General features: G+C 39.6%; 2 protein-coding genes across 11 annotated transcripts; one reads left to right on the top strand and one right to left on the bottom strand.

The window, feature by feature from the left end:
- Window positions 1–33,309: 33,309 nt before the first annotated feature.
- On the top strand, window positions 33,310–48,355 carry RNF32 (ring finger protein 32; the record flags this gene model as incomplete). The annotated part of the gene is made up of 8 exons (XM_082311443.1): window positions 33,310–33,333; window positions 33,856–34,126; window positions 38,793–38,935; window positions 40,636–40,668; window positions 41,119–41,243; window positions 41,457–41,565; window positions 47,592–47,756; window positions 48,116–48,355. 8 exons carry the CDS (start codon window positions 33,310–33,312, stop codon window positions 48,353–48,355), a joined length of 1,110 nt encoding a protein of 369 aa, XP_082167569.1.
- A 3,389-nt stretch (window positions 48,356–51,744) lies between these two features.
- LMBR1 (limb development membrane protein 1) lies at window positions 51,745–133,641 on the bottom strand. Of its 10 annotated transcripts, XR_014228970.1 has the most exons (18): window positions 133,361–133,637; window positions 114,174–114,246; window positions 111,670–111,709; window positions 109,073–109,212; window positions 102,573–102,676; window positions 81,257–81,383; window positions 80,764–80,832; window positions 78,237–78,301; window positions 76,998–77,070; window positions 70,805–70,885; window positions 69,705–69,781; window positions 69,395–69,472; window positions 68,430–68,503; window positions 68,106–68,196; window positions 66,534–66,600; window positions 62,011–62,172; window positions 55,682–59,345; window positions 51,745–55,582 (listed from the first exon to the last, which is right to left on the bottom strand). XR_014228970.1 is itself a non-coding variant. In XM_082319648.1 (17 exons), the coding sequence occupies exons 1-17, from the start codon at window positions 133,421–133,423 to the stop codon at window positions 59,263–59,265; spliced, it is 1,467 nt and encodes a 488-aa protein (XP_082175774.1). In that variant the 5' UTR covers window positions 133,424–133,637; the 3' UTR covers window positions 51,745–59,262. The 10 variants fall into 10 exon arrangements, 9 of the variants coding, with proteins under 9 accessions (XP_082175774.1, XP_082175775.1, XP_082175780.1 ...); XM_082319648.1 differs by having other exon boundaries at window positions 51,745–59,345; XM_082319649.1 differs by lacking the exon at window positions 133,361–133,637 and adding an exon at window positions 115,825–115,908 and having other exon boundaries at window positions 51,745–59,345.
- Between the last annotated feature and the right edge of the window lie 10,538 nt (window positions 133,642–144,179).

Below are 144,179 nucleotides of genomic sequence, written 5' to 3'. Positions count from 1 at the left end.
CACTCTTAATCACTGCAAGTTCTCCATTCTTTGGCATAACTGAGGAGGGTCTTTATTAGTTCAGAATTGACATCCTGGGTCAAGAAGAAAACAAAGTCGCTTCCTGTTGAGAGGATATCAGCAAGAAAGGAACAGGAAAAAGCAGATGAAAACAGCTGATTTTCTGCAGACAGACAGTCTATCTTGTTGTATTTGCGTATTTAAATCTGGTATCTAGAGAAAGGTATAGTGAACAGCATCTAGACTGGGCAGGGAACAATGCTAAAAGCAATGATGAGACTCATAACAATGGCACTACCATGGCCTTGCATGTACTCCAGCATATAAAGATGTACCTACAAGAAATTGACCTTCCATTGTAAGAAACTTCCATTTGTGTTATAGTTTTCCAAGGAGCTCATGCATAATAATGGCTTTTCCCTCAGAATGAGACTATTTCCAAAACAGCCATCTTCATCAAGATTAGTAGATTAAAAACATTGTGGGGAAGCAGACCCAGTATCACAAGTTCCCTTTTCCAGCAGATGGCATTAGTAGTTGCCTGCAGTTTAGTTCCTGGACAACCTCAAGTCCAAGGAAGCCGAAGATCTTTGCAGAAGAATCTCAGAACCTGAGTTCTTGACCTCTCTTACTGACCTCACAGCTTTTATACACCCTCCCTTGCCCTTTAATCTCCCCCCCCACCAATTATTTTATTTCATCTTTTATCTGGATCTAGCAATTTTAAACTGTGGAGGTCAATTTTTAAGTCAAAATCTAATTATTCAAAACAATTATTATTTTATTTTGCATCATTTGAAGCCTCACCTCAATTCCAGGGAATGTGATGGAGCAAATAATCCTGGAAACCATTTCCACCCATCTGAAGGTCAAGAAAGTGATTGGGGTTAGTCAGCATGCATTTATGAAGAAGAAATGCCTGACCAACCTGATAGCCTTCTGCCATAAGATGACTGGCTTGGTGCGCAAAAGGACAGCAGTGGAGAAGAGCAGCAGATGATGTTCATCCTGACTCCAGTATGGCTTTCAGTGGTGTCTCCCACATCCTCAGAGAAACTGATGAAGTACAGGCTAGATAAGTAAACTGTGAGATGAACTAAAAACTTGCTGTACTGCTGGGCTCAAACCGTCGTGATCACTGGCATGAAGTCCAGCTGAAGGCCAATCACCAGTGGTGTACTCCAGGGATGGATGATGGGGCCAATACCGTTTATCATCTTTATTAGTTAACTGGAAGATGGGACACAGTGCACCCTCAGCAAGTTTCCAGATAATACAAAACTGGGAAGAGCGTTTAATACACCAGATGGTTGTGCTATCCTTCAGAGGAACCTTCACATGCTGGAGAAATGGGCAAAGAGGACTTTCATGGAGTTCAACAGAGGGAAACACAATGTCCTGTCCCCTGGGAGGAATACCCTCATTATAACCTCGCTGACCAGCTGGAAAGCAGCAGAAAAGGACCTGGGGGGTCCTGGTGGACACCGAGTTTAACATGATCCAGCAATGCACCCTTGCAGCAACAGCCAACAGCATCCTGAGCTGCACTAGGAAGAGCATTGCTAGAAGGTCAAGGGAGGTGATCCTTCCCCTCTACTCAGCACTGGTGAGAGCAGATCTGGAGTGCTAGCTGTAGTGCTGGGCTCCCCACTATGAGACATGGACACACTGGGGTGAGTCCAGCAAAGGGCCACAAAGATGATTAAGATATTCGACCATCTGTCATACAAAGAGAACTGGGATTGTTCAGCCTGGAGAAGCGAAGGCTCGGGGGTATCTTATCAATGCGTATAAATACGTGATGAGATGGTATGCACAAGACAGAGCCAGACTCTTCTCTGTGGTATCCAGGGAAAGGATAAGAGCACAAATTGAAATACAAGGAATTCCATTTAAATGTAAGAAAAAACTTTTCTACTGTAAAGGTGACTGAACACCAGAACAGGTTGCCCAGAGATGTCGTGGAGTCTCCTTGGATATATTCAGAACCCAACTGGAGACTGCCCTGAGTAACTTGCTCTAGCTGACCCTGCTTGGAGCAGGAGGGGTCGGACTGGACAAACTCCAGAGGTGCCTTCCAACCTCAATCATTCTGTGATTCTGTAACTCCGGAAAGTAAATTGAAAGCTAAACAAAACTCAACTTTTGACCAAGTTTTGCTAAATGATAAAAATCTTATGGCTAGAGCTCCTTGAACTAATCAAATCCCTATTTCTCAAAAGTCTGCATCTTTCACTTCGCCCATACTGACAAGCCCCTCTTTGGAAGGATCAAGCCCCTCTGATTTCTTATGTGCCCTTTTATTCATATCTTACAGACTCTTTTAAATGCAGATCTTCAAGACTATTATGTGTAACTGAGGCATTTGACATACCTCACTGCTGAGCTGTGACTTGCTCTCACTATCAGCTTGGAGGTGACCCATCCTCAGTGAATCCCTGCTGGCTGCCAGAGCTGTTTGCTCCTTCCCTGTATAACCCATCCAGTAGCACCAGTGTACGTAGTGTTTGATCAAGGTCACCCTTCCTTGACAGGAAGCATTTCACTTCCTTCCCTTTCACCAATAAGGCTAGAGCGCCCAGTCCAAAACCCAGTAGAGAAGAGTCCAGATGAATTAAATGGACCCTTAGGTCCCTCACTGGTTGCAATCAAGAAAAGAGACAATTAACACACATAGGAAATAACAAATTTGGGATTCACCTCTTCTAATTTCAGATGAGGCATCTAGTCCAAGCTGTGTCTCTAGGCTCCATCTATAGAAAATGGGGTAGAGCAGCACCTTCACAAGAGGATGCAATCCGTCCCTAAGACAGGAGGCACAAGTTGCTATCTGAAGAAGCCTCCCCTTCCCCCTTCACGCTGTTACTCCTAAACAAGAATTTCAGGCAGCAAGTCAGGTGAGCTGAGCCCCATGCCACCTCCTACACGTTACCTTTGTCCATTTCCGCATTGATATTATTGCTCTTCCCCTTTCCTCAGCCAAATGCAAGTCCATTTGAATTTGCTTCCACTATGTCTCCTGACTTAGTAAATCAAATCCATTGTAAGGCACAAAAGCAAAGGCTTTCTTCAAATCCAAATAAATTATGTTCAATGTCTCAGGATTGCCTCCCAATCTGCTAGTGTATATAATGCATTTAAATGAAACGTATGCATATGAATGGTGATTGCTCCTTATTGAAACGCACATCTCTAAACACCCTGTAATCTTGTTCCTTACCAGTGTCTCCCAGAAATTATTCCAGCATAAAAGGCTTTCTTCTTCACCCTCAAACCAGTTTTAAAGCCATACAACACAAACTGTTACTCAAGCTCTTATATTGTCATTGTATTTATTATTTATTCCCTTCGCTCACACACACAGTTTTAAGTGTCTTCCAAAGGGAAATTCTTGAGACTGGAATTTGGTCACAGATTAGGAGAACAAGTAATATACGAAAGACAGAAAAGAAAGAGTCTCCTAATATTCTTGTCAAAAACGAGCAATTATTTAGAGACCTCATCTGATGCCTATTGCCAAGAGTAGGAGACTTTTTCTTTTTGCAATGATTTTTTTGCAGCCTGAAATCTTTTCCCATCAGGCAGTCCCCCCGAACCATCTGATCTCCTAAATGAGCAAAGTAAATGAGTTGCCCTTTCTCTGCCTATGTCTTATGTGTTCTGATTCTGTATCCACCGATTAAAACCCCGACTGACTCAAGGAGGCATTAAATCAGGACACAGTCTCTGAAAAATATATAAATGCTTTCCTAGAAGATTTCGATCTTACCTAGGGACATATTTTTACTGAGTCTCAAATGCTGTCAAATCGCAGTTCTTCCAATTTGTCTACTAACACTGTGACCAGAAGTAAATTTCACAATCCTATCAAAATGACTTAAAAATCTAAACTTTATTTCCCAGTTGACTTAGGCACTTCAGAGTCAAATCACATTGAAAACCTCCTAGCTGCCTAAATCCCTCTTTAAAATTAACTACTTCATAGCCTTTTCCCAAAGAAACCTACACTCTCACTGTTAAGTTACAGATCTGACTATTTATTTCCTTTCAAGTAACAAGGTGATTTTTTTTCAGAAAACAGAGAATTCATCACCAGAAAAAAAAAATCTTCTAGAATGATGACACTTAAAATATGCTAGTTGCACTATGATTCTTGCATGAACGGGTGATGAAAGAAATGCATTTCTTCCTGCCAAAACTAACAGCTGTATTATTAAAAATATTGTTAAGATTGTGCAAAAATCCAGTCAGATTACTATTGTGAAAAAATACCTCATCTGCTGCTTCTTTTTAATACAGTAGCAAATATACTGCCTGGTTTGGCCTCATGCCAAGATTAATTTTAAATTGGACCTCATGAAATATTTATGAGGTCCAATTTAATGGGATTGCTTTCCCTGGCATCAAGCCTGTGTGGATAGCATCTTAAACACTGATGTTTTTAACAGAACCTCAAGACACACACACAAAAAATCTTTGGGTATTAATAGGCTTATTAATAAATTGTTTAACACTATGACAGTATATTTTAGAAGTATTTTGACAGGCCCTTTGTAGTGAATCTTTACCTGCTTTTCTCTAAGCCTGCACTTTGCACTCTGTCAAACAAATGCCGCTTAGCATTTAGCAAAATGGTAAATCATCATTAGTTAGAAACAAGCTGAAGTAAGCGTGAGTAAAGAGCTAATCACCCTTAGATAGGCTTCGTGGGGAACCGACAGAGCTCAGAAAGCTACAGACACCACTCAGCTCCTCCGTGGCTTTCTTGACTCACTGAGACACCATTTACCTTTGGTTTCTAATTACATTTAATAGTTCAATAAAAATACTATATTGAGACACATATACTTACAAAAAACCTCAGTGTTTTGTACAAAGAAAACATCTTGAATAATTGATAAATTATTTTCCTTCCCTTTATCAATTAAGAGCATGGACCTAATCTCTAGAGCCAATTATTTCAATTGCATTTGAACCCATTTCTAAATAGCTGCTTCACTGCTTCTACTCCATCAGTGTTCACAGTGGACTTTCAGCAACCAAAAATCTCGAGTGGAGTATAAGAGTAAAGGCAGTACAGACCACAGCCAAACTGGATCTCAGGATGTTACTACTAGACAACACCACTGATGTGTGACCCTCCTTAAGTGTGAAAACAATACTGCAGATACCAAACGCCACCTAACTTTATGGCTCAGCTCTGCAAGCTGCAACATGATTGCTTGAGTTCAGAACCAAGTACAGAACCCATCTTTCTCCTACAGAGAGCCTTGGGAGGCCTGACCAGAGGTTTGTCTGGAGTGGAGGGCAATCGTATTCTGCACCGTCAAATAGAAAATATATTCCTATGTGTTTCCCAGCACGATCCCTTTAGAAGGGCCACGGACAGCTCACACGCCTTTGGAAAAAGCAACTCATATGAGACAAGCAGCAAAAAGAGATTGCCCATCTGACCTGCTTGGTTCAACAAACCTTTGAAAAAAAAAAAAACGCTTGCCAGAAGGGTAGAAAGTACCAGGCAAGGAAGAGTAAGTAGCATACAATTCAAAAATGAAAGAGTAGCGGGAAAAAACATGTCCAATGATGTGTTTAGATAACTGGAAGAAAATAGCAAAGATACACCTTTCCATATGTGTGCCATCTGATTCCAGTACAGCAAATGACAGTCACAGAGTGCAACATGACATTGTAAAACACGCCTCAGTTGTTTTTTACTGGAGCTAGATGTATTCCCACTTAAATCCCGTATCTATATCATTGATATTGCATTCAATCAGGCAGAAAGTTGGCTTCACCGTTTGCCTTCTGACGAACCGATGTGCTCAACAGTGAAAGCTCTTTAACGGGAATAAAGCCGTGCTACTAAGAGTTTGGAACAAAATATAAAGAGCTAATGTTCTAAATAATGAAACTACAAGGGAGTTTTAGGAAGGCAGATTGTAATTAGCCAACTGGAATTTAGCCAGGACACTACAGCTAACACCTCTGTGACCTTCAATCAACACGTCTTTAATATGCATGAAGTTGGGTTCCTTTATCATTAATAAACTGAATGAAAATCCAATTGGAGCAAATACTCTGTTGGTTGATTTTCATCATCACAGAGCTGCTGGAATGATGAAATTCATGGGGGAAAAAGTTGTGAATACTGTCTTAAATGCTTAGCTAACAGTCTGTTCCCCTTCTAATACTTCTGATGCTGACAGCCGTTGGATGCACATAGAAAATGTTTTCACACTCATAGCTGGGATGTATAAGCAACGTGTTCACCCCGGATCTCTGCCTGCCAGAAACCAAACCACCCGAATTCCCACTGTAGTCAGTCGGACGGAAGAAGAATCTGCAGAAAGACACCTTGAATTCACTTCCACACTCCTACGAGGCCACTTTAGCTCTTGGTATCTTTTCTTGAATTGCATGTTGCACCCACCCACTTTATTAAGGCATAAAAGCGCCAGGTCAGAACAGCACAAAGCCTGCTCATTTTGTTGTTCCCACACAGATCAACACCCCCCAGCATTAAAGAAAAGCTAATCACAGGAAGGCCGTGATTCACAGGCAGCCATTTCAAATGAAGGAATCCCACCCCACACAAAGCAGCTCTATGGAATAAAACTTTGAACTAGCTACCCCTGTTTAGGAGTGTTGATAGCAAGATTAATTATCCTTCTGTTGAGAGGCAGAAGCTGCCACAATGATGTGTCACCAGCACTTACCGAGCAAGGATGTATTCATCACAAGTGACAAGACTGCAGAGAAGTGAAATTCTTGTTTAATATTTGTCTGTATGCTAATGCAGTTTGAAAAGAAAGTTCTCTAAAGCTGGATGAGAAGAAAAAAGAGAAGAAAAAAGAAAAGGAAGAAGAAAAATGCTTTAGCCAAAGTAAACGACAGGAAGAAGTAAAGCAATTTAATTTTTTTACTCATTTTACAGACCTTTTGAGATTTAATCTGCACAGCCATTAGGGATTTAAAGAGGACTGATGTTTAACTTGTTTGCCCATTTGACTTAAGACAAATCCATCTGACAACAACAAAGCACTTTTTTTGTCTTCGCCACCACTTAATTTAAAGGGGACATGTTTACTAACAGCTTAATCTGTTTAATACAAATAGTCTTTTACATTCTTTAATCCTGTCAAAAAAAAAAAAACAAAACCAAAAAAAACCAAAAAACCACAAGCCTCCAGAAACCATTTGGTCCCTTCCAAAGCCCAAAGCCGGACTTTGGGGCAACCTGATATCAATAAAGTATCTTAGCTCTACAAACACACTGCACTGAACAATTTACATCTTCTTTATAAAAGCAGAAAAAATGTTATTGCTAAAGTGTCTGTTGAACACTGCACACTTTTTTCTTACAAAAGCTGTTGATCTGCAGGAATGCTATGGCAAATGCACATATTTATTTCATATAGCTGCATGCACGAAACTTCAGTTAGCATTAGTGAGGATTAATGTCAAAGAGCATAATAACCACATCATCTCTCAATGTCACTCTATTACTAAAAACTTTACTCTTCTCAGGAGAGTTCAGTGGTCTTTCTTCAACGCACATATAGCCTTGAATTGTGCATGGAATGCCCTTGACTGCGTTTTGTTCTCATAGTATATTCTCATCCATGACCATCAGTGTCTCTTGGTTGTTTAATGCTAGTAAAGATGGAAAATGTCATATTCTGTAAAAGTGTTAACCACCTGATGGTCAGGTTAATTCTTTTCTAATGATTGCTTTTTCCCATCTCTGCTGTTGATGTTATCCACGATCTAGGAAAAGAGCAGAGTAGCAAGAATCAACAGATCCCAATAGTCTTAATGCTGGAACTGTCTGCTATATGACCTTAAACAAGCAATTCAGCCCCAGAGCAGCGTAACATGTGAGCATATGCTTAATTTTAAGTTAAAGAACAACCATGCATAATAAAGATGTGCTTTAGTGTCTCAGTGCATTGGAGCCTTGCCTTTCCTCTGTATTTCAATTTCCCCATCTGCAAAATGCACTACTAAGAGCTATTCCAGTGAAAAGGCATTGTAAGTACAAAGTATTATTTTTGTCATTTTCCCTGAAGATTTTATTCCAAAGTGCCAAACTATCCCGTAGGGTGTCCAAGGTTAAATTTTGTGTTTTGCAGCTTAAAATGAGTAGTCCACAGGCTTCAGAGCCTTGCAGAGCACTGTTTGTAGATGCACCGTGTTACCATCAGCTTTTCTTGTATTTCAAAAATTCTAGTAGCACACATCTTTCCCCTTCTTTAAATAAGAAGGAGAAAATATGTCTGCAAAATACAGTCAGGGCTTAGTAGTTTTAATAGAAGACACTACAAAAATTGTGTACTGTTTCACTTAATATGTCAGTGTTGCTTCAGGAATTAGACAGTTATTAAAATAAAGCCTTTTATCTTCAGATTCAAAAAGAAATGGAACTTAAAGACACCTCTGACAAAATACTCGTAGTGAATACATTCATGAGTAAACTCAGCCATACAAAAGCTAAGTGGTTATTACTCCCTGGTTAAACAAGGAGCTAGTGGAAGAAATGGGAACAAGCCAATACTAAGCATTTACATAGGCCTTTTCACACAAGAATTTAAAACATTTTACAATGAAAACAACAACAAAAAAAGCAGCACTTGATTCCTGAAACTCAGTCTCCTGCCGTATCTACTACACATCAATCTTCCCCAGAAAATGCTGGTTCTAACATTTACTTTGTTACACATATTTTCACCCCACCTCTGTACCAGGTATACTGAGTAAACTACAATCTTATACTGACACACGCGCTTTTGAATTCAGATAAATATTTGAACTTCACTATAGAGGCTTCTACAAAACCCAGTTACACCCAATCCTGTAAAATCAAGCCAATCTTTAATTGTAATAATAAAAATCATACTACAATAACGGTATTTTCAAGTTAATGGCACAATAAAGACCTGCCAAAAGGCAGTCTTTATCAGCCTAGTAACTACACTATTTTTAAAACAGAATAGGTTAGATTTTCAGAGGTTTATCTGAAAATTTGCCCCTTAAGATAATATTTAAGATTTTAAGTTCTTTTGGAGGGAGGCTGTCTATTTATTTGATGTTTGTACAGCTCCTGGAGGAAAGAAGACCTCATCCTTGTGTCAACATCATAGGACTAATAAATAAAACTAGTAATATTTTCATTAGTATTGTGTTAATTGGTTGATGAAAATATCTAGCTTGGTCTCAGAAATCTTGCAGTTTTAATCAGAGATACAACATCTTTCCCCAAAAAAACCCCATGCTGCGGGGACCCGCTTGACTATGTGTAAAAAGTGCACCCCAATTTTACAGACCTCTTTTGAAAGCCTCACTGGGCTATTTTTGAAAGCATGAAGAGAGTAACTGAGAGGCTGTCTTTTCCCTCAGTTGCAAAGGTATACACGGGGGGTAATTAAATTGCAATTAACTTCTAACCACCTTGTCTCTCAACAAAGTGATTCTCTCCTGCGGGAAAGGAGAAAGTAAACGGGATTTGGAGGTGTGGTGTACTTCCCTCCCTGCTTTCCCAGAGCTGAGGAATGCCTGCTCCAGCTGGAAAAATATAAACAGCTTCAATGAATCACAGAAGTTTGGACATCTTGCTTGGTCACTTGATGCCAGATATCTGATAATGCAGGCACTCACTAATCCCCCACGTACCTGATGTTTTTGGAGTAAAACAGGGTATGGATAGTCGGTTAGTGAAGACACGGACTTTAATTAGCTTTACTTTGTAGGGATTTACAACTTTAGACTATGCAAGTGGTGGCATTTAAATTTTCTCCCTGATCTCTCCTCACATTTTCACATACATAAACTGTAAGAAAAGCCTTGGGTGTCCTCCTTTCTCAGAGGAAGGCAAAAAAAATTCCTTGGAGTCAACCTCAGTGAAGGAAAATAGACATGGTGAAATAAAGAAAAATATCAGGTTAAACTTCAAGAATTCTACAGTACATAACCATCCCAAAGGCACGGGAGCAACCGGGCATTTTCTAAACATAACCTCTCCCGGTGGCAGTGAAGTGCTGGATGTCATGCTGAGAAACGGGACAACTTGAAGAGGAGGTATATGTTTTATTATTTCTTAATTAATAATGATCACTTCAGCTATGCAGGCAAAAGGCTATGCCATAGAAGTAAATGTAGGTGAAAGAAAACAGCTTTTTACTACAAATTTCCTAGTGCAAGAATCTTCTGTGTCTACGCTATCACTGTAATGTCTCGTCGTTACTTAAAGACAGTTGTGCACTGCAGGGGATGTCACCGTAAGGAAAACCCCTCTTACAGCCAAGATGCCCCAAATCTGTGATGCATTTTGCTGTGTGCTGCTTCAGTTTCATCTGAAATGGTACACTCGCAAGATGACCAGTACATCTGTTGTGGGAATGAAAAATGCTGCTTCTCTGAAAAGACCTCCACTTCTCCAATTGTTATAGTGCCTGAAAGTCCTACTGATGTATTTTTGGTTGCCTTTGGGCTTTATATTCTTCCTTCATTTAACACTGAGAGTGAATATGGACATTTTATGGATCAAAGACTCTCAGTTGCTCTCTAATGTGCCACTGTGGAAAAAAAAAAAGATGACTCTCAAACCTTGTGACATGTAATAGAGAATTAGGCATTTGGTGGGATAGTATGGGTCGGAATTTCAAAGTTTGCACTTTCAGTGTGCATCTTCTTGTATCAAAATTCATTTCACATTCAAAATATCCTCACAAAATGTGTCTCACAAATTATTCCTATTTTTAAGAAGCTTTCCATTGCTTTCAAGACCATTGCCAGTGCAGTCAGAAACTAGATCAGAATCAAGAGAACACTGATAAGAATTAGGGGAAAGATTATTCATTTATTCATACCCACTGCATCAAGAACCAGGTATCCCCTACAAGGCAAATGCTGTATGTTTAATTTACAACAGCTGACCTGAGCATCACACTACAACCCTGCAATGTAAGAGATATTAGAATAAAGTTTCCTCACCAAAAAACAATGGGAAGTCAACAATGCAGCTCATTATTACAGCACATAAAAACCAAATGACTCGACGCTTTTCCTTGTACACTTCTTTTTGCTAAAGGAGTTTGTCAGGACATAGGAGGGGTATTTGCAAGTGCAGTGAACAAAGACCATAAAAATAGGTGATAGAGATAAAAAACTTTGAAGATATCAGGGCTCTCAATCAGACATTCACTGCGAATCTGAGTGTGCAAGCCCAGAACAGCCGCAGAGGTTCTGAGGCCTTTCAGCTCCTGATGATTTTGTCTCTGAAGGAATACTTTGTTGAAGGTGTTGCCTGTAGGAGCACATTTTAGTTAATTGTGCTCGCTGTATTTACTGATACCAGAAGAGAACTCTACTTTCACATGCTTATTGAAGAATATTATGCCAAGGCATCCAGAATAAGGTATGGAATCCTTTTATAATTCTATAAGTAATTAAACATTGATTCATGGTATGTCTTGTTCAGCTGCAGGAAAAACTGAGAAGGTATTGCAGAAAATGTAAATTATTCGTATGAGTTCCTGGTTTTAATAAAAAAAGCAGAAGAGGTCCTGTAGAATCTAGCTATGCAGAATTTTATTTTAATATCTCATTATCTTTTAGTCAGGTGAGGAGCTAATCCAATTTTGATGCAACTGTGTAAATGTGGCACAGTAAAAAACTCAAATCATGGTTTTGGTTGCTATTTGTACTCTCCCTACTCTATTTCACAGCTCAACTTCTCCAACCAGCCTTCACCTCTTGCGATGCACCAACATGGTTCAATCTCGCCTCACTCTTGAGGATTCATGGTTCAGGGAAGAGAAAGAACAACCGAAGAGTTTGTCTCATTGAGGAAACTGGGAGGATGAAGTGCAAAAGTTACAACCATTAAAGCCTGCATAAGTATCTATTTACTTTTAAAAATCACATTTCCTTGTAGCAGAGGAGAGAATTTTTAATAGGTTATAATAGTGACAAAATATGAATATTTTATAAAATGCAGAAGTAAAATGCAACGTGGTATAATACAAAAGGCATTTCTTTCCCAAACGTGTATAGGATAACACCTGCCAGCAGCTAACATTAGTAGCCAGCTAAACCCAACCATCTGATTATGCTACGTCATGTCACTCAAAGTTTAAGGTCAAATAATACTGTAAAGTATCAGAGGTGATGAAGAGATGGACACAGATTAAAAGACACAAACGTTAGGATATCAGGTACAAGAAATGGAAGGTCATGAAATTATAACATGAGACAGAGATGAGATGAATGTGGAAAAGAGGCACAGATATTAGGGATATGAAAATACACCACTGGCCTGATTCTCATTTGTGTTACGGAGACTTTATTCCTTTCTGTTTGTTTAAAGTGGCTTTGAATTAAAAAAAAAAAAAAAAAAAAAAAGGCACATTCCAAGAGTCTTTAAATGAAACATACAGTGAAACCATAACCCCACCAGAGTTACTGGCATGACCTTATCTGCCTCAGTGCTGACAAGAATTTAAATCTTGTTCTTCAGTAAAATTAAATTATTTAACACTAGAGCTGGTTAAATACAGAAGAAAAAGAAGTATTCATATTCCAAAACCTATTCAGACTAACTAGGTTTCTAATCTCTTTATTCATCATTCATGCATATTCATGCACCTGAACTCACTTTCATTTGCATGAATGGAGAATGTTTCAAAGACTCATACTTGATGTGAACACCTTGGGATGTGCATCAACAGCTCGATATAATCTATTCAGAAAGCAAAACCATTATCATGTGTACTAGACAACCAACCCCAAAGTATACAGTGTAAAACAAAGATACTGCAGGGAAATAGCCCAGAAGGAGCCATAAAATGAAATTAAATTGCCATGAATGATTTGGTGAATACTTACACAAAGGAAATACATTCATAGAAACTGGAATCAATCTGCCAAATTATTTACAAGGGGAAAAAAAGATTGATTTAATGGGATAATGTTATTGCTACCAATACAATCAACTTCTTGTTGGGAAGGTTTAGTTTGGGTTTTAGTTTGAGCTGCTTGAAACTGGAGTGCTCTAAAATTGTACACAGACAATTGCATTGGTTTTGTCACAGGAATATGTGTGTTTCAAAGTTGCTTTTAAAAACTAAACCCAAGTGAAAGAATAACTATGTCACTTAATTGAAAATATTAGATGCAAACAAACAAATGGTACAAAAAGAACAGAAAGCCTCCCTTCTATACTCACATCTTGAAGTGGTAAATCTGAATACCAGATGTGTTAATACACAAGTCAATAAGTAGATGCTTGCTACACTCATAGTATCCTGACCAAACCTCTCTTATAAAGGAGGGAAATGGAAAACTGTTTTCATCCCGACTTCCTCATATGAATCTCATTGTCAACTCAGCATCAACTGCTAATGAAAGGTTCCTTCAGACTGCCTTGTACTTTACTCTGAATCAAAGTATCATGACTGCTTTCACCTGCTCCTGCCAGGATAATCATCTGAAAGTTGATCAAACATATCTGAACCAGTACAAGAGCAATAACTAATGGAGACGGATGCTGTCAGCTAGGAAGACGTCTTCACGCGCTATTTGTTCAGCACTTGTCACCTTTGGATCACAGTACCTCTGTGTGCACCTTCCTTTTTTATTATGACAACACTGCAGTCCAGTAGCTTTCATTCCTGAAAGCTTGATGAAAATACGTGATGATTTTTTGAAATATGAGAAGAAGCTGCTTATCTTTGGAAAGATGTTTTCTTTGATGCTGGTGTAAAAATGCATGGAATGCATCTAAACTCAATTAAGGAATATTTGTAGTATCACTTAACATCTTACAAATGCTTCCTGGCCAATTGTAAAAAGAGCTGACATTTTCTTTGAACAGAAGAAAAAAAGGAGCAGGGAGATCCATATTAAAACATACTTCTTGTGGGAATATAGTCTGGGAAATTTCTTCCCAGAAGAGAAAAGTTTTAGGGCTGCCAACAAAATACAACATTATGTAACATCATGTCATTGCTTAAGGGTTGGATATAGGATACCATTCATTACCCAAGCCAAATCCATCAGAAGGTACTGGACAGATTGCAAAGACATCAAAAAATACTTCTGTATTTTAAGAATGTTACTACCTAGAAACACGGTTCCTTAGTGCACTTGTACTTGAACAAATTTTCCCACTTCCCAATGAAAACATAACACAGTGTTTTCCCACTCTTGGAGTCTTAGAGTTGGATACTCAAGAAAATTAGCTATGTTTTTCAGAGGTGGCTTCCAATGAATTTAATTCTTTAAGAGTTTCATTATGGCAGATAAACAGGAACATAGTGGCAAAGACCTGAGAAAGAACAGACTGTGTTAAAAAACGATATCTCTGAGATCGCCAAGTCTTAAGGAATAGAGACCTTGTAACTTCTAAGCTGGCCATTCCAATCTAAAGGAAGTTTAGACTGTGATCTAAATGGATCAATGATCTAAAAGATGCTGCAAGGCGCTGTTACTATCTTACTGTTCAAGTATTTTACATCTCTAAAGTCATTAACAAAAATCAGTTCCTTTCCCCTCTGATGATTCACATCAACGTCTCTAGGAAACACACTGGTGGTCATACTTCAGCTCCTAATATCTCATGGTCCAGATTCTTACAGCCCAAACTCCATCCGAATCCTAACTCTTGCTGCTTGTTGCCTTTACACTTTCAAGGATTCTCACGCAACAGAAAGCATCAAATAAGTGGATATTTGGCTGTGTGAATCATGGATCTCCATGTCCAGGTCCATACCATGCCTCTCCAGCGTTGCTGGTTTTAACACACAGTCTTCGAGGAAGAGGGAATGGATAGTACAGTGTAGCACAAAGGGTTTGCTTCCCCTACCTGTGCCAGTATTACTCATTCAGCTGAGACTTAACAACAGACATCAATCTCCAGGAAAGTAATTCTCAAGGGTTCTCCAAGCACTAAATAAAAAGGTAACAGAAGCTGAATCGTTTTGCTTTTTTAAATGCAGTAGAACAAGGAAAAGTGAACATTGAAACACTCCATGCTTCTGAACTTCAAATCTCAGCTATGTTCTTTCACTTATGTGGATGATACAAATGTGACATCAACAGGCTCTTTAAAGAATGATAGTGGGTAACTACAGACAGAAAAACTGAAATATAAGAGAATTCTTTGACTGTTCTAAAAATGCTTACAAAGGAAGGGTGTGTATTTATTCAGCCAGCACTAGGATAAGGTCGAAGGTGACAGATGAGGAATTAAGCAACAACCTGATAACATCTGTATTATGAAATATTATTCACCATGACAGTGTCAGCTGTCCTTGATTAACATTCAAGAATAGTAAGGGAATTGCTAATGTACTGTGGACAATTTTCTCCACCACACTTTTCCACATTAGAGCAATGTGGTCAGTAATTAATGAGTGGAGTTTATGCTGGCAAACATCTACTCAAACTTTATGTGCATTGGCCCAGGATCTACACCGCTGTCTGCCACGCACAAAGCCATACATAAGCCACCCGCTCAAATACTCGTGCTAAATACCCAAGTATTTGCCAGACTTCCTGGGAGCGATTTACAACCCATACTCCCAGGACAATATCGTTAGTACTGGCCATTATCTACTTTTCATACAAAGGGTACAAGCTGTTGACCAAAGGCTATTGTATCATGAGATAAATGACTTCCTGGAATTCCCAGGATAAAGACACTGGGAGATAATGCAATAAATAATGACCTCAGGTGGCCCTTAGACTAAGTCTAAGCTTCCATAAGCAGGAGAAACTGGGATTTCCTACACTGTTCATTGACTGGGGGCATATTTTGGTAGTTCCCAATCAGTCTGCCTTTAGCAGCAAGGAAACAGCAGATCGGTGGGATTTGGAATTTTAAGTCCCAGTTCCTTATAAGGCTTTATTGCAAAATAAGGAACAATCACACTAGCATATGTCTAGCGTATATATGCAAGGAGTCCTCTTTTGCCTGACAGAAGCTGGCAAGGTAACTAGTGAACAAACACACTAAACCGTATGACGAAAAACCTTACACATTTTTTTCCAATTTGTTTTTCCAAATTGTTTTACCAATTTGTTTTATTTGCAAATTGTTTATTCATCAAGATTTATCAGAAGGTGAGCACCCACTTTTGTACCCAATTCATGCTGTTAAGTTCTCTGCCCTCTGAACATCCAGGCCTTTTGATTTTGTTATGTTATCTATCTAAGTTACTCAGACAGGGAAAGATCTGCTCCCCCTTCAGGTTTTGGATCATCATGAACAAAATATTCTAGGTCACTTTGGTGTTCAAGCCAATATCCAAATGCATTGATACCTAATAAATACTTTACAAGTGTTCTTTAGATATTGTACACTGCCCTGCCAGTGCATTTATAAAGTAATGAAGGAACAAATAAATTCCTTCTATGTGAAGCTCTGACTTCTAATTATAAACCATATCTGTGTGGGAGATCAATAACTAGACCTATCGGCTTTCTCTTTTCTTGTTTCATTCTTCCAGTTCCTTCATCCATGTAAGTTTTTCCTTTTGTAGTGCCTCCTTTTCCCATCCTTCTTGAAAAGAATGCTCAAATACTTTGAACACAAGAATATACTGTAAAAATAATCAAAATACTTGAAAACAGGGGATCTTATTTACTGGTGGGCTGAAAAAGAAACAGTATCAGTGGGATGCGATCAGAAATAAGTGAGACACAGAATGGGAAAAACAGATTACTATAGCCAGTGTGGATCTGATAAACTTTTATATTAAACAGATTTGGATATGATTTGCCTGAGATTTAAGAAGGCCTTTTGATACCCTAATCTAAAAGTTAAACATCCCCAGCACTGGGAAGGAGCTGTTTATTGGACTGGTAGGATATCAAAAGAAAGAAGGTCCTTGTGAATGGAAAAGTGTAAGGCAAAGGGAAGTGATTAGGTCACCACAAGGATCAACATGAGAACAGTTTCTCCTCACACTGGATATAACATCAAATAAGAACACACAGTGTGGCAGAAGAGCTTAGCAATAATTAAAATAAAGAAAAGGATGGAGCAGTATTAAGTTTGGTGCCAATAATTTTGCAAGTGATCTGAACAAACTAGGAAAGCATATGGGAAAATTGTTGGCTTCCTTATTGCAATCTGCAGAAATGCAGGTTGAAGAGACTTTTACAACAGTAAAAATTAATAAAACAAAAAATTTTCTATGCCACAGAACTTTGCAGGAAAGCTCCTCCTGATGAGCAAGTACAGTTTTATCAGTTTATTCTCTCCTGACTGCTTATGTTTCAGTCCTCAGCAACTCTTAAAGAGAATTAAAGCAGTGGTAAAAACACATACACATCCTAAGATTTACATGCAATGAAAAACCTCTGTGTTCACTTAGCCTTCTCAATGGGTGTAAGAAAAATGGTCTACAAAATGGTCTCAGTATGCAAAAGCAAATTAGAAGATAACATTGCCTTCACTGGTGCAGGGACCAGTCATTTATTTGTAAAAAATTTCATGGGCCTTATCAACAAAAAGTTATCACATATCTGAAAATATATAGCTATAGATAACACTTCCTCTTAGAATTACTAATTAAAAAATGGTTTGAGAAGCTGAGGTTTTGTTCAGAGACTTTGAAAACAGGAAAACATACACAATAATTCAATAATAAAATTATTTGGGATGCCTACAAGCTTCAGCTGGGTCATCTCTAAAGACATAACACTGAATAAACTGTCACAGCCCACCACTGAAAGCTCCTAGCAAAGACTATGCAAGCAATACACCTCAGACACTGACCTCCCTAACTCACGCTCGTTGCGGGTAACCTGTCACGATGCCACAGGCCAAACCTGAAAGCGAATCTTACCGACATTCAGATGTTGAAGTATGCGTTAATTGAACAGGCTGGCTCACAGGTTGGAAGTTAAGCACATGCTCAGGCGTTTTTTTCAGACAAGGTCCTGAGTGACAATGCACTTACTACATAGGAAATGTCAGTTTTAAGCAAACTAAAAGCACGAGTCAGGCCCTAAGAAAAGAAGAGTTTTAGCATAACCAAATCTGACCACTCTCTCTTCTCCACAATTGAAGTATGGATAGAGACATGATTTGAACTGCTTTATTTTCTACTCAAATGATGATGAGCTTGGTCACTGACTGCATTTCACTAGTCCCTTCAGGATGAACAATCTAATGGGGTAAAAGTAAGAGATTTGCTAGGAAATCTTCTAAGGTTCAATTCTTTTACTTACTTTCTCTGCATCTGTTTTGTTCTAGTACATCTCACCACTTAAAATCCTCTTCCAATTCACTGAATATAAGCAAATAAACAACCAGCCAAATCTTTTCCTCTAGCTCTAGGTTTAAGAAGAGTATTATGTCACTTTTCCTAAATACCTACCTAAATACAGAAATTCTTCTTTTCTGTACTTAAAAGCCATGTCACAGTAATAATATCCTTAACAATAACGTCCTTATTCCTTAGTAGCTGGAAAGAAAGACCACCTTCCAGAGACCAGTAAGCAAGAATGGCATTAACTTGACCTCCAAGAAAATTCTATTATTGGAAGCACTAAGAATACAACTGTGAAAATGAACAATAAGCAAAATTTCCAGTTAAATACTTTTAGAAGGGAAGCACACTGATTAGTTACAATGTCAAACAAAAAAGCTGGAGAGTCTTCAATTTAGAAAGCCAACATTCTTTTATATTATTACAAGCATTTTCAGGGAACTCATCATCTTACACCTGTTCTAGCAGTAGCCTCAAACAATACAGAAGTCACCTTTGGATTTCAAAATGCTATTTTAAAAAACCCCAAACATAAAAAGGCTTTTGATGATGCCAAAGGAAACCAAATTTGCATGTGGAGGAGCAGAACTATCAAGGACTGGAGTAAATCAAAATATGTATTTCTAAGGGGGTTAGGAGGCTCTACAAAAGTAATGAATAAAACATTCTCGCTGCCAGATTACAATTTACAGTAGAGAACTCACTGTCTGCAGAGGACAGTGCTCTTAAATACGGCTGTCTCAGACTTCCCATTAAAAGACCATCTTTCCAGGAGTTCACAGCTTCCTCAAACTGTAATGGTTTGGGCTGAAAGTTTTGAAAATAGCTCTGACTAAGGCTGAAGTTTTGAGAAATGTTGACCTAAAACAGTTCTGCTCTTTCTCAGGGTCAAGAGGATGAATACATTGCTTCCCCCATTCTCTCCCCCCCCCCCTTTTTTTTTAAATAAAAAACATGTTTTACAGCTGTTTGGTGGAGATGCTACAGCTCCCTCCATGACTCAGATCAGGATTTGGAAACATGGCACAGCAGTTGCCATCGTGTCAATATTCTGTTGTTCTTGTGAAAATGTCCACAAATTCAGCCAAGTTACGAGCTTCTACAAATCTGCCCACACAGACTGAGTGGAAATTTTGACTGCATAGCAGACAATCAGCAAGCTCCCCCCACTTAAACCTGTCGGGCCAGCTGGAGCGTGCGTGCCACATCCTCCCCGATTGCAGGTCCATGCCCTGGCAGAGCTTTGCAAGCCTTTCTGCCTGGGTGCAGCCACCAGGCCCACTGCCTAGGAACGAAAGCAGTAAATTTTCTCCCTCCTGTGCTTTTTATTGCCTCTGTCTGTTATCCTTCCTCTCCTCGGTCATAGTTAGAAAGAAATATTGCAAATTATCACAGTGGAATGAGGATCAGGCAGAAAAGTTTGGGACTGATTGGATAAAGCAGCTCGACTAAAAAGTGCACAGCAGAAACTGGGCGACATAACAAAGAACAACAAATGGCAACAGACTGTCCAGTGCATCCAAGGATTTTGGCCTTGTCAGTGTCTCAGGCAATCAGTATGTTTCTAGGTGCAGCTTTACAACCACCTTTCCAACAATTTTGAAGTTTTATTTCCCTCCACAGGATGACATTATAATTATTAAGGCTGAAAAAAAAAATAAAACCAACCAAACACCCTGGAATCCCTCCATAACTTTACTTCAGCACCTCAGTAGTTTTTAACTATTAGATGTTCATCCACAGGAAACCATTTCATTCAGTGTACCAAGCGGCCGACAGTCTGGGAACTCATCACAGCTATGCAGGAAACGAGACTGCCATCTTTAAGATCCTCTCTCATTTAGAGCAGGAGTTGAAAGACAGGCAGTGCATGAGGAAGGGAAAAAACATGGTCTTAAGGTTAAAAAATGTCCTCCTCAAGTATTGGTGTCTGCTCAGCTTTGACCACAGCCTATATGATGCTGAAAAGATCACCCTGAACTTTTCACTGCTGAACTCTGACTGTCTGGCCCTTACTTTCTGAAAATCCAGGTTTTCTGAGATCACAGAATCTGATTTATGAAAGAGTTGAGAATTCAGAACTGCAGGAGGAGTCAGCTATGCATCTGCTTTCACTACAAGAAGTGCAAAGTATGCTGAAATGTATCAGGTTTAAGGCATCTCAAATTGGATTGATAAAATTAGTGATCACTTTTACCTTGCATTTCACCATTTTTTCAGTCCCTGTCTGTTAACTAGCAAAAATACATTAAACAGTGATTAATCAAAGAATTAATAAACTACCCTCTTACGGTAGCACTATAGAAAGGTACTTGAGGAAGTCGATAATCATGCATTCAATGCTGGACAGAATGGTGTGCAGCAAATAACTCAGTGGCGTACACTGAGCAATTCAGATAAAAAGAAACATTTCATAAAGCTCCTATTCAGTGGTGTCTATTGTATATGTTAAAGGCACAGACGTCTCATAGAAAAAAGTAGCTATGCAATCATGTAATTTAATATCCCTGTCAGGATGTGGATGAACAATCGGAAAAATTATCAGAATTAAGATTGCTTATGTATTTTCTGTTTTCTCTACACTTGACTTTACAACCTTAACACTCTTGTAACAAAGCATATGATACACTGGCTTACCAAAAACCATTTTTCCACTTTTGAGTATTTCCATGTCAGGGATTTGTAAACACCTTTTTGTATGAAAGTCCTACCAATATTAAAAAAATCAGGAACTTTACAAAGTCACTGAACTTTATATTTGAAAATATTAGTTCATTATACATTCCTAGTAACTTGGAATACCGAACCTGCCTTTCAAAAATACGTGAAAATGCTATCATTTATCACGTAAGGGTATAAGACCACGTTCAGTGACCCATTTAGGAAGGTATGGGGGTAGAGGCCAGGAATCTGAAACTATCCACTTTAAAATGTCTCCCTTCTTTAACTTGAATCAATTAAGGAAATGGTTTGCCATTAAATTATGGCTCTCCCACACACCATTTAAATACACACTTGACTCCCATTGAAATGGTCAGTTCAACTTAAATTAGATTGAACTGTGCATAAACAAAAGGCTACTGGAGAGCACAAAACTCCCATAGCACCCTCTACTGATAAAGAGGGAATGGGATTAACATTCATACAGAGCAATTCCACAGAACAGGCAAAGTAACACAGAAAAGTGAAAATGGGTTTTCATTGCAGTTCAGAATTTAAGCTGCTGCTTTATAAAGGGACCCTTTCAAGACATTTACACTCAAAGGCCCAATCCTGTAGTCCTTACTCTGGCAAAATTCCAGCTGAAGTCAATGGGAATATTGCCTGTGTAAGGACTATTCAAAATTAGTCAAACTGTCTGAATATCATTCAATCAGCTCTAATCACTGCATTGAGAATAAAGGCCGTAATTTTGGCATTTTTTGTCACTTTAAATTCTTCAACAAATACTTGCATTATTCTCTGTAAATCATCTTGCCAAGCAGTATTTGTCAAATAATTGGACAATTTTTTTCCATCAACCATTGAATAAATTATGAATAACAAGCACTGATTTAACCATGTGACTCCCATCAGTCAATTCTTAAGTTTCCTATGAAGGGCTTAACTGGGGGGTTTATTGGTGGCTTAAACATTAGAGAAAATCTCATTCAATAAGAACTACTCAGCTACCTTTCCACCAGTATTGACAGCGTAAAGGCTAAACCTAAATTGCGATTTACTTTTTTAATTGTGTGGACTACCATAAATGTTAGCATATTTTTTTGACAGAATGGCTGATTTTACTCATTGTTCCAAATCCAAAGTATAACCTTCAGGAAAAAAAAAAAAAAAAGCTAAGCTTTATTTAGGAGAGATGGTATATGTAAAGAGATATAATAACGTTTGTTAGATTAACAGATATACTTGGAATAAATATTTCTTTTCTCTCAGGCACATAAGCCTCACACAGGCACAACAGCTACACCACCACCACATTATTAGCAACAGCATTTGTGTCTCCAATCAACAAATCTTTCACTGGTTCTTCCACCTTTGAGATAAACTCTAATTAGAAATATCAGGGTCATTAGGAAATTTTAAAGGGAGGATGAAGATGCAGCTTTACTATCTTTTAACTCTCTTTTAATAAGAAATTAAAATACAAATTATATAGGCATTTAAAATAGAAACTTAAAATTTCTATTAAAAATTAATAGGGAGAAAAATTAATTTAAAATTAGAAATACTAGGGCATCAGAGTACACCAATAGCCCAAGGACCAGTCTCTAAAATATTAAGCGAATTCTGTTTTAGAGAAACAATCCCTTAAAAAGATCTATTATTGCGCAACACAGCGCTAAGAGAAAAATCTTGGTTTTATCTGAACTTGTATAGCAGCCGTAGTTACTATTAGTAGAAACAAATCATTTTGGATACTAATGATCTCATCGGAAATTGTTCTTCAGTAACATCTTTCCCCCCAAAGTGGCTTATACGCTGTCAAGCTGGATACGCACACAAGGCGATGACAGCCATCAACGATGCCAAGCAAAAGCATAGCCAGGGTCTAAGGTATCCCCCTCCTCCTCTCCTCTCTGAGATGAGCACAGCGACTCCTTGAACGACTTTCCACTCAGGCCAAAACAAAAAAAATAATAGTAATGTAGGGAGGCGAGGGCAAATAAGAAGATGAGCAAGAAAGATTGTGATGAGCGTTTATAAAGCAATGGTGACTGGTAAAACAAATTGAAATCTTAGAGGAAAAAAAATGAATTATAGAAGGAATTACTTCTCTGTGCAGTAGCTTGCCCTACAGAAGCAATGTGGATTCCCTCTCTCTCTCCCTCGTGTGGATGTATCTATATGCACGTTTTCTTGTATCTTATTAACTCTCATTAACTTTGTGTTTCCCTCTCATTAATTCACCTTTTATTTCAGGTAGTATCAGGAAGTGCAATTAGCTGCATCAAGCACATCTTCACTATGCAAATTATTTAGCTGGTAACTATGTTTATAATTAAGTGGTTTAACACCACTTTATTACATCTTTTCAGTTGCTTACAACCTTGCCAAACGTCAGTTGTTTTCCATGCCAGGTTTCTGTCTCAGGAAGAAAATTTTCTGGAAAGTTTCTGTAAAAACCACCCTTGTGAGTGGAAAAACTGTTTTGTCTACATTCAAAAACTTGTGACTTTCACCGATATTGTTGGTGTGACGATTGCAGAAAAGAGATAAAATTTGGGCATGTCCTTTACATATGCTTAAGGGAGTCTTGTTAGAGTTGGCAGATTTAAAGCCTCTGTCTACTGCTAACACGTTCCATCCTCCCAGAGCTCTGAAAATAAAACCACATCAACCATATTTCAACTCCAGCAGTTGACTGTTCTCTATCCTTGTCCTAAAAGTCTATGCAGGACTTTTTCTGCAAGCAGGGGATACCAGTGTAAGAAGCACAGGGATCAAGATCAGAAAAGCTATGGCTTTTAGTCTTACGCTGCAGCCCCAGATCTCTGGATACACATCTGGGCAATACAACCCAGGCGGTTTAACACCACAGCCAAGTCTGCCTTAAGCTCAGTGCGGGCCAACCACCTAAGTGTTAACTCGGTTTTCCAGAAAGATTTTGCAGCTCCCACTGAGCTGTATGTTGCAGATACTTAGAGGCAGGAAGCAAGTTCCTCATCTTAAAGCTAATTTGGGCATGACGGCAGAGGAGCAGGCGCGTCTTGACAGCAGTATGGGCATTCGAGCCGACTCCTGTGCTCTCAGCTGCTCCCCTTTTCACTCTGTGGTGCCTAGGCAGAATAGTAAAAAAAAACCTCCCTGATGCCAATGGAGTATAGAAAAGGAACGGGGAAAAGGTAGGAGAATGGGCTAGAGTGGAGCAGACTGGGATAAGACAGGAGAAATCTGCATTCTATAGCAAAAAATAGGAAGCAACTTCGCATTACCTGTAAAAACTGATCCTAACCAACACTCAAAAAAGACCGTGTCTCTAAAGACGCACATAGTGTCAATTCTGACACTTCCTAACCTCCGCAGCCTTGCTTTTATAATTATGTTGGTCTTTTACTGTAGGTCTCTGCTACAATCGCCCTGTTTTTTCATATTAAAAAAGCATTGGGGTAGATTCTCTGCTGGTGTAAATTGGCACAGTGCCATTGATTCTAGTGGAACCGTGCCAATTTTCATCAGCTGCAAATCTGGACCATTCTTGTTAATTTACTTGTAAAGAAGCTCCCCACATGCCTCTAATCATTTCTATTTTCCCCCTTGACCCTTCCTGTGTTTGAGGTTGGGTTTTTATCTTAGAAATGTAGTGATAAAACGCTTTATTTTGTTTCATCAGCAAATTGGGATGTCGTTAGTCACCACTTCTAGCCTCTCCTCCAAGCACAGATTCACAATGGGACGCAGCACAAAAAGCTCTGCAACAGCGCTGTCCCAGGCTGCTCCACCTCCACGGTTCAGCACGGTGCGGGAAGGGAAGCACACAGCGCAGCTTGCACGGCGTCTCAGGTAACGAGACCTGCTTACTGCGCTGCGTCAGGACAAGAGGGGGCACGGGCTTTGTCTCGATGACACTTTAAACGCATCCGCAATGATCCTTGGACATTCCACTGACTGATTTATTTTTCTGATGAAATCTTTTGCTTTCTATCACTGACCTAGTTTTGTCTCACGTTGGCTTTATTTGTGTCACCTTCATTATCAAATTCCTTTTTTTATGATTAGCTGTATTACTGGCTACTGTCTAAAAACCTCGTCTAGTACTTTTTGCGGAACTCACGTCTTTTTGATAGAACTATATATGTACTTGTATTGCCAACCTTCTCCATTAAATTGTTAACCTTTAAAATATACTATAAGGCTGGAGCAGCAAGATATACTGTTGCAACAGTCACAGTTATTTCTCCTTAGAATTATACTCCATCCAGGTTCTTTATAGTTTTTTTTTTATCTTTAATGATTTTATCAATTAAGTTTCCTGACACCAAAGAAAGGTTCACCATTCTAATTCCTGGAATCATTCTCAGAACCATTTCCCCCAAAACAGTTTTGTATGAAGCTGGCTACCTTCAGTTTTCCTCTATTGTACCACATTTTCCTGATTAATTACCTAAGTTTTAAGAGGAATTCAGTTAGCAATTCTTTAGCTCCTTCAGATTCCTTGGATGAATGCCACACGTTCTCACTTTCACTGTCATTTAATTCCATGGGTTGTTGCAAACCCTGTATATACATCACTGCTTTTGGCAACACTTGCTGTTTGTAAATAGCAAACGCTAAGGCAGGTAGTTTCTTATTATCTGCTCTGCTGAAGTTCTAAGCAACTAAAATACTTTGTTTCTGCATAAGCTCTTTGTCTTTTCAGTTCATTCCCGTTGTGCCCTGGTGACTCTTCATGCACTTCCAGAACCTTATCACTATAACTCTAAACATTCTTCAGATTTCCTCTAACTTATTTGAGATTAATTACACTTGTATTACAGGGATGTGGCTTTGAAATAATAATAAAAACCTATTATTTAAAATACACACCAAAAGTCGCAGTCCAATTTTTAGATGTGTTACAAACCTTAGGTTTATAAGGTATTTAGTTTATATTATGCTGTATCTCACCTTTTGACATGACATTGAATGATGTCATCTAGCTCTACTCACACTCTCCCTAAAATCCCATTGGAGAAGAAACCAGTCATTGCTTTGTGCTCCTTACTGTCATACTTAACCTATTCAAGGTAGCATTTGGCCCAGATATTCTCCCATGGTCCCATACACTCTTCACTTTTCCTGCCTGAAAAAAACCTACGGGATTTATAGAACAGCCTCCCATTTCCACATCCCAATCTGTCTTTCCTACGCAGTATACAGAAATGAATTATTGTACCTTATTGATTCTTTTCATGAGCACCGTATTTCACAAGTGATAAATTATACCTATATTATCTCGATGCCGGACACTAAGCCCTACCCAGTTTCCTTTAAGCTCCTTATATCAGTATTTGCAAGTTTTATTATTTTATTGAAATGTTCCTCTTTAGAGGTGTCTTCTCACCTTTGCTGCCCCACAGCTGCAGTTGCTTACCATATCTCCTATTCTTGGCCATATTTTGCAAAGATGAGACGTCTGAACAGCACATAAGAAACAGGACGTCTTCATCTGAAAACACCAAGAGGAGAAAAGCAAAATTATGGAAAAATACTCTTTCTTGTGAAGAATGTTTTTTGCTGCAAACCCTTTTGTTCTGTCAGGAAACATATAGTACTAAGCAAGAATAAGAAGTATTTTTGCTTTGTATAAGTTGTTGATGAAATAAAGAACAGATACTATATTGTTCAGGTATCTTAATTTTTTTAAGTTGAAGATTCGTACAATGCACAGGGTAGAAAAAAGACAGGAAAATATTCTAGGCCTAGGCAAATGTCTCAAGAGTGGTCTGACAAACCCAATCTATTCAGATTAGCAACAAAAATTGAGGGATGACTTGATGACATTGTTAATGTATCTTTTCAAGGAGAAAATACCAGTTAATAAAGAGCTCTTCAGCCTAGCTGAGAAAGGCATAAAAAGAGCAAATGGCTAGAAGCTGATGCCAGACAAATTCAAATGAGATATAATAAAGAGTAACAGTCATGATAATTAACCACTTGAACAAACAACCTCCTCCAAGTTATGAAATTTTTAGATGAAAACTGAATGGCTTTCTGAAAGATAGATAGGATTTGGTTTAAGTTCTAAACTGTCCTAACTGCATAAAATTCCTTGCACAATCTTCGAAGGTCAGACTGGATGATCAGATTGTGCCTCAAACCTGGAAGTTTTAACATGTGGCAAGACGTAACTTTCAGAATCACACAGCCGTTCAGAACAACTGCTTGTTTGTTATAATTGTCTTTTTTGCATTCTCTTGAAACGGTAATTTTGTGAAACAGTTTTCTAACCCTCTGTCTTGTTACACAAAAGGTTAATTTCCCTACAGACAGATCAGGTAAAAAGCAGGTGAAAGTTGCATTTAAAAAACCATCGCTGTTTCAAATAGCATTTAACATAAAGAAAGAGACACACACACACACAAACGCCAGCGCTGGAAGTATTAAAAGCACGCTCTGAAAACCTCTGTGATGACAGTTTGAAGAAAGCAGCTTTTATGTGCTACTGAGCCCACCTCTACAATGTCTTTTAAATGCAACTGTTTACCTAGAAAATATAAGCAAGGGCCAGAATCTGGACTAGAAGAAGCACCTTTTGACTGCAGACACTGAACTGAATCCTTAACTAATACATTGTTCCACACCTTTGTCTGAAAGAAGAAAAGCAAAAAGGTCTGCATTTTCTCACAAGAATGCACAAGCCCCCTCGAAAGCAATATGGTTTTCTACATCTAAGTCTCAGTATTTGTTGACTTAAAGAGTTTGTATGAATGACAATGCACATCACTGGTTTGTTACTTCTGTCATCTGTGCTACTGAGTGTACCTTGACTCAGATCAAAGTTGAAAGCTTCTTAAAAGATACACAAACCACAATGTGACAAATAGCATGCTTTGTTTGACACAGCAAACAAGAAATTACTTTCATCAGCTCAGGAAAAGAATCCTGTGTTTTCAGTGCTAATTCTGAAGACCGCAGTGATGGAACCAAAGCTTTACTTCATCCTCAAGGAATGAGGACCTCTCCAAAGACAAACAGAGAGGAAGAAACAATATCAGTGCATTAAATGCTGACAATGGTATGAATTCAAGGCTTGTACTCTACAGTGCACATTTGTAGAAAATTCTCCCTTTACATAATTAAACGGATTTCCCACAAAGCAGAAAATGTCTCCATTAAGCAAATACTCATCTAACCGGAAATTAGAGATTAGAACATACACGGGACTTCACAGATACATCCAAAACTAAATATTCATACACCTACAGCATTACACAACCTAGTACCATACACAGTTAATACACAGGCATCAGAAATATTGCAAACCAGATGTTTTGGTTTTGTTCTTTTTACAGTAACATTACCTAAGTAACTTCCAATGCATTCTTATAAAATATTTGCAAGTTTTTACAAATATAAAGGACTTCGATCTATAAATCCTTATTAATATGTGTATTATTGGAGTAAAAAAAAATTTCACTGTGACATACGCTCAATAAAGATCAATGGTCATGCATGAAATCACATTTGGCTTGGAATCTAATTTGTCCCAAAAATGTACATATACAAATTTCCCCTTAAATTAAGCTTTTCCTCCCTGACAAGGAAATAATATTTACTTAACAGAACAGATTTTGAATTCAACTATAAACCAGTGACAGCCTTTTCACTGACTTGAAAGGGCTTTAAATGGGACCTAATAACATCTCTACTACCCTTACAAACTAAAACTATGCAGCTTTCCTACTGAGTTGGAAGCACATGCCTGAAAGTTAGCAGAAACCGACAGAAAATGTGAACAGTAAACAAATAGCACAATGAATAATACATAGTATGTGTGTGTACACATATGTATAAACAAATATATGTATTTAATAGATATGTGAACACATAGCAAACGAGGTAAAACATTTTCAGACTTCTGAGAAGAAAGAGCAGACGCTGTATTTTTTATAATTAAGGATGTCTGACTCTGTTCTCTTAAAAAAAACTTTAACTGGGCAACTACAAAGCTCTGCGCCACAGTGTTCCTTGCTGAGTCAAAGGCAAGGCTCACATGTGCAGATTTGCCAAAACCTGCCTTCCTCGGCCAGCAGAAGTATTTCAAGCTGGAATTCCTCGTTAACGCATTCAGACTCAGCTCTCATCATTTATGACAGCAGTGCACTTGGTTCTTAGAAGAATTATTGGCTTGTACACTTTCAGCAGCATAAACATCTTTATTTCCAGTGAAAAAAAATCTCTATCTTTACACATGCAAAGGTCATTCCCCATCCTATTCGCTGTCCACACCCTGGAGCTTGGTTTGGAGACAATAACACAGTCCAACATCTCTGTAACAATACTACAGAACAACCCTTCCAGGAACAAGCTTATAAAAGGTATAGCGCTCTCCATTCTTGCCGTTTACAACACAGGCTTTATTTGTCATGTCAATAGACATTCATATAACACGTTCTTTTAAAAATACCATTCAAATGTTGATCAATATGAAGTAACCTCCACAAAAGTACTATATTCCTTTCAAATGTATTACTACTTTTATTACACTCCTTAACGTGGCAAAGTGTCAAAACATATTAGAGACAATATCATGGTATGACGAGCCACTTTCAGTGAAGCTCATTACAGTCGCTATACTGGAAAGTTTACTTCAAACCTTTGCCCTAGCATTGCTGTTTCTGTATCAAATTTATTCAACCCACACAATTTATCAGCTCGTCCTGAAAAGTTACTCTCATCCCATTGATGGCAGCAGGCCACCTGCCTCTGCTAATTAGCAGTACCATGCTTGGTTGCAGCTCTACAAGAAAATGGATTGGCTCTTCGGCTAGTGCATTTTGCTCTAGAAGAACAGAAGCTGTTGAATCTGTGTCTTACTTCTTCAAAAAGGCTTTAAAACTTACTACACCGTATGGTATCTCAGATGAGCACTGCTAACTTGTGGCTAAGATTCTCATTTTTCCTAAATCTTCTTAAAAAGAATTCTGAAAAACTCAACCGTTCTAGACAGATCCATGATTTCAGCACTATTTAAACACACAATTAACATTTTAAAATTATACACACGGATAAAAACAGGTATCATTAGTCACTTATTAGTCACCTTCAAAACAGGCAGTATGTTCATTATGTTAATGTTCTTGGAAGTGTTTAAAGCAACCTTTTGCATTTGAAGTGGAGGCTCTTGGTAAAAGGTGGCACTTAAGAAATGGCAATTACTGAGGCATGTTACTCTCCAGAAGACTGCACTATGAATTTTAATTTCTTCCTGACCATGTATCAGCTAAGGCTAATACAGACGTTTTAGCTTAGAAGCAGTAGGAAGTACAGTAAAAGTGAAAACCAAAATAAGAGACAACACTAATCTTCTCTGAGTTTCAATTAAGGCCCAGCACCTCTGGATTAAAGGCTTATTTTAATGAAAAGCCTTAATTAAGCATACATGTGTATAGGATCACCTTAATGAGGTATGACAGAAATAGAAGAGGAGGCAAACATTATTTTAAAAGAAGCTTATTAGCAACTTTAAGAAACTCAGTCAAGGATTCCTTAAAGAAAAAAGTAATGCAATATTGAAAAGACACAACAATGCTGGACCAAGTCCAGGCATAAAATAGTGAAAGCAAAATAGGTAAGAGAGTGGTATTCTTCAGTATCTTTGTATACAAATTGATACATATTAATGATTTTTCTATACATCCATGGGTTTATTTTTGCAAATATTGCAGCATTTACACTTTCATTTAAATTTTAGACAGCAGAAAATCAAGTTTTCTAATTTATTTCCTAATTAAAATTTATTACTAAAAATCTTTAAAAGTTTATATTGTAAAATATCCTTTTATGGTATTACTGAGTCAGGTTTGGTGTCAAGCTAACTTGCAAGTTCACATTAAAAACCATTATTTCATCTTTTCTTTCCCGTCTTTAGAAACAATCAGCGATTTAATGTCATTTTAAAGATAGCCACTTCAGTTGCTTTTTACATCTTCCTCTACAGTACGCAGAGGTATTCTCATTTGCAGATTTGACTTTAAAGTAATTACTTATAATTACAGAGAAGAAGTGCATCCAGTGGATTAATCACTCCATTTATATGCTGCTCGAAGGATTACTCTCAGGACAGCCTCACTGCTTTTGCTCGGAAAATATCAGTTTCACAAGAAAACAAATCTCTCAAGTCAGTAGCAGCTAAGAAGGACTCTGACAGCTATATAAACCAAAAGATTAAAGAAATGGCACACCTGGACTTGAGGCAGCATCTGTACCTGTCCTCCTTTTGGGAAACAAAGGGCCACCAAGTGAGAATAACCAGGAAAATGGCCAGAGGAAGCCTACACTCTACTAGGAGCTAAAAGTACCTTTGCACAGTTCTGGATCTGAAAGAAACACATCAGTAGTTATTAAAAACAAGGGCAGCGCTTTTTGGCTCAGGAAGCCACACTCTGAAGCCTGGGAAGTCCCTTTGGAGCTGCCACTGTACACTAACCCCAGTCTTAAAGTTTCCCCAACTCATCCGCTTTTTGTAATGGACAAAGATGGGACATTAGGTGACAAAGATCTTTGGTTTGATCCATATGGATACTGCTTATCTGTTCTCTTGGTATAGAATTAGGTTTTTTTAAATAGTGACTCTACAGAGTTGCCAAAAACACAGGTCACCCAGAATGGCAGTGATGTAGCTTCCCATAAAATTTAAAGCCACCAGTGCGTAACTTCAAGTGGGCCACCCTGACTTTGCTAAATGGAGGGGAAAATGTAAACCCCCGCCCCACCCAGCCGTGCTTAGGAAGCGGTGCAGTCACGACTACTGAAATAATCACCATAAAGGTGTTTTTCACACCAGAGCCACCCATGACTGAACTGATCCCCAGTGGATCATAGATCAACAGCCACCTGGCACTAATGCAGCCCAAATGGTGACTCTGTTCATCACTAACCAGGGAGGCTACTGGAGCAGACGGCCAAAGACTCCGCATCCCTGCCACCATCGCTGGGGAGTTTTGAGGAGCTGGAGAGCTCTGCTAAAAGGCCACTGCTGAAGGAGGTCCTTCCATGTACGACAATCGCAGGGCCTCCCTCTCACCTTATCACCTGTCAGGTTAAAAACAGCACTGAAGTTAAAAACACACATTAAAAATTGAAAAATGTTAAGTGAAAAACGTTAAGTGAAAAACAGCCTTCAGGTCAAAATGTACAAGGAGGGCTTCCGCTAATGCGCACTACCAACCCCCACGTTACAACACAGACACAAGATCTAAAGGGGAAAACGCTAACCAGCGAGGACGAGATACAGAGAAGCATGTAGCTTCGGTGTTGGGGGAAAATCAGCAAGGAGCCCTTCGCCGGGGCGGCCCTACCAGCAGCCGTTGAGGCCGGGCCCGGAGAGGCGACAGCCGGCAGCGCCCTGAGGCGAGGCGAGGGCCGCCGCCCTTCCCCACGGCGCCTTCCCGCCCGCCCGCCGTCGCCACGCCGGGGAGCAGCGTTGCCCGGCAACGCGGGCCCTGCCGCCAGAGGGGCGGCTCTCGGGGCGGCGGGGCTGCGCTCAGGCCCGGGGGTGAGGTCTGTGGGCTAAAACAGGTACGAGAGGTAAAAGTGAGCAACGAGGGCAGGGGCAGGGTCGGCAGTGCCGTGAGGTGGCCCGGCTGGCAGGGCGCGACGCCCTCATCCCGCCCGGGGACGGGGCTGTGGCGGGGGCAGCGCTGCCACTCTGCTCCCCCAGAGGTGGAAGGCGGTCCCAGGCCATAACTCGGGGAGCGGGGGGGTTGGCTGTGGTGGCAGGGGGAACAAGGACACACTGGAAGAGAACGGTGTTGCCAGCAGTGGCTCCTGTTTGCCCCAGGCAGCTTTAAAGGGTGTCACCTCACCCTCTGCCAGCCGCCCCTCCGCGACCGGGCCGCGCCGCGGGCCTTTCTGCTGCACCGATGAGGGTGTTGAGGTCGCAGCAGAGCAGCTTCAGCCCCAAAGGGGTGGCTGGCATCGTCCGCGCTCTGCGTATCGCAGGCTTCCTTGTCTACAATAAACTAATCTGGCAGAACAGTTCGGTGGGGTTTATTGCTACGGCCATATTTTTTCCTCGGTTCAGCTTGAAATTTGTGATTACGGCCATTCGTTTTGAAGCTGTTCTGTGTACATTATGGGCAGTGCACTGAGGGTGAGGTGAGGCTGACGGGAGAGGGGCACAGCTGGTGGTTTATGGATCCAGAGTTAGCTTCCCTGCCGGGAATACAGGTTAAGCTGCCTCCCATGGCAGGCCTAGGAGAAAACGAGTGAAACTGTAGGTTTCTCTTCTGCTATTGATGAGGCTGTTTCTGCTGAGAAATATTAATCAAGTTCTTGTAAATGTCTGTTTATAGAGTCACAGGACTTTTGTAAAATCAGCTAAAGATTATCTATGGAGCATCATGATTTTTACAAGGTACGATTTCACATCTTTTAAAATAAGGCAGAAGGGTGGGGAGAAACGGAGGAATAGATAGATAAGCCCGTTCCCTGTATAAAAATAATATATTCTTGTTTATATTCAGTGTTCTGGAAGGCAAGGTTAGCCTTTGGGATTGTTTTTAATTATATTGAAGTAAAAATGTGTTTGGGCATGCCAAACTTTTATAGTCCATAATGAGTTTATTGCGTATAATAATTATGGGCTCAGTAATTAAAACTTTAAAATTACTGCTATTTTATTTAATATAAATGATAAATCAAAGATTTCATTTGACTTTTTATAAGTTAAAACTAGGATGTGTCAGAAACATCAATCTTAAATTTCATATTATGGTAATTGTATGTTAGGCTTCAAGTATGGGAGTTGCATGTGTCTAAAAGCCTTTGACAAGTCACAAATATTGGCTAAGAGCAGAATTTCTTTTAATTTAGTATAATACAGATGTTTTAAAATCATTTATAACAATAATTATTCAAGGTTTCTTTTTCTTTTTAGGGCCGCTCCTCCAAACGAGAGACGATAGCAGTTTCTGCAGTTGCTTTACAGGACCATATAATACACAGTCATCAGCTCCAGGATCTTTCATTAGCAGATCCTTTTAAGTCAAGGACAAGGCATATCAAGAACATTTACAAACCCATGAACAAAGAAATGGTCAGAGCAGTAGTAGATACTGGACTACGAAAAAAGAGCACTCACCACAAAAACAAGGAAGATGCAGAAAAGGAGTATGTTCTCAATCCCAGTCCTCCACAGCTAACATTAGGTAAACCATTGTATTCTGATTTGTGAATTTTTGTTTTTATTTAAAATAAACTAAAATGAGGAAGCTAAGCTTTCTGTTCAATAAGATAATTTAATACTAAACGGCATAAAATCTTGTTTTAAAATTTGTCAAAATTCAGCAGTTTAGGCTATCAGGTGAACAATGGAATTGCTATCGGCAGCTTGAATGTGTCTTTTCATATCTGAAATGTATTAAAAAATATTATTCTTGTGACAAAAAAGGTAAAAATGAAGAAGCTAGTGCATCTCGATGAAGAAGGAGTCTTCATTAAGAAGCGGGAAGTCTTTTACACTTTTTTTAATATGTTTTGTATATTGGCTGTCACAACTTTCTTTACCTTATATTCTCAAGCAAACATCAGTGATTTTGATATTGCATTTATTTGGGGGAATGTATTAAGGTTTTCTTCAGTCTATTTGAAATTGTTTGTTTTATTCCTTATTCAGTAAAAAGACATATACTAGTTCTACATTAAATGTATTCTTTGTTAATATATACCCACCTTTACTCAAAGTTAAAAAGGGTTGTTTTTACAATGGTCCTGGGGCTAAACCCGGAAAGAATTAACACCTGTAGTTAAATACCTTTTTCAAATTTAGAAGCAAACATGCAACGAGATAAAAGTCACAGATGTGAGGGCTTGGAATGATGCCTGGTGAGAAAACTCGCTTTTAAATAGTATGATAATAATACAGTTGTACAGCAGCGACAGACAACATTGCTTAAAAAAACAAAGCCAGGGAGCATCTTAACAGACCAGGAGTCCAAATGGGCTTCCCGCCTACCAGTTTCAGTCTTGTATTTCCCTTATCGGAAGATTTCTACAGTATTCTTGCCATGAACATCTTCTCTCCATCCTTTTGGTTGCCTTGATTAGGCATTTCTTAAAGGACCTTCCGGCTCCACAGTTTGCAATTTTAAGGATAATAAACTTTCATCGTCATTAATAATTGGTTTATTTATTCTTTTTCATAAAAATGCCCTTAGGCCTCTCTGAAGATCATGTTGCCTTTGCTACAGTAACTGTCACAGTAGTCCCAGCTCTAAAGAGAACCATGTAAATCAATGAGGCTCCATACAAGCACAGGCATCTGCCTTTTGGAATCAGCTGAAGGTTAGGAGGGTAACTTAAGATAATACACAAGCAGTGAGTGTAACAAGTGTAGGACAAAGGTAGTAAGACAAGGTGGTTATTACTATGTTTACATGGTTATAGTTCTAAAGATGGGAGGGTTTTTTCTTTGGTTCGTTTTGTAAGAGGAATTTGAAAGAAGAGAGGATAGTGGGGGGAAAAACAGCAGACAGGTACTGGGGTTAACACAAATATAAATAATGAGTGACTATGGAAGCTAAAGGTTGTGGTGAAAAAATGCAGCCCAAGTGTGAGCATGTTCTCTGCAATTATAAGAAAGACGAAGTATTTTCTCTTTAAATCACAGCATTGACTGAAACGTCCCATATGAATGCTTGTGCAAGTGATTCGAAAGAATGTGCTGAAAGATTTTAAAAATTGCAGTTGTTTCTGGGTTTTGCTTACTAGTATTTTCACCCATAGTCTCTCATTATTTTAAAATGCTTGTCAAGCTCTCTCCTCTTAATAAGAATTGTGTGGTTTAAACCTTACAGCTGTGAAACAACTTTGAAAACATAATTTAATGCCCCTTTTTCTTCTTGAGTTTGTGGGTGATCAAACAAAATCTCACAGGCCTCTATCATTAATTTTTTCTCAATAGGGACTTGAGTCCAAAATTTAAATAATAAGAGTTTAAGGGTTAATGTATGTAATCACTTTGCTAACGTTCATTTTAGGATAAATAACTCACTTGGTTGTAAATGGGTGTGTCAGTAAATGGGTTGGGCCTGTAAACTTGATGCATAAGGATGAAAACTCTTGGACATCTTGAGCTGTGATAAATATAGGCTTTCATTGCTTGTATTTATTCAAAGTGTTGCTTTGAGAATATCTTCATAGAGCCTTTTGCTTCAACCACATATCCCTTCTTGTGTGTCCTGCTGCCAGTTTTCCTTCATCAACTGTGTTGTATAAAAGCTTTCCTTCTAAACACCTGTATAACCTGTCCCTCACAAATATCCCATCTGGTTTATATTATTTAGAAGTTAGGTTTTGCTGCCAATCTCTTCCTATTTGGCAGCTTTAATCATCCATTTGTGAAAGTTTTAAATAAGCATTTTTTCTTACCCCGGGGGTATACAAAAGGCTTTCCACAAAGCCATCTCATTGTCTTCCTTAAAACAGTCTCTGACCACAGTGCTTGAAGAAAATCAAGGGTAGGCATTTTTTATGTTGTGATACTGTCTTTCATGCTGTGACTGGCTTGCTATCTCGTTTGCTCCCTGTGTATACAGATTTTCTCATCATAAAGACCATCGTATGTGTATATTGGACTATCAAAACGGGATCTTGTTTCTTTACTCATTCACTGATACTTAGGTATTACTGTCAGATGAAACTTGATATATGTTTTTACTGAAACTTTTATCATGTATTTTATAATTTGATTCTTTTGTAGCAGAAACACTGTTCTGTGCAATATATGCTCTTCAAGGGTTGAACAGGCAAGAGGGAAAGCACTTGCGATTAGGAAAACTTCCTTGCCACTCAGCTACCAATTTCAGCAAATCATGTGTAAGCTTTAAGCAAACTACATGTTCTGAACTAGTTTTTAGACTTTAGAAATTTTGCAGGATCCTTCATGTTTCTCTTAAAGCTCATATTATTTTTCACCATCAAGAGCACCAGATAAAAGCATTTTACTGCACCAAAAATTGATAGACAATGCTAGTTTATGTTAATACAGTGTATATTTTACAATCTGAGGTTACGATGCCGTAAATACAGATGTGTGTGTTTTGCTGCTTGAGACGGTGTGGTTTAAATTCAAGCCCAGAGCCTACGGGCAGAGCTGTGAGCTCCTGCACGTGTGGAGGTGCTGTGTTTGTGTCCGGGTATTGAGTTGTCCAGGAACTGAAGCAGTGTGCCTCTGAGACAATTCATATATGACCACCGATGTCATCCACGGCATTCATTGATTCAGATTTTCCTTTGACTTGATACCTTTACAAGGGTAATGAAAGTAACAAGGTGGGATATATGTGAACCAAACCATATGTAGAGAAAGCACTTTCCGTGTAGTTCCATGTAGTTCATAAGCTGACCAGCTTGAAATCTCAAAGCCATCCTGTTTTTCTACGATATGGAATCAAAATGATTTACGTTGGAAGGATGTCATGAGCTCACAAGGAAGTAGGTTAGGCAGGTAGTTCAACTAGAGGGAAGAACGTACACCTTATAATTCCTTTAGTACCTCGCAAAAGTTCTTTTAAAAGATCAAAGACAGTTTTGTGCAACTTTTGAATGATTAACGATATGCATCTGTAGGCGGATGAGCTCAGGAGCAGAAATTTTGTCTCAAAAATTAACAAATCCTATCCTAGAATAATCAGATAACTGGAGCAAGTGGATCACCAAAACCCTGTTCTTTGGTTTGTTAGGATTCCTTTTCTTTTCATGACTAACTAGTATAATGGGTTTGGAAACACAGGCTGTCTGATGGGGTTTTGAAAGCTTATACAGAACAAATAAGTGCTGCTTATTAATGTCTGGTTTATGCAAAGATTTTGGTAGGAATGAAAGAGTTGACCCTTTCCTTCCCACTTAGAACTAAAATTCTCATCTGGGTGTCATCAGCTTGCATTCTAGCTATTGCACGTCCCTCTTTCTTTCTGGTTTTAGCAAATACCATGGAGGCCTCATGGACTCATGTTACTGGCTTATTACACATACCTTGGACTTGACTCCAGTGACTGTGGTCAGTCCACACAAACTGCTTCCTCTGGTCTTCGCAGATGACAAAGATCTATTCTTTGCTGTAGCTACTAGCGTCTCTTTTACTATGGAGATACTGACACTGGACTTTATCTGCCATTTGTGGGGCCGGGGGGGAATATTGTAAGTACCTTCACTGATTCCTTCTTTGAGAAGGCAGAGATTTCATCTGGACATGCAGCAAGGCACCTCACAGTTGTCACTTGAGATTGACAAGCTCAGCTATCACAGTGACGCTATCACTGGTGTCTTGTAACCATCTCTTTGTTTCTTTATGCTCTTTATTTCTCTTGCATCCATCACAGTCTCATTACACTTCAGTGTTTTGCACGAGCAACAGTTTTTTATTATACCACTTTGTTCATTTTTATTTTTGAGAATAGAAAAAACGTAATGCTGAAAAAACCTTCACAAATGAATTCTAACAGAGATTTTGTTTGTACAAACGAAATTACATTGTTGTGCATTGCTACATTGTCTAGTTAATATTCCCCATCGTAATGGCTGTGGAAGGGTATCAAAATAAATTCAAATTACTTGGCAAATAAAAGTTTACATTTAAAAACTTCCTGTATAAATCCTGTATGTAAAAGAGGTTCTGACAATTACTGAATAGCTAGCTAATAGTAAGAAGTGTATTGCCTGCCAGTGGTTTGTCTGATGATAGATTTATATGAAGTATCTGTATAAACTATTTTTAAATACGTGCATCATCGATGAATTTCACATGAATAAAATCGATTGTCTGCATCTGCCAATGGGTTTTATTCAGTGATTTGTTGTTGCTATTGTCTACAGCTCAGAAATTAGGCCTAGTTGAGCCTCCTTCCTTGCCACTAACTGCTGAAGAATGGGTAAAAATAAAGCAGAGGTCCGTACAGCATGGAGACTCCATACAGCCGTGTGCAATATGCAGGGAAGAATTTGCACTTCAGCCTCAGGTACATGTATAATTGTGTGGACTACACAGCTGTATTTAAAAATTTTTTTCCCGAGTTACTGGAAAATCATTAGCTGGAGGAAGAAAGGAAAGAAATGAAAGAAATGAAAGATTCTACATTTAGCATTTAATAGCTGGACCCAGCTATCAGTGGCCAACTCTGAAAGTATTTTGGACATGACGTGGTAGAGAAAGGTTGGTAGTGTTTGTTCACTTCTGAAGTTATGACAGTAGAGGAGAAGGTAATCAGCCTTTGTATCTGTTCTTGCAAAGCAGGTATAGGCTATTTTTTTGCTTCATTTAAACTCCTGTTAGATATGATCCTAGCCTTCATTCATCAGAATGGTTAATATTCACTGATTATACAACTGAAGATATATTTTGTTTTCTTAGAAGTTTTGCTAATTGCAGTTTAGTTCAATAGTTACTTCTATTTGGAAGATGGAGGTAGGTGTACTCTTAATACCAGTCAGTCACTTCCTTAGGTTATCTGAAGAAATGCTTGCATTTTACCTTTATGGCTTTATTCAAGGCATGTGTGTAGCATAAGCATAAATACATCATGCTTTATTAGATTCTCTCATCTATCATCTTGAAAATATTAAGCAAAAGAGACAAGTGACTGATTGAAGAGGAGTGCTGCTTCAGAGGGGTGATGATGGTAATTAGAAGAATTATCCCAACTGCTTGCAAGTTTCCTTCCACAGTGCATTTTGGGGTGGTTTTTTTCTGCCTGTTCCCCCTTTTAATTTTTCTTGAAGACTTTTTATAGCCAAGTCTGTGATGCGAATCGAGGTCTTTTAATAACCTTATATACAGGGCTTTTGCTTCCTTTTGCAGCAACATTAACTGAAGGTGTACAATTGTCCACAGACAGATGGGATGGATCTGGCAAAAGACCATTCTGCCAGTTTCTGGGTACCCTGAAAGTCTAAAGCTTGACAAGAGAGAGCAAAAGACAGCGCTCATTAAAAAGGTTACTTTAGATTTGGCACAAAAAGGGAAATGCCTCTGGAATTCTTTTTGTCCTCAGTGTTTCGTTAGCTTTCCTCCCTCAAGGGAAAAAAGCCACTGTATCTGAAAGCTTTCCCTTGAGCTGGCTGCTAGCCATTAATCCTTTTGTGTTTGCCAGCTCAATAGTGCACACTACTTGTTCTGGTTTTCACTCCTTTCCCAGTTTTTCCTTCCTCTAAGAGCCAACTGCCTTTTTTGTCCAACTCTGTATCTTTTGTCAGGATGGAGATCATCAGCATTTGGTGGGAATTTAGGTCAGATAAAGGTGAAGTTTTCTTGTAGCCTGTGAACATGCTTTCTCTTTTGTTTTTTTGTATGTGTGAAATGCTGCATTTGATGTATATCACTTCTTGAAATTTAACGTCTCTGTGGGGAAAAGGGAAAAAAATTAATCAGCTTTCATTTTAAGTACTTGTTTTATAATCTTTTCCTCCAGTCAGCAGCAGTGGGCATTTCTTGCTTTCTGCCACTCCATGTGTTGTTAACACAAAATTCACATATTGGTTTCAGATGTAATATATTAAGTAATTTCTAGAGAATTTTATTTTCACCAGAAAGACTGCAGTAGTATCAGAAAGAAACTGATGACCTTTCAGGCACTCAGAATTTTTCTTGTCAGCATTTTTTACTTTTCAGCTTTTAGAATGGTTTAAAGTCAGGTTATTTTTTTTTTCCTTTGAAAAACAGGTGCTGCTTTCATGTTCCCATGTATTCCATAAAGTGAGTACATTTTTATATAACTATTCAAGCACATAACACATGAGTATTTTAATTAAACTACTTAAGTGAATATCTTAATGAATTAAATGTAATCATCTTGAAAAGTAATTTTGATTCCAGATTTTTATGGTAAGAAATATAATTTAAGGCTATTTTATGATGAGGCACTTTATTCCGTTTTACTATCTTTTTTTAAAACCATATGGGAAAACATAGTTTGTAACTGAGTTATACATTTTTATACTAAGCGGGAATAGTCTAATTCATGAGATTTCATGAGAATATATGGAGATTTACAAAATTCTCTTAACATTTTAATTATAAAAATATGCATCTTGTAGAGTGTTTATGGATTGATGAATAAACTGTTTTTACATTCTGTAATCTATCCTGTTTCATCTGTTCCAATGGTGCGAAATATATTGTAAGTAATTGCAATTATTTTTTCAGGCATGCCTGAAAGCCTTTGAAAAATTTACAGGTAAAAAGTCTTGTCCTATGTGTAGAAAAGAGCAGTATCAGACCAGAGTAATACACGATGGGGCACGCTTGTTTAAAATAAAGTGCGCTATTAGGTAAGCCTTGCTTCTGCTACAGGTGTTGTCACTGGACAATATTTATTTCTAAGTAATGTTCCAAATGTGTTAAAACTTTAATAAGAAACTAGACAGAATGAATGCGCTACAGAAGTAAAAGTTTAAAAAAATGTATAAAATGATTGTTTCATATAAATACTAAAATTATATGAATTTGAGTTTTCTCTTCTTGAGCAAAATTGTGTCTTACAGAATTCAAGCTTCCTGGAGAGGATATGTTGTTAGAAAATGGTATAAAAACTTGAGAAAAACAGTGCCTCCTAAAGATAGCAAATTAAGAAAGCAATTCTTTGAGAAAAAGGTATGTTGCATTTGCGTCTTTGGTCTGTTTGGGTCTGATTCAGCTCCCTTAAATCAAAACTCCTGAATATCAGCTCTCTACCCCTTCATTTATTCCTTCTTATTCATATCAAACAGGCAGCCCTGGAGGCACTCGGTTGTTTTGTTAGTCCATTCGTTCCATCCTCTTTACAATGTAGAAGTAAGGAAAATAATTTAAATATTGAATTTTAAGGGCTGCCTTTTGCTTAGGCCGAGAATAGTGGGCTTTTTGTGAGGCTCTGTATTTCCCTTGTCTTTTTAATAAATCACAGTAATCTGTTTTCCTGTAGAATTGTATGAAGTGGGTATAGCAAGGGGAGAGAAAAATAAATCCATAAACAATCATAACTTCTTTTCACTGTCATTGTTCCCTCTCTGGACAGAGAACTGGATAGTTCCATTCCAAAGCTTTGCCCTTCTCTAACTTCTGCTCAGATGCAAGTCAGACTGTAACAAATGAGGGTCCTGGCCCATGCAAATGAGGCCAAATCAGGTGCAAGCATTTTGCAATGACCCTGCTTGCCCTTAAGCACACAGCTGCTGCAGAGTCCCTGTGCAAGCCTCAAGTCCTCCTTTGCCAACTTCCAGTCTTCCCCCAGTTTAGTAACGGCCAGCCCAGCTCAGCTTTTCAGCAACAAAAACTGCTCTGACACATCCTCAGCAATTACCAAACCGCCCCTCAAGGAGCGAGAGAAGCCATCTTCCAGTCCGGATTACCACGCAGCCTGGTTAACGGGGATTAACAAAGCCACACAAGGCAGCCATTTAAATGTAGCTAGTGCGTGCAACTAGGAAATTACTCTTACCCAAGTCACAAGCTAAATCAGTGGTAGGTTTAAACCAATACTTAAGTCAGTTGATTGGTTTTTGTGGTGTTTTTTTGTTTGGTTTTTTTTTTTTTTTTTAAGTCACTGCTTTAGTTAAACATAAGAGTGCTTGCAGAAAAAGGCTTGTTACTGTCTGTCATTATTTCTCACACTTACCCGGTTGTATCCTGTTGGAGGAGAGCTTTGGAGGCAAAGAGCCTCTTTTGCCATATTATGCATTTATGTATGATAGCGAGATTGGTACCGTGGAGGTGATCTTGCAGGCGGTTGCAGTGAAGCTGGTACCACTGTTCTGCTGGTGTGGTAACAGTGGCGGGGGAGAGAGAGGAAACACTGCGCTCAGCCTTCAGACAGAGACAGCTTGCTGGCTGCTGTGCTGCCTTTGTAATCAATGCGAAGAGAAAATGAATATGGAGGTAACTGAAGAAAGCTGGTGTTACACTTGAAAGTGCTCAAACACTTAAGTTTGGAAGAAGCGAATCCTTCGGTGGATTGTGACTGTCCTCAAGTAGCACGATGAGAACAGACGACAGGAACACTTAGATTTTTCTGCGTGGAAGAGTGGGGAAGCAGTCGTGTGCTTCTTTCCCAACGAGGCTGTCAATTTTCTGTGGGTTCAAGGTACCATGCTTAGCTATAAATAGGGTCTCAGGAAAGGGAAGTTGAAGAAGGCTTCTAAATACCCTGAAAGTTACAGCCGAGTGTCATTCGTTAAAACTTCTGCAGACGGCTGCAGTAGCAGTCCACCAAGCCGCCTACAAAGGGCTAGCTTTCAGGGCCCCCCTCTTAGATACCTGCTTGAGGGACAAACAGCCTGATGACTGCCCCCATTTCATCACATGATGATAAGCCATGGGAAGGTCTTCATGTAACATGGTTTCCATATATAGTCCACCGCATTAGGAAGTCATTCTCCCATGTAACGCTCCAGGATTTTGCAGGGAACAAAATGGGCACTACATTTTCACCTTCTATTAAGGATAAATTTATAAAGTCCTCTCATACAGATTAGCCAGGTTTAAATGAATTCAGTACCAACTGTGATTAAAGGATATATACTTGTTTTTCTTAGTGGCCTTCAAGTGGGAATTGTAGATGAGTTTTCCTGGTGTTCGCTCTTATACTTTTAAGTGTTGGTTAATGAAAACACTAAAGAAATTTTTCACAAGGAGCTATCCATTTCCAGATGCTAAAAAGCTTTTCTAAAATAGATTTTGCCTCTCAAACTTGTTCTGTGCTTTTAAAATGTCACCCCCTCAACATTACCATAATCAAATGGCATCACAATTGGAAAAAAAAAAATATACATCTAATTTTTAATAATCCTACCAACTCTGGAAGGATCACAGAGGTTAGACATCGTTTCATATGCTTAAATAAATATCACAAAATCAAGAACAAGGTCTGAAATATTGGTACTAGGAAGGACACATATTACTTTTCAGGGTGCTACAGTAGCCCTTATTACACCTATCATTAAAATTTTTAATAATCTAGATCAAAGGAGATAAGAAAGGTCACTGAAACCAAAGTAGGCTACTTTTTAGCACTACTATACCCAGAAAGCAGGGTGTTGCTTCAGCATGTTAGGTAGTGAATTTCTTTGATCCTACCTATAAATGTCACTTCTGTATGTCATTTAATTGTGGTATAGTCTTTTATTGGTGCAATTAAATCTTTTCAAATGCATTACATTATCTCCAGCTTTGCTAAAAATCTTGCCATTGTTTAGGAAGCGAGGTAAGTCATTGTGAAATGATGTAGTTGACTTTAGTTTCTTCCTCCCCCCTCCACATGATTTCTCCCAACGATTTTAATTTAAATCTCACCAAACAGTATAATGGTCCTGGAATTTGTTTAGTCGTTTGACTTCCTTTATCACATGGAGATGGTAAACATTCTGTTGCTAACTTGAAGTGGCTCCAAGCAGCAAAACTAGGAGGATATTAAACCAGTAAAAGCTTATCAACTGATTCATTGATATGCTGTAAATTCCAGCCTTTTCATTTTACTTTTGAGGGTTGCCATAAGTCAACACATTAGTAAGCAATTTGCTGACATTGGATCACTTAAAAAGGCTTCCCTGTGGACAAAGTTCACCTCGGTGCTTTGTTTCATCGTTTTATTTTATCATAGTCTTGTGCTGCTGTGCAGATGACTGATGTAGTTTTGCATACTGATAAGAGTATTTCAAATATTCGGTTTATGCCATTCTATTCAAGTTTTAAGAAGTCACAGACATAAAATAAAGGTATGGTGTTTTCAGAAATAAATTCAATTAACCAGTTCCAGTTCTAGGAAAAAAAATGTTATTCAGTATTATGCATTAAAACACAGCAGGATTTAATATTTAAATCCTGTAACATGTTAACACTAACAGATTATACAAAATGCTTATTTCCTTTCTGTTCACATTGCTAGTTCGCACTGGTTTGCCAGTTCGCAAAAATTTTGGGTTAAATTTCAGTTACACTTTTTTTTTTCTTCCCAGCCTTAGACTATTTGCTGATTGATGGATATGGGTTGGGTCAGGTCATACTGCAGAAAATACAGGAGTAGCTCAAAGCAGATGATAGTATCTCAGCAGCAGGGGAACTCAATAGATCACTGTCTCAGGCAGGAGAAGAGTTTTCCTCTCTGTATTTTTACAGTTTCTGCTCAAGGAGGCTCATCCTTTCAGGATCACTTAGTGCAACGGGGAAGAGAAACACAAGTGCAAGCTCGGGGACGAAATGGAGGGCTTCTCCCTGCTGAGGGAAGAAGGAACAAGCAGCACAGGCACAGACAAAAAGGGGACGCTGCAACCCCAGCCCCTCTCTGCCCCCTGCTTTCAGCTCTCCTTGGGGGTTAGTTTTCCTCCGCAGCCTGTCTGGTCATGGCGTGGTTCACAGAGACAGGCCAAGTCCTGGAACTGACCACATACCGTCTGTGTTGCTCTCACGTTCGCAGAAATGGACACTGGATAGGGGCAGAGTTAAAACGCTGTTGCTTTTCTTCAAATTTGGGGTCCCAAGAGGCTATTGGAAAGCATTGTCATGGCTGCCCTCGCTTTCTCTTACATCCCCCGAGCCTTCTTAGGAAAACAGTTCAGGTCTGTTCAAATTTGATACCACTATAAATGAAGACCAAGCATAAATCAGGACCAAAAGTGTTTTCAAATGGATCAGCCTTTACCTGATGTTGAACAGAAGCCATGAATTTTATAAGGTTTAGGCGTAATCTTACCCTCTTTGTCCTGAAGTCAGGTTCTAAAATGAAATCAGTAAGAGCAGGTAAAATTGCAGCGTGGAGTAGATTCAGTTCTAGAACCTAGGTAACAACAGTTCAGATAAAACTTACTAGGACTGTTATTGCCTAAGTAACTACATAATCACATTAAAATATTACAGACATAACCTGGAGGGCATTAGTAGTTCATGGCTCAGTCAGGAAGCCCCCAGTGTCATCATTTGGGATTGTTTGGAGACCACAAAGTGTAAATATTGAAGGAGGCCTGTGGCGGGCTTCTTGTTTGTTTGTTTGTTGGTTTACACATACCCCTGAAGGGCAGCGTGTATGTTCGCATGGGACAGAAGCAGGTTTTTTTCCTCTGTCAGTGAGCAGTCATGAGGGGCGCAGAAGATCACCCATCGCCTCTTGCTAGACATAGAATTCTCTCTCGGAGTGCCGAAGAGAGAGAAAGCTGCTGCTTTTCCTATCGCGCCGTGATTTTTTTTTAAAGTTATGTTAGTTAATGCTGATGTGTCAACTTAACAAGGTAACTAAATCTGGTTTGTACTGACAAATGGATACATCCTTCCGATATCCGCTTGTGTTGGGGATCATTTGGAAATACAGTAAGTCATAATAGGTCTCAGCAGTGAATCAAACCGTAAAATAAAAAGAATACACAGGATCAAATCTAACATCAGGAAGCAAACAACTTGCCTTACATGGTGTTTTTCACCATTTCCCGTACCTGAATGCTGCTAATGTTTGTCTCTAAAGTCTTTATTAAGAAATATTATGGGTTTCACTGGAAGACACTATGGTTGTAATTTTAAAAAAAAAAAAAAAAACAAACACAAAACCAACAAACCATTAACTGATTATTTTTTTCATCATTTTAGAAGGAAACCTAGGAAATTCAAAGTTTAAATGAAATCTTAGAATGTTAAGTGAGCTTTTCAGATAGTTTTTGTGGGTTTTTTATGGGATTTGGGCTCTTGATTCCTTTGGGTCTAGAAAAGTTCACTTTGAATATTCTGACATATGCTGTGAAGGGTCACTTTAGCAGTTGTAAGGGAGCACACGTCCTGGCAGAGAAAAGCTACCCCCAAAAAAGTGAAATGAAACAACAGGGAAGCGTTGAGGTGCCCTCAGGCTGTCTGACCCTGACAACAACCCTTCTGCCACCTCGCCACCCCTTCCCACCCGCAGGAAAGGCAGGGAGAGAAGGGCTCGCGTTGCGGGGTCATGGTACAGGTGTCAAAATGTTCCTTAAAACTGCTGAAGGCATTTACGAGCAGAGTCACAGAAGACAAGCTGAAGACTTGCGTGATCCCTACAGAACTTTCAGATATTGGAGCAATGAGAGGAAGTGGCCACGGTGAGCTGGGATTGCACTCAAGGAGAGGATTAAGAAAAGCATTCATTGCTCTTAGGTATTTATTGTGCTGAGCACTGCTGGGAGCATCTTCAGCTACAACGACCAGACTGCTTAGGCCTATGTGCAGTACGCAGGAACATATTTAAGGCAGTAGGCGGTAACAGCCTATGCCAAGGACACCACCGAAGATGCCTCTTCTCTCAGTGGCTATCGTGCCTTTGGCTGAGCCCACAGCGGGTGCGCTGGTTTCCCATCAGATAACCAATGCTCAGCTAATCCTACAGGGCCTTTCTCTACCACAGCTCTGCCCTCTGTGCTGCACCCGCGCGGGTTAAGAACAGTACACCCATCTTGGGAAAGTTCAGTGATGAAAATCCTGTGTTTTCTCTGAAGGATAATGGCCATCAGTGGCGTCTGGGGACCGGATGGTTTTAACCTCTCAGCCAGCACTGGACACCAGCTGCAAATTGGAACAAGGTCCCATAGATCATGCAACTCATCGGGCCCTCTTGTCCAGTCACTCACAATTCATCCACGTGTGAACCACCTAGAAGTAACTCCAAATCTAACAGCAGTCCGTTTTCTTTTCAGGTTCAACAGATCAGCAATCGACTGTTGAGTTCTTACGACATCAACCTCGATGAATTTTTTTCTGAGATGGATTCCTCTATAGCTGCAAGTCGAGATGTGTTTCAGCAGTTGGAAGGAAAAGAAATACTAATAAGTGAATCTGACTGGGAGAAGATCCAGATGCAGGTTGGTTGACTTTTTTTTTTTTAAAGTAGTTTTGCATTTATAAGCTCTTTTATGCTCTTTTGAGGCATGGCAGTCTTTTCAGCACAACTGAGTGTTTTCTGTTTTCTTAAATTTTGGTCCATCTGTTCCAGATCAGAAACATTGAAAAGTTTTTACAGTTCAGAGGTTTACCCTAGCAGCATCTCTCTCCTACTCAGTTAAAGAGCCCAAAGAGGCTGTAGACAAAATTGAGAATCAGAATGTTAATAGTGTCTCAAAATACATTACAATCAGAAAATCTGAGCATTTGAGTGAGCATATTGCTGCTGTATTTACCTTCCACTGTTTCACTACAGCTTGGTTTGTTTGTTTTTACTCAGGCATTTCGGCAAGAGATATTCGACTGTCCCATCTGTATCACGCCACTCGGTCCTACAGTTCATCCTGCCCGTCTCTTCTCTGGTAACGGCAATCAGGCTTCACGACAGACTGTTCTGCTTTCTTGTTCCCATTTGTTTCATCATACCTGTCTTCAAGCATTTGAAGAGTTTTCCTTGGGAGAGCGACACATTTGTCCTTTGTGTCGCTCATGTTATCAAAAGAAAATCCTCAAATGTTGATACATAATGAACTACCTCGTAGATCGTAGCTGACAGCACGCGTACTTCTAACCTTGGAGCCTTTTCAGAGCCAGCTCTTCCAACAACAAATGATTTTGGATGGACAACGGTACTCACTTTGTATTTAGAGAAATAAAAGCTGGGAGGGTGCCGGTTGCTTCCCTTTGACACTCGGCTTCACCTTTGGTCTTCCAGCATTTTTATTCTTCCTCCCTGTCCCTCCCACCTTCCTCCCTTTTCATTTCCCTTTCCCAAGGACGAGCGATAGGACGAGAGGAAACGGCCTCAAGCTGCGCCAGGGCAAGTTTAGGTTGGATATTAGGAAAAATTTCTTCACCGAAAGGGCAGTCAGGCACTGGCCCAGGCTGCCCAGGGCAGTGGTTGAGTCTCCATCCCTGGAGGTATTGAAAAGCCGGGTGGATGTGGTGCTTGAGGACATGGTTTAGTGGTGGACTTGGCAGTGAAAGGTTAACGGTTGGACTCGAGGATCTTAAGGGTCTTTTCCAGCCTTAACGATTCTGTGATTCTGTGATTCTGCTTGAACGACTCTGACCAGCTCCTGAGTGCTGGAGGTAGATAAAAGTGGCCCTCGGAGATGCAGGATCATTTCAGAACTTCAGAGAGCCGGGAAGCACAGTAAGTACTGACCGCTTTCAAGAGAACTAAAACCACGATTATGACTTTTCAGCCATGCATTGCTGAAACTAAGTCAGGTCACCACAGGTAATTTATAAGTAAAGTAGGAGCCCATAAAGACAAAAGTCAGAAGCTAAACCAAAGTGGAGTAGCAACATGTCAAGGTAAGAAGAAAATGCATTTTGCATAAAAAGGCGATAACTGATCAACCACACAAACGACAGAGAGCTTCTAAATAATGCCGGCAAGATCAAATTGTGTCATGCGTCAAGCGGGGTGGTCACCGCACCAGCAGGTGCACGGGTTGACGGTCTTAAGCTGGAAGCGGGAAAGGCTGCGTTGGAGAATCCTTCAGTAAAAAGCGTTTCCCAGATGGGCTGCTGGTCGACTCTGCTGTCGGGCGGCCAGAAGGCTGTCTGCAGGGCCGTCCGCGCTGGGCGTCTCCAAGAACTTGCGGAGGATGTGTGACACTCCAAAGGCCTAGGAACGGATAAACCTAGCCTGAAAGCAGGGAGGAGGGAAGAAATCCTGGGGAAATGCAGACATTAGTTTCACTTCATTTCCCAGAAAAAACACTGGTACAAGCTACTTAAAAAGAACTAGGATTTGACGCAGGATTTACCAAGACGACGATCCTATCAAGCCAGTTCAGCTCATTTCTGTAACAGGATACAGTCCTGCAGATGGAGCAGAAAATGTAGTGTCACAAAAAATTAAAGTGCAAAATACACACTTCTGTAGGAATATCCCCATGTATGGGCTGGCTCACATCTTACGTATGTAGCAATATAGAGACTTTCTGTAGAAAGACATCCAGAAATATCATAGAAATCGTTTAGGTTGGAAAAGACCCCTAAGATCATCAAGTCCAACCGTTAACCCAGCACTGCCAAGTCCACCACTAAACCATGTCCCTAAGCACCACGTCTGCCCGTCTTTTAAATACCTCCAGGGATGGGGACTCAACCACTTCCCTGGGCAGCCTGTTCCAGTGCCTGACTACCCTTTCGGTGAAGAAGTTTTTCTAATATCCAACCTAAACCTCCCCTGGCGCAGCTTGAGGCCGTTTCCTCTTGTCCTATTGCTTGTTACTAGGGAGAAGAGACCAACCCCCACCTCGCTACAGCCTCCTTTCAGGCAGTTGTAGAGAGCAATAAGGTCTCCCCTCAGCCTCCTCTTCTCCAGACTAAACAACCCCAGCTCCCTCAGCCGCTCCCCATCAGACTTGTGCTCCAGACCCTTCCCCAGCTTCGTTGCCCTTCTCTGGCCACGCTCCAGCACCTCGATGTCCTTCTTGTAGTGAGGGGCCCAACACTGAACACAGCACTCGAGGGGCGGCCTCACCAGTGCCCAGTACAGGGGCACCATCACCTCCCTGGTCCTGCTGGCCACACTATTCTTGATACAAGCCAGGATGCCATTGGCCCTCTTGGCCACCTGGGCACACTGCTGGCTCATGGTCAGGCGGCTGTCGACCAACACCCCCAGGTCCTTTTCAGCCAGGCAGCTCTGCAGCCACTCCTCCCCCAGCCTGCAGCGTTGCATGGGGTTGTTGTGACCCAAGTGCAGGACCCGGCACTGAGCCTGGTTGAACCTCACGCAGTTGGCCCCGGCCCAACGATCCGGCCTGTCCAAATGTATTGGAGAACAGAAGTTTGGTATGAATGAATGGCATCGCCAAAAGAGACCACCTAAAGAAAAACCCAAGCTAAGAGGTACTGAAGACACGGTGTAGTGTAAGGGCTCCAGCTTGGAGGTTTGTGCCCAGTTCCGAGCTCTGCATTTCTAGAAACAGACGGGGTCCCCAGGGGCAGCAGAAAGGGGGATGAGAGGCCTACACGAAACGGGTGAGGGAACTGGGGATCGCTTCTTATACAGAAGGTAAAGGGAAACGTCCCCCTTCGGGCGTGGGAAAAGCTGCTGCATGCAGAAATATTTCTCTTACTACTGACGTTTGAGAACCAAAAGTAAAGCTTAAAGCGTGGCAAGGGCTGTTCACATTCGACATTGAGGGAGCCTGGGACAATGACGCACCGGAACTCCTGGAGCCAGGGCAGGCACCGCGCGGCCGGCAGGCCCGGCCAGGCTGCTTCCGCGCCAGGAACAACCTCGTACCTTTGGTCCGGTGCAGCTGAACGGCTCAGGCGGCTGCAGGTCCCTTCCAGCCACCTCATTCTTGAACTTTAAAAACGGCCTAAAATCTCCCGTGAAATGGAAAGGGAAGTCTGAAGCTGTTTAAATTTCAAATAGTTTAGGAAACGTGATGGTCAGGTTTTTAATATATAAAAATTGCCCTTCAGTCCGACTATTAAGCTATTGAAAACGACTCCTACACGACGCAATCAGCGCACCCCTCTCTGAGCAAACCCCACCTGCCCCCAGTAGAGGGTTCAAATTAATTGCGCGCCCATCTTCAGCGCAGGGCTGAAGCGCCTCTGAACGCGCAGGCAGCTCCGCCACACGCCACGCATCGCCTATTTTAAAAACCCGACCATCTGAGAATCTCAAAAGCGTGTTAAAGCGGGGGGAGGAAGGAAGAAGAGAGGGGAAGGCAGCTATGCACACCAGCCACTGGCAGGATAATTCAGAATGCCACAGAGGGGTGGTTTTTTTTTTCATTGCTTAAAAACAAAGCAGAACTCCACTATGAATCACACTTCAACTTTATTGAAAACACAGTAAAAAAAAAAAATCGTCCTACAAAACATTCAGTGTAACATTTCAAACAAAGGAAAAAACACATTACCACTGCTTTTCACAAAAAATCCCACCTGGCGAAGGCGGCAAGTATTTTCATTTAGTTTTGTAGCACAGCAAAGCATCCACAACTGAGAACATCATAAAAGGTATTTCTGGATGACCTCGAATAAACCAGGAAGGGTTCGGAGGGGAGAAGCTACGCTCACAGAAAACGGTTCTGACTGAAGTAACAGTCAAGGCATCATTTTTCGGCTGTATTTTACCTTGGCCCAAGATACATCCACGTGAAAGAAACACCAGCTGCTCAAGCCTGCCGAGGTTACCAGCCTTCAGCACAAATGGGAGCGAGAGGGGGCCGCTGGTTCCATTCAGCATCTCGCAGCCTCACGCACAGTTAAGATTGTGCATAATTTATTTTTATTTTGCAAACTGAAATGTTACCCAGTGACACTGCCGTGAAAAACCTGAAAGCGCACGACAGAAGACACCCGCTGCCGTTGCGACAGCGCCAGCAGAGGCAACACCCGTAGAAACGCGAGCTCACGACTGGATTTTTACGGTGGCGTCGCCCGAGCCCCCACGAAGCTGATCCCGCGCGACGAGAAGGCCAGCAGCACCAAGAACGTCCTCCGGCTCCTCAGCGGGGGTTTTGGAGAGAGCTTCATGGAGCCAAGAGCAACGGCCGCTTTCTGTTTAGGTAGCGCGGGGCTGGGCTCCTCACCCCGCAAGGAAGTGAAGGAAATCCAGCCATGGGTTTTTTGTATACAGGTATGCGTTTCATACACTTCAAGATTTCAAATCCATGACCCAAATGTATCTTCATTTTCTACCCATTTGTTTTTAAAGCAATAGAAGTCAGGCCAAATAAGACAAAAATGCTTTGAAACCTACCTTTAAAAAAATGAAAAGTGGCTCAACTTTGTTCTGTTACATAAAGCCAGGGAGAAGAACGTTACTCGCACAGATTTTGTGAATCCAAGTATTTCGGCACAGACTGGGAAAACTTATGGTTGGGGGGAAAGAGAAGTCACGCACCAGTTAATTTTCTCCTTAGGCACGTAAACACATCCATCGCGTTCACAACCCACGTACCGCCACGGTGCCACTTTTCTGAATGGTCGCTTTACACGGAGAGAGAAGGGCCGAAACGTGCTCAAACGCACGGAATACGAGAGGCACAGAAAACGCGCACCGGGGCTTCCCTCGGCACCAGGCAAGGTTTGACTCGGCTCAAACCACGAGCGAGTTGGGCGCTGCCGACCCACCGGACCCCCGCGGCGCGCGCTCCCATCGCGCGAGGCAGCCGGGCACGCCGAGAGCCGCGGCCTCGCTCCACAAACGCCGGGGAAGAGAAGCGAGGAGCGGCTCCGCAGCGCGTCAGCCCCTTCGGAGGAGCCGCCAGCGGCGCGGCCTCAAGCCGGCGGCCCCAGCGCGTTACTCCCTCACCGAGAAGCGGGCCGGTTGCCTCACGCTCCTGAGAGTCAAAAGCAGATACATACGCAACGGCTACGCCGTTTCCATCTCACGCCCAGTTCAAACTTACAGAAGCTCTTGGTAACTTGTTAGAGGACCCGCTCTAATGACAGGATTGTTGTAATGGAATCTAGTGATAAAAACCAGATCAAGCACAAATGAATGAATAACCACTAACATTTTTGTAATGGGAGAACATTTCTAACTAGGGAATGTCTCTGTATAGACTATGTGTGAAAAGAAATACAGTGAAATCAAAGCAAGAGCCCCGATACTTCAACAGCCGGTATCTGTGGGGGCACTGAAGACGGGAGGAAGGCAAAATAAAGCGCTCTTCATGACGGAGCTTCATCCAGTGATGCCGACTATAAAACTTAGTGTAAGGGGGGGCAGGGAGAAGCAACAGCAACGCTTGAGGTTAATATACAACAATCGCCTAGAAGCAGCGTCCCAAAGCGCTCGTGTAGGTACAAATGAAGGCCGATACCTAAAGCCTTTCAGAACTGGGAATTCCTAATTGCTACGTTTATGGGAGGCCTTCATACAGGTACGGCTTTTAAATAGCTTGGAATTAGATATGTCAGGATTATCAATGTTTACAGGATATTTCTGACACCTCCCCTTTGACTCTTTGGAGTCACCTTCTATATTTGTTAAAACACTGAATGCTATGTATATTTAAAAAAAAAAAATCTTATGAGCAATAAAACTGAAGAAGTTACTTTAAAACAATGGTAATTAATACAGAACTAGTAAGCAGCCTCAGGTTTTCTATCGCCAAGACAGAGCTATCTTCAAAAGCTCACAGGCTTCTATAAACCTAAAGCCGAGGATACCGTTGCACTGTGAACCACCAAACGGAGTTTAAGAATTTATGAAGTTCTCTTCAGTGCTAGTGGGGTACTGGCGCATTTAGAGAATGTACAATTAACTTCCACATACCAACGATACACGTGTTTCTTCCTTCTCTTTGAAAGCAGAGTTTGAGGTGCTTCAACTGTGAAACATCTCACAAAAACCTTCCCATTGAAGTTCCCTGCTGGTATATATTCTTACAGACCATACATCAGATCTATGTAGCTGCTTCTTGTTCTGTTCTTTCACGCTTTGGCTCCATCAAGCAGAGGAGCTGCTATTAACATCAACGCCACCGAATAAGATAGCGAATGACTTGAGAACATGAAAAAGGAAAGCAAGACGTTAGGTGTCTTCAAGAATTAAAGCCAGATGTAGAAAAAAGTTTCATCAGCCCCTGAGTTTCATGAATTTAAGGGTTTTAAGTATATTTTTAGTAATACGAATTTTAAAGATCAACTAGAAAAAGAATGGAGAACAGACTGTCTGCACCCGTGAGCTCCATCTCATTTCCCACCGTCCCAGTTACTGGGCAGAGCGGGGATCTGGAAGTCACGCTCAGCGTTAATCCCCCCGAGATGTGTTCTCCTGCCCAAGACGCTGACCGGCATCCTCAGGCGTTAATTGTTAAAATGAGATTTGTAGGAGCCCCTCTCTGGGCGTGGTCCGGGGGGACACGGCTCTATTCGGAACCACTTCCCGTTCAAACGCCGAACGGCCCGCACAGAAACGAGCAGCCAGGAAATCCGGAGTGACTTCTTGGTCCCAGCAACACAGAGCCGAGAGGGAAAAGCCGCAGCACAGGGACATGCACGGCCACCACCTGGAACGCCGAGAGTCCGCAGTCCCAATCCCAAGTAAGCCAATTCAGCAACGAGAACTGCGTGGGGCAGACGGACAAACCACGGGCTGACCTCGCGCCTGGCGCAGAAAGGGAGCATCGCGACTCCCCCCGACAGTGCCAGAGGCTGCCTGCCTGAGGAACGGGCACCGGGCAAGGCAGAGCACGGCGGCAGAGGGTGTCACCACCTGGGTGACGGCTGTCGGCTTAGATTGCTCTCCCTCAAGGGGATGAATTCAAAAGCAGCATTTTTGTAAAGTTCAAATGCTCTTAATGCGACTGAAATAACTTGCCAGTTTACCAGTAGTAAACTCAATATTCAGGAGCTCAAGATTTCAGCTCCTGAGATACAGGGGGTGGGGAGGGGAGTTAGCGTATGCAACATTCTCTCCAGTCAGCACTAAAATAACAACAAAATACTAACCCTAGGGGGTAGGGGACCGTGTTTCCTTAAAGCATTTAAAGGTTCACGGCTTGCATCAACACTTTTTTAAATGAAGTACAATTCTTTTTAAAGAGGTTATTAACGTGGCCTTAGCATACTGTCTGTGCTTAAATGACTTCACCTAGATTAAAAAAATTGCTATTTTAAAAATCAGAGTAGATGCAAGACGCCAGGATCTAGCTGTCTTCCTGGATTTGGTATTTCAAAACTGTAGCTGCTGGTCCGCTAAGCGTAAGGCTCAGCTGCTGTACGTACACCACCGGAGCCCGTCCCGCTTCTGGAAGAGGAGGAAAAGAAAGGAAAACAACCTAGAACATTCTTACAAAATTCAAAGAAAGTCACATGCACGAAGCAGCCAATTGCTCTTGGTTTCTACCTTATTCCTGCCTAACTTAGACTGTAAACGCGTTAGGAGAAGGGCCATCTTGTCTTTACTGCGCGGCAGTGGGCACAGGCGAGCACCTGAGCAGCATCACCGCTGCAGAGAGCTGTGGGCAAGCAGGAGAGACCCGGCGGGACGCGGGCGGCCGCAGCCCCCTCCGTGCCCCTCGCCCCGCCGCCGTCCCGGAGGAAGCACGCGGCCGCTCACGGGCCCGTCCCCGTAGGCCCACGGCCGCGCTCCCAGTGGCACTCTGGAACCAGACAAGGAAAACAACTTGTCAAATCCTTTAATTTCTATGACACTGAAACAGTCAACAGGGTCAAAGGCATGGGAGGCACAGGGCCAAAGATAAACACCACGTTACAGACAGTAAACAAAGCTTCCTATGAATGCAAAAAACTGTTACTTGTACAGTAACCACGACTATTATTTTTTAGCTTAAAGTGATACGTATGTGTGCTTTACGCTTAGAAGTTCTGCCACTGCATTTAATATTGTGCTACCAACACAGGAAAAAGCCAAGAAACAGCTAACTTAAACACTTAGTTTACATCTATTTTTTGGTCTTGTGTGGTATCTCGTTGAAGATGGAAGCATTTATGTGCTTTTTGCCTCGTAAGAAGTGAGGCAGATGTTAATGTTACTAAGATCAGCTGTATATACCTTGAAGGTATAGACCACCTGACTCTACATGAGTCAAAATACTAGGAATGTATCGTCAATATCCATTAATGAATTACCAGTTGCTTGTATTTGAGTGACCATATGCTTCTGTGAAAAGTATCTAGCGACCTGTATCTCACACGTAGTATATTTGTAGCATTGTATCCGTAAAGAAGTTTTGCATAAGCGTGTCATTTGCAAGGCCAAAGGCATATTTTGATGTGGACAGTGTCACAATACAAACAGCTGATTTTAAAACAAAACACTGTCAGTAGTTGCACAGGGTAGTTCTGAATTTCTCAGCCACCTTGGAAAGCACACAGCACCTTAACCATCCTCCGTATTTCAGTGTAAAATCCTCACTAACGTAGCCCTAAGCCACACATCTCTGACTGCAGGGTCCAGCAGAAGCGGGGGGAACAGGCAAGGCCAAAACATTTGTTTTGAAAGGGAGTTTTCAAGTCGTGCCTGAAACTCGTGTGCTTATCAGCAGGAACGGCCTCTGCTCGACTTAAGCCATTGCCCAGCTCACTTTCAGAAACGAGAGACACAGCAGAGTCCCATCTTCTTCTGTGTTCTTGGGTCACCGATGCCAGGACAAACCTCTCTCCAAAAGCATGAAGAGCAAGACCTACGCTGGTTCGCGCTCCCTAGATTTATTCCTTAAATTCATCTCTTCAGTGTCACGGAGTGTGTTTAAATAACTGTCTTAAAGTTGTAACAGAAATATTTTAATAAAGCTAACCAGCCTCACACACCATACTTCACCAGCCCCAGTAAGACATGAGGACAATTTTGGTCACACAATCACTTGCGTGGACAAGTGGATACATTTCAGTTATTTTTAACTATAATGCTAATACATAAGGGTACAAGCTCTGAGAATACCTGAATGACACCCCTAATAATAACTCTCCCAATACTTTAAATGTAAACACGTTTTAAAACAACTTCTAATTATAGCTCCCTGTTCTTCATTGCAGAACTTTGACTCAGACAAAAACTCCTCACTAAAATGTCAGCATAGAACTCAAACAACAGAAGAGATGCTTGTAAATCGTAGTGAAATCAAGCAATTTTACTTTTTCTTCCAAGACTCAGTACAACACATCAATAGTCAGTTTAATAAGCCTTGAATTTATACTAATCACACACACAAAAAAAAGTAACTCTCTAGCATCATATTTACTACAGCAATATTTACATTATGCCCCTGTTCAAGCCAGAAAAGGCAGCTGCAAAAAAAACTGAGAAATCCTCATGTATCCTGGAGCTCGATTTTTCAAGCACTCTAGGGGGGTAAAAAACCCCAAAAGCGCCCATTCACACACCCAGCAGTCGGGCCTACAGCCCAGAGCAGCCACCTCAGGAGAGCAGCCAAGGCGTTTCTGACACAAGGTTTATCTCAGTTCGGAACCACGCTGGAGAGCCAGTTGTCACCGCTTGAGCACGCAGAAGACCTCAAACCACAGACAGACAGACTTGTTGGACAGAAATGGGACACAAACAGGAACGATACCTGACTCGCACTGAAGGCGTCCCCGTTCCAATCTGTTTGGAGATGACTTGTGGCAGAGCAGGACAAAAGTGCAACCAGATTTTGAATGCTTACTTGGGTTTTGGTTGGTGGGTTTTTTTCTTTACTATAAACTGCTTAAAGGATTCCTAAGGCTGCAGTAATGCTAAGAAAAAAGGACGTTACCACCCACCGATGCCATCCTGAATCTAAGGCCTCTGAGCAGTTAAACTGTAACACCGCAGAAATTCATACTACCAAGACTGAACACACAAAAGTTTTACTTACCACGCCACCTATGTCATCTCTATAAGCTTAGAATTTGATTTACGATATCTACACATATAGGCCTATATACATGTCCATGTGTACATTAAAAAACAGGCTAGTGAAAGATACTGGATTATGCCATGGAACAGAAATCCTGGTAACTATAGTATAAATTCAGAGAAATAATTTACTTCAAATTAAAGAAGATTGTAAAAAACTGCAATTGCAGCCTCCTAGGCCTGTGCTACTTGCATTGATTACAAGTACTGCTTACACACAGTAGTACGTAAAGAATTTGACAGGGATGTAGTAGGTAGGGTAAGCGACCTCCCTGGCACAATAGCTTACAGAACTGTAAGAGCTGTGACAGGGGGTCTACACAGCTTTTTACAAAGCATACGAGGCTCAGATTTAACACTGGAGTTAATCTTCATCTTGTACTTCACTCTATTCGGTAAGACATTGCCTGACTACCCGTAAAGCAACCTGGCACTTCTAGCTAAGAACAGAAAGCTGAAAACGCTGGCCTTCCAAGAAAGCTTCTTGACATTAGACTACGAACAGCCTACTGCACCCAGCACGAAAGGAACTGGGATCTCTACCCGTTACTTTCATTTTTAACATGTTCTTAGTGGAACTGTTTATCTACTGTCAAGGATACCTACTCCAGGTAGTTTACATTTCCAGTAAGGGTCATTTAGGGCTTCAAGTGTGTCTTTTTTTCTTCTTTTTTTTTTTTTTTTTTTTTAAACCAAGTCCCAAAGTTATTCTTTATAGCTGTGTCTATATAACACAGGAGGTACTGTGCATTCAAATGGTAGCAAGTTTGTATCTAAAGATATGAGACTGTCAACAAATAAAAAGGAATGCATTATTCTCTTCAGCTTCCAGTCTTCAAGGCACCTCCTGCATGAACTCACTGGGAAATAAACAAGCAGAGCAAAAGTTCACTGGAAAGAGAAGAATCTGATACACCTAACTTCCGCAGAAGCACACAGCATCAAAAAATGAGACAAGGTTGGACCCAAATTATCAACAAATAAAATCAATATAAAAATGCTGATGAGATGACAGGAATGCCATGAGGTTGATGTTTTCAGCTCTGTTGATTGCAGGTGATTGTTAGTCACAGTGTTTTCTGATGCCCATTTGCAGACGGCTTTGTCTCCGAGTCTCTTGGATTGTTTGACAGATGAAGTTTATCTAATCCTGCAAAACATTACACAGTAAGGAAAAACTGAGATTCGCCCATGTTTCATGCATTCAGCTATTCAAAAGAATACATACAAACCAAATTCTACTTTGTGATTAAGGACTTTGCATTTGCTGAAGACCAGAATTGACATTCTAGCTCGGGCAAGAATTACTTCTGGGGAATTCCCTCAGCCGTGTTTTAAGTGAGAAAAGTCCACTACAATGGACAAGCATGGAAGCAAGAAAAGCCTAACTTCACATTGCTTAAATCCCAGACTTCCATGTTAAGAACAGAGAAAGACTTGCAATCCTTCACTCTGTCAACCTACAAAGACCAAGATAATTACCTAAAATATTTCCTTTAAACTATAGCATCTTTCTGAAAAGCATCCACTGCTGATCTCAAGATCATTGGTGATGACCACATCACCTCTCTAAACTGTTTATATGTCTTATAGTATTTTTAGGCCTGTGTTATTACTAATTTATCTCCATTTCCAGCTATTTGTTCTTATTCCATAGGTCTCTGCTGTGAGTGCTAATTCAAGTCTCCCATCCCGTCCCAGGCAAGTAGTTAAACCACTCTTTTTTGGGGAGAGGTGGGGAAGGACGGAAAAATTTAACTGTATTTTATTCACAAGAGGCATGATGTCAGTCCTTCCTTTCTTGCTACAGTTTCTCTCTGAAGTCTCCTATCAAGTCTCTAAAATTAAGGATCAAAACCAGAAAGAGCTTCTTATTCATTTAGTGTAGACTATATTGAATGTTTTACTGAAGTGCCATGATGTACCAAGGTAAATTTCTTGCATCACTGGAACTCCAAAATTGACTGCGCTACTAAAAAAAAAACAACATCTACTCAACATTATATTATTTTTAAGTCCCAAAATGACATGAATTGGTTTTGTCACAGGCCTGCAGCAGGAATTTACCTTCCACTAATTAGCTATGATGCTCCACCTGCCTCTAGTCCTCGGTGTCACAGTTTTCAGCACAAGGGAGAAATGAGCACACAAATTTTGGTTCTCATTTTTGAATTCCACGTGACAGTTTTTAACAGACACTGTTTGTTATGCATAGCCTTGAAAGCAAACCCAGTTTGTGTCAGGAACCTGTGCTCTTCAGGATTTACAACTCCCTGCTTGTGTCAAATGCAAATTTTACGAATTACTTTCCCCTCTCCATTTTGATCACAATATTTACACAAAATTGCACAATATGTGATAGCAAGAGGCCAAAAAAATCCCTAAAAAATCCTCTAGAATGATGCCATCCAATGACCATTATCCTACTACGCCTGCATTTTGAAGTTTGTTAATCTGCTTTCAACACAATTTTTTATTAAACACTGTATGTTTAATACAGTAAAGTGCCAAGATAAATCTTTTACATCATTTGCTTTAAGACAGAAACTTTAAAGTTTTACCAGACCTGTTGCTATAAGCCCATGCTGACTGATGTTAATTTATTTCCTTCAGAGCTCTGCAACAGCCATTACAATATACAAAGTAATCCCTTTACAGTCAAAACAGTTGCACAAAAAAAAAAATAGGATTATGCAAGTCAACTGAAAGAGGTGAATCAAGGTCTTCTCATAAAATGACCTTAACTAAAAGCTGGGGGTAATATCAAATACATCATACTCGCATCATGTATCTGTCCCAATCAACAATGGAACTGCTCTGAAAATATTTTCAGCATAAAAATCAATGGACAGATTTGCACACCCCTGGCCCACTAATCTGTCCCCCTGCAGCTTCAAAACTCAACATCAAAAAAATCACAGAAGGGCTTGTTTTAATCCTACAGTATCAGGCATTTTGTATTTCCCTGTTTAGTAGCTCTGATTTGAACTTAATTGCCGTGCTTTGATTTTGTTTACTGGGGTCACAGCTCTGGAAAGTAGTAATCAGTGAAAACTAACCTAAGTACCTTTTAGTACACTACAAACTGAAACTGCAGTTATAAATAAACACTGAAGTTTCACCATTAATCCTCTCAATTTAAGCAAATACTACGCTAGGGTTCTAAAGAGGTAGGAGCTTCATTAATTAATAAAGATAAGACGTAGTAACAACACAATTACTAAATATGTACATTTTACCCTCTTAGTGTCAAATATGTTTCAAGCCTTTCTTCTATGGCCAAGAAACATGAATGCACAATTTGATCAGAATTTTTATTATATCAAGTACAGGTTTTACTCAGCCAGTTACCAAGATTCTGTATATTCTCTGCAACGATTTTTCTGAACAGGTAGTGCTCAAAAAAAAAAAAAAAAAAAAGCATCACAGCAAAGCAGCTAAGACTTCCACTAACCTATTTTTAGGGAATTAATAAGTTGCTTTAAACAAAAAAGAAAAAAAACAACCCACACACAAGTTGAAGTTTTATTTTGGAATAATTGCTCAGTAGCAATGAGAATGTTTGTGCTCTAAAGGCTGAAAATCTACCTGCAGATCATAGGTACACGGACGTATCATCAAGATCAACATTGTACCTTAGCTCTTGACTCTTCAAAAAATAACAAAGCTATGTGTTCTCACCTTAACTTATAGAAACTTCCACGAAAAAAAGTTTTCTGAGAGTTGCAACAGAGCTTTAACAGTGGCACATCAAGGTATCAAGGCTGGAGAAAGGAAACGTTCAAGTACAAACTGAATTTTCAGTGCTATATTACCTAATGCCTTCAGGAGCTCTTCTCGCACAGCGGAAGTGAACTTTCTGACCAGACATAATGTTGTCATAATAGCAAAGAGCAAGTTGTAAGATAACACAATATAGAAGTTTCCCAGCCAGTTAAACCTTCCGAAGTCTCCAAGCAGATCAAATCTGGTGATTCCTGTTAAAATTGCATTTAAGATTTACATCAAAATCTTGATTACATTTTTTAAGAAACACAAAAAAGTCATTCTATTACTTTTTACATATGGAAGCAAAATTGTTTCAGACAACACACTATAAGACACACGGTTAAACACAAAAGACAATGTTCTCAAGGTCATTTTCCCCTTCATTGACCACTACAGAACTGTAAGACACATTTATCAATCAAAATGTTTCTTAAGTTTCCTAGTAAAATACTTGAATAATGTGAGCTAAAGTAAATTGTCTATTTTAGATAAGAATCCTGCTTTTATAATACCAATAAATATAACTAGGAAAAAAACAGTATTACTATGAAAACTGCTTGAAATCTCAGCTTCTGTGAAATCCTTATCTATTCCAGAAGAGGATGAAATGCACCATGAGCTTTCTTATTAAAAAATACAGGTAGCAAAAAGCCTTTCCACAAGAGCCACAACATCTTACAGCAAGCACTAAGCCTTTGTGAGTGTTTTTTTTTCAGAGCCGCTGCTTTTGAAACCGAAGTTTAAAGACATCTTTCCAGCTGCAGTTTTTCTCCTAGATCTACCCACTGCTACAGCCACAGAGCATTTGCACAGGAGGAAGAGTTTGGCTGAAAGGTAGTGCTGACAGGTCGTCTTCACGGTGGACCTCACAACACAGACACTTGGCCTTCCTGCTGTCAGGAAGGCTAGTCAATCACTAAAGCTAAGTCAGCAAAATTTTTCCAAAACGTGGAAGTGCCTACAAGCTATGGGGCCATCCCAGAAGGCAGAAGAAGAACCATAGGTTGTTCCTTTGCTAGGTCTACATAAAGGACTGCAGTGAATGAAGGGCAGAATATTGGGATGATACCCAAATAACAGTTGTCTAGGATTGATGAGCCATTATATTCCCAAAAACCTTCTGGCACAGACGACGTCACAGCAATGTGCGCTCTCACAGTTGAGACCAAGAGTGCGAAGGAAGGACGCTTACCTCGCCCCAGAACTAAAATTGCAGCAGAAAACCCTGAAGTTCCTGGAAGCGAGTTTTCTATCATCACATTTTGAAAGGGTTTGGAGGCTTTTAAGAACTGTGACTTCAACAGTGATAATAAATGAAGAGAGACAGAATTAAGGGTCAGTTACCTTCCTTTCAAGGGTAAAGCTGGCACTTACGAATCTCATTGTACCTTCATACCCACGAGCTACAGCCAGCTATCACAATGCTAAAAGATATGCATGCTTCTTGTACTCAGCATCAGTCAATTAAATAAAAAAAAAAAAAGGGGGGGGGGGGATCAAATTTAGTATCCAAGAAAAACATGCCAAAATGAAGAAAATTTAAAGGAGGAGAATTTTCAAAGGATAAAGGCAAAAATAAAAAAAAAGATTGAAGCTGATCAAAATAGCAAGAGAGGCAGGGAGAAGTATCAAAAAAGCACAGAAGGTCTTAGCAGAAGAAGAAAACTGGCTGACTGCATCAACCGGTAAACAGATGAAGGACAATAAACACAGAGTTGCTTTCACACTTGAAGCCAAACAGACAGTGTCCTTCAGAATACTTTCAAAGAAGCAGAGAGTGTTTTTAGTCAGACTGCAGAGCTACAAGAAAATTGAGAAAGTCGAGTTTGAATGTATAGGCTTCCAGACCACTAAAGGAAAAGAAACAAAACAGGTAGAGCACTGAGTAAAGAGTTCCTTGGAAAAGCAAAAATATTCCTTGACACAAAGGGGTTCAGAATAGCTAGCGATGGAGTAGGTGTTATGAGGAGAAACAAAAATGAAGCCTGACACTTCTGTTAGAGCAGGTGGGAAAAAACAGTGTCCACAAGTTACATTTATTTTCCTCGTATGAATAAAAAAAAGTCACTGCTCATCAGGAAAAAAAAGATCTCACACAGCATCATTTTGTAAGTTTGTGGGAGAAAAGGATTAAAGAGCTTTTGCCGACTTTCTTACAGAAATATCTGCTCAGCCCACAGAAAAAAAATCCCCAAGACTGCAATTTCAAAGACTACTCAGTAACTGAACAGAAAGCTACATCTCTAGTGGACACAAATATATATATACAATAAAGTTGGTGACAATTTACCACATACAATATTAAAGAATTGTTCAGGTTAAAAAAAAAAAAAAAAAGAAATACTATGTTTTTAGACTACATACAAATAAGTTTTAAATCACTATTAACTTAACCATAATAATCACGAGAAGAATTCTAGGAAAATACAATTTTGTTTGCAATTCCTTCTTTCTATATTCCTGGCTATTAAGTGGTCTGTTCCCAATTTGTTTGACCATGGTTAGCAGTATGGTGCTGGTGGGAAACTTTTTCAAGAAGGACTACTGAAAGGCTGAAAAGTTCTGGAAAAGATGAGTTAACTTATTTTAGTAAAATAACTTATTGTAGTAAAAACTTTCCTGGAGTTCTAAAAGAATGACACATAGAGACATCCACCACCTACATATTTAATGAGAATGCTATGAAACATATTAAAAATTTCTCATTTTTCCACATTTAAAACTTGAAAAAGGTCAGTATGTGCATTAGATAACTCTTGCTTTTTTACCTTTCCCATCATGATGAAGTCTAGTCTCTTCTGTATAGTCTAGAAACTCGCTTTTTTAATAAAGTGAAAAGACTATGAATCTGCTTAACATATTTATTTCTTTTCATCTATTCAGTGCCACAGGGCGGTAGCATGTAGTGCAGCACATGTTGATATTTTTGCAAAGCACCACATGACTCACTGTACTCTAATACACTCTATTAATCCTGTTTGGACAGCTGTGACTGTGCATTTGTTAGCTGTGTGTTAATTGTGCCATCTTTTTTCTTCTTTTATTTATCTCTATGGCAAACTATTCAGGAATTTCATTTGTTAGTCTTTTTTTTTTTTTTAAGTGAGTTTTACCATTAATCTGTTTCCTATGAGACAACAATGCACCCAGCATGTATACTTACTTCCACAGAATCCGTTTATTATCAACTGTTAATCTCATAGATCATTAACAATGATTTGGTTTTTTTTTTAACAAATGATGAATGCAGTAACTTAGTGGACACAATACTCATGTTAAAATTCTATTCTAAAATATTAATTTTTCAACCTAACATCTTGCTCTAAGTGCTAGAACTGTTTTACTTCTTAGATCTTTATTGTACTGGCTATAATTTTAAAACTGCACTACTTTGAATACTTGAGTTATTCTTTTGCATTTTTGTGAAGTTTTCCTACAGATTTTTAAAACGCGAGCTCTAGAATATGTATTTTAAGATTCAATCCTCCAAAATCCATTATGGGAGGTTTTTTGTTTGTTTGTTATAGAAATGACCTAGTAAATCTAACAGAACTCATAATCTGTAGATATACATAGCATGAAGACATACAGTGTAGTTTACCGGAAAATATTAACTACTCTTGATTTGACAGTGTTCTGGTTGAAAAGAAAACCAGCTACAGCAGTACTGGGTACACATTACTGGTCTGCGGGCCTGAGCTTGAACTCCTAAACTTGTACTTAAGACTCGTACAGCCCGAGGTGAGCATTTTTGTTTTGTTCTGTTTAATGTTCCCAATGAAATTCACATTAGCTGCAAGTATTCTGCACTACTTAAACATGTAATAGCCTTGCAATCCAAGGTAATACTTCAAGAATTCAAGTTGAAGATTACCTAATTAAACAAAGTGAAGATACAAAACACCTTGTCTTTCCAACTGGTTAAAACAGTTTTTCCACTTCAAATGCTACTGCCAGTTCTTACCAATAAAATCAGAACTTTTTCAGTTCTACTATGCTGGATTCCAAACTTTTATATTTGAAAACTGAAGTAACAAAGAATGCAGCAGATTATTTTAGGGAAAATGAAAGTAGCCTGGTATCATTGCTGATCAAAAACTTAATGAAGAGTCAGTAACTGTTTTTAAAAAGACATTTGCACTCAACGTTATCTCAAATTTTATACCCAAAATCGCCAATGTATTTTTTCACAAAAACTGAGCACTGTAATTTCACAATGAACATGAAACTATTTTATACTGCCCTGAACAAGCAGGGTCCATATCTATTCTTCTCACCATCTCCTGTTTTAAGTTTAAAACCTGACCTGCCTTTTTAAAAGAATATATTCTCTAGAAAATGCTTAACATCTTTTTTTTAGAATGTTTGGTCTGCAGTTCCTGTATGTACAATGTATGTTCAACAGCTCATGTTGGTGTAGAAAAGAAGGCCACACATACATGCTCTTTCTATTGAAAGTGATGGCAAATTAAATACATAGTATGAAAGGTACAGCTACAGGCTGTTCTTTTTTGCTTTTGATTTTTTTAAACTCAATTAAACATATTACGATGTTTTCCATTTCACTTACCCAGTGTCCTTGACATCACTGGCAAAGCAGAGCTCAGCACCAAGATTGAGACACAGTTTCCAATGATCTGTTTGAAAATGACAAAGAGCATTTAAATCATAAATGGGATTTCGGGGGCGGAGGGGGGGGAGAAATGCAGTGGTCAAGATGAAAAAGAAGAATTCTTAAAAGCTACATTCTTCAAACTGAACCTAAAGCAGTTTAACAATATGTTATTGTAGTCTTGCCTACTTCTGTCACACTTCATATGGTGTTACACAAGATGAAGATGACTCAAGAGACTAGTTAAAAAAAATCAAATATGTAATCATTTGCTTTTAATCAAAGTGTTAGGTATGCTTAGATTCAAAATAATTCAAAACTAGCATGTTGCAAAGCATCAACTGTTTACTTAATTCCTGCAAACTTTTTATAAAAGAACCATTCCATGGGCTTACAATAGATGACTGATACATCAGCTTAAGCTTTGTATGTAACTGCTTGCAGGATTAGCATTATTTAAAAAATTACAACAAAGAGCTTCCTTTCAATTGAATGCCTGTTGACTACTTTAAATAGTACAAAAAAATTCACAGCTGTTAGATTTTACTCTAGTTTTTGTGAAGCCTTTATAAAGAGTAATTGAAACTTTCTCTCACAAGGGATCACTTTCTTCAGCTCTAATTCTATCAGAATCCAAAAGGAAAAAAACCAGAAAACTTCTTGAAAGTAGGTAGACATTTGTGCGTTCACTATTTATTTCTACACTATTCCTGGTGTACTGTAAACAATCAATAGAAAACATTAAAAACATTCCAACTCCCTACTACCCATCTACTATAACCATTCTGTGTGTTTACCTACTTTCTCACTTCCAACAATTTATGGTAAAAATGTCTTTATCCATTATTTAAAAAAAAAAAACAAAAAACAAAAAACAAAAAAAAACACAAAAAAACCCACAACCAATGAAACACATTGAAAAAATAATTAAATTCAACATCTGTTCCTTGGTTACTGATCACCTCCCCTTGTCAGCTATGGGAATATTTTGCAATAAACGTAAGCATGTTCCTCTGCATTAGGTAACAGCATTTGTTATTCTGAAGGCAGCGCTAAATTGTAGAAAGTCAAATTAGCCTCAGACTGCAAAATGTTGCTGAATAGACCTCCTCAGTCTTAGTTTAATTATTCAAATTTGAATTACTTTGTCTGTATTACTTCTAGCAACCAAGTTCTTCAGATTTCAAACAAGCTCCCTGAAGTACAGTTAGCACAATCAAAGTTACTCATTAGCAATACGTTTCCTTTGAAAAAAGTTCTTTCACTAGCTTTTCTATAGCTAGTTAACAAGCTCTGCTATTCCCGGCTTTTTACAAGTGAATGGATGCCATCCAAACTAAACAGAGCACATCCTTTTTCCCACTCATTCAGCATTTTGAAAATCTTCCAGTTTGTGTTTACGCAGCTTACAAACAAATACTGATCACTGCAAATGAGCCATTCAGGGCAATTACTAACTAAAAGAGTCAGTTTGCCTTGGGTGGCAAGAAAGAGAGGAGGGGGCCATCCCCATCACAGACTTTACCTTACCTTTGTCATAGTTGTGTCATCCTTCCTGGGAGTGAAATTTTCAAAAAAACGAAGACTGTAGAAGCCGACGACAGAGGATACCATGAGATAGCTGTGAGAATCAAGGAAAAAGGAACCTCCAAGGAATGCAAGTTTCACTCAAGTTCTCAGCAGCCTCCTAAAAGTCTTAAGAACCAAAGAAAAAAAAACAAAAACACTTCGAGTGCTTGAGAATAGTGACCTATCTCCTCCTTCTTTCCAGGCAAGTGTCTTAGTAAATTACCAGTGTCCCAGAAAACTAGACAGAATGCTTGTTAACAGACAGAATTCTTAAAGAAAGGATACAAAATCAAAATGATTTCAAGTGCTGCTCCCACAAAACCAAAGGTGGATAGGGAGGCATTTCCTATTCCAGGCCCCTACAAGGAGAAAAATACTTTGCATAATTTAATGAGATACATGCAACTGTTCATGAAGTTAGCTTCTACCAGAACCAAAAAACCTAACATCTTACAGCCTTTTCTCAATTCAGCATTTAAGGGGCATTCTGATGTTCTAACCTGCAAGTCTCCCACCCTATGCAATTGCATCAGCTAGCTTTCAAACTTGAGTGAAATGTTACTTCGACATAAGGTATAATGATCCACATTTTATGCACACTGCATCTACCCACCATGCTGCATTTTATACGTACTCCATTACTTTGGAAACTAAAATAAGAGGTCTCAGAAGAAGACACTTCTAGTTGTTCGCAATACCACAGGCAGAGCGGCCATCACCACTAAACACCTTTTGTAGCTCTGCAAGCTCATATACAGCTATACGCAGGGGAAAACATTACCAAGTTAATAAAAAACCCTCATGATTAAAGACACTACTACTCAATGTGCTGTTCTTTACTTTCCTGAAGTATTTTTATAATGAAGGAGGGAAAAATGTCTTGTTTTTGAAGTGGAACACAAACGAAGACAGACTTTGCATATTAATTTTTAACATAGTTTCTTAAATTGAACATTTCTAGTCCGTATAAAAGTAGGAGACAGGAGTAAAAATGCAAACTCCAGATTACAGATTTACTTTACTGAATCAACGTATCTTCATAAAGATTCTGGACTAGTTTTATTAAGAACTCACTATAACATGACATGTAATAAATGTTTATGTGTGCACAGGACCAAAACCTGGAAGCAAAGTCAAGGCTGAGGCTCATTAGTTTTAATGTTATTAAAGCAGCAGTTCTCATTTGCACTTTTGTAAGGGCTCCAAAGCTTTACTAAAGTTATAAAAATCGTAAGAGAAGTTTACTTTACCCCTGATCCCTTTGGCATTGCAGTCTCATCAACCAACAGGTAAAGAATGTTGAAAGCAACTAAGAGGACTGAGATGGACTATAAAGAAGTAGAAACAGTCTTGTTATTTAAAAGTATTCCATGCTTTTAAAATGTATATGTTTAGCCTCACTAGATTTCATAATGTTCTTTTAAAATGGTCAAGAAAAGAATATCAAGATTGTTGCTTAAACACACATCACTCAAATTTTAAAAGTATTCCCCCCAAATGACTGAAGAATTCTTCATACATTTTGGTGGTGAAAAGGGGGGGGGGACCAAAAATTCTTACCGTCTCAATCAGTAGCAATATCATAACAGCTGGATAGACTAAGTTCCTTTCCCAAGCAGAAGCTTTTTTCCGCCGTTCTGTTCAGGAGAGAAAAATAGAAGCCTAATACTGTAGATCACCTTAGAATAAAACAAGTAAAAATCATTCAGCTATCTATAAGCTCTTGTTATAAGTAACAAAAGTAATCTTATCTTGAACCGACACCAACCAGTTCATAAAATATCCACCCTGAAGAGCTGTACAAAGCAATGCCAAAAATATGAAGCCTCTTTAGAGAAAGGCTGGGGAGACAGAGAGAAATAGGGTTTTCCTTCTTGTTTACAGGCATGTTTCACCATAACATTTTTTTTCCCTGGCATACAGAAGTTCTGCAAAGTTTAAAATATACTGAGTTTAAAAATACGCTGTTTACATGTACTTTTTAGTACGACCTAAAGGGACAGAAGGAACTTCCAATATTTAAACAGTATTTTCCTCTTGTAACATAAGGCAAGACTAACTCACTGGACATCACTAGTACGTCTAAAAAGAAAACCCAACAACTTTTTCTTACCGCAGTCTTAGTTTTGCACATAACACTGACATGCAAAATCCTGCAAGCCTTTGACTAAGTAAGGAGATTCCTGTTGAGTGGCTGCCATTACCAGAAGTATCACTTTTCAGTTTTAAAAGACACAAATCTGCTAAGAATTATTTCACTGTTCTTAAACACAATTTGACTTTTATAGAAATAATTAAAAAACAGAGAGGAAAGTAATGTCTTAGATTACCCCAAATAATCAAAAGCATATCATTATATATGAAAAGACCATGCTACTGAGCTCCATGCAAGGAAGGCAAGAGTGTTACAATTTCTCTAAATTATGTTAAAAATAAGATCCAAATCAGACTCCCTACTTAAATTTGTTTGTTAGAGGGGCATAATGATTCCATGTAATGTATCTGTAGAAACTATGACAATTTGAAAGGACTGCAAATGCACAAATTCAGTTAAGAACAAACAGGAATCGATCAAGTGACTGCTACAAGCTAAACACAGCATCTTAAGGTCATTTACTGAACTGCAATCCACATGAAACAGTAGAAAAAAATTTTATTACCTAGATTCGTTTTCTTGCTTTTCACTTTTTCAAGCTCCCGTTCCAACTCTACTGTCTGGTATTCCACCGTGGAAGATATACCTTTTAAAACAGAAGACGGTATTTTCTTTTGGATGAGACTGACTATAGTACTGTAAGACACACTGTGACAATTCGGATTTAACAGTCAGACTTGATGATCTTAAAGCTCTTTTCCAACCTAAACGATTCTATGATTTAGGAAGCACCACATTAACGCTTGTGGCTTTAAACTGCAGGTGTTTCTTTGAGACTCCTCAACTACTTTTCAAAAAACAGAGGCTTAGTCAAGAACCCTCCAATTCTGTCTAACCAGAAGAGTTCGACGCATCAGAGGTTTCGCAGCGTGACCTTCTGTGATCCCTGCCTATTCTGCCGACCAGCTGCTGCAAGAGCGAAGAGGGCAGCTACTGCTGAACTGGCGCACAGGTCCAAAAACCAGTTACGGTGTGGCAGCCTGACACAGGGTGTCTCAAACGCCTCATTCTGTATCTCTGTACAATTCATATATCAAGACGCAAAGAATCTCTGGATGCCCTTCAAGGGCATTATTATTTAGCAACTTAAAGGCAAAGTGGACCTTTGCCTCCAAACTAAGTAAGCTGGTGGCTGGACCTCCACGTTCAGCTTCTGCCCCTCCCTCCCTTCCCCCAGTCCTTTTCACTCAGCAAACTCAGTTTCCATACTGCTGCCCTGCTTGTTGACATATCTTCTGCTCAGATCAGTTTGTCTGATTTGGCCAGTCTCTCTGTGCCGCAGAGCTCCCTCCGACAACCACGATCAGATCTTCCTGACAACCACCCGTGAGACCATATTCTTTCACTTTCCTTTTCGCAGTTTACAGCATAGGCATGTCACTGTTGTGCAACTCCTCAAACCCTCTCCTCTACATCAGCTGAAAACTGACAACTGCAATATTAATTCCTCTCTCCCTTGCTAATTTTCTGCCTAGAAGTTGTTCAGCAACTCTTCCCCCTATCCCTACACAGGCTCTAAGAAACCCAGCCCATTTTCCCTCTCCATCCTTTTTCTCTTCAACCTCCCATTCTCTTCCAACCACCCATCTTTCCCAGTGCAAGCACACTGTGGTTTCTCTCCTTGATTCCAGTTCCTCTACAAACACTGCACAGTGTTCAGGCAATGATACAGCTCTGAAATGCTGACTAGAGATCTGCTATTTCAGTTCTGATCTCATCATTTCTACTTTAGCTTTTACTCTTTGCAATCGCAAACTGGAAATACTCTTCCTGGCGTAAGTTAGAAACACTCTCCACTCATCTTTGCCCCACTTTCATCCCTTTTATTTCTGAATAATCTCACCTGAAAATAACAGGGCTCGTATTTTCCCTGTCTGTTTCAGGCCAATCGCACTCTGCAAAAACACTCTGTGGCAGTGACAGTTCAAGGTCTTAATAAACCCCAAGTCCTCTCTGTTACCTTCTTTCTCAATTTACATTGACACCCTTCACCTGTTGGCCATTCCCTACTCTCAGCCTCACCTTTCATTGTGGGCCAACCTGCGAATAGCACCACACTCCAGATACTCTTTTTTTAAACACTCTCTAATAAATTTCTATGAAATTAATAGTCTTGTCCAGGCTTTTATCTCATATCTTGATCATTTGCCTACAAAAACTAAACAGCACTTAGGTTGCTGGCACAGTAACACTACTTTATAGTCCAGGCTCATTATTTCCTTCTTTTCTGTTGTCTGCTCATCCAGCCAGCAATCTCAGTACAAGAGAAGTAAATTTCTCATCCCATCCAGCCCCCACACTCTCCATATTCCAGCACAGTGAGGTCCTACCTGAAAACCAAGATATACAAGAGTATTTCCGAACTTTTTTTTTTTTTTTGAACTTTTTTTATTTCAGAGTATTCATCCTGATTTGTTCAATGCAGTCAGATTTTCAATGAGGCATCCAACTGTTTCAAAAATTAATTTTTAAATGTTTAATTACCTGCTTCTTTCACACACATTTTTGCATATAACCTCTGTGCTGCGCCTAAACATTTATCTTTGATATCAGTGATATAACGTGTATATGGTAATATTTACAGTGGCTTCAAATATGTAAGTATCTCAAATCACAGGACTAACCAGTAAGACCTACAAATGCTGTTTTGTAACTACTTCTATTTACTTGAAGTACCTGCAATATAAATGTCAGTTTAATTTGTCAGTGTTTTTTAAGTAAGTAATCATATTATGAGGGTTTGTAGAAAAAGGGTTTTTTGTTAAAAAAAAAAAACAAATCTCATTATCATTATAAAAAATAAGCTTTTGTGCTGATGCATCCCCCCTGAAAAAGAAAGAGCCTAAAACATCTGTTTTATGGAATGACTAATTACTATGAGTTGAGAAAAAGGATAGCTATAGAGCTCAGTGGAAAAAGTCTCAAGAACTTTAATGGAAGGAGTTGAAAAAGCAAGAAAACTCAAGCTAGCATCTGACCATTTTCTTCTTCTCCCTAATTGATTGAGGGGTCTCTGAGGAAAAGCTTAATTCAAGATATATGTTGTTTCCTCCCTTCAATATAAAAATCCAGAGCTCAAAACACTGATATTCATGGGATTCTTTCCAACAAAGTCAGCGTGATCACATTAGGTCCCTAAGAGACACTTCAGTAGAAATTCTGAATCACATTTAAGTGCTGTTGTAGTTCCTCCTTAAAAATAGTAGCAAACAACAGGTTGCTATACAAAAGGATATTTTACGAGAGGGAAAGGCAAAGTTTCAGATCAGTCAAAAGAGTATTTGAAAAGGATGCAGCTAAATTCTTAAAAGCTCTATAACATTAGCTTTATTTCAAACACGCACAAAGTTCAATGTCAGCGCTGTCTAGCCAATAAATCAAATTGGTAGACGAGGCTTGTTTGGACTAGCAATGAAAAGTTAGAAGGGATTCTCCAAGAAAGCCACAAAGCAGCTCATTTAAGGTCAATTTAACGGTATTATTCTGTTTTTCTTCCAGCCCCGACATAAGATTTCAGTACCTCAAAGGAAATTGTAAGAGTATCTATTTGCATTCCCCCTAGGTGATTGGCAGTTCAACACCAATTAGTTCAAAATTACACTGTTACTAGCGTGCAATAAAAACAACACCTTTCATCTTTCTTACCTATGTAAGGATACCTTCAGAGCCAATAACTTTGATCAAGTAAGTATTTTTGATCCTACCCCACCCGTCTCTTTGGATTCAGGAAAACTAATAGCTGAAGGCAACTTTTTTCTTTTAATATAAAAAAGTCCCAGCTTTATTCTTCGACTGTAGGAGTGATGTGGGTACTGAAATATAATACACTGGAAACAAACATTTTCCCAAAGCCCAGTATCTCTTCAATAGATAAAAATACTGGGGTAGATAACACGATCAAACTTTCCCCTCCCTCCTCCTCCGATTTTCAGTTATACACTGTAGACATCTGAGAAGGAAGAAAATTAGTTTCCGCAAAGAAGATATGCAGTTTCACAGTTAGATTTATTTCCAAATATGATAGAGTATTCTGTAAAGCTCTTCAATTGCATCACCGCCACAATACTCACATCTATATGAATCAAGAAGGGCACCAGCTCACACAGCTAAACTTTTTTCCTCCTCTGAAAACAGAGGCTTTACCCAGCCCATTCAGTGGGAACAGCGATTCATGCTACACCCTTCCTCTGCCCAGGCATTGTCTGAGGAAACATTAATTAGGACAGGGCAAAGCAGTGCTAGGAGTGCGACAGCCATTATGCCACCAAGAAAAAAGAAAAATCGGCATCGGCAATCACCAAGTATTGCTTAAGCCTGTGCTCTAGTCCTCTTCAGTTTTAATAAAAATTCAACTCTTCGGTTATAAATACAAATGGAGTACATATTTCAGAACACTTTACTGCAAAACTGTCCAGCAGGGTTACTTAAGCACATATATTTCCACTACTGCAACTGTGGAAGAGCTGCCATAGCCATGGCACGGGAAGTGTGTAGCCTAATATATCTACTCCGATCCAGCAACAAAAATACAATCTGTGCGTTAAGTCACAGATTATGACCTCTAACATCACAGCACTACATTTACTGATGTAATTAGCACCACACCTCCATTTGTACACATTTTTTAAAAATGCAATAAACATGATATGCATGAGTCTTTATAGCTCTGGCAAAAATGGTATCTATTTTCCTGGCATAATTTGTATGTATTAGAAAGATTTCTGGCAGAGAAGATTAAGCTTTCCATGCTTGCCACATAAATGAGAACCATACTTAAAATTACTTAAATAATTACTCACAGAAATCTTGCAGAATATCTTCTTGTGCATATAACATATTGCCCTCCACCTACATGCTCTATTCAAGCTTAGATTTTTATTTACTTTTCAGGTTAAGTCCATTGATTTTCCCTGTACACCAAACTATGAGTTTTCAAGCATTCCTTCAGATGGTGGTGTCAATACCATTCCCTCAGCATGTGAAGCAGAAGAATTCAGTTCCCTCTCCTGTCAAAGGACATTTAAGCCCCACATCTTTCACCTCTCAAGAGTAGGCTGGTGAGAGCTCTGTGGAACATTGCGGGGGTTGCAGTTCCACTTCAAGTTGAATACTAACTGATTTGCTGAAACAGAATCCAGTCTTCCAGCTAGCGGTTAGGGGAGCGACCTGCACACCAGATCCAGTTAATAGATGCCTACAAACAGGCTAGGTCCACCTCAAAAGCGATATTACTAAATTGCAATATAAACAACTGTTGCATAGACTTCTACACAGAAAAACAGCAGACAGTCATCACCTAAATAATCACATTCTCCACCTGCATAGTGGAAACCACTCTGCACTACTTCTAATAGATACTTGAATAACTATTGTGTCATTTTTCTGTATTGCTTTTCTGGTACACAAGCACAATCACTATGACAACATAAAATATTCAGTAACAAATATTTTACAGTTGCTAGCTAACATCACACAGAACAATTCTAATTACCCCATCACAGCTTCAAAGACGTTCACTGCATGCACTTTTTTGTGTGCCTGTACATATATGTATACGTGTGTCACTGTAAAAACCTAAGCTTCTGAAACAAAGGTGAACATTACTTTTAAACTGAAACCATGGCTGATTTCAGCACAAAGAAGTCACTACTCCTCCACAAATTTTAAAAGCTGGAATAAAAGACGACCACCGTGATCTACCGTTATCAAAGGTACTCCCTGACCACGCAACTTCGAAAGGAGACTTACTGAGACTTGAAAGAAGAAAAGATTGAGATACATGACAGAAGGCTGAAGAGTAAGAGAAAAAGGCAGGAAATGAAGAAAATTAAGGCTAAAATAAGTCATAAGACAACAGAAGAATGGATGTGTCATGACATGAATATTCTTTGGTTTTCCAACCTGAAGTAATTGTATAAATTGTGGATGGATGGCTTATCCATGCAGTTAAAAGCAATTCAGAAGAGAATTTGTACAACATGATTTCCAGGTTTATGGAATTGATACATTTTCCATAATTGGTGCCCGCCATGCTGCAATACTCTTAGAAGCCAAAGCTCCATACTGCTTTTGAAATACTTCAAAACAGAAACACCTTATCAAGAAGTGCAAAATTGTAATACTAAATACAAGAAGTCTAAAACATTTGTATAACTATTCATTGTAATTATTCATTAACAGAATTATTAAAATTATTAAATTCACCAAATAGCTCCTAGAATATAAAGGACTGCCCTGATGTTTAATGAATTATTTACCTAAGAGTCTAAATAACAATGAACTGAAACAGAAAAAATAAAAAACAAAACTCATAATGGAGGAAGTTGAGCCTCTTGCTAATACAAGTTCATTGTTCTTCAGACAAGGCTAAAATACAGTCACTTACCAATCCAAACTGTTTTGCAGTAAGGGTGGTGGGTCTGGTCAACTACTCAATTTGCCTTCTCAGTCTCAGATTATTCACATCTTAGAGCTGATGAACACGTCAAAAACCAAACCAAAGCAAACCACATGCACACAAGCCAATCTTGAACAACACAGTGAGCAATGAAATGTAAGCCTATAATGCTTGTTTCATACGAAGATGTTAAAATTTTCTATTTTGAGAGAAGAGGCTATGTAACAGGGAGATCAATACTCGTGACCAGAGGCACTCTACTCTAAATACTGTATTTGAAGCAGTACCAGAACAAGCATACCATTCAGCCTCCTCTGAATTGCTTCTTCCTCTAAAGTGATGATATACATCTGCTCATCTAGGTCTTCAAGGATCTGTATTTGGAAACAGAAACAGGAACTGACTGAGTATCAGAGTCACTTGGTTTTCTGACTGCACTGATCTAGTCAAGTTTGTTTTGTTCTAGTAACCTGTATTTTAAATATATAGTCTACAACTTTACAATACTGATACAAATAAGAACTCCACAGAAGATTATTCCATTCTCTTACAGATCTATTTCTTTACTGTAAGCAAACTTTCTGTTAAGTTTTCATTTCAGGTTGAAGCTCTTATGTTCAGTTTCAATCTAAAGAGACTTAGGGAACAGGGGAAGGGACAGTACATCTGACCTATATTCAAATCATTCAAATCATCAGGGAAAAAATTAACAACCTCTCAACCTTCACACTCAACTTGATTTAAACAAAAATAACTGCAGATTTTGAAAAAGTATATTAAAAGGTGAGTTTTCACATAAACCAATATTTCAAGCAAATATAAATTGCTATTGGAAGCTGAAAACAAGTAAGTTAAGTCCGTCTACCTTACTATCAGCTGCTTTGAGTTTAAAGCTTACAGTTAGCAAAACACTATATATTTTGGGGGGATTTTCAGGACTGAACTGATTAATGAAAAGGAATGCAAGACCTAAGAGCACCCAAATTTTAGTAAATACAAACTAGGAAACTTGACAGCAAAGTCACTAGAGCACTTGCACACGGTACAAACTTCTGCCTTCCCTCACAGCATTCAGTACAAGCACAGCAGAGTATCTGTGTATAACAAGTTCTTAGAGATGCCAACTACCTCCATTTCACCCATCTAAGTGTACCCCCAGGTACCCTTCTCATCATCCAGCCTTAGTTCGGTCTTGTATCCTTTGCTCCTGAACTCAGAACAAGCCCCCACGTTTCAGGCATTAGCAAAACAGACATAGTAGGCAATTCTGGCAGTAAATATTAATACTAGTAGCAGTTATATAAATTGGAAAATCGGAGAAAGCCTATACTATTAAAAAAACTTCTTCTGTGGGGAAAACAAAACCAGGCTTTTGTGCTATACAAAAAATTTTAAACAAGTACATAACTATTGACTATAGAAACTCTGATGAACTGGAGAAAGAATTATGTGGAAGTGCAACCACTCTAAAAGGAAGTACCCTCATGCCATTCTGCCTTCTAACAGATAGCACGCGAGGACAGATTTGTGTAACACTTACTGTTGGCTTCACCAGCAACTGACCCATTACTGTAAACATCCGTGAAAGTCCCACTGGTGTGCATACTGCAGAGGAAGAAAGATTATGCAAAACAGGGATTTGGAAGTCAAAGATCAATTTTTATTTGGATGTTCAATGTGCTGTTCCACATATAACCAAGTATGGTTTTGAAGAGAACTGCGAGAGCTTCAAACTCCAATATGAAATTTAAATCACATTGCTATGATATGAATTCTGAACGAGACAAGCATCTCTCCCCTCCAAGAGCATAACTGATTTTTTGTCAACAAGGAACACCATATCATCAGATATCTTAAACCTGAGCAAGTAATTATTTATTCAAAGCATGTGGCACCAGAGGCTATGTCTACACTGGTAAATTCAGCAGTGCCAGGATGCATTCCTGGGCATTAAGACTTGATTGCCTACACCAGTAAACTGCTAGAACCATCCCTGGCATGACTTGCCCTGGGCCAGTTAGCACTTTCCCAAACAATTCCCAGGTGCAGTTCTGGAGTTCATACAGTCCAGGAACCATTGTCATGAGGCAATACCTACACAGCCACCTTCTGCAAACTGCAGATCACGGGTGGAACGACACTGGTTGGCCACAGCACTGGAGAACATCTGAAGCACATTTAATCTATTAGCACAGGCGTAGCTGTAAGGTCAAGAGAATCATGAAGCTGCTTTGCTCTGAAAGTTATACTGCAACTTCAGTTGATAGTAGGCTCTGCTACCAGATTTTAATCTACTTTTCTATGGAATAACAATTGGCCCTTTTTGATCGTAGCCTGTGATGGTTTCCAGGTATGGTGCATATGTTTGTTGGGAAAAAGGCTCAAACCATGACAATAGAAAATTATTAGTAGAAATCAACGGTTTAGGGAGAACAGCCTTCAAATACCGAAGTGTGCAGGAGATGGAAGGAGACAGAGGGAATTTGTAACAGCATGGATGAGGATATACATTTATAGTTTCCATTACAATAAAACAGTGCTGTCAAAAAAAGGAGAAGCACACGAGATTTTATAGTGAGGATTAAATTCATTTTTATTAACTAGTGTTTCACTATCACTACCACATATTACAGGAAAAATACAAGACTATTCAAAAAGGCTAACTTAAGCTAGTCTTCCTTTACTACAGAGGAAGCCTGCAGAAAAAGGAGAAAAGAGAAAGGAAGCGATACTCCAAATCACCACTGCAATAAGCCTTACTCATAGACTGCTTCAGCAATTAAGCCAGCTGAAGATCTAATGAAGCTCTTCCACTTTCCCACTGCTGTATGCTACCCTTTCAGCTACACAGACAGAACAGCTTGGAGGGCCTTAAGTAACATCAGTGATTTGCTTGTATAAATTACAAATAACTCTTCCAAAAATTGGCATTTAAACCCAATTATTTGGGTGAGCTGGTTCACAATAGCCCCAGAACACACTCGTGTGTCTTCATCTGTGCTGAAACAAACTGCAAGACAGATGTAGGAAGTTTGTAAGCCAACTTCCCAATTAAAACATGCAGCAACTGTTGTGAATGACACTCTTGAACAGCCTACATGAGACATGCAGAACCACTTTTGTTTTTTTTTTTTAACACGACCTGCCCGTTAAAGTGGATTTAAGAATTTCCACATACAGAGAACCTCAGGAGACTCACCCAGGTCTCTGTGAGCAACACCTTTCAGAGACAGATCTGCTGAATTTTAAGGAAGCTTCAAACTATCACTCCCCACCCTCCCTCCACAGTGACAGCCCTGCAGTGTTAGCTGTAAACCTGTAACGCCTGGAGAACAAGGGAAACCACGATAATCTAGAAAGGGAGCTGTTCTGTCCCCCTCTCAGCAATTTTCTAGAAATTATTGGGCGGGGGGGGGACAAGGGCTGAAATTGTAAGTGGGATTTAGAGCCTTCCATCATCTTTCTTATTCCCCTAAACATGGATGACTGAACTCTGGCTAGGACTAGTCAGTATAAGGTTGGGGGTTTTTACTGCATTTGTTTTATAGGCAACCGTGTAACTGACCTCCAGACTGACCAGCTACCAGTTTTGTCATTACTAAAGCGAATTGCACTGTGTTCCAACTTCTGTCTATACAGGAAGACTTTCAATTAAAAAAGGAAGCAGGATCATTTACTGAATATAGGGCAAACTAAGTGTTCCAAAATAACTTTCTCTCCATACTACTGACCTCCTGCAGGTATTTCATTTAAAAATTGTGCTTTTCTTTGCAGAATGGAGCCTATTTTTCAAATACCTGCTTTAAAAAGTTAAAAACTGAGATTATTTAGGGTGAGAAGTTCCTCAAAACCTGGAAGTGTAAGGTAGCATTTGTTTACAAACTTCAGAACCCAAACCTAACAAATTTACATCTAAATTTAAACGTAAGAGGGGGGGGGGGGGGGGAAGGCCATTTTTCACACTCAACTTTCACAATCTTAATTTTCACAATGAAAAACAGTTTTCTTTAATCTTTAAAAAAAAATTAAAATCATTCATCTTTTGGAATAATCAGGAAAATACTTACACAGAAGTAACAAGCATCCCATCAGTGATATGCAGGAATATAAATACGGGAGGTAGAATTCCCAGAGGTCTATAAAGAAAATATTGAGCACAGCCTTAGCTTATGACAAATAGGCTACTTACAGCAGAAACACAACTGAATTAACCTCTTTTCTTAAGCGTTCTAGATTGAAAAATTGTATTTTCAAGTATAAACCAAGAATTATTTAATAATCCTGCAGGCAACTAAATCCCCAAGTACTTTAGCTTGGAAAATATCTTTAGCTTTTATCAGTTAAGTCACTTGTTTTTAACACACCTCGTGTCCACATGAGCATGGAACTTCTCAGCATGCTAAAAACAGATTTAATAGAAAAAAATGGCATTGACTAAACTAATACAACTTCACAACCTGTGCAATACTCACATAGCATTTACTAGAAATACATTTAGTTGAAAACATCCATTTCCATAATTAAAATGAAACTAGTGCGGTGTTTTTTTAAATTCCATACCATACAAAGACTCCATACTGGCAGCATCATTGTCTATGAGTGCTGAAGCCACCCATACGATTCCAAGGATCAGCAGTGCAAGAAGAATAAGCATTACAAGGGTTTCCAAAATGCGTGCTCTGATGCCCTGTGGGCAGAAGAGGGGAGAGGGAGGAAAAAACACAGCCAAGAACTTTGAATCAGATATTTTCAAACATAAGAAAAATACAAATAAATAGCAGTTCCTTCTTCCTAAATATATAATCACATTTAATCATGTAGACAAAAGCTTAACATGTAATGCACATTTAAAAGGCAGTGCATAAAAAAAGGAAGTACTTACGGCTTTACAGTGCCCAGATTGCATTTTTCCCCTTAAAACCATAGAAAAACGTTTTAAATTGTGTATGCCTTACAGTTCTCATTAATCTCATTATTCCATAAAGTATTCTTTATACCGTATGATTTTGTTCGAGCATTTTTAAAAGATGGATTACTTTCCTAATACTTTCAGCAAAGAAAGTGGATTAGCAAATTTTTATCTATGATTCCAATCAAGGGAATGGAAAGCCAATTATGGCAAATAGCCAAATGGTCCAGCAAGCATTAAACCCTGCGCAGGTACAATGCACCAATTTAGTTAAAATACATTCTTCAACTGCGATTGCTTCTGCACCGTTCCTCACAGTCTTCAGAGCCCTCAAGCGTACGCTGGCAGTACTGCTCACACACTGCTGCTGCTGCAGCCGCATCCATCACCTCCCACCTCTGCACGCTCTGCGCTGAATGAAACGCGTACGTCTCGCTTACAACACCCACAAATCACAGGGCTACAAGGTTCTATCACAGCATTTGCTCTTGAATCTAAAAACGTAACAACGCTCTAGTAGTTGAGCGTTAGATTTGCAAATGTAAATATACCAAATAATACAGAAAACCATATTTAGGGGTTTTTAACTGGTGTTTTTAAACACTAATTTTACTAATTTCAAGCAATAGAGCTATTGGGATGCATTCTTCAGACATCCTTGCCATTAAGGGACCATCAGATTGCTGTTCACATAACAATTTTACTTTTATTTTTCTTCATTTGCCAGTATACATCTCCACAAGCAAACCCAATCTTGATTCTCACACTGGTTCTCCCCAACTTGGGCACATTCCACTGAAAAGTCTACTTTATAGTTAAAAGCAGAAAGTTTGTTTTACTTTACTGTTTGTCTACTTTTATCACCTCCTCCCTCACTGCTTAACACAAGAGGGTAACCTTTACATGACATTTACCCTGAAAATTATGCTCCCTACATCACCACTGCACCCAACCATGAATGAGGACCTCAGGCATCCTAACCGTGATCTCTTCTAGCACACCAATTCCTCTCCGCATCAGTCCCCTGCGGAACAGCTAAGGTAGCACAAAGGAAAAACAGACCTTCAGACAATTCCACGTAAGGCCTAAGTGGGCAGATTAAGTCCAACTCCAAAAAGGATCTCAAACACCAAATTTCAAATTAAAGGCAGTATGGATGGGATATGGATTTACTCCTAGAATTTATTTTGTGTATAATAAAAGTGGCTTTGAGGTTGTTAAAAGTTATTAAAATGTTATTTTTGTAGTGCTCAGAAGCTAGCTTTCAGTCTTCCATGAGTTATTTTAAAGGTGAGCATCTAAGCCAAATATATCTATTTGAAGATTAAATAGCCACATGTTTAATATTAAAGTTTTGAACCCTAGCAGTAAGTTACCAGGAAACAGATTACAGTCTAAGTACTGAGCACTGATATAGAGCTTTCACTTTACAACAGAAGAAAGTCACAGGCTTAAAAGAAAAAACTCAAAACATTCAAGGATGCATGCACAAAGATCTTCTAGCTTTCCAAAAACCTTGAAGACTCCTTTCCTCTCCTAGGCAGAGGAAAATATAAAGCTACCTCCTGGGTTTCTGAAAGCCTTAGCCACAGAAAGTGGATTCCTTACTTGAAAAAAGAAAGTGGATTCCTACTACGAGACACATGCACACATCTCAGCCTCTCTGACTTCAAGTTTCACAGCAACAGATTCTTCTGGACAAACCTAGAAAATATTTCATTTTACATGGTGACCCGAACACCAAGTCTTCCTGCCTTGGATGGAGTAGCACAATTGTCAAAACAAATAAACAAGAAATACACTGTGATGGAGACAGTCAACTGTAAATAACATTTTTTCATATTTACTGCAAGTGTTCTCTGAAGACAGGTAAGATTAAGAATACAAATAACATTCTCTCAAAAAAAAAAAAAAAAAAAAGAGTACTACAGCAAGTACTTGGAGGTAACCGTTGCTTTTGGCCGAAAGTACCATTGGCACAAACTCCAGAAAAAGCCAGTTAGCTGCCTAATGAGCCTCCTCCATTTTATGGTTTCCATGCTAATTTGAGTAATCTTTGATTCCCAGAAAATTGGATCAATCTCCTCCTGTTCTCACTAGCTACACCTATCTCCACACCCATGTCATACACCAGCAATACTGCAGTCTCATGTATGTATTGAAAAGCAGGACTGACAGTTCACTCCAACGGCAGAACAAGTTTTATATTACACAGCACGCACACAACAGGATTCACACACTGATGATCACTTAAAAATAGTAAAATAGTAATATTTTTTAAGAACTTCAGTGAAGTGACTTAGATAGAAACATTCTGCCATAGGCACTAATGAATACCTGGTAACAGTCCAGAACGAAAAAAAAAAAAAATATCAAGGTGCTTAAAGCATATAGGTAAATACTTAATCTCAATTAGGCACCTATAAGACTGTGCCCTATTAAAACATTAATGTTCCAGGCACATTAGCTCATAGTTACGTACATGAGTGTACCTGTCAAACAGCTGCCATTTGCAAGGAACAAAAGGTACAGAATTACCCCCACGCACACACACCCAGAGCAAACTGCTGGAGAACCACAGCACGGCTGAGGGTGGCAGGGACCTCTGGAGGTCACCTGGTCCAGCCCCCCTGCTGAAGCTGGGCCACCTAGAGCCGGTTGCCCAGGATGGTGTCCAGGCAGCTTTTTGAGTACCTCCAAGGATGGAGACTCCACAACCTGCATGGGCAACCTCTGCCAGTGCTCAGTCACCCTCACAGTAAAAAAAAGTAGTGAGAAGTGAGCCTTAGACACCCATAATACTTCTTATTTTTGATGAAGGTAGTTTTGTTTCTAAAAAAAAATTGTAACATCACTAATTTAAGAGCTGGGCAAAAATCTATACTCCTGATTTTGAGAGCAGAGAGAAAAAACAGGTAAATACAAGTAACATTTCATTTTGTTTCAGTGAAAGCAAAACTATGCAAATAAACCTTGAAATTCAACGCTGAACATTTTTTTTTCCGAGCAAAAAACTCTTCACTGACATTTTGGTTTCAGCTTAACATTTCTTCTTTGAGTCATTTCACTTCTCTCCCACAGCCCCATTAGATTACTCAGATTTCTTAGACAAACCAAATGTCACGGCATATCTTCATGGCACAGAAGATATTGCCACTTCTACTTCACATAATACTTGTTGCACTTTTTGAATCCATTTACTCCTCACATTTTTTCGTGTGAAAAGGAGCATTAGAGTCTGCCATCTTCAAACCCAGCAACAATCCCATCTAAAACTGGAGATTTCAAATCAGCTTGTAAGAGTACATTTATTGTTCATGTTCGGTCTACACCATCCTATCTGTCTCGAGTACAGAATTAACAAATGAGTGCAATATGAAAAAACATGTATTGTAGGTACGTAGGACTACTTCAAATTAGCATTCTAACTAAGCAAGGAAAAACAGTCATACAGCACTAAATCTTAGTGTCAAAAAAGCGACTGCATTTGAAGCAATTGGAAGCATTCTTTGATTCCTCATCGTCAGCGTGCAATGGGAAACGACGGAAACCTCTACCACACCAGCGAAGGAGGCAGCCTACCCAGCAAGTTAAGCGTGTGTGCACGTGCACATATATGTACACATACCGGGGCAGGTAAGGGAAGAAGGGGGGAATAGTCACCTTTTACATCAGAGTTTTCCAGTTCGACTGTTTAATCAGGAGAAATTGCCTCATGAGCTCCTATGATCACTGCTTAACATTACTATGGAAACTAAACTGACTATAAGAAAGAGGAGTGGGAAAATACTTTGTATATTTAGCTTTCCATATTGTATTCGAGAAGGAAAATGAAGTTGTCCAAGTCTTCATCTAGTCTTCTTTTCCTAATGGATCTGACAGGTAAGAACAAGGAAAGCAAGCACTATACAACCAGCTTGCATCAGGTTTTTCAGAAAGTTGTTCCAGATCTCAGCTTTCAAACCTGCATTTGATAACTCAAATACTACTTCATTCTTAAGGTGTTCTGCGTTATGAACAGAATGCATACACCACAATTAATTCACTGTCTTATGAATTATTTTAATGTAATTCCACTTGCAGTTTAACCTGTTTTGAAGAAGGGATTTACTTATCTCCAAACCAAGCATGGGTTGCACAGTAAAGCACCAGAAGGATACCTCCAGGATACTGACACAGGGAGGAAAAAAGACTGGGCTGCATCTATCCTATGTTCTAGTATTTAAAGAAGAATTCAAACCTAAGATGCAGACTGAAACAAATGATAAATGTCTATGCAGCTTATTAAGGGGGGCGTAAGGAGAATAACCTTGATACCACTATCAATTAAAATATCAAACGCAGATTTCAGTACAACATTAACTATACAGCCTTAAATAACACTCCCATGCTGTAGACTTATGAGATGAACACAACCATAGCTTTTAGTAATAATTAAAAATAAAAATTAAAAATTTCCCCTCCACCTCAAGCTAAATTGTGTTGTTTTTAAATATGGTGACAAGACAATTCCAAACAAGAAGAGTGAGCTCAGGCAACACACTTGATTTCTTTTCAGTAAGACAAGCTGACCCCTGCAGTACTTCTATTAGCAATGTCAATTTTAAGGAGGTTAAATCCCGTGCTTTCTCTTGGCCAGTTACTGCTGGGATGCTGGTTAAATTGGAGAGGTAACCAAAAAAAAAAAAAAAAACCAAACCAAAACCAAACCAAACACACCCACAGACCAAGACTTTAAAATCTTTTCTACAGTGCTACAAATACCAGATATCAAAAAGAAAATCACAAGCTACACAAAACGTAATTGAGTTTTAAGTTATAAAATTAAATGCTGAATGGAAATACACGTTAAGGTGGTGGTTTTTCATACTTTCACTGCTAGACACTAAGAATATTGCTGTGACTTCAGCTTACATTTGTGTGCACAAGGAGAGAGGAGTGGGAAAGAAATAAGGGAAGTAGGAGGACCTTGAAAAATACATGCCTTTTAAAAAAGCTTGTCTAGAATAAAACCTGGGATTAGAAATATTATTTGCCAGTCAGGAAGATTAGAAAATCTGAATCTGTAATCAGGACACATAGTCCTCAAAGGAAAGGGATGAAGCAATGCAGACTAGAGTTACTTCTTCAGACACTCCCTGAAGATCTCAGAAAACAAGCATGACATGAACAGATGTTTTTATTATAGAGAAGGGGCTCAGAAAGCACCCTCACTTTTATAGGTGTTGGTGTTGCTCCTGCTCCCCGGGGATATGCAGAGGAGAGGGAAGGCTATAAAACACTAAGAAGGTGAAAGAGAGAAACTGGAAGTGAAACAGAAAGAGGAAAAGGGAAAGGGGCAGCAGTAACGCAAGCTAAAAGAAAGGTAGAAGTGTTGAGAAGAAGAACCTGATCTTTAGTCTTCAATTTGTACCCAAGTTTCTCTGTAGGTCTGAAAATGAGAGGAATGTTGTTCCCAGGATGGACTCAGTTAGGGCCATCCTTTGGGAAGCATGAGCCACAATTTGAAGGAAGGTGGCACTTCTCTTGCTGGACAGTGATTTTAGTTTTAGCAGCCCAATTTTAAAGTCTCTTTCCATGAAGGTATCTAGAGCAAAACATCAACTGTTATTGCTTCCAGCACTACAAGCACGTAAGATGATCTTTGGTAACTGCTAAACAGGAAAACAAACCCCACATCCAACAGCTTGCAATTTCCTCAAGTGATTATCCATAAAGCAAAACGGACTTCTGAAAGTGAATTACCTGCATGGTTCCCTGTTGTCAGGGAAGCAGAAGCTTGGCATCACACAGGCCAACTCGACACATAAAAGGAGTCTCTTGTGGAGGATGAGAAAAAAATACGGTCAACAAAAACTTTTGGAAGCTAATTACTATAATCTGATAGAAATTACAATTAAACTGTTTGTTAAGAAAATTGGGGGAAAAAAGACTGGTAGATTATACCCTCTAACCACCTCCCCCTTTTTTTAAACTTCAAAGTTTCACAGTTTAGACTCAACAGCTCACCTACATTTTTTACTCACAACACATTTTCAAAATCCACCTAGTTCTTTAACGTGAGCACTTAACCAACTGATTTTTTTTTTTTTTTTTTTTTTTTAAAAAGGAAAGCTGTTTAACACATCAATCCCAGCAGCCTGGAACTTGCCAGAAGCCTAGTAATATCTGTCATCTTCTCTGTACACTAATGAGGAGGAAAAAAAAAAAACAAAAAAACAAAAAAAAACAAAAAGAGCATTTGAAGCTCTCAAGGCATACCTACAAATAAAAGCTGTCCCACAAACACATTCTAAGAATCTTGTGGTTTGTATAGCCTTAGAGATATCTGACTCTCAGACTTCTAATTCTTTAAAATTCCATTGCCGAGACATTCAGAAGTTTTTATATTGTTTAATCCTGAGCTACTTACGCTACCTGAAGCAGTGGGCCTAAGCACCCACATTTCCAGAAAAGCCTAATTTTAGCAAGAAAGGTTTTAATTATTCTAGAAGTGTTCTGACAAATTTTTAGTTGCTACTCTGGAAGGCATCAAAGTCTCACCATGTTTCTTTCCTATTATGATTAGCACAGATAAGTCATACTGGATGATAAATATCCAAAATATATTAAAAGTCAGCACACGGCCAAAAAAAAAGGTAATTCTTCAGCTGCAAAGCCCAATGAAGTACAAATGGCAACAACAGTCCTGAAGGGATGACGGATGTCATATAAAAAAGTAAAAAAATAATTACTACGGAAACCATTTCTCCTCCCCAGTACATTTGTGTTAAGCAGGATGAGTATTATGCCAGTTGCAACACATTAAGACTTTTCCCACTATGTGTTGGGAAACGTAACACCTAGAAGCTGGTTTTTACTTTATAAGAGAACATATGTTTGGTGACAGTTTTTTACAGCTTTTCAATAAGGAAAAGTGAGATTTCTTGATAATGGAGACAGTAAGAAGTGTTGGGTTTTCTTCCCCATTTGAAATTCTATAACTATTTTGAATGATATAAATGTAACCATACAAAATGCTTTGCCACTAAGCTAGCGCAGGTAACAAGTGAAGACCTTGCTCTGCACACTGCTTGCCCGTGAGGTTTCGTGTGCCTCGTGTAACCAGCAGTTAGCACAGGGAACCTTCCTGACTACAGTGACTCGCAAGGACAGCGCGTAGGCAAGAAACCTGCTGACTGCTCCTCTCTCCCCTAAGAGTCACGTGCAAAATCTGGAAAGGCTTAAAAGGAAATCTCTGACGACTGCCGTTCTTGCAAAGCTAAGGTAAAACATGCACCATATATCCAGGAAACACACTGGGAAGATACGGTTATCTTCCAAGCAGTGACACAACGCTACGCCAGAAACTCACAGGCTGTTACCTTTTGGGGAAAGAATGGTTACATAAATGAAAGCAATCAAGCCATTTTTTGCCAATTTTTGCTCTTCCAGCTGTGATTAGGAACACATATTATTTTCCAGCAATTCAGGCATAATTTTTAATGCTTTCTAATGCTATTAGGATTTCAACGTGTATGTACAAGGTAACATTTACCAAGAGTTCTTGTGTTTTAACACTGATGAAGGAGTAGAAAAACTTGCAACATGTTATTTTCTTCTTTCCATAAAAAGCAAAACTCCTGGTAAAACCAAAGAACTACAGCCCCACCCCTACCTCAAGAAACAGCATTTCTTTGCTGGAACATTACCTGGTTATAGTGATTTTGATGAACGCATTATTAGCTCCTATAAGATGGACATTTTTGGAACTACATCACCAATGTACAACATGGTATGGCTTTTGTTAATTCTCTTAATTCTACATTTTAATTTGGTTGCAAATTGTGCAGGGAAAAAAAATTATCAATGAAGTAAAAATTACAACGTTACACACAAAACCAGAGAGTCCTAACAAAGTTTCTATGGTGCTGAATGTTTGAACACAGTTCTGCTTGGACATCTTGACCTCTTGCAAGGTAGGTAAACATCACTTTTTCCACCGTGCCCTGACCCATGGGGAAAGCCTGGGAAACATTTCTGCAATCATGGCACATTTAAAGTACACACGAAGCCCATTGTTTTCACGCGACAAAAAGGAGTCTTAGTAACCTTAAGATTTGTTCAGTGAGAGGCTGACTGCAACAAACATGCAAGCTAACGTCCGCAGAAAATAAATGGAGGCACTAAAAAAGAACGAGAATTACAGCAGGTATGAGGTTGGCGATGTTACATATTAACATCAGCTACATTTTTAGCACACGATACCCCCTCTTTCTCAATTTGTGAGCATTAGAAAAGAGATCAGCTTCAGGCACTCTAACCATTTCTATGGTTAGAAACCATACTTTGAGCAATCTTTGTTCTGCTCTATTCAAGGCAGTGCAGAAACAATTTTTTTAATAAGTAAAGGAGACCCACTTTCCATCAGGTAACATGGAAACACATACTACATTTAGCACACTGATGTTTAGTCAAGGGGTCATTACCTTAGGAGACTACCACAAATTGCTGAGTCAAAAACAGGTAGTTTTAGGAAAACTCTGTTCATTTTAAAAATGCAGAAGCCAATGACTCAGAACCCTCAGAGTGAGCTAAAAAATTTTAGTCAAGAAATAATATATTCAAGCATCAGATTCAAGAAATCAGAAAAGTTTCTTTGCCCATGCAAGAACCAAAGACTTCAGACTGTAACCAGAGCTGACTGTCTTCTCCCACAGCACCTCTTCCCTCACAGAATCTTCCCAGCCTGTGAGGATTTTACGATTAAAATGAACACTTTTTATCACAACACGACGAGTGTATTTTAAAGTTTGTTTATTTTCCACACAATACAAATCTTAAAAATTCATAGACACGAAGCATTCCCAGCAACTTTCAGCTGATTTTTGTGTTAGTGTCTTTTCCCAAATGGTTTCACAGTGGTTACCATTCTGTCAATGGAGCAAGAGGAGGCAGCTGAAATCATTTAAATGTATAGAAGTCAATAGTTACACAGTATAAGTAAGAAAATTCAGAAATTTCAAAGAGAAACTAAGAACTGGAGAGAGAAAAATGAGATTAAAGGAACTTGATAAAAAAAACCATGATGAGTTATTTGGGTATTGGCTAAAGACATGTACCAATAAGCATTAGAGCTATGCCTGCCAAGTTGGAAATGAAGGACCAAAAATCACTCAACGTCAAAAAAAACCAAGATGTCTTTATTTAATAGATTGGTGAAGAGGACATCTATCCAGGATGCAGTACACCCACTGAAGTAACTCCTCTGCCAAAGAAAACTTAGGCCCTCTTCTCTGGTGTCCCAGAAGAGTATCCAAACCACAGTGTTACAGTATATTTTGGGGTCCATACCCATCAAACTTTCCTGTTGACATCACTGCATGCAAATAACTCACTGAAATAACCTAACAACCAAGATGGACTCCTTCCAGACTTGCATCCTCGCGACTGGGATAAAAAAACAGTTCTTTCTCACTTTTTTTCCCTAGGATCTATTTAATTATCCAATACAAGATGGACTCCAGTGAGAATAATATGAGATTCATTTATTGCCTAGCAGTTACAGATTGTTTCAAACACATGGATTCAAATTACTTAAGGAAAGACCATACACCTGGCTCTTCCACATCTAGGTATCATTCTTGTGTATTTAACATGGAAATAGTATCTTAGGAAAAACATTCCCTCCAAATTTTGCAACAGAAGGCATACCAATTTCTTAAAATGAGGAAAAGCTAGACAGAATATCAGAGAAAATGCAAACACCTACTAGCTGGAATAAAATAATTACAGCCTACAGCTGTCAGATGTATGCTACTACCCTGCTGCAGCCTGCCCTTCCCTCCTTTGCAGAAAAACTATTAAAAAAACCCAAACAAACAAACAAAAACCAAACAGGATTATGTCTAAGCTCTTATTAAAAAGGACAGATGCAGATCTATTGACGCTGTGGTCAAAGCATACAACCCAAACCTTTTGGGGAGAAGGGAAGTAAGAAATTAGAGGATACACACAGCAAAATGATGACTGTCCCAGTGCTACCCCTTTCCCCCCCACGTTTCCTCTGCTGTTCCATTCGCCAGCCCAGCCCTCACTAATTAGCTCTTAGATGCTCCACTCCCTCCACCTACCAAGTTTCCCAGACTTTCCAAAGCCACCTGCAACAACAACATGGGAGCTGTGGGATTTCTGACACTATGAGTCTCCCTCTAATCATTTACTTTTGGATCAGAAAGAATCTTTCCTGCTAGACTGGAGTGATAGGAAGATAAATAGATATTTTCCATCTTCTTTGTAGCTTGGCAGAGGATTAAGATAAGTAACGCAAAAGTATAAAGAAAGACTTGGAATTTGTGATTGCGTTTCTGGCAGAAAGAAACCACAAAGGCAGTTCCCAAAAGCAAATGACACGTAGAAGTACACAGGTCACCATTAAAGTTTTAAAATAAAGAGAAGCTTGAAGTTTTTTTTGGTGTCAATGTCTATTACTAACCCTCTGCAAGGGTGAATAAGATCAAGAAGAAAACACACTTCTAGGAATTGGTCAAAGCACCAGACTGCTGGAAGTTCTTTTAATAAGCTAGGAAATCCTTCAAAAAGCTACACCAAAAAAAAATTTAAAAAAAAAAAAAAAAAAAGGGCCAGGGATGGGAGACAAACTCATTGGTCCTCCTTCTTCCCCTCCTCTGTAAATAAAGTTGTTGGCTGCCTTACAAATCTTCACTACAGATGCATTAGCTCCTTCCTTGTGTTGTTAATTCAAAGTAATTCATTTTTAATATAGAGCAATCCTTAATGTGGAGTATTTCTAGTAATACTAAATAAGTAACATAGACTAAAGGTCTAAATATCACATTGCTGGTTATCAACACTAATGAAAAAAACATTGTTTTTAGAGAGGGAATCAGAAGTGGTGTTTACTTAGTAAAGCCTCATTTAACAAAAGGAAGCCCAGAAAATTGTTTCATGCCTTTCTATGATTTCAAAATTTTTATTAAAACTTGCCACTATCAATATAAGATTATATGGCAATTTTCCTCTCTGTGAATTAAAATGACATTTCTATTAAATCTGTAAGGTTTTTTTTATATATAAAGTAACAAAAGTGCATGAAGAGACATAAAATAGATGTAATGTTTTTGCTTCCTCTGAGAAGTCACTATTTGATGTCAATGAAGACTCAAATGAAAACACAGACTAATGTGAAAATATTCAAATATTCAAATCTTAATAAAATATTCCTTATGCATAAAACAGCCATTTTTATAAAACAAATCACCATGCTCAAATAGAAACAGCAGCAGATCAACTTCATGTTTCTTACCACGTAATAAAAGAAACCCAGATACTGAGATGGAAAGGTGTTCACATTGCTTTCTTGAAGCCTCTAACTCAAACACGCCAAATTCTTAGAGGCATCTGCGTTTTTCCATTGACTGAAAGAGGGGGCTTCTAGATCCCCTGAATCACAGCCATTTCAGGGACCCTGCATGTGTGGATACTTCCTTCCTTCCCAATGGATGGCAAAATTTTCTAATTTATATGAAATAGTTATATGAATTTTATTATAAATGGATAATAATAATAAAAAAAGATTAAATACATCTCAGGGGTTTTAGATATACAGCTATCACCTACCACAAACAGAAGGGTGTATAGAGGGCATTAAGAAGGCTCCATCCAAACAAAATCTGAAAACTACTCATTTCTCCCTTTAAAAAAAACAGGTATCTTAGGGAAGAAAAAAAGCATTTTAGAAACAGTGCTCCAGTTTACATCAATGATAAACGAAGAGATTCAAGCTTTGTATTGGTAGCTGTACCATCTGTACACTTTACAAGTAGTAGAAGTATTTAGCGTGTCTATTTTTACTCATGCAGAACTCCATAAGTTATCCTAAAAACCAATAAAAACTGTAACATAAAAAAACCACTCAGTTTATTCACTAAGAGAGCAACAGAGAAAAATATTCACATCTTATTCCATTTTCAGGCTTCTGGTTACACGTTAAAGCTTTTAGCAAAGAACTATGGAAATTCCACAAAACATAAGCAGAAATGTACGAGTGCAGAACGACGTAGGAGTGGGGAAGGCACAAAAGTTCAGCAATGCATTTCGTTCCTGGCTCAGATGAGGTGGAATAACTAATGCTCCAGTGCTAGCTTCTAAAACTAATTGGTTTTACAGATGACTCTACCTACTCATAATGCATCAGTCATCTAATACAGTTTCTCACAGCATGCTAGAGAAGTAACTGTCAGAAAACAACATTTTGAAATAACACTAAGCGTGCTTGGGATTTTCTTTGCACGGTATTTTTACTCCAGTGTTTCTAACAATCCTTGTTTCATCTTGTTACTCTACTAATTTCCATAGCTCAAATACATGAACATGTTGCAAGAACACAGACTAACCTGACACATTTTGCCTTTTTACCTACATTAAAGAGTTGGTCAAAAAAAGTAATTATAACCTCAACCCCACGAACTACCGCAGAAAGGCTGAATCGTTGCTCAGCTAATGAAGTGGCAGTGAGGCAGGTAGAGCAGAAAAGCTATGCCGAATAAACTGTACCGTTAACTTATCTCCTGTTAGCCTATTTTTTTGTAACTTACACTGAGGCCTCTTTAAAAGAAGTACATTCTAATTTATGGGTACAACCAACTGACATTTAACTACTTCAATGAAACGGAGCACAGATCACATCTCGTCGCATCTTGATCCAATGTGTGCAACAACCAACATCCCCTTATTTCCCCTTCAGCTCTCCCCAGATACAGAACTGTTACAGATATCCAACAAACCATAGATCTCTTTACGGCAAAATAAAAAGGACAGATTTTGCATATAATGTCCCCCAACTGACTTAAGCAAGATGTCTTATAAAACCTTATAAAGTGTTTTAGACATCTACACAAATTCACATTAAGCCATTATTCCTCAGTCACAAGTTTCTCTCTCCTAGCCACTGATTCTTGAATTCCTTTTTATCTTGTTCTCCTCGAAACGTGATATGGCCCTAAGCCGAAGAATACATGTGCGTTATTTATCTGTCCTGCACAGCATTTGTTCCTAAACATCTAATAGACACCAAGGAAAAAGGGTTGTGCATGCTGAATTCTAGTCTTTGTAATGCAAAAATTAATACAACCAACATTCCCAAACTCTTCTTGGCCTACCTGTAGTAATTTTGATGTTCTTACTGTCCTTAACTTAACTTTGTCTTACAGTCATTGTGAAAGAACAGAAAAACAGACATCCCCGCAATACTTCTACAAAGGTATTTTCATCTCATACTAATCTACAGTACATATTCCAATCACAGGTCCTCAAAAGCAGGCCATACACTCACATAATAACTCTTTTCAGACTAATTTGCTGAAATATACCCGTAAGGTAAGCATTTCTTTTTCCTCTGCAGAACTGCAAATAAAGGACCTGGTAGTGTAAAACTATAATTTTAACATGTTTTCAGAGTTTACTGTAGACACTTGTCAACATGACGTGCTAACAAGCATGCTAAACCTTCTCATCTTCCATTTCCTGCCATTTTATAAGCTCTTCTCAAATTTAATTATTAGATGTGCCTGTCCTCTACATTACAAATTATAAACACACTCTATGTTTAGCTGTGTACACACCATTTCTGAGACTTGAGCGGAAGCATATGAAGAGTCAAGATGCGCACCATTCTTAATGCAAGATTTACCATTAAATATGGTCCTTAACCATCCACATTACATCTTACAGATTACGTTATGGGTTTGTATAACTGTCAGTTAAGTATGCTTTTATTTTAATAGGGAGGAGGAAAAACTCTGATCAAGCTAGTTGCCAAATGAGAATCCCAGAATAATCACGCTCTGCTTCTAAACAACAACAAAAGTCTAATAAATTTTAAGTAGTGTCATTTTAAATGACTCCAGTTTAAAGAACTGGACTTCATATCTGAACTTAAGATGTTAGCTTATGTCAAAAATACAAAACCAAACAGCTGCCTTTGATGTGACTGATTAAACAACTTTTGTCTCTGGTATTACTAATGGAATGAGTAAATGGGTTGTAATATAATGTACAATAATTCAGTTACATGCTAGTAAACATTTCATGGAGATCAGAGCACTAAAGTCTCAGTTCATGCTGAATGATTTTATAGACAAATAAATATGAGCTTAAATGCCAAATAAACATACGCTGTTAACAGGGTACCTCAAGACTATTTGGTGAGCCATTACACACAGTGGCCCGTGGGTATTGCAGCTGGAGGTACGTGCAAGCATAAAACAAAGTCAAATGGTGTTTCCAAACAAGGTTCAAGACTCCTGTGCTCTCCAAATCACTTTTCCAGAAAAATCAAGACAAATATAGAAAACTGACTGGTTTTAATTAGAGATAATCTCATATTGGAAAGGATTTCCAAACCACTTTCCCCAGTATTTTGTATCATAGGAACAATTGTTTTACATGGAATACTGCTTGAGATTAGCAAAAATTTTCTAAAAGTAAATACTTTAAAACTAACTTTGAACATACTTCCTACATTGGCTTCATCGCATACTGAAAGTGTATTTTACAGTGCTCTACACCTATAGCTGTACCAGAGTTCTACTGGTACACACAGCAAAACTGGGGAGTACAGCTTTTCTATGTGGAAAAACATAGGAATGAGAATTTCCATACCCACCAAGAAAGGAAAAAGCAGCAGGTTTATTTTTCACTTATGTTTATTACTATGTTTAGTTACCTAGAGTGTGCAAATACAATGCACTGCAACACAACACATTAGAAACTTAAGCTTAGTTCAGTATTATTACATAGTAACACGACTAGGAAAAGTCATTGCCATCGATAAATACAGAGTTTATCAAATCAACTCAAATATTGAGGAGATGCAAGACATACACACTGTGGCTGCTCAGCAAGTTTACAATAGCTAACTATCTGCAGCAAAAAAGGCAGTTTCAAAAAAATGCTAGTAACTGTCTTTTTGCAAAGCTTCAGTGTTTCAACTCCCTCCCCAAATAAGTAGTTTTATTTACGAAACACATTTTTAAAAGCCATGCTCCAATGAAAGACGGGAAGGGAAGAAATCTGCCTCAAACAGCAGAAACCGCTGTGTTTCACTATTTGGAAGGGAAGCCGCACACCACGTTTTACTTGCACGGGCTAAGCTGCAGCTGCTAACGCAGGCAGGACTTTGCAGTCGTGACAGCCAAATCTTTATACAGTAGCAAGCACTACGCAATAAACTGTTCTGAACACTGGCCCATCTCACCTGCCTTAAGTGTATGAATAAACCGCTACATTTTTAAGTGGTGTTTTTATTAAAATAAACCCAATGAGGATTTGGGAAGAGATATCAAGGAAAGGCAAGCAGATGGAGAGACTAGCTGACACATAACAATAGCTGGTGAAATATTACTTTTATTTTCTGTAATAAACACCAAGATCAAAACATTATGCAAGTTAAATTTCCTTGAAAGGTTCCCAGCAGGAGTTTTCCTTTTTGTTTGTGCAGTACGCGATTTCCTCTCACCCACAAAAAACATACCAAGAATGTGCATGTGCCACTAACACTAAGCAGCACTTCCTTAATCACTCATTTCCAACAATTTATGGATGATCAGTGGCAAAAACGAGCAAAAATAATGAAAGCATGCAATGAAAGCTCATTGAGACAAACCGGCTTGGACTTCCTACTCATTTCTGTGTCTCTTTAAGATGGGGGTCTGATACAAATTAGCCATGGGGAAAAAAGTCATCTGGTCATAAAATACAGTACAGGGTCACTTTTATGTAAGTTTGCCAAAAGGGACATAAACCAGGACAATTTCAAACTGTGACACAGGATAGAAGTATATTAAAAAAATCTTTGTTCCTCCTCCATTGTGCTGTCATGTTGCTCAGCTTTATAGACATTCTGAGCACCAGCTCTGGCCTCTTCGCTTCCACCTGGTCTACCTAATTAATTAAGCAAGGAAGTTACCTCAAATTTTTGTACTATTTGTTTTTATTATCATGCACTTCTTTTGATGTTCCAGGAGTTAACCTCTTAATCCACAGACTCTGTGTGTTGTGTTCTGAACATTTTGGGATGTCTGGATAATTTGGATAATTGGTCAGGATGTTGCTGTCGCTCATGTTAAACTTTATGCCATGACTTCAAGTTCAAAGATCAGTATTAAGGTAAAATACTTCATAAAGCCTTCTTAAAACTCTACACTCGTGATTATGCAATACCTAGTTATTCCAGTTTCTCACGGCGGTAAATTGCACTATTTGTATTTTCTTACAAGGAAATTACTCCTAAACATCTTTATCTTTGTCAACTTCAAACAAATACAAATTTCAGTTGAAGTTACATCAAGAGAAAGCATATTTTAAAGGTCAAGTAAAGGTATAGCAATTATCTCCTCAAAAACGCTTGCCTCCTCCACACAGCAGCACACATGTAATTTTCTGTGCAGTCTGTTATCGCACATGGACACATCAGCACTGTGAACTACAGATACTCAACTGCAAATACCACAATTTTCTTCTTTCGGAGAGAATGATAAAAAATGAGGTTAATTCTGACATTAAGAAGCATGGTTGACACCTTTGTTTCATAACTGTACTACAGAATTTGAGAAGGTCAGTGACAAACTGAAAGAGTATCTAAACAAGAAATATAACTTTATGCACAGGCTCTACAAAGGAAGACAAGAACATAGAAAGATATGAAAAAGTTTTTAATACCAATGCAGGAGATGAAAGTTACTTCAGGTACTCCAATAGCTCAGTTAATAGCACCAGCTGAGGTGAAATATATCACAATGACCTCCAATTACTTCAATAGTCTTGAAAAACCTAATTCATACGTGTGCATGAAAATACACGCATACGCATAAATACACACGTGGCATGTACACGTATATACAGAAAGACATACATATATACATACATAAATTATACACCTCCAATATTGCTTTTATAATTATTTTCCTGATAACAGAAGTCTGCAACTGCCATTAAATAGAAATAAACTATAGCAAGGAAGAGCACTTAAGCTCTTTAAAAGGGCATGGTCAACCCCCTTAGGCCCAAAATGCCCTTTTTGAATTAACATAGTGGTTTTAATTAAAAACTAGGCAGAGAATCAGTTTGATTTTCAGTACAACACTGCATCCGTCCATGGTGAGTGCCTAATTTCCGTATTTCTCTCCTCTGCACAATATGCAAGTCCTTGGTTGTTTTAAACTGTTGCCCTGGGGAATCGAAAAGAGTCTATAAGAGGGGCCATGTGCCCTTTAGAAAGTATACTAGCAACCAAGAAAAAAAGCCATAGTAAATTGGAAGATGGTTAATCAAACCCATTCTGATTCATGAAACTTAACCAGTTAAGGGGGCAACACTACCTTACAAGAACATGGAAAGAAAAGCTCTACAAAGCTCATTAACAGTAACCTATGAGCTATCTGAAATATCATAGCTTACAAAAAGTTCACATTACAGTGAACAGACAAAATGAACTTTTATAGCATAATCTATAATAAACACTCAAATAGATGGCTAAAAACTTTGGGGGTTAGACCCATATGCGATAATGACTAACATTACTGTCGCAATTTAAGCTGAACAAAGAAATCCATTAAAAAATGAAAAAATCCGTTCAATTTCAGAACTGAATGTCTTTTAATAATTCATTTCAGAACTTCTATTAAAACCCAACAAGTAATTCTTACATGAACACCTTCAAATAGATATCTTGACTGTACACACCTAAATCTTAAGTGACCTTTCTATTCATTAGAAAGAAGATAATTCTATGATAAATTCAAGACAACCTGCATAAAAGCTTCCACTGGAACGGAGTTTTTTATCCAAGTTTTGAACTGAGCTGGATATCTAGAATCAACTGCTTTCCCTACTCCTTGTATCCAACTCCCAGCTGAAAGATTAAAGATTACATATCCTGTGCCAAACCTCCTTATTGAATGCCTTTACATTTACAGTAGATCGCTCTTCTCTTAAATGCTGCAAGTTTTGCCAAATGTATGAAATGTTCTTTTAAATTGAGATCACTAAAATCTGATTTTGCCCATTAACAGTAACAGCATTTGAATGATGTTTTATCTCTCTGGTCCATTAATCTGATGTGATGAATGATAAAATATGACTTTTTTTTTTTTTAAACTTGCACAAGTATAATCAAAACCAAAATAATTTGTTAAAGTACCAGAATTCTACAAGGTGATCATGGTCTCAAAATCTGATCTGAAAGAGAGAAGCAACGTGCCAAAATCTAAGGAAAGTAAAAAAAGACGGGAAGTACCCTTCACAGATTCTAGAACTGAAAAGCTTATGTGTAATTCTGAGTTCAATTAAGCATAAAATTTCCCAGATTCCAATCACCCTATTGTGTGATGTAATTCTTTTACATATATATACACACACACACACATATAAAATATATATATATATATATAGTACATTTTGCAAGCAGAATCATTTATCTGCATCGGAATTTGAACAGAACAGCACACTCAATTTTAACTATCAACTTAGTCCAAAATTGACATTTCCCACTTACTTTCTAAGAAAAGCAACCAAAGACAAGGTATGTTCATATAAAAATGGACTACAGTTCCTACATCTTCACCAATAGTTTTAGGGCTCACTCAAAGCTGGTAAAACAATTCAGTATATGTCTGCATCTATTTTGGATACGTTTAAATAGAGCAGCCAGGTAGAACAGACGTTGGACAAAGGCCTCAAGTACCTGCACTAGGAATCATACTTTCCTTCTGGGATGCATCAAAAACATTCAGGGGAAGTCAAAGTAACAAAACATCTCAAAAATTGGGTTCACACACACACACGATAGGTGGGTTTTGATACTAAAATCTGATCTCATCTATGCCCATGAAGAAGCAAAACTACTCTAAAGCACGAACAATCATCATCTTCCTGACATCTGCAGACAGATTATGGTTCTAACTCATCTGGAGTTACAAATGCTTTCAAGTGTAAACATGCACTGGCAATTCTATTTATCTTGAATGGGACTTCCTGATAGCCAGTATCCTAAGTTTAAAAGTTACACTGTAACTATTAAATTTTTATGTAAAGTGCAAGTTCAATGCAGCTGAGATACATAATGCATCTGTTGGAGCCAACAGAAATCTACAAGTCAAGGGGCCACACCAGCAGTACCGTAGATGGTATGCTAATGGAGAGAATCCTTGGTTTTGCTTGGACTGTAGGAGACAAACCCCACTAAAATCAGGTAATATTTCTTTTTTAGAAGAAAACATATACATTAGCTGTGGCTAGATACTTAGAGTCAAAAGGAAAATGGAGTGGCCTCCACCTGAAAACCAAAAGGACAAACCGAGTTGCTAAAAGTTTTCTTAGCCCTACAGGTACCCGAAGTGGAGGAAGAAGAGGGAAGTGTTTTCCAGCCAAGTTGGATAAGTAGAGTTAGACATAGTAGTATGGACAATACTTAGCCCATCACCAAACTCCTTTGAAGTTGAACTCATTGGCTTGGTCATCCAAACTTGTAACTGAAGTAACTTGGATACATCTACAGTTCGGTCAATACAAAGTAAGACTGCAGTAGCATCAACAAGCTCACAACAGGCTACACCAAACAAGCATTTACACACCATCTTGGTTGGGTCCCGCAGGTCCTTTCTGACACAGATATAATGCTCGGTCTATGTAACCTCCCGATCAGCTTCTATAGCTTCAGCTATAGAAAAAAAATCTGTTTCTTCACATTATTCTCTCTGAATTACAGTTTTCCTTCATGCTGTACCTTCTAAGTATCTTATTTTCTTTGCTGTCCTGTGTTTTCTCTCTTAAGTGTTTACATGAACCATAAAATCCCAAAATGGATGCAGTACTTCAGTTGAGTTTTCCCCAATTCCACCAAGAACAAAAATGGCAACTTCGTTGCCTCCACGCCACATTCCTGTCAATGCAACCAGGAATTACGTTGTCCTTCCCACCACAATCATCCCCTTTGTTGATTTATGTTACATGTGATCCACCAATGACTCAGTCTTTTGCATCCATCTTTAATGCATTTCATTTTCCTGATTTCAGACCACTTTTCAAGATCCTTTGCTTTCTAATAACTGTCATCCAAAGGGCACAGAATTCCCTCAAGTGTAGTATCATTAAAAACAAAAGCGTAATCATTTGGATGATAAAGATTAATGAAAACGTGCTACAATTGGTCCCCAGACACTCATTCCAGTTTAATTTATTTGATATTTATGATTTGAAATTCCTTTTGCTGTGCCTCCCATTATAGTAATTTTTCATTTTATTTCTTTAGTTCACATATTAATATAATTGTTATCATCTTATCGTTCAGAAATTGCTTTGCCAAATTCTATGCTTCGCTGAAATATTCAGCCCCCTCAACTTGAATATATTCAACTAAGTTGAATATTTTTAGTTATTCTCTACCCATTTAAGACAGTTTTCTTAACATATTATTAATACTGACCACACTTGAACCTTTTTTTGAATGCTTGTAATCTTTAAAATTCACAAATCAAGCTTGTTTTCTGAGTCATCTATTATTTAATCACCCTTCCCATTAGTAAGAAACCTGTACTTTCCCTTGTTACTTTATTTCTAGTGTATTTATTGAACCTTCTTTTCTTTTAACATCCCAACAAAATCATTTTCCAAAAAATAAAATCTCTATTAAAACATTTCGTTATAAAAAAAATGACAAGTAATTTTCTTGATCTCAGCACACATGGCTTTTCAAGAACTTTTTTTCCCCTTAAGCTTACTCACCGCCACACACCATGTACTCACTTCACCTGCTTGTGCAAGAGCGCACATCTGTACATAAACATTCACATAAGAATACACATCCCAGCACCAAATGCTCCCAAATTTGTAATTTCAGATTCATCAGAAACAAGGGCTGAAAATGGAATACATACTGTAATTACTCTGTATTTAACAGCATTTTCCTACCTTTTTTAAGCCAGCAAATCCTTCCGATTCCAGGAAGAAAAAGGCAAAGGGCATCAACACAAACAAACATAAATTTGAAAAAAGAGAAGCAAGATTCCATAAACCTGCAACAAACAAGAAAAAGTTTACGTTCTAAGTTTCTCAGCTTTAAAAGTTATAGACATCACACTTTCCTCCCTTACATATAACAATGTAGTATACATGCAAGTGCTAACAGAAGCCAGGTTTTTACAGATACATAGTTAATTACAGGTCATTGCTGAAAAATACTCATTTCGCTGCATAAAATAAAAATAAAATTCAAATAAAAATTGGATACCAACTTAAACAGCAGCAACTGTCTGAAATCTTGGAAGACAGACTCCAAACTCAGGTGGACTACTTCTACAATATCCCACTCAAGGCTCTTTAGATAACTGTTTAAAAAATTTTCAGGATAAAGTATTTTACTACCATCAGTGAATCTCACAAAATTCAGTTCTGTGTACTCACTTCCTCCCATATTTTTTTTCCTCATGACAAACTTAGACAAATCATGGATTTTAACATCAGCAATACACAAATACCATCATCACCTCCAAATTAAAAGGAGATATCATGGTAACAGCAACAGCAGCCTTCCACAATGAAATGACAGGATCAGTGGGCAAGAGGAGAGCAGTGGATGTTGTTTATTTCAACTTTAGTAAGGCTTTCAGCATCATCTCCCGTAACCTCCTCAGACAAATTAATGAAGTATGGGCTAGGTAAGCGGACTCTGAGTCCTGAAACTCACTCTGAGACTGAAAATCGGCTGAGCTTCCAGGCTCAAAGGGTTGTGACCAGCAGTACAAAGCCAGGCTGGAAGCCAGTCACCAGGAGAGTACCCCAGGGGGTCGATATTGGGTTTTACATGTTCATTAGTGACCTGGACCATGGGAGAGAGTACATCCTCAGCAAGCTTGCTTATGATACAAAATGGGGAGGAGCAGTGGCCTGTCATTCAGATGCACCTCAACAGGCCGGACAAATGGGCAGAGCGGACACTGGGGACCAACTGTCCCAAAAGCAGCTTTATAGAAAAGGCCTCAGAGGTTCTGTCAGACACCAAGCTGAACACAAGCCAGCAATATGCCCCTGCAACAAAGAAGGCCAACAGCATCCTGGGCTGCATTAGGAGAAGTGTTGCCAGCAGGTCGAGGGAGATGATCCTTCCTCTCTGCTCAGCACCGGTGGCACACCACTGCAGCACTGCATCCAGTTGTGGGCTCCTCCATACAAGATGGACATGCACATACTGGCGCAAGTCCAGCAAAGGACCACAAAGATGATTAATGGACTGGAGCATCTGTCACACAAGCAGAGGCTATGAAAGCTGGAATTGTTTGGCCTTGAGAAGAGAGGACTTTGTCAATATCTGACGAGGGAGAGGGAAACGGAAACAAAGTCAGACTCTTCACAGTAGTATCCAGTGAAGAGAGAAGAGGCAACAAGCACAAACTGAAAACAAAGAAAATCAGCTTAAACATAAGAAAAAAAAATTCCCGCGTTGTGAGTGCAGTCAAACACTGCAACAGGCTGTGCAGAGAGGCTTTGTAATCTTCATCCTTCAACATATTCAAAACCCAACTGGGCACTGCCTTGAGCAGCCTCCTCTAACTGACCCTGCTTTGAGCAGGGGCATCAGACGAGACGATTTCCAGAGGTCCCTTCCAACCTCAACCATTCTGTGATCTAGGTGAAAAATCAACAACTGACTAAAACTAGGACATCTGTAAGACACATGTGACATCTGCAGGAAGGGAAAAGGTTTAGAAAACAACCTGAAGTGATAACTGGTCTGCATTAAGGGTATCTGCTCTATTAAGATTTTCTAAGCCGAAAACTTTCCGAACAGCCAATTTCTGGTGCATAAAAATGAACCCACCATCATCTTATCAGAAGTTGTGCAGGATGCAGTGTTTCTGCTTTTAAAAGCAGAAACTTACCTGCAATTTAGTGTTAGTGTAGCTAACAGGTTTAACTAATGTCACATGTTCTGCATCCTGAAAACACAGCTTTTATTTTGTAGTTGAGAAAAAAAGGCTTAGTCCTCCACCTTCCCCAATTTCCACAATTCTGCAGGACTATATTATATCACCTGAAATCCAACAAATAACATCCCCCACAGTAAGAAGATTTGAACTAACAGCTTTGTTTATTTCCTTCTTCTCATGTACAGGCTTGTTCGTTTTCTTCTTCGAAATTTCCATTTTGGAAAGAATAGGGAAGGAAAGAGACATTTACTGCATGTCTGGGGAATTCATTATTGAGAGAAATTCCTGTATTTAGTTCCAAATGTAAAATAACTAGCAGTTATCTTCACGTACACCCCCTTAAAAAATGCTTTCACCATATATACTTCTTCTTTAAATGAAACTAAATGTCAAAGAGAAATAAAAACAGGGTGGGAAGAGGGAGGCCGGGGCCGAGAAATCTACTTCTTCAGCAATTGATAGCATCAGGACACCAAGAACCAAACTTAGCCAAATAAGCTACAGAAAACAAAACAAAAAAATTCCAAAAGATGCGTGAAATATAATACTCAATTGCTAAAGAAAACAGACTGCCTAAAGGTGGCTAAACTCCAGTTAACAAAGAGGGGGATTTTTCCTTTTGAATTTGCTTAGCCAGGAAGCTCCTGTTACCATTCAAGGAACATTCACACATAGCAACATCAGCAAGAATGTCATTAACAGCCCTTACCAGAGGTACATTAACTCAAGCAGTCTGTGTACTTTTTTCCTCTTTTTTTTCAGAAAATGAAGACACCAACGTTAGAGTAGAAATACTACTACATCGGGGTGGGGGTCTTATTTCAGTGTTTTTTTCTCACTGAAGACAGACAGTGCATTCAGTTATCTGATGTAAAGCTGAATACCTGGTTGTCCTCATTTCAGCAGCTCTATTGCATCTATACTTACAATACAAAACAGTGCTTAGGAGCTGCATAGTATGTACAGAGCATTTTAAGGCAGGGGAGAGTGGTGCACATCTGGGGTGATTTTTAAGAAGTTAAAATCCAAAAACGTACACATTAGCAGCTGCTAGGAAGCACATTTACAGAATATTAAACTACAGAGCTACAACATGCCTGTAAAGTTATGAGAGGTAAGGGCAGCGCTGTACTGCTGCTGACATACGTATACACTTTCCGCAAAGTAAGGAACATACAGGGCCCTCTTCTTCCCCTACCATATTTCTTACCCTAATTTGATAGTTCAGAAATCAAATTAAAATAGACTCAGAAAAATAATTATTTCCTACTACATTGACTAGATCACAAAACTGCATTAGAGAGACTTGTAGATATCAACATATATAAAAGCTCTAAGCAGTCTATCAGAATATTTTAATTTTTTTTGCATTTGTAGCGACCTAAGAATATCCCCCATAAAACAAGTTAATAAAACATAAAAATTAAAAACCTCTCAGTCTTTGGCAAACAGATTAGACCCTGAACAATTTTTCGTCTTTTCAGTTTCATTACGTTTTACCCCCACCTGGCGGTTGTATCCAACAACAGCACAAGTGAACACCCAGCTTCCAGAAGTATTTCTGGGTTTAGTGCAACATGCTTTAGGCAAGAGTGTTTATACTGGATCCAGGTATGGGCTTTCTGCCTAGTTTCAAAAATTAGAAGCATATATTTTCTATTTTTCTATACGCCACAACTAACGCAACAGTCTACAGTATAAAGCCCCTTAATGTTACATTCAGGTACCTCAAACTACATCTGTAATTGATAAATGTAGCAAAACCAAAGTGTTTTAAAGCAATACAAATGTTGCCATCTGACAACATTTGCAAAGCAGTAAGCAAGCCACACACGAAGGCTATGCTAGACAGAATGTTATGGAGATATGAACATTTTCTGAACTTCAGTGCTTGTGATAGCACTATCAGCTCGCAAAACTTGCACAGGTATTTCATAACTAACTTCAGAAGGGTATTGCCACCACATGGAATATGTTTTAGAGAGCAGTGCAACGCTCTTGTGCAAACCCAGTGAATAACACAAGAGGGAGCCCTTCCCCAAGGTAACGTTTGGAAACAAAGCACACTGAGTTTTGTCAAGTTGCAGTAACAGAAGCCCGTGGTCAGATCCAAAATCTACTGATGTTTCCGAAGTCTTCAGACCAGCTGTGGTAAATCGTGGTTTAGTTCAGTCCTGTCTACCCCTAGCGTAAGCTTTGCAATACACAGTCAAACCTGGAAACACCAAGCTGCTGAATTTACTTCCTTGCTAGCCATCACTATTGGACTTATGAAATAAATTATACTATGCATGCATAAAGTGGTACTTTCAAAAGATTATCACATTAAAATCAAAAGACGACGGTCACTGGAAAATTCAAAGGCCTTCCTATGTGACAGCTGCTTTTTGCAGCAGATTTCTAATTAACCCAATTTTTCTCAAGTACTGTAGCAACTCTGAGTGAAAATTCCTGAATTGGTTATTATATAATTTTTTACTCTCTGAAATATTTTATTGCAGTTTTCCCAAAGTCAATTCAGACACATAAGGAAGGATTACTTGCCATTAAATATTTTTTTTTCCATGTTTGGGAGTACAGAATATAAATCTGTCTGAGCAGCTAAATCCGTGTGCAAAATGACAATTAGCTGGGGTTTTTTCTTCCGAGTAGGAGACACCAAATTAGGAATCCCCCATGATGTGTGACAAAACAGATCACAGAATAACTCAACTAGAAAGAATCTCTAAAGTCATGTAGTCTGATCTGCTGCTTAAAACAGCTAAACTGCAGGTGCAACCAGGTTGCTCAGGGCTTTAGCCAGCTGAGTTTTGGAAAACTTCCGAGGATTTAGATCTCCCAGTCTCTCTGGACAACATTTTCCAGTGTTCAACCACCCCCAATGTGAAGAATTGTTGCTTTATGTCCTGCAAGCATTGCTTGTTGCCTCTCATTGCATGCCCCAGAGAAGAAGCTGGCTCTATACAAACCCCTCACCAGCTGCAAATCCAGCTGTGCCCTGGCTTTCCTAATTTCACACCAAGATACTAATCCAGGTGATATTTCTACACCCCTCCTGGGCAGTTCATCCCTCCTCCTACTTTCTATACAATTCCATTTTGGTTTTGAGCTCAGGAGTTCCCCATTAAGCCAAGTCCACCTCCTATTACACCTGCTCATTCTCTTGTATGCTGAGGTGTTTGAAGGTTATCCTCCAAAGTAAGCATCTCTCCTGGCTTCCTTTGCCTTCAGGGCATTCTCCGGTAAGGTCCCACATACACATTTCTTGAAGAAGACAAAGTCTACTCTCATAAAATCTAATGTCTTTATTCTACTATCTCCCGTCCTCACTTTTGTCAGGTCTTAAAACTACGCTGTCACCACAGTCAGGGTCATCACTGACCACCACACCTACAGTCAGCTCCTTTTTATTCAATGGTTAAAAAAAATCCTTTTACTGTCCAGATAACACAAGAAATACTCAACTAGCTTCAGAAAGATGACCAACAATATAAGTTATTTCCTGTCTTCACCTATTCACATTTAATTTGTTGTAAAAAAAATTGGATCTGGAATTCATGTATTTGCTATCTGTATTATTAGACATTCAGCAAAACAAACACATTTTTCAGAGAAAAATCCTCCAAAGCCCCATTACTATCTCTTCATAAGAACAGAAAAAGGACAGCACAGTTAACTTGTAAATTATTTGTTCCAGATTAAATAAATTATTTCACACAGCAAAGGTACTATCTTCTTTCTCCAGCCAAACCTACTAAAGAATGTCCTGTTTCCACCAGTTATTTCCCTTAGATACATAGAAATGTCCAAGCTATTTTCAAATATTAGTATCCATTACACACATCACAGTCGTAAGCATGTTAACAAATACTGGAAAGCATGCAAAACTCACTCTGCCAGACATCAAGGCATCATTGCTGCAAGTACAAGTAATATTCATCCCTTGTATCTTGTTTTTCTTGAAATAGTTCATTTTTATTGTGCCTCTTTACCACACTCGATGCACTTATATTCTATAATTTTCCTTATTTACAAATAAATCACTAACAGTTGAATTTAACTATCTAATCCCAGCTGCTCATAGCTAGCAAGTTTCTTAAAACAGATTTTTTATTTTGAGAATAAATTTATGTGTATCATCATAAACAGACAGGCTTATGAATCTTGCATTAACACATGAAGAAGATGTTAGAACAGTATGTTTTCAAGTTAGCGTCTAGTAGTTCTTATTCTACATTAATATTCAAAGCAGTGAATTTGGTTTAATTCCATCAAGTCTGCATAATTCTTTAAAGAAACCCAACAGAACAGTTAAGACAGACTTTTGCGATATATCACACAGCAGCAAAAATAACTAGCCAATAACATATTAACAATTCAATTAGCATCTTAAATGAAAATGGAGTTATTAGTTTGAAAATAAGAACATATCTGTGCATGTTTAATGAAGACATCCATTTTAATTACATTATGCTGAGTACTAACCATGAATTAGTGAGCCATTTAACCACTGAATATAGTAGTTTTGTGGAAAAGAAAGCAGGATCTCATTGCTGATTATTGAGAAAGGTAGAAGCAGGACTGCACCAGCTGAAACTGCTAGAGTGAAGGTGCTCAAGAACAGCCTGAAATTTAAAGAAATGTACCACTGTTACCACCAACATGCTCCGAACAGGGGGGAACAAAAAAAGTAGTTAGCCTACCTATTAATCAGTGTCTGAAGGCAACCCATTCTTACATTCTAAAGGGGCAGGGGAAACTGCGATTTCCACAGTATTTCACTTCAAAAAAGCAAATTTCAAACACCAAGTTTACAGAATCCAGTAAAGATAACTAGTTTTCACCAACTACCACAACTATTCTCTTGGGACTTGCATGCATTCAATTCCGATGTCATACACAGCATAGATTATTGGAGTTCAAGGAATATCTTTTCACAAGTCTCCTATTTTAGTTTTTATTTCCCACATACACACTCAGAATGAAAAAAATTTCCATTTCTACACAATTTCTAAAAGCAGAGCAGCTTTTTAGTGTCTAAAAAGTGAGTATCATTATACATAAACAAATATTTTAACACCAAGCTGAAAAAAAAAATTCTTTTCTTTAACAAAGTAGTTATTTGAGTATCATCTCATAGCTTGGGATTTTCTGAGAGCTGTAATGTCAATACAGAAAAATTCTCAGAATTATTTAAAATGTTTAAGCTTATTCTTTTGAGATCCCAAAGACAACTTACATCAAATGCCATCTTGTGGCATTAAGAAGAACTGTGTTCTTGAAAAAAAAAAATAAGACCAACAAAAACATTCTTACAGAACTAATCCAATGCTAAAATAAAATTAGAAATAATTCTCAAAATTGCATGACAGAAAAGATAAACTTAAATAGATCATTCCTACAACAGGAATATCAGTAAGTTGCTTACGGAGATCTTACTTTTCCGTAACAGTCTACAAATCTATTCGTTATTCATACAAAACTTACAGGAGAAAGTCTGGGTGACTAATTTTATTTTAAAATAAGATATTCTTACATAGTTTTTTTGTTGGTTTCCGAGGTTTGTTTGTTTTTTTTTCTTTTATTTAAGGATGTTTAAGTGTTCTAAGCCAGAATTGTGAAACCTAACATGCTACAGCCTTTCAACGTGCTACAGCAGTTTGGCTTTGTTTTCTCCCCCCACCCACCTCTTAAGTACTGACAATTACGCTATGCAAAGAAATATCAATCTGTGTATGTCTGACAGTTATTGCTTTTTGGAAAATAACATGCACACTTAAGGAACAAGAAAGCTTAGGCTGAAAGAACAAGAAGCATTTTATATTTATAACAACACTTTTAACGAAAGGCTATTACTCCAATGGAAGTGCTAATCTTGTCCTACACTTTTCGCATGAAGAACACAGTATTTACAATTTATGTTCATTGTATTTTAGAGCTAAACTAGAAAATAGATGAAGGGGGGATAACAAGACAAATTTTACTCTTTGAATGCTGAAAAATACAGAACCAGGCTAAGACCAAGCTGATATGAAAATCACTGAATCTAGAAGAGCCTTCATTGTTAGAAAAGCCTTTGCTGTACTCTTAAGCACAGGAGAGATGCTCCTCTACTTGAGAGGGAAGAGCTTCACAGCATTTAAAAGTATTTTTCTCTCTCTAGATCTGAAGTAGACCTTGCGGCAAATAAGCATTTCAAATTCATTAAAAATATTGGTATCAGACACCACTGGGAGAAGCGCGCCTAAGATTTACATCATCTTTGTACATCTTTCAAGCTTGCCACAAATGCACAACTAAAAGTGAACAGCTTGCAATGTACTCAGCACTTTCCCAGGGTACAAGACAAATCAATAAAACACTCAATGAGCTCTCCTTCCAAGACGATGACAGTACCGCCACGGAAGAGCTAAGGACATTGTAATAAGCAAGTAGCAAGTCCACATAGTTTAGCAAATCGTGTAACTGAGAGGGCAGCAACCGCTCACAGATGTTCTCTAAATCTTCAGGCATATTTAAACAGGGGAGATTAAAATCTAGCTTTACAAAGGAAAAGGAAGAGGAAAGAGAGTTCCTGGCAGACCAGCAGGTCCAGCAAGTGTTTGGTTTTCATTTTTTATTCTTTAAGGTTTTTTGAGATGATCAAATACACATGTCTACTTCAGGGTGATCTAACTTACTTCCCAGGATCCATTGCCTCCCTTGACAGGGCTTCCACTGACTGCAGTGGGAACTTAACCACCTACCCCCGTATAAACACCTACATTTTAGAGCACTAAACTTCGGTGCAAGTCTTGCACTGAATTCCACCTCTTTCATCAGATCCTCGTGCAATATCCTGGCCAACTTCATGCCTACCAGGAAAATCACAGGTGAAAAAAGCCCCAGACCAAACTGCCTTGTCTCATGTCATACCTTTCATAATACAGGGTGCCACTTGATCAAATCTTTTTCCTCTGCCCTCTAGCAATCTATTTGCTGTCACATTTAAAATGGACTGTTATTTATTTGGAAGCACACAAGATTCCTATCATAACAATATATTCAGGAAAAAAAGTTCTGCAAAAAAGAGCTATACATACGATATTCTATTAACGATGGCATCTTCATCCTCTTGCTCATCTGAAAATTAAATTACAGCAGGTTATATTCAACACTTAGTCATCTTTCCTCAGGCTAAAATGTATATACATAGAAATAATTTTAATTTACAATTAAAATTTAGAATTACCAAAACAATTTATTAGCATCAATATTTTAAGAACATTCCCATCAAAAATGAATACTCTCTTCTTCTCTTTTTTTCTTACCAATCTTACACTCTTTTCAATCAACGTAACTACAAAGTTATTTGACTTGATTTAAATATACAGATCAAAACTTCATGGAAACATCTTCCAGAGGGCTCTACCGCAAACAAGCTTTCAGACTACTCCTACTATGGCTCCTGCTAGGAACTGTCCCTTTGGGCATCTCAAACTACAGAAAGCAGGCAAGCTACAGGAAAGTCTTAGGGTCCATACTAACTACTACGATAACTCCCTAACTAGATGTTTCAGTTTCAGTATCGATGTATTTTTAAAACACAAAAGCATACGCAGTTGCTTCCCCTTACTCATCCCACACACACACACTCCTGGGGATTTGGGCGAGCGGGGTGAGTTGCTGTTCTTGTTCTTTGTTTTGGATTTAAGATACCATGGCTTCCCTTCTGGTATTTCACATTTTAGACAATTTCTGTTCAATTATTCCTCAATTAATATTCCAACTTTTAGAAATATTATCAACATTTAACTCAGAAGTCTATCACTAATATATCCTTCATTTATTCTTTATATCCTTCTCTACACGCATCTGTACACAAATGTATGCATTTCTACATTTGAAATAACTTCAGAGTCAGCTTTCTTCTTTTAAGTCTCCCAGGTTTTCCATGAGAGGTAACTCAAATTTAATTTAAAATCTAGGAATAAATAAAGCCAGGTGTTTCAAGTTCTTAAGAGTCATGCGCACACTTGAAATAAACATGTAGCCACTAATATCACGCTATTTTGAAATTCCTCTGTGAAAGCACATTGGGTTATTGTTTATGGTTTTTTGATGGGAATCTCATGGTGTTTTCAGGGCTAAGTCAAGGTCTCTTATGAATCATTTTGGCTAAAGAGCTTGTTGTAGAAAAAGCAAACAATTTGTCCTGAAAGAATTCCAACAGCGATAACTCTTCCAATGTGTCTCATCAGGAAGATCCTAGCAGGCTACAAAGTTTGCCTAACTACATGCTCACAAAGCTTTCATAGTCAGGACACCTGCAGAGCAGCTCCTCTCACTAGCTGATGAGACTGACTGCCAAAAAGGTAATAAAAGCATCTTTACATTCAATAGTATTGCCAAACCAGTTCCCCCTCCCTGTTCTTCTGTATCTCCAAACGGTAGCAGCTTTGTAGTCTCCAAAATACATACCAGGATCAGAAGATAGTATCCATCTTACTCATTTATTTAACTATTCTCTATGTTTAAAGAGGTGTACTTTTTTTAAAAAGGTATTAAATTTCTTGAAGAGTTTAAATTTTAAACATGAACCCATCTATGAAAGCAGTTCTATCATAACACAGGTCAGTGTAGCTCAATAAACAGTTTCCGTCAAAGTTCAAAGTGCCAAGATGATGATGATGCATATTCTCCAGCATGACTGACTGAGTACTACGGAGCACCAAGGTCCCAGATAAGCTTCCAAGAGTCAGATTTTGCCATTTTATACAGATTCTTATGCTATTTGTCTTTAGAAGAAATACAGAAGAAAATGACAGGGGTCCCTACAGACTAGTTTCAGACAATGTTTCTAAAGGAAAAAAATACAGGATTATCTCAAGGAATAAGACTTCAGTGGTGAGGTCATAAGGAACAGGTTAAGAACACTAAAATAACCATACCTGAGCAAAGCAGGATTTTTAGGAGAAATCTGCTACTTCTATATTACTGGCAACCTTTTCACTTTACCAGCTAAAGCTTTGAACTTGATTTTGGTGCTAGAACACAGCCTGAAGATACTTATTCTGGAAAAGCTGACATGAAAGGAGAACAACAGGATCTAAAGGCCAGGAAGGCAGAAGCGACTACTTGAAATTCTCCCCTTTCTTCCCTCTCAGAACAGTTAACATTTAGGCTGCCACGGAGCCACAACAGAGCAACTGACTGTGGCCATCCACACCACCTCCATAATGGCCACCCATTCTCACTCAGAGTGCCAGCTAAAGCACTCACTGATCCTTTTCCGAGATGCTTCAGTGCACTCCCTCCCTTGGTTAGTGATATTAGAAGGCTCACTGAAGGGTCTGAGAAGTGCCGGAGTGGGCACAAGGGAGGGGATGGAAACTTGTGGCTCAGGGACAAAGGGAGCAGATGGAGAGCAAGACAGCAGCACATGCAATCAGAGCAGTCCAGGCTGCCAGTAGCCAGCAGCATGAGAAATACTTTTGGTCAGAGATTTAGTTCTTCCGCTTTCCTTGTGGAGGCAGAAAGAAAAAGAATCACCTATTCACTTGAAAAACAAAATTATTTTTTAATATATTAAAAAGTCTAGGCTTACCTGCTTTCCTTTTGTATCTTGTGATTATAAAGTAGGAAACTATGTAGAGAACAGCAAACAGGAGAAAACAGATCTGGAAAAAAACACATTGCCTTTATTAGGTTGTGAAGAAATGCCTGGATTAATATAAGAATAAACAGGAAATCCAGTATCAACAATTTAAAATCAAATTCAGATCAACAAAATTGTATTCTGTTTAAATGTCAACACTGTTATGTTTTATATCTTATTAATAGAAAGTTAAACCAATAAGAACAGTTTAATTAGAGTAACAGGCATTGGATCAATTCCATGGCCAGCAAGTTTTACTCTAAGAAAAAAGCCTTATTTATACCGCGATTTTTTTGTTTGGGGGAGGGGTGGGTTGGGTTGTTTTTTAAAGTTTGAATCCACTTGAGTTGTAAAAGTTATCACACTTTGTATCCCCTTCACAAGTAACCTAAGGGTAATCATGTTTTATACGATGGGCTCTTGAAGGTCTGTTTCGGAGTAAGCTATCAACATATGTGGAAAGAAGAAAGTAGTTATGTTTATATTTCCATCATGTCTTGAATCAAACAGATTCCAGGTGACAATACCCACACACGAGACTCATCTGCCTACAGTGGATATCCAAGCACAAGCTAATCAAACACAACGTGTCCTTTACAGTCAGAAGCTAAGGGCAGAATTTCCCTCCTCATAAGGTAGATAGCATGACCGGACCCATCCCATAGGGAAGTCTGCTGCCTCCTTGGGGCAAGGATAAGAGACATTACCAGGAAGCCCCCCAGGCTGGTAAAATCATCCAATTATTATGCACTAATGGTTGTTCAGGTTGGCAGTGATGAGGTAGCTGATAGAGGCACAAAGACGATCAAAAGGGACTTTAGAGAACTGGGGCAATTACTTGAAGGGTCAGGAGCTCAGGTAGTGTTTTCCCCCATCCCGTCAGTAGCCGGGAGGCATATGGAACAGGAAGACCCAGCTCATTAACGCGTGGCTCAGAGGCTGGTGCCAGAGGTGGAATTTTGGGGTTTTCAGTCATGAGGCAGTTTACATGGCACCAGGCCTGCTGGAAACAGATGGGGTTTACCTGTCACAAAGGGGTAAAAGGATTCTGGCTCAGAAGCTAGCAGGCCTCATTGAGAGAACTTTAAACCAGATTCAAAGGGGGAAGGGGATAAAACCAGGCTTGCTAGGGATGAGCCTAGGAGTGGCATGCCTGTGTTGGAGACAAGATCAATAGCCCAGCTGAAGTGCATTTACACCAATGCACGCAGCACGGGCAATAAGCAGGAGGAGCTGGAAGCCATTGCGCGGCAGGAAAACTATGATGTGGTCGCCATCAAGGAAACATGGTGGGATGACTCACACAACTGGAATGCTGCAATGGACGGCTACAAGCTCTTTAGAAGGGACAGGCAAGGAAGGAGAGGCGGTGGGGTAGCCTTGTACGTCAGAGAGTGTTTTGATTGTCTAGAGCTTGATAGATGATAAGCTTGAGTGCTTATGGGTAAAGATTGGGGGAAGGCTAATAAGGCAGATAACAGACTGCCACCAGGTTATAGACCACCCAACCAGGATGAGGAAAAAGACGAAGTATTCTACAAGCGGTTGACTGAAGTCTCACAATCTCTAGCCCTTGTTCTCATGGGAGCCTTCAACTTACCAGATATCTGCTAGAAATACAACACAGCAGAGAGGAAGCAGTCTCGGAGGTTCCTGGAGTGTGTGGGAGATAACTGCCTGACGCAGCTGGTAAGCGAGCCGACCAGGGGAGGTGCCCCGCTGGACCTGCTGTTTACAAACAGAGAGGGCCTGGTGGGTGATGTGGTGGTCAGAGGCTGTCTTGGGCTCAGCGACCATGACATGATAGAGTTTTCAATTCTTGGGGAAGCAAGGAAGGGGGGTCAGCAAAACCGCTACCCTGAACTTTAGAAGGGCAGACTTTGGGTTGTTTAGGAGTCTGGTTAGCAGAGTCCCTTGGGAGGCAGTCCTGCAGGGCAAAGGAGTCCAGGAAGGCTGGATGTTATTCAAGAAGAAAATCTCAAAGGCGCAGGAGCAGGCCGTCCCCATGTGCCGTAAGTCGAGCAGGCGGGGGAGAAGACCGGCCTGGCTGAACAGAGAGCTTTGGCTGGAACTTAGGAAAAAAAGGAGAGCCTACCACCTTTGGAAGAAGGGGCAGGTGACTCAGGAGGACTACAAGGATGCTGTGATGTTATGCAGGGAGAAGATTAGAAAGGCGAAGGCCCAGCTAGAACTTAAACTGGCCACCGCCGTTAAAGATAAAAAATGTTTTTACAAATATATCAGCGACAAAAGGAGGGAAACATTGCCATGAAGGATGAGGAGAAGGCTGAGGTACTTAATGCCTTCTTTGCCTCAGTCTTTAATAGTCAGAGTGGTCATCCTCGGGGTTTTCAGGCCCCTGAGCTGCGAGATGGAGACAGGAAGCAGAATGAAGCCCCAGTTGTCGAAGAGGTGGCAGTCACCGACCCACTCCTCCACCTGGATGCCCACAAGTCCATGGGGCCAGATGGGATCCACCCAAGGATACTGAGGGAGCTGGCAGAGGAGCTGGCCAAGCCACTCTCCATCATTTATCAGCAGTCCTGGTCAACCGGGGAGGTCCCAGATGACTGGAAGTTAGCAAATGTGACGCCCCTCTACAAGAAGGGTTGGAAGGAGGATCCGGGGAACTACAGGCCTGTCAGCCTGACCTCGGTGCCAGGGAAGGTCATGGAGCAGATCATCTTGAGTGCCATTACGCGGCACATGTGGGACAACCAGGTGATCAGGCTCAGCCAGCATGAGTTTATGAAAGGGAGGTCCTGCTTCACTAACCTGGTCTCCTTCTATGACAAGGTGACCTGCTTAGTGGATGAGGGGAAGGCTGTGGATGTTGTCTACTTGGACTTTAGCAAGGCCTTTGACACTGTCTCCCACAGCATTCTCCTGGAGAAAGTGACTGCTCATGGCTTGGATAAGTGCACTCTGCGCTGGGTTAAAAACTGGCTGGACGGCCGAGCCCAGAGAGTGGTGGTGAATGGAGTCAAATCCAGTTGGCAGCCGGTCACGAGTGGTGTTCCCCAGGGCTCAGTACTGGGGCCGGTCCTGTTCAGTATCTTCATTGATGATCTGGAGGAGGGGATTGAGTGCACCCTCAGTAAGTTTGCAGATGACACCAAGTTGGGTGGAAGTGTCGATCTGCTGGAGGGTAGGAAGGCCCTGCAGAGGGACCTGGACAGGCTGGATCGTTGGGCCGGGGCCAACTGTGAGAGGTTCAACAAGGCTCAGTGCCGGGTCCTGCACTTCGGTCACAACAACCCCATGCAACGCTACAGGCTTGGGGAGGAGTGGCTGGAGAGCTGCCTGGCTGAAAAGGACCTGGGGGTGTTGGTTGACAGCCACCTGACCATGAGCCAGCAGTATGCCCAGGTGGCCAAGAGGGCCAATGGCATCCTGGCTTGTATCAGGAACAGCGTGGCCAGCAGGACCAGGGAGGTGATGGTGCCCCTGTACTCGGCACTGGGGAGGCCGCAACTCGAGTGCTGTGTTCAGTTTTGGGCCCCTCACTACAAGAAGGACATCAAGGTGCTGGAGCGTGGCCAGAGAAGGGCAACGAAGCTGGTGAAGGGTCTGGAGCACAAGGCTGATGGGGAGCGGCTGAGAGAGCTGGGGTTGTTTAGCCTGGAGAAGAGGAGGCTGAGGGGAGACCTTATTGCTATGTACAACTACCTGAAAGGAGGCTGTAGCGAGGTAGGGGTTGGTCTTTTCCCCCTAGTAACAAGCGATAGGACGAGAGGAAACGGTGTCAAGCTGCGCCAGGGGAAGTTTACATTGGATATTAGTAAAAACTTCACTGAAAGGGCAGTCAGGCACTGGAACAGGCTGCTCAGGGAAGTGGTTGAGTCTCCATCCCTGGAGGTATTTAAAAGGCGGGCAGACGTGGTGCTCGAGGACACGGTTTAGTGGGGGATTTGGCAGTGTTAGGTTAACAGTTGGACTCGATCTTAAGGGTCTTTTCCAACCTTAATGATTCTATGATAGCTTATTTAGGTCAGATGTACCTTGATCCCAGCATGACTTGCATCAAGTTGTTTCTAAGATTTAGCACTAGAATTTCAATACAATAAGATGAGACCAAAACACCTACAAATATGTTGGAAACCTTGGAGGAAAGGAATCGAACAGCAAGACAGTTTTAACGCTCCAAGCCTTTGTGGGAAACAAAAAATCAAACACACCCAACATTTTATTTACTCCTGAATGATGCATCAGTGGCTCAACACTGCTTCCTTAATCTTGTTCGTTGATACCTATTAAAAACATGAGTCAGTCAGAAACGAAACAAGAACAAAGCATGCCATTCCGTGATGCTGTGGCCCTTAGCCTTCACTAGTACCTGAGCGGTCATAGTGAACAGTGCTGTACACCAACACAGTGTATTTTGCTTTTTATTAGCTTGCAGGAAATAGATTACCTACACACCCCAGGCTGAGAAGCTACCTGAAGTAGTCCAAACTGTTAAGATTCTCTTGCTTGTGTACAACACTAGTAACCACCAAATAAGTCTTAGCACACAGCAGTTAACCAACTGAATCAGGCAAAACAGTTTGAGCAGTTTTTACTATTGAGTTTGCCCTATTACTTGTACAAGGTGTTTTGTTTAATTGGCCCTGCCTGGATCTGCAGTTCATAATATTGGCACCCTAAACGTGTTCTACTTCAATCTGAGCTTTAATCTCCTTTGTGATCTGAAATTGCAAAATTACTTCATTGGTCAACAGCTGAACTATTTCTTTAATCAGTCATTTAAAGATTCATTGCCTTTAAGAACTTACTGTCTCAAAAAACATCAAGAGTAGAAAAGCTACCCTAAGTGAAAGGAAGAAGTGAAAGCGAGAGTAGTGATGACATCCCTTAAAAATGTACATGTAAATAAGCGTATTACATCCAAATCAGCAGAAGGGGGGGGGGGGGGGGGGGGGGAGGATTGCCCAATCATGAATGACAGACTTTTTAAAAAATACTAGTAAAAATAAACGGGGAAGAGTTGTTTCTTTCGTGTAGTCAGACATTTTAATTAAAAAAAAAAAAGCATAGCCAAGTGTCTGAGCATGACATGTGGGTGCCTGCAACTGCCCTACGGATGGTCCCCAGAAGTATTACGGTGCCATAGGTCTGAAAGTGGCAACTGAGCTCATTTTCTGCGCAGGCAACGCACTACGGTGATAGCTGAAATACAGATGCTGAAAATTAGATTTCATAACTAGATCTCTGAATTCAGATATTTAATCTGAACAGAGTTCACTATTCCAACTTTCCAGAGGATGCTTCAAAAGGAAAGGTTTTTAATAAAGAATTTAATTCTTTTTATTTAAAGAATTCCATTAATAAAGAATTTTGTTAAGATGTAATAAAAAAATATGCTGGTATCAGGAAGAACAAAAGAAACTGAGAACAGCTTTGGGTTTTCAGAGTACTCTGACACAGGTTGTCCTGTCACTACGGGAAAATGCAATGCCGGTGCTGAAAGAAGAGTCCTTCTCTAGGTTTCCAGTTCCTCTGAAAACTAGACCAAGGCTACAGATAGAGACATCTAATTTTAGGCATCCACTTTTGAAAATTAGGTATCACATATACAGGGTCAGTAAAACTCCTTAAAAATCTATCAGACCCAAATAACACTACTCCTGTGTAAAATAAACTTAAGAATATACTTAAGCTCATTTTTTTGTTTAATTGTATTTAAAACAAGAATAAAAATGACAGCAATCTTGTTTGTATCTTCAAATAAAATAGATGACCTTTATTCTATCTGTGATAGCAAGGTTACAATGAAAATGTGGGTCTGTACTTATAAGGTACCACTGAGATAACTGAGGTATTTTGAGGGCACAGCAGGAGAAAGCTGTCCAGTAACATGAACTGTCGAAGGCTGTATTTCCCAGTTTTAGATGACAGCTACTTTGCAACTCAGCAATAAGGTGTAACTATGTATCTTACTAGAATTATCACTCTATTTCTGTCAGAATTGAGAACAAGTTTGTAAATATTTGATAAAGTTATTATTGATAATACACATATTTTTAAAATGATTGACAAGTAAAGAATTGAGTAAATTATAACCAATGAAAGCTTTAGTATCTTAACAAAAGACTATTTATAAGTGAAAAGTTCTTCATACTGACCAAAACAAGTCAACAAGCAAACTCAGAAACATTGCTTCAGTCTCAATTTATACTTAGTGAAACCCTATGATCCTGAAGTGTTTCTAACCATGCATTCTGAACAGCTCTCTAAAGGGAGCAGCAAAAGCCAGCATCCTAACTATTTTTAGAGTGGAACTCAGTTAAGTTGGGGAAAAGGAATGTGTTGCCCATGATAGCCAAAGAATAGACAGCACTGTCCTGTCACACTGCAATCCTGTGTTCATACTCCTCATACCGCTCTTTGTTTCAGGATATTTTTGTACTAAAAAAAAAAATACAGCCCTCGTTTATACTTGTTCTAGCTTCAGTTCATGTTTCTCAATTATGAATGACTAGGCTTGTATGCAGTACTCCAGGTAAGGTCTTATGGCTGTATATAACAGCACTAAGCCTTCTTTTCTGCACTGGAGATACTTCAACACATTCACCTGAGAATCACAGCAGTAACTTAGCATTATCCTCTGATCACTGCATCCATCCATGCTGTCCTCCCCAATTGCTTCCAGCAGAGCAGCTCTCAAGTTACAGTAGAAACTTGTTTTTAGGGTTCAAGTTCATCACCATGTCTTTTTTTTTCCCCCCTCCTTTAAAAAAACCACACCTTAATTTCATACTACATCTATTATTTTGGGGTAATCAAGTCCTTTCTGTACCATGCTCTAACCCTCCTTTGTATTGACTACATCTCCTAAAGAATTGGTTTTGTGCTAACAGAATGTTTTACTTCACTTTCATCTAAGTTGAACAAGATTGCTCTTAATACTGATACATAAGGAAACTGAATAGTAGCTTTTTTCCCCCCCCAAACACAACACCTATTGTCATGTACACTACAGCTAGTTTCTTATTCACTCTACAGCTCTTCTACTAAGGCGCACTGACCTTAGTTTAAGAAATACCTTTCAAGGCATTTCCTGGATATAGCCCTTGGCATATGCAAAAGAAACACTCCACCAATAGTCATGTAGCTTCAGAAAATACAGTTCTTAACAACTCTAAATTTGACTTTCTTAAAAAAACTTAGAAGAGGGTAAATCCACATATACCCTAAATCATCTGTCAACTTTTATTTCTAATCACTTATTAAAAGCATAGTCATACTGAAATAGGGCACTAATCAAAAAAGAATACCATACATAAATCTACACTGATATCTTCAGTGAAAGAAAAGCCTGTATTGGTTAAATTCCATCTTTTCTTCAGAATACTATTATATGTGACAGTATTGGAGCCAATATTGGAATACAATGTTAAATCCAAATCGTACTGCAAGCCATGTTTTCAATCAAAAAGCAGTGTTTTATGCCATAACCTACCTCTACAATAACAGCTGACAAAAGTTAAGGATGCTGCAAATGCAGCAAATCTAGGACAAGCTGCATTCCTCATAACCCCTAGTTCTCTGCAAGGAGTTTTTCACTGAGGCTCAAATGAAGCTCTTCCAGGTGTGACTTGAGGAGACAGTGAAGACACTGTGCAGAGAATGTACACAACTGTGATGAATAAGGATTTCTGACATTCCCTGATAGTGTCAACTTAAAAAAAAAAAAAACCAACATAACTTCCAATCTTATAACTTTTTTCCTTAAATTCATTTCAACTTTACGGAGGGGCAAAGTAGTTGTGGATCTGTTGCCATAGTTAGACTGCTCCTGGGAAGCTACTTCAAACCCAGCTATGGTACATTCTCACGTTAGAGGGGAAATACACTCGGTCCTTGTTTGACCAGCTGTATCAAAATATAAAGGAAATTAAGAGGAGTGAAAATTTTATATGGTTATAGTCAAACAGTCAATCAAAGCAATTCTTAATCATTTTTAATGTCTTTTTTTGTGTTCCCCCCTCCACACCACTCAGTAAATGAAAACAAAACACACGGATTCTATGCTACATCCAGGGGCTCCCTTTTAACAGGTGGCACATTAAGAAGTCTTCAAACCTCAAGCATATAATTCATTCACATCTCTTTGCGTGGACTAAATACAACCTCCGGTAAGACAAGCAAAAGAAGCCTGTCTTCCCCTGGAGTTCTTAATCTTCATTTGGGAAAGGAAGTGCTTTATGCTCCTGCTTAGATTACACACTAGACAGGCCAAGAGAGGGTACTTCTGGAGATGCAGCGCACTACATTCTTAGGTATCTTGTATCCAGCTCTTCCACAGAGTCATACTTTTGGATCTGTCACCCTAAGTCATCCAAGTATGATCCAAGTCATACTTTTGGATCTGTACCAGACAGCTCTCAGCTCCTATGAGACTGGAGCTGGAGATAAACTGCATGCATTTCAGTTCATAACTATGTGTGTCTAAGGGGCTGGCACTGAAGAGTCTAGCATTAAACACAAGCAATAAAGGTCTGAACTAACTCAAATTACATTGTACTTAGCCCACTGACAGTTACTAAAGATCAGCTGACATTAATTTGTCCATGTGGATGATCTTTAAAACTTTGGCACTGAAATTCATGCCTTGAATTGGTAAAACATCATCTTCTGTTGCAAGTGCTAGAGCTATACTTTCATGCCAAGAAAAAATATGCTCAAAATGCACAAGATACTCTTTTTTTCCCTGATGCACAAGATAAAACCATCATTCACAATTGTAATTCGTGTGTGTGCGCACGCATTAAAACCTGCATTTTTGTGTACAGAAAGATCAACAGCTTCTATTTTTCTAGCACAATATTCTTCCCAACTTCGTGCAGGAAAGGTAGCTGTAAGTTTATACTAGGAAAAAAGCATACAGCTGCATTGTCCAATAATTGTTCAATACCTGTCAATCAGTGTGCCCTGGCAGTGAACACTCCCAAGAGCATCCTGAGCTATATCACCAGAAGCAAAGCCAATAATCATGGGAAGCAAATCTCTCTCTCCAGTCAGCATTCATCAGGTCACATGTAATTGCTGTGTCCAATTTTGAGCCTCCAATATAGGGAAGACATTGGTTATTGCAGCAAGGAAGATGACCAAGGTGGTCAGGAGGCTGGAACATTTGCCTGGTGCAGACAGGCTGAAGGACCTCAGCTTGTTCAGCATGAGGACAGCAAGGCTTCAGGAGGACCTGATAGCAGCTTGCCAGTACCTATGAGGAGGTCATTAAGAAGGCAGAGTTGGGCTCTTGACAGTGGTGCACGGTGGGAGGATGAGACTGGAGTTAAGGAGAAATCCCCTCCATGAGGAGAGCGCAGCAGTGGAACCAGTTGCCCAGCAAGGGTGTACAATCTCCATCCCCGGAGGTTTTCAAGCCCTAAGTAACCTAGTCTGATCTCACAGCTGACCCTCCTCTGAGCAGGGGGCTGGGGTCCAAGCAGCCTTTGTTTCTACTGTCCTGAATAAATCAGCACCATTAGAAACTTTGTCACCTCATAATCCATACCCTTCTCCAGGTCATTTATGAATGTGTTTGAAAGTACTAGTGTAAGCACAGCCCCTGTAGGACTGTGTCAGGGATGTCCTCCCAGTATGAAAAAGCTGGACATCTTGCAGAATAACAACTTTTAGCAATAAGGAACCACCACAGAACTCCTTTGCAGAAAGAAGTCAGAGACCCTAGTAACGTTCTTTGATTTAACACGCTTCCAAGCACAAAACACAGGTTCAAGATTTCCACTTGAAAAGTTTCAAAGCAGACAAGCGATCATTTCCTCTCACTTGACTGCACACCGGCATTTAGAACGGGGACAGCAAATCTGGAGGAGCAACACAGACAAGTAAACAGCATTTTAACATGCTATGTATGAAACTAAAAGATCAAGAAGTTCCAAAACACTAAGGAATAGGAGAAGGAAGGAAATAACTTTAAAATAAAGTGACTGTATCAGTATTAAAGCAAGTTACTGCTATTACATCCACCAGCATTTCTATGCAAAGGATATACCAAAAAAAAAAAAGCTACAGATGTGATGAAGCATATAATGAAGAACATCTCCACTTCTTGCTGTTACTTTACAGAACGTGTCCTTTTCCCTAAATAGAAAAAACAGCACAGAGAAAAGAGAAGGCAGAAGTCACCCTGGGTAACACCACCTTGCATAATACATCTAAGAACATGTTTAAGAGTTGAAAACGGAACTGTCAGTGTTTTGCTTGACTGTGATTACTACCTACAGAAAAGTAGTAGTGTTGTAGTTCTGAGTTTTAATTTCTATAATAGAAACCAACTAAACATAGCATTGTACACCCATCTCTTACTGCTCTCATGTTCTTAAAGTATTTTAATGTGCATTAAAATGCCACACAGCAACTAAAAAGCTTCCTCCTACCATCCCACTTGGCAACTACTTTTGTTGACTCGTGGAAAGGATGGCAGGAATAAACAGCAGGAAAATACAGGTGGAGACAAGCAGTTCTCCTCGCTCTGTTTCTAATAACTCCATTATCCCACTGACATCTAAAAATCATACAAGGCGTTCCACCTGTTTTGGATGTGTCAACAGTAAGTTGCCTATAACAAACTATGTACACTGAAGAAAACTAAAATTTTTATCTCTGCTCTGAGTTTGACCTTGGCATTCATAATATCATCTGCTTTATTAACTATTTATTCTTAAAAACCTCTGCGCTCTGTGGTTAGATTAAATTCACTCTAACCCAGCCAGCCTTATACACTTAGCATGACACACTAAATTCAAGCTTATGAGAAAACATCAGCTACATCTTATGACTACAGATTAATTTTACTCATTAACACAGCCCTCCACACCTATGATTTCCCCCACATGTATGGTCTCCTCTCAAGACTCCTCCCTGGCTTAAGACATTTGCAAGAGGTTGACCCACTTTTTTTGTTGGTTCCTAAGTCATGAAGAAATCATCAGTGTTTCAGAGGCTGGGTGTCTAGACTTGCTCATCTAGGAAAAAATTCCACGATCTAACAGAAAGTACAAAAAAATCCAAAAAATATATTCCGTGTGCTAGAAATACAGCTCAGCTGAAGATAAAAAAGCCAGCCTCTACAGCCCTTCAGAAGGCAGCTTCCATATGTCATTTACTTATAACTATCTTCATGTTAACTTCACCAGCAGCAGAGCCCCACTTAAAACTAATGAAGGAATTCAAATCAATGTACTAATTTGTTAGCTTTTACATTCCCTTTTATATACTTAATGGGAATGTATTTATGTTGCTGGGTAAAGGGAAAAAAAAAAAAATGTTTTGACACCTCCACGACCCTTAGTAACAGGCCCAAGACACCTCTGTTCAGGGTACTGTATTCTATATCCAGTAATACACTCAAAACCCCTAAAAGAATGACTGCAAGTCATTTTTCTTTGACCTCTATGGGCTACAGCAATGCCATTAAAATCAGATTCAAGAATATTTTTCAGAATTAGTGCAAGATTTAAAAAGACCCTCTAGAATTAACACCAATAGCACCAACCTAGATCACGCTAACGTTCTGCCACTGAATGAGGGTATTATTCAACATTTTACAGCCAGGCTATAATAATCAGTTCTATTAAAACTTCACAGAGTCATTCCATTAAAAATTTCTTTTGGAAAAAATAAACTCAAAAGTCTCATTAATACAAAATTGTTTAACAATTTTTTTGTGTTGAGAGAGCTTCTTTGGCTAATATTAATTTCCAGGGCAAGATGCATAACTATCTTAGAAGACAGAGCTAATTAATTTTCTCCTCCTAACTCATAAAAATCCTCTTCCTTGTCTTCTCACACATACATACTGTAGAATTTTTAAGTAGCACATCTTTTTTTTCACCCCCACTCCCAAAACAAAAACATATATAACTGCAATACTTGTATGTTTTCATAATTCTCACCAATTATGCAGAGTCTCTACTAGACATAAGTTACCACAGCCTTAAACTCAGCAAATATTTCAGACATGTTGCTATTGTCAAATTCAACACAAACTCATCAGCACCACTTCTTCCCAGCAGCTAAATACATTAAAAATAGAAAGTACAACCGCGTAATGGAAAAATGAGATACTCAAGACATAAACAGGCACTTAAAATCAACAGTAAAACTGTGAAGCACCACATTTCAATGACAATCGTGGAGCCTAACACTGGAAACCACACCACTGTAAGCCAAGAAGCTAGAAGGCGGGGGGGAAAACTATGCATATATACTGCTTCTATCCTCTGTATATTAAACTCCACCATACACAGACTTCAGTGCAATCTATACACATACTGCTTGCTGTGGAGAGGACATGGGATATGGAAACAGAGGAACCTAAACAAAGTTCTATGGAGTAGTATTTTCCAGTTAATCAAAATTTTCAAAGCCAAATTATTATCAACGTGCTCAAATATTAAAACACTACAAAGCACTGGGGGCTTTCTTGGAACCATGTTGATGGACATTAGAAATAACTTTTAATATATTCAGTTAATCAAGAAACTTCTGTGTGGGAAGCAGCTCAGCAACACTGTGCACCACTATTCAACACCAAGCTGATGAAACATCAACATGAGCTTTGTCATCATCTTCATGAGAGTAAATTGGGCCCCAAAGAGCAACAGATCAAAGCTGCTTAAAGTATAAAGCGATTTCACCTGTCATGTGAATGACTAATAAGGGGGTTACAGCAGTAACTTATTCCAGGTCACCTCTACCTAGCTGTATGCTTACCTTTTATAGCGATGCAATAACCAAGGCTGTTAATTATTATATGCATAAAAACATAAGCTACAATCATGACTTTCAAAGTCTCTCCTGTTCCTGTGTTATAAATTACGTAAATTCTTGTACATTAATATTACCAAGAAGTCAGTGTCCCTAGTCATTTGACAGAAGTACATGTTTACAGGAAAGCTTCAGCGGTTTTCAAGGTAAGGGGGAGGACATGGAGAGAGTAGAGAGTATCGCAGAAGTTAAGACTTTCTCAAAAAGAGTTATCACTGGCCTCCTAAATGAGGATAAAAAACAAATGAAATAGGGGAGTGTGAAAGACAGGAAAGGAGAAAGCACTGCAGTTTAAAAAAAAAAATATATATACATATATATATATCACTTACACAACCTTCAAATAAAAGCAGTAAGCTTATATTGAATGAAGTGTTTTCTTCAGATAGTTTTCCTCAACTCAAATTCCCATCTCTGTCACAACTGAACTCTCACTTTCTTATCATAACTTCACTGGCAACATGCTTCAGATTCTCTCTCCGCTCTGACATTACCACCATCTCCTCTGCTGCTCTGCTCTCCTCTTCACTCAACCCTCCTCAACGTCTCTGAAAACACTTCTTTCCAGTGGGTCTGTGGCTTATAAACGCAATCATACACAGCATCCCTACATGACAGCGAAGACTGAGACGTTCATTACAACCCTGCGATCTCCCCGTTACATCCTGCCACCTTATCCAGTCCCTCTACTACATGGCCAGCTATCCAAACAAAACCCAAGATGGATATGCTTTTCTGTGATTTGTAATCAATAGCTGCTTTTGTTTGCTGTCAGTTCTTTCACTTTTCATTACATTTTCTCAAATCTAATTTACACCTTAATCTAAATTTTCTTAAGCAGATGTCTGTACCTTCCATGAAGTGTGTCGCCCTTTTGGTCAACTGCTAGCACAAAGAAACACACCAGTATTCAAAGGAAATTATTTTGAACCATAACTAACAGCAACTTTCTACCCTTTAACCTTTCATGCTTATTTTATGTAAACAGAAAAAGTGGAACTCTCCAAAAGTTGTTCCTGTTTTGGGAATAAGCATCTCTAGCCATTTGTCTACGCCAAGTATTTGGAGATGCCTATTGATTCCAGATGGATCCACCAGTGCTGATCCTCAGGACCAGAAGCCAGAGGATGACTCATCACTTCTTAAAGTTCAGTACAGCACCCATGTTTACAAGCAAAGCCATATTTTTAAGACAACAGAATGATGCCTACGTTTTATATATGTAATTATGTTAAATGTGAACCAATCTTTCAGCCTTGTATCTCATGCCACTACCATAAATACTCCTTTATTCCATTACAATTCTTTTCCAAAGCATTAAAAAAAAAATTAAGCAATACTGAGAAACCTAGGCAAAGTTATTTGAGACATAAGAAGCCATTTAAGATATAAATTACCTAAGTTTTCAGCATATGGATAAAAAAACTGAAAGGCATCAATTTTATTGAATAAAAGAGAAACTTGCATAAACAAACAAACACATTTCAGTATTTGTAATAAGTTTGTTCTTAAAAATCACTTATGCTTCTAATCAGCATTTTCTTCCTGGCCCACTATCAGAATATCATCACTTCTGGCATTAAAAAAAGGGTCTGTGAAGATTACAGTTTTTGTCTGGGGCATAAATTTAAGGAAGCAGAACTGGTCAGGAACAAGAGCACACTACCAACAGGAGTACAGTGCTCAAATCAGCTTTCTCATTTTACAGCTATATAGGGCACAAACGCCAGCAGTAACCAAACTGCACTAGTTCATGTAGAAGAATCCTGAACACCTCTCTACCCCAAAACAGGACGAGAGGACAAAAGGTACAAAAAGAAACCAGAGAAGAAAACAAAGCCAGTGGTATTAGTGTGAAGCTGCAAACAAAAATCAAAGACATGACAGTTGCAACTACCTAAAAAGGCCTTTCTAAACTGCTGGAAATTATTTTTAGATTCAGATTTACACACACACAAAACAACCATCGTATTACCTGTAACAAAAAAAAAAAAAAATCACCTTAATGTAGCTGAAGCAAAAAAAAAATTAACAGTGGTATGGTTTACAAAAAAAAAAGCACCTTCTGGTAGTGGGAATTGCATTAAGAAGTAGAGAAACTAAGTTTCTCCGAATACATAGCATCTTAAGCCTACACCCCTGAAAACATCTAGTCCTTCAAATGGAAGCATCTGACATTAATCATAAAACTACATATTACACCAGTTTCAACTTCTGTCTGGACTTGCACAAAGCGATTAGAGTTACAAGAGCACTTCTGTATTTGAACTTATTCTGCCAGGACTGATTTTTTTTCATGCTATATTTAATATAATTAAGTCATTTACAAATATATTATGTTTGATCTTAAGCTTTCTAACTAATAATTCTGTGGCCACCAAATTGTTTTCTTCCACAGTTTTCCCCACACTACAAATGCAAGCACAGTGTATTTATTTTGCCAAGGAAACCTCATAACCAAGTGTATGTGTCTATTTTTACAAGCTCAAAATCCTACATTTTGTAAATGGAAAAATAACATCAAAAAGTAGATCTAAATTTTAAAAATATAAACTAATGTTTATAGAACAGAAGACTCAAACTGGAAAAAAGGAGTGCAAGAATATTCTAAAAAGTAAACCCAGGGGACCACAAAGAGATTGAACCATGGCACTGACTTGATTCATGTTTGAAATAAACACTTCACAACAATACTAGCGGAAAACGGAACACTTTATGTTGTATAAACAGACATAATAACAGGACCCAGGGGAAAAGCAGTTCCCTGAAAGTTTAAATACCTTCCACGGACATGTAAGATCTCAGCAAACTATAAATGAATCTAAAGGATCAAGAAAGGCAAACTAACGAAGTGTACAAAAACTAACAGGTAGCATCAGACCAGCACAGAACATTGTCTGGCCTTTACAACTCTTTCACATGAATGCTGATCAAGTACAGAACACAGACGCTCTTCTGTACCTTGTAACCAACTAAAGCTGTTTTTCAGAAAGATGCCCTTTTTAGTTACAACTGAGTATGACTCTGGCTTTATTGAAGCCAAGGCTCTCACTGACTTAGAGCAAACTCATGGCTGTGGCATGTCTCCTATACTGGGTCATCAGTTCTCAAACTCCGTGTTTACTGTACTGAAGCTGACTTTTAAAGTTTGTACAAGTCTGAAAGAGTCTGGGTGTTTTCAATAACTATTCCAAACAACAGATCCTCAACACAGCAGATTCACATTTGAAGTGCCATGCCGAAACAACACTAGTGAGCTAACCTCCTATTAGTAAAAGATCATCCTCATGAAGCAACAAAATACAAGGCAGATTATTTTCTTGGAAAGAGGCACCCTCTTGAAAAAAAACAAGTACCGTACAGACACTCCAAACGAGGTCAAGAGCGAATGGGCCCGAGTTAAAGTAAGCATGAAATCACAGAGACAGTCACTTCAAAAGCAGATGAAGGATTTATTTAAAAAAAAAAAAAAAAAAAAAAAATCTTTTACTACCCTTGCTCAATCTATAAACATGTGTCAGAAACATTTCTCTTTTCGAGGTGGAACTAGCATAAGCTGGCACCTACAGAAAGAGACAGGCACCACCAGTAGAAGGATAACAAGCCTTTGATTTTTGTTATGTAACACAACTTTATGGAAAACTTTATAGCTTGCCAGTTCAGAGAACAGATGAAACAGAAATGAAGCATTCCACTGAAGTTAAGCTTAGTGTGCCCTTAGGACTCCATCAGAAAGCACTATCTAGAAATTCTGTATCTATTCAAAGAAAATGAAGAAAATTTGTAAAAGAAAAGTGAAGAGGGTTTTCTTTTCATCTGCATCAACTTACTTTGATTTCTCTTCTCTCATGAATCTATCGTTTTAGCTTCCAGTAAAGATTGGGCCATGCAACTAGGTCTCCAAAGACAATACTACCAGATTCCATAAATTTGACTTACTTCTTACAGGCATATAGATGTTTCCTCCATCGTCATATTACACAAGAAACATCAAATCCTTCTATTAACTGCTCCACTGCCCCCAGCCCACCTGCAGCTGGAATGAAAGTCTTGTGCATGTGTCAGAAAGTGGAATATGTTCCCTCCTCCAGCTGAGGGGCTGATGATTATACCCACTACCCACACAACAACTGTCTATTTGCAAATTGTATTCACCATGTAACTTCATAACCAGCAAGGGCAGGAATGATTAGGAGGGGGTGTTAACATAATGGTACATGTAAGCAACATACTCTGTTTACTTTATTATACTTAAGCTAACCACAAGTGTAATCATACTTGCAATATGCTTCTGTAGCTATGCAAGAGCCACAAGAAGGTTGTATTCTCAGCTGTGGATGGCAGCAGTTTATGCATTCATAAAACCCTGTGGTCTTCCAACATAAATTAAAGACAAGATCACAACTGTACCAATGCATGATTTAAAAGGCAAAATTGTTATTATTATCCCCAATAATTATAAATTATAATAACAAAATATAATAACAAAATTGTCATTATCCCCACTGATGGCTTGTCATCAATATTAAAGATCAAAGTACAGTTTCAAGAGCAAGAAGTCATTCACTGAATATTCTGCCTCTACTGTCCAAATAAAGCAAAACTGCACTTCTAAAATACGAGTTCTTGATGTCTTATGCGATTGCTTACATGATTACACCAATAGGAAGAGTTACCTATTACTCTAGAGGGGCTGAAAAAGCTTTAGAGAAGTAGCTACAGTATAGATGTGCTAGTTCTTTACGAATTTAATAGGCCTTCACTATCCGTAACAGCACCTGGAGAGGCTGCACACAGCCATTCCTTCAGACTAAAGATTCGTGCATCCTACTAGGTACAAAAGCACAATAAGTAGCATACAATGTATCAGCACAAGACTCTGGCGGATGTAAGTAGGAGGTAATTAGCACACACAGGAATACAAATGGAAAAATGGACACCAGGGAAAAGATGGATGCTAGCATCCAGAAGAGGTACATGATTTGTTTATACACCCGTGTCTTTGTAGCTCAAAGGAGATTAAGATAATGCTTAAAGACTTCTTTACAAAAGAGTATTTTTCTTTTTAAGCCCCTCCACTAGTCACACCTTACATGACGTATGCTACATCCACTCACAGAAAAGCAAAGGTCCAAACATTTTTCTTCACACAGACTTGTTTTGCACTCTTCAGAAAGAAATGTCCCAGAAATATAATACTTCACCAAAAGAAAGAAGGTCTTAACATATGGATTCTTAAAATATAGAAAAGAAATTAACACTCTAGGGATCCAAGCAAGTCTCTTTTTATCAAATAACCTAGCCATAGGCCTACATAAATCAGTTAACAGTGATGTTTAATATTGTCTCCCAATACAGCTGAAAAATACTTAAAGCTAAATTATTAAATCATATTTTATTCAAGAAACCAAGACAGCAGTAACAGCAAAGAGAGTGCAATTACCCAGCTGAGTTAGGATAGCACGTGCATAGAAGACAACACTACATGTCTCCCATGGGCAGCATACATTTCCTTCCTTGAATTGAATCAGAAGAGAGACAAGCCCCATCAAAACACCTCCATCGGCTTTGAATAGCCCTGAAAACAATTATGAGGCAGTCAGAGAGGAAACCGCAACAGCCCTCTCCATCTGCACGTAAGGCGCAGCGTTTCGCTTGCCTACAGGAGGCTGAGGAAGATGGGACAGCACAGGCGCTGCTTATGCGCTCTGCACCGCTCCGCTTGGAGAGCACCGGGCACGCAGCAGCCCTGAGCACGACACGAGGGGTTAAGGCAAACATGAAGGTTACACACATCCGTTGCGAACAGTGCCGCAAAAGGCAGGAGGATCTTGGTCTACAAGCGATAACGCGAAATCCCATGCCCGCCTTACAGCAACAAGGCTGCGCTTGCAGCCGGGGGTCGGACGCACGGCCCCGCGCACGGGAGCCCACTCAGAAGCGCACCCGCGTCCTGCATGCACACACTTATTTGCCCTTTTCGCTGCAGGCACAGGCAGAGGAAGACCCGCCACGGAGCGAGAGCTGGGACCCCCTCGCGCCCAGCCCGGAGGGGGGGACGCAGGCAGCGGTGTGCCCGGGCGGGACGGGCCCCCCCCGTCAGTCCGGACACGGGAGCGGGGGCGAGGGGCGAAGCAGCGAAGGGCAGGCAACGAAAGAGGGGAAGAGCGGGACAACGCCAGGGCTGCCCGCCGCCGGGGCTGGGGGGCGCCGGCAGCGCGGCCTCCGGGGCACGGCAGTGACAGGTCGGGGAGGGAGGCGGGAGGGGGTCGCGCAGCCGGGGAGCTGCGAGGGCAGGCGGCCGCGGGGGCCCGGGGGGGCGAGGGCGGCGTCCCTACCGTGTACTCCCGCACTTGGCTGTGGAAGTTCTGCTCGCGGATCGTCACCTCGTCCGCTTCCATCCTTCATAGTCCCGCGGCCCCCGCGCGCAATGGCGGCCGCCGCCGCCGCGCCTGCTCCTGCCCCCCCGGCGGCAGGCGGGCCACCATGGCCGGCGGCAGCGCCGGCTGCTCCCCCGGGCCCCGGCGGCGGCTGAGGGGCCCCGGCGGCGGCGCTGGCGGCTGGCTCCGCCGCTCTGTCACCGTCCGGCGGGGCGCGGAGGAGGAGGAGGGGGAGGAAGGGCGGGCAGCGCCGCCTCAGCTCCTCCTGCTGCGTCACCACGCAGCGTCCCCGCGCACACCGCGGCCCCGCCCCCAAGCGCGCGGGGAGAGGCGGGGCTAACGGGTGGGGGGCGTGGCCACGCCGCGCCGAGGGAGGCGGCGGGGAAGGGCGGGAGGCGCAGCCGCAGGCGCAGGGCGCGCGCGGAGGCGCGCGCTCGGGGAGCGGGGCCGCCCGCCAGATTCACCCGGCGGTACCCGGGGAGGCCCCGCAGGAGGCGGGTGTGAGCAGGGGCTCCGCTCCCCCCCAGGCAGAGCACAGCCAGGGACCGGCACCGAACCCGGCAGCGCGAGGGCGTGCGGCGGCGTTGGGGTCCAGGGATCCTCCGCGGACTCGGCCTTCCCGCGACACGCGTCAGAACTGCTAGTTTGAAAGACTGTGCTTAAAACTTAAGTTAAGACTTGTGTTCCACCTGTCTGGTGGAAGTTTGAGTGACTCCTTTGTGTCCTTGAGTGACTCCTGGCGAGCTGCCGGGTCGGGCTTCGGCCCAGCGCCGCAGGACCAGGGACCGTCTGCCGCTTGTTCCCTGTTCCCGCTACGCACACGGGCAGTTCTCCGTGCTTCTCAGTTTGCAAGTAGATCAGTTGTCTAAACATACACGAAAAACTATTAATCTAGGGCACGCAATAAATTATAGATGGTGATTTAGCAAATCAAACACTTATTTCTATCCAAATATGTAGCATTGTTCCAAGGAAGTTTCAAAAATAAAGATCATCGCTTTCTGCCTGTTTACGTCTACTGATGCATTATACATGATATCGGAATTATAATTGGCACAGATTATATTTACTACCCAGCCTCTGGCCCATTTTCATGGTTAAAAGCAAATGGTGAAGTATTTATTAAGTTTCAGAGTTAGCAAAAGTAATCTTATCTTCGACTGTCTGATGTATTTCTCGCTGTTCTGAATGCAGAACTTCCCTCAGCTTCCGTATGGCCACCCTCTCACCCGCGTTCTTCTGACACTTGTGAAGATAGAGACAAGGTATCTGCAGGCAGATGTGTGAGAGGTCAGGCGTGTCTCCGCTCGCTCTCCTCCTGAAGTCCACTGCTTGAGGAGGGAGACTTCCTAGGTACTCGCTGAGGCTGCAGGAACAGGAGAGGACCATTAAAAGCGGACCTGAAGGAGCAGGGAGCACAGAGTCTTTGAGATGCTTCTTGGAAAAGCTGTCCTACTTTACAGCTGTTCCCTGCACAGCACTAGATTGTGTCTGACAGACAATATTATTACTCATTCAGGTTTTTTCTTCAACTATTCCCACTTATCTTCAATCACTTTTTCTTCTTGGAATGCTGAAAGTGCTGAAAGCATCAGTAGCTGCCAAGAGGAACATTACATGAGACTTGGGCTTGTGAGAGTGGCTAGTGCCGTTCCCTCTCAGGAGCTGGTCCAGAGAGAACAGTATAACTGAAGACGAGGTTTATCGGTAGAAGTAATATCTTTTATTATAACAACAAACATGACTGGAAAAAATAGACATGTTTGGTATGCAAGAACCTGTCCCCAGAGAAATCAAATTCTCTCAGAGCTGCCTATCGAAATTAGGTCAGTGGACTCAAAGCCAAACCCTGCTCTTACAAAGTGTCATGCCTAACCTTGGTACAGAACAGATTTCATCGTCTTGTATAAAAGACCTACACAATAAATTGCAATGGTATTACAACCAGGGTGTGAAGAACCTCGCATTTAGGAGTCAAGCAGCAAGCTGATCCAGGCATCAAGGATGACCCACAACAAGCAGGTGGAAGAGTGAAGCAGTTTGGGGAAGACAAGACAGTGAAAGACATAGTTAGGAGTCAAGAGAAGGACCTAAGCTTAGGGCAGGGCAATCTATAGGCTCTGAGGGAATCTCTGCCAGTAAATACCAATACCTACTGCCTAGTTGGTTTGGAATCTGGGCCTGAGGTGAGATTTAGTTCCTGAGCTACCTGGGAAATGATTCATCTACTGCTAAGGAACAGCTCATGGAGTCTGAAACCAAGTTTATTTCATTAAGGAGGGCTGAGAGTTGTATGTGGGCGCCAAGGATTTCATACGTTTCTAACTTTATGTGCAGACATAGCAAACACTGCTCTGAAATAGAAGGTTGTAAGGAAAATGAGCTGTACTTTTGTAGCTGATATAGAAATAAAATTAAGTTTAAGATTTAGCAGAATTAAACCTTTCACTTCCACTTGGGCTGTATGTTTTCTTTTTAATACATTGAATTTGAAATATATGTGAGGAAGAGATACATAAATTTGTCTCATACTATGGACTGGCAAGTTCTTTCTTCCATATCTAGCAGATGAATCATCAGAAACATGATACACATTTATATTCGCTAAGAAGGCAGGAAAAAAAAATAGCTTCGATCCTTTCTTGGGCAGAAGTTATTGCTCAGTTCCGAGGTGTCTGCATCATGAAGGAAGGTCACGGTAGCCACCACACCAAAATCTATTTATATGGAAGGAAATGCAGTCTAGAGCAGGCAGCTGTTGCAAACTGAGGAGAAGGCTGACTGATGAACCCATTGATTTTTGATGGGAGTACAAAAGTCGTATTTTGAAGCATACCAAAAGAAAATCCTCAGAAATTACGCCTGAGGTACAGTGGTTAGAAGACCTCTAGATGTTTTTCCTCCATACTTCAGACATAACAAAGACAGTGCTGGAGGGACTGTCCTCAGCAATTCTTAGGACTTCCTCAGTAACCCTAAGGAGCTTGGTCTAGATCTATTCTAGACATGATTTAGGTGTAAACAGTTGCTAAGGTACAAATATACACACACAAAGGGCTTTTAATGAACAACAGACTTCTATTAAACTTACATTTAGTGGTGCCTAACCCTTCAGTGTAAAAGTTGAGTGGATTTAATAGATTTTGCTCAGTTTATTCTTTTTCAGCCTAGTTTTAAATGAACAGTTTTTCAGCTTCAGGATAACCCAATAAGTGTCTGGTATCCTGAATCCCCAAGGAGGGTTTTATGTGCACTGGGTTAACTCTTGAGATTCTCCAGAAAAAAGTGTTGGGATATTCAAGCTAATAAAATTAGTCAAATTGGCTAAAATTGAAGTTGCTAAAGTTGGAATGGTTTCACTGGGAAGGTTCTCACGGAATTTGTCAATGGATTTTAGATCACCTTCTCTAACTGTAAATGTTAAATTGGCACCATGCCTTTAAATCTAAATTTACCTAGCAGCATTTGAATAGGTGATGCCTTCTTTTCCAGTCATCATTCAGCCAAATGCAGCTTGGACTAAACAGAAAATAGGAAGTTATTCTCTCAGTTAAGATAACTACTTACATGATCACATTCAAGATATTGCCTAAGAATTGGCCAGATTGAAGCCTGAAGCTCAATTTGGTATGTTGCTGAGAGTGACCATTGATTTTGAAGAGAACTTGGGGTAAACTAAACACATGCCACAGATGATACCCAGCACTTTACCTACTCAAAACCCAATTATGGAAGAGGAAAAAAAAGATTGAAAAGTTAAAATAACTTTATCATGGTATAAAAGAAATTTTACACTATCATAATTATGTGCATTAAGATTATTTATTGGGTGGTCAGTTCAATGTCTTACATTTTGTAAGCTAAAGCACAGCAAGAATTGCATTATAACTTGAGAAAGCCAGACCAATCAGTCTTGGATCTGGATTCAACTTGAAGTATTGCTGACTGGCATTTCGTTTCTATTCACACCTTCTTTCTATTTGTTTGCTTTTTTAAAATAACAAAAGCATGATTTCTTTTGTTGCAAATATTTCCAGCCTGTATCTTCATTGTGTCAACCCAATAACACTAAGTCCCCAACTAAATGCTATATTATGGCATAATATATGTATTTTTTGAAACAGCCAAGGGAAAGAAATTTAAACTAAAAATGAGGATGTTGGCACAAAACAAAAGGATATAAACTAGTTCAGTATAGACCCACACAGGTATGTGCTGGATTTTATATATATATTCATCAATATATTGATGAATCTATACCCCCAAATATAGAAGGAAAAATGCATCATCAAAGTAATACAGTTTTGAACAAGCTTTTGAAATGAACATTTGAGTAAAATATCTCCACCACTTTTAACTTAGAGCTGGGTCCATTTATAAAAAGCTTAGTGAGATTGCTTTCAATAATGAAGGAACTAGATTCAGTGATGAATAAAACCCCTTCTACCCTTAGGTTTGCTTCACTGGTAGGAGCCTAGAGAAGACCTCTGCAGAGTTTATAGTCAGAGGCATAAACTCTGCAGGAGCTTGGTGTTGTTAGGTAAAGGAAGCATAAGTCATGTCATGAAGCTAGAACAGTTTCCGTTCCGTATCTAGGCAGCAGAAGTCACTGAAACTTTACTGTGTCCTTCATGTCCCACTGTGAGGATTCAAAAAACTCCTCGAAATGAAACAAAAAAAACCAACAAAAGAAAACAACAACAACAAAAAACCCACCACACTGCAGCTTAAACTTGGTTAGGAATGAGATAAAAGGAACTATTCAAGGATATGTGGCTGGATATAAAAGTCAACGTTTACCTGCTATACAGATATGAACAAGCCCAGGGACATCTGCTCCATGCTGTCTCTCCATGGCTGATTTGGCTGATTCTTCAAGTAGGTATTTATGGGTAGAACTCCTAAACTCCTGCTAGGATCAGTATTGTTACAGGGTCGAAGAATCAAAAAACAAAAGAAAATAAACAAACAAACAAAAAAAACCACAACAAAAAAAGCCTCAATTTTACCAATCTATGTCTGTTTTGAGCCCAGAAATTAGTGTTTGATTCAGTCAGCCTCTGAAAGGTGTGCAGCTAGAGTGAGTGGATCAACAGAGTGAAAACTCACTACTTCTCTTTATGGTGTGTTCAATATCTACTTACCATCTGTATTAAAAATCATGCCTTATTTCTGGTTTGAATTTTACTGCTTTCAGCTTCTAACTATGGTTTTTGTTCTGTCCTTCCCAGCTACAGCTGAGAACTTCAATACTTGGTATTTCCTGCTAATCATAATTCACCTCAAAATCTCCTTTTCAGTCAGTTAAAAAGATTTACTCTAAGTAAATTTACTTTTGAAGATTTTTCTCAACCATGAACTCAATTTCTTTTTTCCTTCTTCCCTGAATTCTCTCCAAACTTTTAACATATTTATTAAAATGTAGGCAAAAGAACTGAAAGCAGTATTCTAGGATCAGTTTCAGCAATTCTAGGAACAGATGTAAAATCACCTCCTTAGTTTATGCTCTCTATTACAGACCATTTTAGTCATTACAGAGGAAAACAGCACACAGCTTCAGAGGTGAAACACATGATTACTTCCCAGAAGCAAAGGGGATGTGCTATTGAAGAAACTTGTGTCTACTCCTGCCTTCCTGCTATCAGAGGTCTAGCTGTAGGTAAAGCGCTTCCTTGTGGCAGACCTAAAGTAAGATTAATGGCTCTTTATCTTTGTTTTGGGTTGACCTGTCCACTGATTTGCTGATATAGAGTAAAGCCAGCTTTAGGGACATTTTAATCCAAATGCTATCACTATCATTTCCTTGAGGTAGAAAATAGTGGCCACCTTTCAACTTTGCTGATACCAACCGGCAGCAATCTCTAATTCCTATTCCAAATCATTGTTCTCCAGATACAGCCCTGGTTCTGTACAGCCCTCGATTCCTCGTTCCTGGTGCATCATTTGACTGCATGCAAGCCTCTTCTGTTGTCTGCTTCCCAAACATTTCAGATTGCTCTATATGATTAACTCATCTTTGTAATTTACCACTCTGTTATTCCCAGTATTTGCCAACTTTTTTGTGTCATCTGCCAGTAGTATTAGCAGTGATTTGTTGACCAGAATAAATACATCCTTTTAAAAACATCATTTCCGTCCCTGTTTTTTTATCCAAATCAATTTTTCTTATAATTTTTCTCATCTTTGGGAAATTCCTGATGTACTAAGAACACATAATGCTTATTTTACTGGTTCCGAGTGTTATGTTTGCCCATATGGAATATGAGCTTGCCAATATCATGGGTTGGTTCCATGGCAACACCATAATGGGATCCAAAAGAGCTATTTGAGAGTGAAGTCAATATTTTTTGTGTTAGCAAATAATCATTAGAAGCATTAATGTTGTTTTACCGCTGGTTGAATAACAGCACCAGAATACGTCTCTGAAACCAAAGTGTCACAAATCATTTTTCTGTTCCTACAGAACAGATGCTTTCTTCGCTCCTGTGCTTTCTCTTCAGTCTATGTTTAGTTCCCATTCTTGAAGTGCTTACACAGCACCATTTAAAATGACTCCAGCCCCTGCTCCACTTTGGTTTGTTGCGTACGTAGCACTACAGCAATCCGTCTACACAACATGCTGCACAGGCTATAGAGTCTCACCCATCACTACGTCTGCGCTTCCTCTGCGAGTTTTGCTGATTGTTTACCTTTCATTGTTTCTCTGTCCTTTCTGAACATTCTCCTTTGATTTGTGGGCCATTCAACATCTTTCGCTAGACATCTTAGTCTGCCAATTTACTATTGATTATAAAACATGTGACGGTGCATTAGCTGTATTATAAGTTATGAAAATGGAAATATCTACCCATATTATCAGTTCCTGACTACTTAACATGGCTGTATTTATTGTCCTTAAAAAAAAAAAAAAATTAAATCATTAATCTGCTGGACCATCTGTGCTCATTCTAAACTGTCCTCAAGTTATTTTTTGTTAGTTACATAGGTTTGAGAAATTAAATTTTACAATTTTCGGAGAAGATGGGTTGCACTGCCAAATCCTTAAACAATAAAAAACCTGTTTTTGGTAATAGTTAAATAATTTTATTTTTCTCTCTTAAATTCAGTATCTGACTCATCATGACTAAGATGACTGTACTGTTAAATACCACACGGAAGGCATTTCAAAAATCTATCCAGTATTTAACTACGTTTTTCAGTCTGGTTCACAAAATCACATTGTATAAATTTAGTCTTTGAAAGTAAGCCATGCACCTTTTATGAAGGACTTTTATCCAAAATGCTAGAAATTTTAAAGGAAATAAATCATCTTAATTTCTAAAATTAATAGGTGCAAGATTTATTCTTAAATCATGGATACTCCTTTCTAATTAAATTCAAATGTGTTTAATGCATCTCAGGAGTGCTAAGATAATAAGTAGTCCTTTTCTGGAACTTAACATCCTCGATCCCTGTCAATAATTATATTGGGTGACTAATAAAATATGATGCCAGGCATTTTTTAAATCTTTATCTTCCTCCTCTGTCTCATTAGCAAAATGAATAGGTTTGCTCCACAGGCACCACCTAATATGGAGAATTCAATGTTGTTCAAGGACATTGCAAACAAATTTCAGCAGGTATTCCTTCATGCAACAGCCAGACATAAAATGCGCTTTTACGATATCTGCCAGTTGCCATGCTAAAGTTTCTCTTTGCAGTATAAGCTTATTGCTAGCATCAAAGGCTGGAAGGCCAAAAAGGGCCACTACAACTGTCACGTCTGATCTCCTGGCCAGGAGAACTTTATGCAGTTATCCCAGCAAAGACTACACCCTAAGTAGAGCTCCAATGATCAGTATTAGGTCCACAGAACATAGGACGCTCATCCATTCCACCAGTGGTCTATCAAAACATGCCGACAACATGAGAACAGATTATTTTATAACATAAGACAATACTTATTTTCAGAAACTGGACTCAGATCTAGCAGGCCTTTTAACAAAAATCATGTGAAATTAGCTAATTTTTCTGGAGATTTTAACTTCCTTTCTCAAGTAGATACTGCATTACAGTAATTACACCTCCGAGTAACAATAATATAGCAGGATCCTCAACCCCTGGGATGACATATAGTCCTCTGGCCCTCATATAAAAGCAAAAGCCATCTCTAGTGACTTTAAACATTTGGTATATCTAAGTATTTGAATGGAGGACTCCAGAAATTTCATCCTGTCTCGAAAGTGGGAGGATAGAACAAGGAATAGGTTGTGATTCATCCAACTCTTTAAAAGGTTTTCATCTTCCTAATTTTAGGTCCCATAAGCCATACATTAGATTCAAATTATACCCACCCTGCCAGTGACTGCAACTGCAGAAATATCCCGTGCTGAATGTTCCATATATGTCTATGCTACAAGGCACATATATGCTTTTTGACCATACTTTACATGTGGTGTGTCACACAGAATCATAGAGTATCTCAAGTTGCAAGGGACCCATAGGGATCATCGAGTCCAACTCCCTGCTCCTCGCAGGACTACCTAAAACTAAACCATATGACTAAGAGCATCATCCAGACGCTCCCTGAACTCTGACAGCCTTGGTGCCGTGACCACTTCCCTGGGCAGCCTGTTCCGGTGACCGACCACCCTCTCAGTGAAGAACCTTTTCCTAAAGTCCGATCTGAACTTCCCCTGACGCAGCTTCATTCCATTCCATAAGGCACCCCTTTGAAAGTCACTGCCACACTGCACCCGCTTAGGTTTTTTCAATTTTATTGAGCCATAGCCCTTGGCCTGGGCAAGAGGAAAGGTCAATCTACACAACATACAGTAAAGCAGGCAGCTGTCCTACAAACCCTCCAAATCCAAGGTTTGTCTAGAGACTGTCCACACACTTCTCATCTGTCATCGGCTTTCTTCACTTCCACCTATTCTGACTTGCATAGAGAGGTTGCTGCCAAGGACTGTGCCTTGAATGCCAGGCCACACTTAAAAAGACGACTAAAAAAAACCACAAGAGAAAAATATCTCATAAAGGTCAGCCCTTCTTCCTGAAGTCAGCTCAAACTAGGCAGACACTTATCAGACACCAACAAACATAGTTCTATCTTCCCGTGTTCCTTGGGACACCTGGAATCTCTCAAAGTACAATCAGACTAAGTACAAGCAGAGACCGTACTTAGCCTGTTCCCTGGGGCAGGCTGCCAGGGCCCTGAATGTCCCAATAGGCCCCTGACCAACTCCACCAGGAACCTCCACCTATGCCACATCTACCCAGTGACCTCTGGGTAGGCGGCAGAGACCAGCCACATCCAGCTAAAAAAAAAACCTCACCCTGCCTGGTCCCCACTGAAGGTGCTGGGGAACAGGAATTACTCTGGGTATGGGGGTGTTGCAGAAGGCTTCAGGACTGCGATCTGCCTCTGTGGTTGGGCTTAGTATCCATCAGGATTTGGAAGTTAACGTGGAGCTGTGGACAACCATGTGGGAAAGCTCCTGTGTGTACATCTCTGTAGGTACTGTAATTCTAAGTGATGGACCTAGGCCCTGCAGTTCCAAGCCTTCAGTTCTGATGATGCCAGTCTACATCCTCATTAAAAAAAAGTCCAATATCACCGTTTAAGAGTGGTGAGGTATGGGCATCAATCATGCTGCTACGATGCCCTGACATATCCTTCCCCTGATCTCATAAAGCTGGGAATGCCACCAGTTATATTAAAAATGTTGCAGATGCTCTCTCTGCCCCATCCTCTGCCTGGATTGCCTAGTCAAATAGCATTGATACCTCAAAGCCTCTTAACAGCCTGATATCTGAAGCTGCTTCCTACACTGGAGGATTCATGGAAGCACCTGAATCCAGTATAGGTCAACTATAGAAGCACACCCTGTCAATTCCCCCGGTGATGCGGGTTTAGCATATGCCACCATGGATATGCGATGCCACCATCTTACTCTGTCTCAGGTTTTCCTATGCTCCAAACAGAGGTGTGCAGCCAGGGTCAAAAGTTCCTCATGACAATGCCACTACTCCCTAGCCTGTCTGTTTGCCATTCTCTCGGCAGATCTCATCCATGGCCTGGATGAAGTCATCCCAAGCCCTCTCACTGTCAGCTGAATCCTACACATAGAAAAGGCATGTGTCTCCTGGTCTTTCAACAGAGGAGCAGCAGAGGAGAAGGTCTGCCTACATTACTGGCTTTCGAGTTGCATCTTGAACTTGTTGAACTGCATAAGATGCCTTTTTTGCCTGACCAGGTGTGCCCTGCTCTCCTACGTGCTGCTAATGGCTGATATGAGAGGAGTGGGACAACTCCCAGCCTTATCCACATAAGGTTGAAAGTGTCAATATTCATCCTTTCATCTCCAGTGTAGCACAATGGCCACTGACCCCATTTCTCATCAAGGATGTGGTCATGCATGGCTCAACGTGTAATAACTACTGCCTGACATAGGAGTGCATCTTCTCCCTGGCCCAAGGAGATAATCATACCTTTGGCCTTGCTATAGGTGTTCTTCAGCTTTATTACCTCTAGCCAATTCCCCTTATTTTCCACATGTTCCGCATTGATATGGCTGTTGCAGTCAGGCTTTCCCAAAATTCTGGTCCTACCTTACAGAGAAAAAAAGCATAGAGCTCCATACAGCCCGTCATGTGACAAGTTCAGAGCTGCTGATGAGCTTAGCTCACCAGAATATGCTGGCTCTGTATCATACATGAGAGGACTGAAGGCTGCAGTTTTTAGAGAAGCACAGAGACAAGGAATTTCTTCAATGTAAAAGCAGGTACACCATTC

Source organism: Platalea leucorodia (assembly GCF_965183815.1).
Source record: "Platalea leucorodia genome assembly, chromosome: 1".
In the NCBI taxonomy this organism is placed as follows: domain Eukaryota; kingdom Metazoa; phylum Chordata; class Aves; order Pelecaniformes; family Threskiornithidae; genus Platalea; species Platalea leucorodia.
The sequence above is the reverse complement of the archived record's forward strand: the minus strand, read 5'-3'. Positions and strand labels throughout refer to the sequence as shown.

Bases quoted from the DNA above. Each gene is read 5' to 3' on its own strand.
- LMBR1 (XM_082319648.1), bottom strand. From the start codon at position 133,423: ATGGAAGCGGACGAGGTGACGATCCGCGAGCAGAACTTCCACAGCCAA. The intron at 80,833-81,256 runs GTATGGAATTTA...TTTTCTTTATAG, and splicing joins CAGTATGGAGTCTTTGTATG to ACCTCTGGGAATTCTACCTC. The intron at 78,302-80,763 runs GTAAGTATTTTC...CTTCCTCTGCAG, and splicing joins GGGATGCTTGTTACTTCTGT to TATGCACACCAGTGGGACTT.